The following is a 144,179-nucleotide window of genomic DNA, read 5'->3' as shown; positions in this document are numbered from 1 at the left end:
GGAAATGTAGTGTGTTCTTACAAATAGACTACACATTGGATTTATTACAGATGCTTAGCGAAGCCAATACGATGCAATTTATTTCCACTTAAAAGATAAATCTGACTTGATATTTCAAAAGAACAAAAAATATGAAATATCTGTGTAAAAATGACCAAGTAGCGATTCAAAATGATCTTTCCCTTAAAGAGAACCTCCCTTTTCCCCCTCCCCGCTATCCCTACTCTTTAAAGTAAAAAACCTGATTGTGGGGAAAATATACAATTACAGTATACTTACCAATATTCTTGTGACTTTATTCATACTTTAAAAGAAAAAATATATTTGTGCTTGAAATCAAAGAATCAAAAAATTCAAGCATCTGTACATCATCATTTCATCATAAATGATGTCATCAGGGGTACCTTGATGTGTTTACATGCCTAATTCTACTATTCTAATCTCAACTGATGATCTTCTGATGCTGCTTCCTAGTATACTGTGAGCCTTCTGCCATACACCATCTGCGGCCATCGGAGACAAGGCCTGCTCAGTGGTTTTTAAATCAAAATAAGCGCAGATTGACCCCCCGAGTAAGGGTGGTCGCTGGCTTTCTGGTAAGCCTCCAAATTTTGCTTCAATGGTGGTTGTCATTTCGGTGGGCATTTTGATTTTTACGTTCAACATGGATTCTTTTATGGGATCTTTTCTATGACAGCAGACATAGTTGTATGTTGCACGTAGATAGCAAATAAACCCAAGTGCCAAGAATCACCAGGGTGCATTAAAAGTGGTACTGAGTGGTGTACATACTTGCATAACAATAGATACTAATTTTACACCTTAAGTACAGGACAAGAGATGTGCTACTCTGCAAAGCCCATATATAGAACATAAGAACGAGATCTGAGAACTGCTAAAATATAATGTATAGTGGTACCATGCAGGGTCCAAATACACCGGGCAACACATTTTTTCAAAAGTTTGGCTTCCTGAAAAACTTTTCAGGATTATGATAGACCCCTTCAAACTGAACACAAGTATAATTTCAGAGGCACCGTATCATGTAGGAATCTTGAGAAAAACGAAATGAACTTTTAATGACTATAATGTATTTAATCACATAATGTTTCCAACACACTGCATGGGTTCAACAGGTCTAAAAATGTTTTGTTGCTCATCTTCATTTGTACTCAGTGTCTGGTGGATCTTTTACCATTATCCAACAATCCAACAATATTCAGCCAGCATTGATGGATTCCAGTTGCTTTGATACCAATGTTGTGGCAATGTTCTGGTGAAACTAAGTCCAAATCTGAATGCGGAAAATTAATCTTCAGTGATATGTTGTACTACAAGGTCCTGTATGTTGTAAAAAGTTTGTCAACCAGCTGAATGTAGTTTGGTGCTCTGTAGTTGCCAAGAAAATTCCCAGCGACATCCTTGATTGCATTTCGAGACTATTTTGTTCTGGCTCTAATAACAAACCTTCAAAATGCTTGTTATTGATAACATATCTGACCTGTGGACAAACAAAAATGTCTTTCCTAATATTGGCAACAGTTCCTCTTGGAAACAATTGTCTCAACAAAAGCATTCACCTTCCTTGATCATTGCTTTCAAAATTTTTCATCAGTACGAGTTATATGAAGTGGAGGCAAAAAAACTCAACAAGCTGTTCATATGCCATGTTTTTCTATCCTGTAACCAAATTCTTTTGAAGTGGCCATTTTTTTTTCAAATGTAAATGGACTCTCTCCCTCCCAATTCGCATTTGGAAGCAAAAGTACTTGGTATGTCTGAGCTGCATTCCAAGCAGCAGAGCCACTACTTTTGGATCTCCGCAAATATTCCAGTTGTACTTGGTGTCCTGGATGTGCTTCAGCAACAGTTCGTCGTTTTTGTAGTTTTTTTTTTCATATGTGCAGCATAGCCAGCAAATTACAAAAACAGAGAATTTCTATAAAACAATACTTTAAATTACAGGTAATTTTTGTGATTAGAAGCCAAAAATCTATAAGATACACTAAAAAGTGTCCATGAAGCAAAACTTTTGTTGTCCAGTGCTATACAAAATAAGAACAAATATCAAGAATTATAGTCAGAATACAGAATAAGTGAAATGGTACTGTGCAGCGTCCATGCATTAGTATGAACAAATACTGAGAGTTGCCCTCAGTATACAGAACATATGAAAGTGTGCCATGCAGTTTTTCATACATACAGAATAGCAGCAAATACTGGGAATTACAATCCTGGATAAGAGGAGTGCTACTGTGCAGTGTCCATACATTCAGATCAAACAATAGATACTGAGAATATCACACAGTATACAGAACAAAAAAGTGGTACTATGTAGGGCCCATCTATATAGAATTGGAACAGATAAAAAAAATTACATCAATCATACAGAAAAAGAGAAGTAATACTGTGCAGTGTCTATATATACATAATAAGAACAGATAATTACACATAGTAGTATTATGCATCTCTATACATGTATAGAGCCATGACCGGTCCTCTTTATACTCCTACATACATGTATAGAGCCATAACAGGTGCTCTTTATACTTCTATATACATGTATAGAGCCATGATAGGTCCTCTTCATACTTCTAAATACACGTATGATGCCATGACAGGTCCTCTTTATAATCCTATACATGAATAGAGCCATAACAGGTCCTCTCTATACGTCTATATACAGGTATAATGCCATGACCAGTCCTCTTTATACTCCTAAACATGAATAGAGCCATAACAGGTCTTTTTTATAGAGCCATGACAGGTCCTCTTTATATTCCTACATACATGTATTGAGCCATGACACGTCCTTTTACATTCCTATACAAATGTATAGAGCCATGACAAGTCCTCTTTATACTCCAGCATACATGTATAGAGCAATGACAGGTCCTCTATAAAAGAACCTGTCAGGGCTCTATACATGTTTATAGCAGTGTAAAAGGACGTGTCATGGCTCAATACATGTATATAGGAATATAAAGAGGACCTGTCATGGCTCTATACATGTATGTAGGAGTATAAAGAGGACCTGTCATGGCTCTATACATGTATGTAGGAGTATAAAAAGACCTGTCAGGGCTCTATACATGTGTATATAGGAGTATAAAAGGATGTGTCATGGCTCAATGCATGTATGTAGGAATATAAAGAGGACCTGTCATGGTTGTATACATGTATAGGAGTATAAAGAGGACCTGTCATGGCTCTATACATGTATATAGGAGAATAAAAAGAACCTGTCATGGCTCTATACATGTATATAGGAGAATAAAGAGGACCTTTCATGGCTCTATACATGTATAGGAGTATAAAGAGAACCTGTCATGGCACTATACGTGTATATATAAGGATAAAGAGGACCTGTCATGGCTCTATAAATGTAAAGGAGTATAAAGAGGACCTGTTATGGCTCTATACATGTATATAGGAGTGTAAAGAGTACCTGTCATGGCTCTATACAAGTATATAGAAATATAAAGAGGACCTGTCATGGCTCTATACATGTAAAGGAGTATAAAGAGGACCTGTCATGGCTCCATACATGTATATAGAAGTATAAAGAGGACCTGTCATGGTTGTTTAGATGTATAGGAGTATAAAGAGGACCTGTCATGGCTCTATACATTATATATATGGTGGAATATCCATGCTAAACCCTCTAACATATGTGCATATGGGGGCGTGTCCGACTTCCGGTATATGAGGAAGATTCTCTTCAGAGCTCTGACCGCGCCAAAATCCTCAATGATCCTGTAGACCTGTAAACTACCCACTTTCCACCCAAAACTACCAGATCGAATAGAGGAACAATCCGGGCACCTGAATATGGTGAAGTACGGCCCGAGTATGGACCCCACGCCTGCGGAGAAGCTGGCCAAATATGCACATGGAGATTCCCAAGATGGCGCCCGGCAGAGAGAGAGACGGCCAGCTAACACTGACCCACCAGACCGCGAATAGGACGAGGGGGATGGAGACTGGCTAGATCCGACTGACCCGTTGGCTCATCCCTTGCCCTCTCTCCACTCAGACCCCGAGGAGAGCAGCTCCGGGATACAGGGAGGTGAGCCGACGCTGCTGCAGATCATGGACACTATTAAGAGCTGCCATGCGGCTTTATCTACACAGATAGAAACCATCCGAGTAGATTTTGCATTACTTAAAGATGACGTCCGCAAAGTGAAGCAGCGTGTATCACAGACGGAGCAAAGAATAAGCACAGTGGAGGATGATCTTCACCCCCTGTTACTGCAGGTGAGAGATATGTCGGCAGACAACAAATCCCAGGAGGCCAAATTGGGGGATATCGAGGACAGGCTGAGGAGGAACAACCTCAGATTCATAGGTTTCCCGGAGGGTACGGAAGGGAAGAATCCGGAGGAATTCCTGCTGTCCTGGCTTAAACAAACATTTGGGCCTGAAAGTTTTTCCCACCTGTTCGCCATTGAACGTGCACACAGAGTCCCACTGAGACCCCCCATTCCAGGGAGATATCCCAGACCCATGCTGGCGCGCTTTTTATATTTCAGAGATAAAGAAACCATACTGAGGAAAGCCCGTAACTTACCTGAACTGTTACACAACAATAACAAGATCTCCATTTTCCCTGATTTTTCTGTGGCCACACAGAAACAAAGAGTAGCATTTCAAAGCATAAAGCAACGACTGAGAGAACGCAGTTTACCATACAGTATGCTTTATCCAGCTAAACTGCGCGTGGTTCACAAGGGACAAACACAATTCTTTCTATCACCCAAGGAAGCAAATAGATGGCTGGAATCTCTGGGACAGGCCTAACGTATGTGATGCCCACAGCAGAATGTAACATCATCCAGCAAAACCCAGGATGCTTCCTAGATTAAGGATGCCGACAGATATATATATATATATTTTTTTCTTTATCCCCCCCCCCTTTTTTTTTCTCCCACTTTTATTTTACCCTCTATCACAGGTACATTGAACATTTGTAAGAATACGTAGAATGAGGAAGGAATATCGGGTTACAAGATCCTGCTGAACTCTAAGCCACACAGGAACATTTCTAAGAGACCTCAACGCGGTACAGTGAGTGCTCAGGAAACTACCACATACTTTACCCTAAAGCCTCCTGCCCGGCTGGTGCAGGAAGATTACCCCCCCTTTAGGGAGCTATTTGCTACGATGTTTGGGGTAAAAGTCTGCGGGATGTTTGGGGCTGCAGGCAGGGTGGGGGGAGGGGGAATTCAACTCAGTGAAGCTGATTTCAGGAAAAGTTATGTTTTTTTTGTTGTTTTATTTTTCTTGGTTAATGTTGGGTATTCTAAAAATTCAATTTACCACAAGTATTGGAAAGAGATGTGCATTGTGAATGGGCTTCCCATCTACCTGCAAATACTGTTTCATATGGATAAGGTTACAAATACTGCTGATATATATTGTATGGAGAGGTTGAGTGATAATGCACCTATGCTGCCAGTCTATTTTTGGAAGGTATTACCACCTCCCCACCAAACTAAACATCCTAGGAAATATATTACTTATGTGTCCTGATGCAGTCTCTTAATTTCCTCTCCTGGAATGTGAGAGGACTCAATTCTAAGATCAAACGAGCGCTGGTATTTAAATATATTTTAAAGCGCAAACCACATATTATATTTTTCCAGGAGACACATTTAGTTGGTTCCAAAACCTTAGCCCTTCACAGAGCTGGTTTTAGTAGGGCGTTCCACTCAACTTACTCCAACTATGCCAGGGGAGTGTCTGTGCTGATCGCCAAATCACTTTTATACACCGTTAAGACGGTGAAACTTGACCCTATGGGCAGATATGTAGCTCTGGTATTGATTATTGATAATCAGGTATACACTTTTGTAGCTATCTATATGCCACCACCGTTTACAATAAAAGTATGGGAAGCAATGATGACGGAGGTATTGAGGATGGCGGAGGGTCCTCTTATTCTAGCTGGTGACCTAAACGCAGTGTTATCTCCAGATACAGATAGACACGGGATGGCTACGGTGGGAGGGTCTCCTTTGGAGACATGTGTAAAACCATATAATCTGGTGGAGGCTTGGAGGTGGAAGCACCCAGACATCAAGGAATATTCCTGTTTTTCCTCCACCTTCAGTACTCTTTCCAGGATTGACTTATGTTTAGTGTCAAAAGAATTATTGCCGAGGGTGATGGATGCTCAGTATTTACCGCGGGCCATCTCTGACCACTCCCCCTTGCTTCTCACCATTGATATGGGGAGGCCAAGGGGATATGTGGTGTGGAGATTAACCCCTATGTGGCTTAAGGAGGAATGCTTTGAGAGGTCAACTGCTTCATCCATTAATACTTTCTGGTTAGAAAATAGAAATGAAGTTCCAATTGGGATCACCTGGGATGCTTTTAAGGCGACACTCCGGGGCTCCACAGCGGGACTTATCAAACAGTTCCAATCAGATAGGGGTTGGAAGGTGAGGGAGGCTGAACAGTTAGCCACTGAATCTGAGGTGGAATATATTAAAAATCCTACCTCTGATACATACAGACTGTGGAGGGAAAATATAAGACAGTTAGACTTAGTATTAATAGAAAAAACACAAAAGAAGTTACTTTATCAAGCGCAGAGGATCTTTGAATTTGGGGATAAGAACAGTAGATTATTGGCATATTTAGCTCACTCCCAGCAGGCCCCAACTTCTATACCACGTATACGGGATATGAACATGACACTATGTACGTCACAAGTAGATATAGCAAACGCATTCTTGGATTTCTATAAGGATCTATACACTTCAAAAGTTGATTATGCAATGGAGGAAGTCCGAGAATACTTAGGGCCAATACCCCTGTTGGAGCTCACTGAGGAAAAGGCGACGGAGCTGGATGATCCCTTCTCATTTGAAGAGGTTATCTCAGCTATTGGAGCATTAAAACCTAATAAGACTCCTGGCTTGGATGGATTCCCGGTGAAGTGGTATGGGACGTATGCTGAAATCCTGGCCCCTAAGCTCCTAACTATATATGAAGATGCATACAACAGGGGTATATTGCCTGAATCTATGAGAGAAGCACTGATAGTGCTGATCCCAAAGCCGCATAAGGACCATGATCTATGTGAGTCATACCGACCGATATCGCTTATTAATGTGGACGCAAAAATTTTAGCTAAACTTTTGGCAAGGAGACTGAACAAAGCTATTGCATCTATTATTCATCCTGATCAAACAGGTTTTATTCCTGAAAGGTCGACGGCTATAAACCTGAGACGTCTTTTCACCATAATTCAATCTAAAGGCCCTGCCCAAGATACCCGTGTGGTAGTATCACTAGACACGCATAAAGCGTTTGATTCTATAGAATGGCCATATTTGATTGCGGTCCTTGGTCGGCTGGGATTTGGACCCAAATTTATAAAATGGGTTGAACTCTTATATGCAGACCCCCAGGCTAGAATAAGGATCAATAATACTATTACGGGACAATTCAAAATTGCTAGGGGCACACGGCAGGGGTGTCCATTATCACCCCTGCTGTTTGCCCTGGCAATAGAACCGTTGGCAGCTCTGCTTAGAGCGGACGGATCAATCAAGGGCTGTATGATGAATGACAGGGAGGAGAAAACATCTCTATATGCAGATGATATGCTGTTATATCTAGAGGAGGCAGGGAGATCATTGCGTAAGGCCCTAAATAGAATTTCTGACTTTGGGAGATACTCGGGCTTCAGGGTGAACTGGAGTAAATCAGTGGTGCTTCCCCTGGATCCTACGTATGTTCCGGAGGTACCACAGGATATTCCATTAAAAATAGTTAATAAATTAAGATACCTAGGGGTTGAGATCCAATTGCCACTAAGTCTATATGTGATCAATAACCTGTCCCTGGTTTGGAAAAGATTAAAAGAGAGTACACAGACCTGGGCCAAGCTACCGCTTGGCCTACTGGGGAAAATCAACATATTTAAAATGATTTATCTGCCCAGGTTCCTGTACTTGCTTTGGAATGCCCCAGTGTATATCCCCAAAAAATGGTTCACAGAAGTAAATAAGACAATCTCCTCCTTTCTATGGGGACCTAAACCTGCTAGAATATCACTGGAAACACTTCACCTACCTATGAGAGAAGGAGGGTTAGCTCTGCCAAATTTACGTTGCTATTACCTAGCTGCTCAACTAACGCATGTACATTGGTGGGGTTTTCCGAAGATGAATCTCGCCTCAGTAGCAACACAAGCTGCTCAGGTATACTCGTATGAGGCATTGATTAACATACTTTATAGAAATGGTCCTTATCCGGAACAAGGGGCTGACATTCTGAAACTGTCCTACAAAATATTTCATTTATGCAATATTAAGATGAACGGATCCAGCCTAACGGGCTCTCCCAATGCCCCACTGTGGCATAATCCCCAACTAATAGAAATAGCTAAAATACCAGACGGGGTGTGTTGGGCAACATATGGGATTAAGTATGTACACCAAATATTCAGAGAGGGAGTCTTAAGATCATTTACAGACCTGAAAAATGAGTACGCTATTCCCAATGCTTTCTTTTTCAGATATCTTCAACTGCGCCACGCTGTGGTGGCGCAGTATGGTAAGGGCAAGGTAAATTTAGTCCCTTCAGTAGGGGAAAAATTGATTGCAGAGGAGGACCATGGAAAAATGATTTCTAGGTACTATTCGGCTCTGTTGCCATCCTCTAACCCTAGGGTGGAGAGGGTGGCGGCACAGTGGAAGATGGATATACCGTCCCTGGAGGAGGAGACTTGGACCGAGGTGTTGGACACTATGCTTTCCTCGGTGATCTCAGCTAGAGATAAAATGCTTCAGTTCAATTTTCTGCATAGAATTTACTACACACCAGAAAGACTACACAAAATGGGTAGGAGGGAATTCCCAGACTGCCCCCGATGCAATGTAGCGGTGGGGAACTTCTTCCATATGGTATGGCAATGCCCTCGGATAGTAATATATTGGAAGACGATCCTCGCATATATGGAGGAATAGCTCGAACTTCCGAACATATACTTCCCAGCTAGGTGTCTTCTTGGAGACCTGGAGGAGGAGGATTTGCCCACTTCACAAAAGACCCTCTTGAGAATAGTATTCTGTTATGCTAAGAAAGCATTGGCTTTAAAATGGAAACACTCAGATCCCCCTTCTTTACAGGACTGGTTAAAATTGGTGGATAATGCCATACCGATGTATAAACTTACATACCAAGCCAGAGGTAGTACTAAAAAGTTTGATAAAGTATGGGGAAAGTGGAATAAAAATATCTCTGGAGAAGTTGTAATGTAAATAAATTCCCGCTACTGATAAGGATAGGATGATAAAAGTGTGGAGTACACATGATGCAAAAGGACAAATGAAGCTGATGAAACATGGTTAAGATGCACACTAAGGTAGATGAATAAAGTAACAAGGCAGTAGAAGACTTGTGTAATCAAAAATGTTATTGGTTGTTTTCTAAGTTAAAAAAGATGTCTTTGAACATTAATAGAGCTACAGTTTAAATGAATGAGAACAGTTTGTAATGTGATTTACTATATTGTATGTAAACAGTACAGTATGATATGAAACTGTAAATTTGTGAATCTCAATAAAAACTTACCCTTTAAAAAAAAAAAAACATATGTGCATATACTTATATTAAAAATATATGTGGTTTTTATACATTTATTTATATTATTATGGTTGTGCATCTAAATTTGTTACACATGGCTCTATACATGTATAAAAGGACCTGTGCGTGGCCGGCGGTCGTGATGTCAGCCGGCCACCCACGATTGCTCCACAAAGAGCAGAACATGGATCTGTCAATATAACAGACAGATCCCCATTTGAACAGGGGCGGAGAGACAGATCTGCTGTTCCTAGTGATAAGCAACAGAGATCTCTCTCCTCCTCCAGTTAGTCCCATCCCCCCCAGTTAAAAACACCTCCCAGGGAACACATTTAACCCCTTCTCTTACAGTGACATTTACACAGTAATCAGTGCATTTTTATAGCACAGATCGCTGTATAAATGTCACTGGTCCCAAAAATGTGTCAAAAGTGTTTGATCTGTCCACCGCAATGCCACAGTCTCACTAAAAATTGCAGATCACCGCCATTACTAGTAAAAAAAATTAATAATAAAAATGTCTTAAATCTATCACCTATTTTGTAGACGCTATAACTTTTGCGCAAACTAATCGATATACACTTATTGCATTTTTTTACCAAACATATGTAGAAGAATAAAAAGTGTAAGTGTCTCTCGTGCTTCTGAGAGTAACTAGTGAATGTCGTTAGTGACAGAACTTAAGTGATAAAATAGTGTATCTGATGCACCCAAACCTAGAAGTGTATCACAAAACACTAAAACAAATAAATCTGGATAAAGTGATCTAGCGCAAAAGATATATATCACTATATAAACACTCTAATAGGATAACCTATATGTAAACACTAAAAAAGGAAAAAGGTGACCATGTGAAGTGAATAAGTGAATAAAAACAATGTGCGAATAAAAGCAATGTGCAAAAATAGCAAAAAATGTCCAAGTTGTACAAATAATAGGATGTACATGTGCAAAGTAGCAATTAAGTGTCCAAAAAATTCCTAAGATCAAGTGAAATAATAAATGTGAATGAATCACAAAAAATAGTAAATAGTCCTCTTGATAAACAATTGAAAAATATATAAACTTCTGTCGTCTTGACAGCCTAATGGATCCGTTATAAGTGATGTTGGATAAATATCAACACTTAGAAATGTCCATGTATGTTTCCTGAATAGCCTCTCAATATTCAAGTCTCCCAGAACTCTCACCTTAATAATGGAAATAAAGGGCATCCATAAATGTTCAATGATCTCCACTGTAGTATATGGGCACTTCTTTAGGGTGTACACACTGCAGGTGGACTCTCAGGTGTTCCTCCAATGGTGATCCGCTTAGTTATCCCAATAGCCTCAAAGAAAGTGCCTTAGTGAAAGAGGGGGGACAAAACAAAGAAGCCTCCAATACTGTAATGTGTTATGGGCCAAACAATAATTTATTAAAAAACCCAAATGGACTCTTAGATTAAAAAACGATAAAAACAGACAGGGAACAGAATCAGCGTTGTTCAGCGCCTTCTTACGTCACTTCCAGTGTGCGTCAATCCTGGCCAATGCCTACGCGTTATGTCACATCTCGTGACTTCATCTGGGGAATGAGACATGACGTAACGCGTAGAGGTTAAAACAAATAGAGGTGAAAGCTCTATTTGTGGGAAAAAAAGGACGTAAATTTTGTTTGGGTGCAATGTCACACGACCACGCAAATTGTCAGTTAAATCGACGCAGTGCAGTATCGCAAAAAAAATTATTGAAGTGCAATATTTCTATTATTACATTGTTATATAAAACAAAATAGTTCAACTCATCATAATGCAGAATCAGTGGGAGCCCCGAGCGTGTCACTTGCCAACGTCGCCTGCCTTCAGATGTGGATTGTCACTTGCCACATGTTGCGGATTGTCACTTGCCACGATGTCACCTGCCACACATTGTGGATTGTCACTTGCCACGTCACCTGCCACACGTTGCGGATTGTCACTTGCCATGACGTCACCTGCCACACATTGCGAATTGTTACTTGCCACAATGTCGCCTGCCACACGTAGCGGATAGTCACTTGCCACGTCACCTGCCACACATTGCGGACTGTCACTTGCCACAACACCACCTGCCAGACATTGCGGATTGTCACTTGCCATGACATCACCTGTCACACATTGCGGATTGTCACTTGCCACAACGTCATCTGCCACACTTAGCTAATAGCGGATTGTCATTTGCCACGTCACCTGCCACACGTTGTGGATTGTCACTTGCCATGACGTCACCTGCCACACATTGCGGATTGTCGCTTGCCACGATGTCACACATTGTGGATTGTCATTTGCCACTACGTCATCTATCACATGTAGTGGATAGCGGATTGCCACTTGCTACGTTACCTGGCACACATTGCGGATTGTCACTTGCCATGACGTCACCTGCCACACATAGCAGATTGCCACTTGCTGTGTCCCAGAGTAAAGGCAGGCAGCAGAGAGATGATATCATCTCTCTGCTCCCCCACCCGCCGGCCCGCTGATTGGCCTGCAAGCCCGCTCACAAGCCGACTGTCCCACCCGCTGACTGTTCCCCTGTGCTGCCCGCACAATCTGCCCGCACACGCAGCGATTGTGCAGTACGGAGGACAAAGGAGACGCCGAAAGTCTCTGAATATGAACAGTGGGAGCGTGTGGCACAATGTACACTTAACTGCGCAGGCGCTGTGTAGAGCTGATGAACAGCTGTTCATGTGCGGAGACTTTCACTGTCTCCTTTGCCCTCCATACTGCGCAAGAACTGCACCTGCGCAGTACAGGGCTGACACTATCCGATGGGGGACCTTTCTTGGCAGAACACCGGGCTCCTCACAGTGGGATCTGAAGCGAAGCGGGCGGAACAGGCTGACTGGCGGGAGGCAATTTGCCGCCCCCTGAAAGTGCCGCCTGGAGCCATCGCTCCATCGGGTCCCATGGTAGGGCCGGCCCTGGCACCCGTGCATGTAGAAGGTGTGTCAATTCTAATCATCCTTTTATGTATAGGCAAAAATCCTTTAGTTTACCTTGGACACGATTGGGTATTCAAAGTGAAATCAGCTTTACCTTATTTAGTAAACTTTAGAGTAAGCATACACATGGAAAATCATCAATGGCAGTCCTGTGTTCTCACAGTACAACTTTCCTTTTACTGTATTATACTTTACTTCTAATGGAAGAAGTAATTCCCTAATGGTAGAAATGTAATAATCATCTGTAATTTTCAGAGTGTGAAGTATGTGGCCTTGGGAATTGGCAGCTACTATATATTGTTCACACCTCTACTAATCAGGAAACAATTCATCTCATGGGCTTACCTAGCCTTAAAATGTTTAAATGAAATGGTGAATGAGCATATTTGATTTTGCCAGTAAATATTTGGCTCCCAAAGTTAGAGGCTATGGTAAACGTGGCTGGAACCATGACTGTGTCAAACAGAAAAATTAGAGGATGAATAAAATACTTGTTCTTTGCTTGGAGAGACACACCTACCCCACATGCCTAAAATTGATTTTAAACGTTGTTTTGAACTTGTGACAGATATGCCTCTGGCACAGGAAGAATTTGCCAACATTCTTCATATCCCTGTCAATCCATTTTCTCAAATTACACTGATTAGCAGAATATATTCATTATTTGATGAGGAAGGAAATGTACAACTTCACACATATAGCAATGTTTACTTACAATAGGCGTGTCAGGAAATCATTATATGCCTACATATTTTCATGCCGTTGACCCGTAACTGTACATTCAACACAGGGAGCTGTGACTTAGGTTGGGTGCCCCCATAGCAAGCTGCTTGCTGTGGGGACACTGAACAGGAAGGAGGGGCCAGGAGCACAGAAGAGGGACCCAAGAAGAGGAGGATCCGGGCTGCTCTGTGCAAATCCACTGCACAGAGCATGTAAGTATAACATGTTTGTTATTTTTATAGGAAAAAAACAAAACTTTACAATCACTTTAAAGGCATAAGGATGCATTAGAAGCCCAGAAAGAGAACAACAGCAGTTGAAGGAGTCTAGTGTGTTCCAGTGCCAGTAACAATAAACTAAACAAAAATGACCAGTACCTCAATTTATAACTAAATGTACTTCCCAGCACACTTATCAGCTAGCTAGGAAAAAAATTACACTGTTTAAAAAAATTTGATAAAACACAGGCTTTAGTTGTACAACATTTTTAAATTTATGTGGAAGCAGCAGTGTCACATCAAGGCTCCTCTGTATAGTTCTAGTTCTAAAATATGAGACCCTCCATGTTACAGCAAATATAGCAATAGGGTCTTGATGAGACAGCGTTACTTCCACATATATTTACAAATGTTGTGCAACCAAAATCTCTATTTTTAACATAATGTGTTAAACAGTGTAGATGTCTTTTGTGGTAATCAAGCTTTTGCTACAGGAAAATAGCTATAGGGTGGTGGTTGTATTCCATCTACAGTATTGATTTTCTCATGCTTGCACAGTATGTAAATTTTGCTCTGATTAAAGTGGTGTGTTTTTCTAAATATGTTTTGATTTACATGATGGAACAAGTGTTCATTGTTTTGCTGTTCTACTTATTAAATGAATATATTGTACACAAATTGAATGCATATTTTAATGTTGAAACAGTAGTGATGATTTTAAGACTTGCAATTTGCTCAGGAATAGGGTACTCCCTTCTTTGCTACATCATGAAGACACACATGCAGGGACTGAAAAGTTTTGTAAGACATCTGAATTCTGTGGTCTCAGCATGCTATTGCTGAGTGCAGTGTAGGTACCAAGAAAATATGTTTTCATTGGTGCTGTTCTTCTCCTTAATCATATTATGTCATATTTTCACTGCTCCGTACGTAAATGTGAACTGTCAAAGCAAAAACGAACAAAATGAAAAAGATGATAGCTATCTTCAGGAATAATATTTTCAGAAGTTAGCGGTACAGAAAGGTAAGAATTTTGACTAATATCATAAATCCTTGTATCTCTGTACCGCAAGTTACAGAAAAAAAACTTCCAGAAGCAGGTCTGTGTCTATAAATTGTATTGAAGAGGAATCATGGACTTTACAGGCACCAATGTAATAAAAATAAGTAATTTTTGTTAATAACAGATAAACAAACATTTCTTAAAAACATATAAAATACAGACTTATACAGGTGGTAATCAGCACATCCAACTCTGGCCGCTGGGCCTGGGTCAATAGGTGTAATGACCACTGGGGGTTCCCTTAACAGAGTGGGGGCAGAATGCCATTTTTGGGGATACAAGCACAACATGTTTTGTAATATGATGCTTTTTAAGGAGCTTATCAGTATTTTTCACTAAATAAATGGAGAAAACATCAGTAAATATATATAAAACAAAACAAATGATCAAATATAATGAAAACATTTTCAAGATCCCATAGCTAGGAGCAAGCATGCAAAAGTGGGCATGGAAAGATGTGGGGATACACCAGGTATTCAATAGTAAACAAGTCATCTAGTACCTCAAAACAGAGGTAGTGCATATATAGTAACAGTAGAAGACAGGCACCAACACCACATCCAAAATCTGGAGTATATTCTATATATAGGACTGTCAAACTTGCCAGAAGTACCGGTATATGTATACAGAAAGGCCATGGGGTTTGGTTCCTCTATGTAGGTAATACAGCACTAAAGTGGAGACAGCACTAAAGAGAGGGCTTTTGGGCAGCTCACAGAATTATAGTGTCATCTAAGGATATAAAAAAAGGTATATAAATAGTATATATGTCGGTTTAACACAGGCCATATAACATAAATTTGGACCGACAACACACAAGATAAAGTATGATATACTAACCTCAAACAGACATGGTGAGCGCACGCCATGTAATCATTATATAGAAAAAATAAGAATAAAGCTCAAAGGGGCTATTGTAATATTGATAGGCAGCACTGGTCAATGGATAGTTTAATTCCCACAGATAACCTGAATATAATTGAGTGTGAGTCTCTCAGAGCAAACAAGCAATCTGAAAGGGAGAGGGACATTGATACCATTTACAGTTATGCCGCGTACACACGACCGGACTTTTCGACAGCAAAGGTCCGACGGAACGAATCCGCTGGACAATTCGACCATGTGTGGGCTTCATTGGACCTTCGCTGTCGGAAAATCAGATGGACTTTAGAAATAGAACATGTTTCAAATCTTCCCAACGGACTCGAGTCCGGTCGAAAAATACGTTCATCTGTATATTAGTCCAACGGACAAAAAAGGACGCAAGGGCAGCTATTGGCTACTGGCTATGAACTTCCTTATTCTAGTCCGGTCGTACATCATCACGTTCAAAACAATCGAACTTTGGTGTGATCGTGTGTAGGCAAGTCCGTTTCATTGGAACTCCATCGCAACTTCGTCGGAAACTTCGTCAAAAAGTCCTTCGAAGTTCAGGCGGACGAGAAGCCTGCTCGTGTGTACGCGGCATTACAGAAATAGAGTGGGCTAGCAGCATACAATAAATAAGATATTGGAACAGCTATAGCATGGAAGTGTACATATGCCAAACATATTGCTGACACAGAACTCATAGCCGGAAAGTAATGTCTGCTGGTGGAGGTGTCTGTCAGAGTGTAATGCTCACAATGAGCCTCTAAATGTGTATCTGTGTCTATAAATCTCCAACCCCTCTTTTACATTTTGGGAACCAGCATCATCCAATTATTAACATTCTTTATTGTCAAAAAATCAAGATGATCTCATCAAAACCAAAATGTTCTGCACAAGACATATGAAAATGTTCCTGTTATATTTTTATCTGGAGATTACTGACTTCTGCACCAAGTGGCAGCAACGCTAAGGGTGCCGATGCTCTGATTTGCTAATGTTAGGAACTAAAAAATCTAACAACAATAGGCCCATTAGTTACACAAGTCATTTTGAATGTGTCCATCTCATGCTACTGTAACTTCAAGCCATTTGGCAATATTTTGGCATATGCACAAGGATGGAGAATGAATACAATATAGACTGGTAAAAGCATGTAGCTATTGCTTTTCTCCATACTCTGATTTGGACATCAGGGTCTCCAACTTAAAAATGACTGTAATGTAATTTTTTTTTATAATATTTATATATTTTTAGAGAATATTGTTATACAGCGGGGATCTTCAAACTACGGCCCTCCAGCTGTTGCAGAACTACACATCCCACGAGGCATTGTAAAACTCTGACATTCACAGACATGACTAGACATGATGAGAATTGTAGTTCCCCAACAACTGGAGGGCCATAGTTTGAAGACCCATGTTATACAGGATATATATAGCACCAACAGTGTACGCAGTGCTTTACAATATAAAGTGAGACAATACAGCAACAATACAATTCAACACAAGAGAGTTAGCTCACTGGAGCAGGGCCCTCTTAACAAACGCTCATGTAACAAATGGTAGTAACCGTGAGGGATGAACTGATGAGAGAAGTAGAAGATTCGGTTGTTAGCTGAAGGCAGGCTAGGCCTCCCTGAAGAGATGAGTTTTCGGGGATCGCCTAAAAGTGGACAGACTAAGATATAACCAGACAAATTGGGAATTCCAGAGGATGGGAGAGGCTCTGGAGAAGTCCTGGAGACAAGCATGTAAATGCATTTGTATGTTATTGTTAGTGTTTTGAATTTTATTTGTTGGGCAATGGGAAGTCAGTGGGGGGATTGGCAGAGAGGGATGGCGGACACTGAACAGTTGGTAAGGTAGATGAGTCTGGCACCAGCATTCATGATAGACTGAAGAGGGGATAGCTTGCAGTGAGAGGTAGGCCAAGGAAAAAGGATTTATTGTCAGAATCCATGATTTAGACCGAGACAGAAGTACAATTAAATCATACTTGTTTAATAATAAAAGTAAATAGAACAAATGTAGTTAAAACATAGCCAAAGTTCGGTAACGGGAACGGATAGTCAGACAAGCCAGGGGCATGTACGTCCGAGGATGAGACCCAAGAGCGTTCCTCCGGACTGTACCCTTTCCAATGCACCAGGTAGACATTTGCATTCGTTTTCGTCCTAATGCATTTTCGTCCGAATTTTGGGTATTAACAAACGATAACAAACGTGCTGAGTGCAAAAACCGAAAGATCCGACATAAACAAATGCTTTATTTTCGTTTTAGTTTCGAGAACAGTTCAATATAGATAAGAGATTCGACATGAGGCTGACAATAGCGATCTGTGTCCATCGAACCTGTGGTTGAATGTGCCTAACCTTAGCTCTATTAGTCCAAGATTATTCTACATAGAAGGAAAAGATTCGACATAGAGAGAAAAGATTCAACAGAGAGAAAAGATTTGACATTATAGAGTCAATAGCAAAAAAGGTCGAATGCGCCTAACCTAACTCTATTAGTCCAAGATTATTCGACATAGAGAGAATAGATTCGACATGAAGATTTGACAAAGCAGTCGCCGCTAGTGGACATTTATGGTCAAATGCTCCGCCCATAGGCTATAGAAGAATTCTAATGTTGGTTGACTAGTAATAATAATAAATAAACATAATTATTACTAGTGTCATATAACATTAGAATTCTACTATAGCTTGTAGGCGGAACATTCAACTGGAAATGTACGATTGAGTTGTACAGTTTAGCTGCTCCGTCGAATCTTAGAACATTTGACAGACACCATCAGCCTTCAATGACAGATTCAACCTTAATTATTTCGGATTTTCGGACTAATGCATTTTTTAACAAAACTAAATAAATAAAAACGAATTTCGGGAGTAACTAAATTTATTTTTTGGACGAAAACGAAATCCCGAAACAAAATATTTGAAGGTTTTAATAAAGAGACATGAACTACATTTGAAATACGCATATCAGAAGGAAGGTCTAACGCGTAAGCCACTGGATTTGAAACATGTTTTAAATCTTTCCGTTGGACTCAGTTTCTGGCGGAAAGTCTGCTCGTCTATGTGCTGGTCCGACGGAAAGCCTGCTCGCCTGTATGCCGGTCCAACGGACCAGATACGACGCAAGGGCAGGGTATTGCATTTCGCGCTCGCGAAAACAAATTTTCCTATTGCGGCGAGCATGGGGCATACCAGGCCCTTAGGTCTGGTATGGATTTTAAAGGGAAGCTCCGCATGCCCTCAACATGGGAGGTGGGTGCTTTGGGGGAGGGGGCCCTGCGGGGCCCCCCACCCCAAAGCACCTTGTCCCCATGTTGATGAGGACAAGGGCCTCTTCCCGACAACCTTGGCCGTTGGTTGTCGGGGTCTGCGGGCGGGGGGGCTTATCGGAATCCGGGAGCCCCCTATAATAAGAGGGCCCCCAGATCCCGGCCCCCACCCTATGTGAATGAGTATGGGGTACATGGTACCCCTACCCATTCACCTAGGGAAAAAGTGTCAATAATAAAACACACTACACAGGTTTTTAAAATAATTTATTAAACAGCTCCGGGGGGGTCTTCCTCCGGATTCGGGGGTCTTCTTCTGGCTTCGGGGGTCTTCTTCCGGCTTCGGGGGGTCCCTCCGGTTCCTCTTCTCCCGGCGTCCGGTTGGTTCTTCTCCGCTCTCTCCGGCCTCTTCTCCCAGTGTTCCAGTTCTTCAGTCGGCTCCTCTGCTGTCTTCAGGCCGCTCTTTTGCCAGCGGAGGTCCGAACTTCTGGGCTACTAGTCTTCTTCCCTCTTCTCCAGATGTTGACACAACGCTCTCTCCGGCTGGACTGTTCTCTGAGCGCTCCGTTGTGAATTATATAGGCTGAGACCCCGCCCCCTTATGATGTCACAGTCCCTGGGCATGCTGGGACTGTGACGTTTTAAGGGGCGTAGTCACTGGGTGATGTTGACCACGCCCCCTAAAACGTCCCAGTCCCAGCATGCCCAGGGACTGGGACATCATAAGGGGGCGGGGTCTATATAAGTCACAACGGAGCGCTCAGAGAGCAGTCCAGCCGGAGAGAGCGTCGTGTCAACATCTGGAGAAGAGAAGAGGGAAGAAGACAAGAAGCCCAGAAGTCCGGACCTCCACTGGCAAAAGAGCGGCCTGAAGACAGCAGAGGAGTGGCTGAAGAACTGGAACACCGGGAGAAGAGGCCGGAGAGAGCGGAGAAGAACCAACCGGACGCCGGGAGAAGAGGAACCGGAGGGACCCCCCGAAGCCGGAAGAAGACCCCCGAAGCCAGAAGAAGACCCCCGAAGCCGGAGGAAGACCCCCCCGGAGCTATTTAATAAATTATTTTAAAAACCTGTGTAGTGTGTTTTATTTTTGACAGTTTTTCCCTAGGTGAATGGGTAGGGGTACCATGTACCCCATACTCATTCACATAGGGTGGGGGGCCGGGATCTGGGGGCCCTCTTATTATAGGGGGCTCCCGGATTCCGATAAGCCCCCCGCCCGCAGACCCCCGCCAACCAACGGCCAGGGTTGTAGGGAAGAGGCCCTTGTCCTCATCAACATGGGGACAAGGTGCTTTGGGGGGGCCCTGCAGGGCCCCCCTCCCCCAAAGCACCCACCCCCCATGTTGAGGGCATGCGGCCTGGTACGGTTCAGGAAGGGGGGCGCTCGCTCGTCCCCACCCCCTTTCCTGACCGGCCGGGCTGCGTGCTCGGATCGGGGTCTGGTATGGATTTTAGGGGGGACCCCACGCCGTTTTTTCGGCGTAGGGGGTTCCCTTTATAACCCATACCAGACCTAAGGGCCTGGTATGACCCGTGACGGAGCTCGCAAGGTGTCAATCTTGCCGATAAAAGCGGCAAGATTGACTTCCTTTTCTAGTCCCGTCGCACCTGAGTCACGTTCAAAATGAACGGACTTGTCCATGTGTGGGCAAGTCTGTTCATTATGAAAGTCCGCCGTAACTCCGGCGAAAGTCCGTCAGAAAGACGAGCGGATTTAGCCCGCCGGAAAGTCCGGTCGTGTGTGGGCAAGTCCGTCCGTTTTAAAGTCCGGCGCACCTGGTGGACAAAGTCCGTCGGAAAGTGTGGCGGACAAAGTATGCCAGAAAGTCCGATCGTGTGTACGTGGCATTATGTCCAAGTGGAATGAAGCCCACAGAGATGCTCCTCTAATGCAGGAATACTCAGCGGAACAAATGAGTCAGGCAACATGGAAGGTTGGAAACCAGAGTTCACCATAAACGGGGGCAATCGGGAAGCAGAATTCAAGGCACTATTGTAAGCAAACTCCGCCCATGGTAAGAGGTCTGACCAGTTGTTATGATGGTCAGAAATATAGCAATGTAGGAACTGCTCCAAGGACTGATTGGCTCATTCTGCGGCCCCATTAGACTGCGGGTGATACGCAGAGAAGTCAAGCTGAATTTACAACTGTGCACAAAAGGCTTGCCAGAACCGGGACATAAACTGACTACCCCTGTCCGGGACGATCACTTTGGGTAGCCCATGTAAGCGAAAGCTCTCCAGAGCAAAAATGGAAGCCAGTTCCTTAGAAGTGGGCAACTTCTTAAGTGGAATACAATGAGACATTTTCGAGAACCGGTCAACCACCATAAGGATAACTGTGTTGCCCTGGGAGTTGGGTAACTCCACAATGAAATCCATAGACAGGTGGGTCCAGGGCCTCTCTCCATTGGGTATGGGTTGTAGGAGGCCCAGTGGAAAGTGTTGTGGAGTCTTACTCTGAGCACACACGGAACAGGCAGCTACGAAGGCGGTTACATCAGCACGTAGACTAGGCCACCAGAATTGTTGGGAAATAGCAAAAAGAGTTGATTCTTCCCAGGGTGGCCAGCAGCCTTGTGAGAATGGTAAGTCTGGAGCATGGCAGTAGGAGACTCTCTGGAACAAAGCAGTGGTCACAAGGTTTCTCAGGAGGAGCATGGAACTGAGCAGCAAGAATTTTTTCACCCAAAGGAGAAGTGAGACTGGTGCGAACCGTAGCCAGAATATGAATAGGAGGAATCACAGGAACCGGAACTGACTCCATCTTGGAAGTGGAGGAAAATTGTCACAACAAAGCATCAGGCCTTACATTCTTAGTACTGGGTAAGAATGAAACAATGTAATTGAAACTTGACAAGAAAAGAGCCCATTGCGCCCTTCTGAGAGAGAGGCGTTTAGCCTCAGACAAGAATGTGAGATTCTTATGGTCAGTAAGAATGAGACCCCGCACAGTGGTACCTTCAAGGAGATGTCTCCATTCTGTCAGGGCTAAAATGATCGCTAACAGCTCTTTGTCCCCAATCTCATAATCGCACTCTGCAGGTGACAATTTCTTGGAAAAGTAGCCACAAGGATGCATAGCGCTCTCAGAGGTAGGACGTTGAGACAGAAGGACGCCAACCAGTCTCAGAAGCATCAACCTCAAGGATAGAAGATAACGTAGGATCAGAATGTACCAACGCAGAAGCAGAAACTCTCAAAGGCCATAATGGACTCCGGAGACCAACTCTGTGGGTTACCGTCCTTTCTGGTCATATCAGTCAGGGGCTTGACCAGAGACGAGAAGTTACAAATAAACTTCCGATAATAGTTGGCAAAACCAAGAAAATGCTGCAGAGGACGTAAACCCATGGGTCGGGGCCACTGTAGGACTGCTGAAAGTTTCTCTGGGTCCATCGAAAAACCAGCAGTGGAAATGACATAACCCAGGAATTTAACCTGTTGATGATGGAATTCGCACTTCTCCAATTTACAATAGAGATTGTTCTCTCTTAGTTTATGAAGCAGAATATCAATACAAGGTCTCAGTTCACCACTCTTCTTCACAAAGAAGAAATCAGCAACAGCAGGAGATGAGGATTTGTGGATGAAACCTCAAGAAAGTGCGTCTGCAACATACTCCTCCATGGCCTTATCCTCCAAGACGGACAAAGGGTAAACCCAGCCATGAGGGGGTATGGCACCAGGTTGAAGGTCAATTGCACTATCATACAACCGGTGTGGAGGCAAACTACCGGTTTAAACTCTGTCAAAGACATCGCTAAAATTGCGGTACTACTCCGGCAGGCAGGAGAGTGAAGAGGTGCACAGGACCTTGGCTACCTTCTGGAAGTATGTCTTACTGCATTGTGGTGATCAGGAGAGAACCTCAGCACGGAGCCAATCAAACAAGGGGTTGTGCCTCTGTAACCAAGAATAACCAATACCCAGCGGAAACTTAGGTGAGGAAATAACTTGGAATTAGATTATCTCATGGTGAAGAACCCCAACGGCCACGGACAATGGAACAGTCTCATGGGTCACATGGGCAGGCTATAGAAGTCTTCCGTCAAGAGCCACAATGGCAAGTGGAGTGGCACGCAGCTGCAGCAGAATCTAGTGCTTTGATACAAAGGCAGCATCAATGAACAGGCCTGCAGCCCCAGAGTCGATTAGAGCCTGTATCTCGACGAACGACTCAGCCCAAGAAAGGGTAACCGGAACCAAGGGTTTATCCTTCTGGATAACTGGGGATGAAACAACGCAACTAAGGTCTTTCCTTGACAGGAGCTCAAGGTTCGGGCAATCCCTGGACGGATAGGACAAGATTTGAAAAAGTGACCTGCCTGGCCACAATAAAGGCACAATCTCTCCCTTCTCCTAAGGGCACTTTCATCCGCAGAGAGACATGTGAAGCCCAAGTGCATGGGTTCACCTTCACTGACCGACTCGGTACCAGGAGGCATGGGAGGTGAGGGAGGCAAGGGTGGGACTGCAAAGCTCGGAGACAAATGTACACGAGGCTTCCGCAAGCGCTCCTTAAAAGAGAGTCTTTCTCTGAGTCTGGAGTCAATGAGGATGGCAAACATGATCAACTTCTCCAGCTCAGTGGGTATATTTCGAGCTCCTATCTCATCCTTGATGGTATCCTAAAGACCATGAGAAAAAGCAGCCACAAGGGCCTCATTGTTCCAAGCAACCTCTGCTACCAGAGTACAGAATTCAATGGTGTAATTGGGAACAGTTCTCGTACTCTGTTTGATGGACATGAAGCACTTGGCAGAAGAAGTGGAGCGAGCAGGAACATCAAATGCCCCTTTAAAGGAAGCAACAAACACTGAGTAACTCAGGACAATGGGTTTTTACGTCTCCCATAGAGGGTTTGCCCAGGCCAAAGCTCTCTCAGAAAGCAAAGATATCACAGAACCTACTTTGCTTCTGTCCATGGGAAACGCCTGGGGCAGCATCTCAAAGTATATCTCAACCTGGTTGAGAAACCTTCTGCATTGGATTGAATCACACCCAAATCGCTGGGGAAGCGGAGCAGAACCAGACATACCTCTTATAGAGGTAATACTCGAGGCAATTGCCTGCACAGAGACTGGAGCAGCAGCAGGGACAGCCTGCAGCACAGGTTGTACCGGAGCAGCCACAGTGGGAGATTCCAGGTGAGCCATGCGACTCAGGAGCATTTGTAATGCCATGGCAAACTGATCCATGTGGTGATCCTTTTCATCCAATCTGGAAAAGATATTACCAATAAATGGATTGACTGCATCTTCCGAATTCATGGCCTTCGCCTACTATCAGAAACCATGAATCAGACCGAGACAGAAGTACAGTTAAATCACACTTGTTTAATAATAAAAGTAAATAGAGCAAAGGTTGTCAAAACATAGCCAAATTTCGGTAACCGGAACGGATGGTCAGGCAAGCCAGAAAGACAGGAAGCCAGGAATCAGCGTAGTAGAACAGCAAGCAGGATCTGGAGCCAGAAGGAATGTCAGCCAAGCAAGTCTTTAACAGGAGCGCAGGAGAAAGTCTCTGTGATGTTGACCAAGGTGAAGGCAGAGATCATCTGGGCTTGATGGCTTAAGTAAGCAGGACTGACGAGCAGGATATCATCAACAGGTGAGTCACTGTGAAGATATAGGAGCTGGCAATTAGCCAACAGCTGAGTGGCCAGCTCAGAGAAGGATAGGCTGAGCCCAGCCCTGACAGTTAAACTAGTCAAGGCGAGAGATAACTAGGGAGTGAATATGTTGCTTAGTGATTTCAATGGTTAAAAAGGGGCATATTTTGGAGATGTTACAGAAGTGAAGTCTGCAAGATTTGGACAGCAATTGGATTTGGGGCTAAAAGGACAGGTCAGAGTCCAGGATTACACCTAGCACCCTGGCATCAAGGGAGGGACTGATGGTTGTATTATTAATCTGTATGTAGATGTTACTCTATCACAGTATGTCTGTGAAATATGTACATAACATATCACTATTTGCACATGATAGCTAGGCATACCGTACATTGGTTGCATTACTAAAAAGAAGAAGAGGAGAAAGAAAAAGAAAAAGCAAATAGGGAACCTCCTCAAGAAAGAAAAAATAAAAGGGGGCGGGGGGTTAACAGTCAAAAGAACAAACATAGGTCACTAGGACCAAGAAACATCAAGTGGCGGTTGAAGTGATGATCAATCAGCCCTCACATGTTTCATAATACAAGTGCTATGTAAAGCAAGGTATGGGTATCAATGAAATGGAGAGCATCTTGGGTAGATTGTAAGAGTTCTTGCCACTTTTCCAGAAAAGCTTATACAACAATAATCAAACAGTGATCAAGATCAAGCATAAAGATATTGATAGGACACATACCCAGTCAGCTACATTATTTGTGACCACTCTATAACCCTGCAAAGTGTCAGAAGTGAGATTTAGGAGAGCAACTCAGAGTCACCAAGTCACATACAGGGGTCCGGTATCCATAGCCTGTCTTTTTGTTTTTTTCACAGATATCGGGATTGTCATTCATTTTTGCTATAACAACATGTATTGTGAGGTGGGGGGCTTTTTCAATACCTGCACAAGAGCTAAACTGCCTAAAAACTGCCTATAAATAAATGAAAGGATAAATGCAGTTTAGTTAACAGAAATTAAGTACACTCACTGGCCTCATAACAAAAGTTGATATAAAAAAAAATCTCAGACATAGATGTTGTGTTTCACTTCCTTGGTTAGGCTGTATACTAGAAATTGTATCTAAGACTATCTAAGAGGTTGATGTTTATTGCTTAGAAATAAATGTCCCTATTGGGGAAGGCCGGGTGTATATTTAAACTGAATTATGGAAACTGTACTTAGCCTTTAAAAATAGCCAGCAAACACTAGGAAAACTCCTGCGAATCAAACATATTGGGAGTGGAAGCAGATACAGGAGATGCCATTATTTTTACTGATGATTTTTCCATTAGGGTATTTTTAAATTGCCTTTAATCACTTTGCTACCATCATAAATCTAAAAACAGGGAAATGGTGAATAGTTATTTATTCCACCCGCAATACTCTTTGTAATCTGCACTACTACAGAACCCTCTTTAACCACGTAAGCCCTGCTCCATTTTGCTGGCCAAAGACCAGAGCACTTTTTGCGATTCGGCACTGCGTAGATTTAACTGACAATTGCGTGGTCGTGCGACGTGGCTCCAAAACAAAATTGACGTCCTTTTTTTCACATAAATAGAGCTTTCTTTTGGTGGTATTAGATCACCCCTGCGGTTTTTATTTTTTTTGCTATAAACAAAAAAAGAGCGACAACTTTGAAAAAAGACGCATTATTTTTTACATTTTGCTATTATAAATATCCCCCCAAAAACATATAAAAAAACATTTTTTTCCTCAATTTAGGCTGATACCTATTCTTCTACATATTTTTGGTAAAAAAAATCTCAATAAGCGTTTATTGATTGGTTTGCGCAAAAGTTATAGCGTTTACAAAATAAGGGATAGTTTTATGGCATTTTTAATTTTTTTTTACTAGTAATGGCGGCGATCAGTGATTTTTATCATGACTGCGACATTATGGCGGACACATCGGTCATTTTTGACACATTTTTTGGACCATTGTCATTTATACAGCAATCAGTGCTATACAAATGCACTGATTCCTGTGTAAATGACACTGGCAGTGAAGGGGTTAACCACTAGGGGGCAGTGTAGGGGTTAAGTATGTCCTGGGGAGTGATTCTAACTGTGGGGGGGCGTGGCTACATGTGGCATGTCACTGATCTCTGCTCCCAATCACAGGGAGCAGAGATCAGTGACACTGTCACGAGGCAGAACGGGGAGATGCTTGTTTACATTAGCATCTCCCCATTCTTCCTCTCCGTGACACGATCGCAAGTATCTCCGCGGACATCGAGTCCACGGGACCTGTGACCCGACTCATGGAGCTTGCCGCGGGCGCGTATGTGCCCGCAGGCCGCCTCTTAAAGGGCAACATACAGGTACGTTACTTTGCCTGTACGAGCCCTTCTGCCACAGTATATCTGTGTGAGGCGGTAGGAAAGCGGTTAACTGTATCCAATATTGGATAAAAAAAATGATGAATTCTCACATTTCTCCAATATTGGATATAGTTAGAGTGGGTTGCGTAATAGTCAGATTACAGTGAGTATTATGGGTAAAATTTTACCAAGGACTCCAGACCCAGAGAGAAGAGGTGGATCTAGAGTAAGTGGGATTACCATGGATGGGTATTTATTCAAAGCTATTCATAAACAACACCGTATAAAGTACCCTTGGGTGGCCGTTCTGCAGGTAATGCCTGTGTATGGAGCCAAACAGAGCTGTGGTTGGTCATAGGGAGACAATCACAGTGATCGCAGATGTAAACAATGTATTGTTAATATCTATGAACCCGCTCCTTCATCTTATAATGGACGAAGGGGAGGAAACAGGAACTAAAGACTGAATGAGTTCTTCATTAGTTCCAGAGCAGTGTACACATCATGGCAGCAGCTGCAAAAAAAGATAACCCTTTCATACCCCCTCCTCTCCCACACTACTGATCTCCAAACTGTCTCTATGTGATCTTTAAATTTAACCCATTCACCTCCCTTATTCTGCAGATCTGCAAATGAACCCACTTCAACTCTATCTTCCCACTGTATGTGACCTGTACATTAACCCCTTAACGACAGCCTCCCTCTATGTACCGACTGTATGCGATCTATCTAGTACATCATTCTCTAGCTCCATGTTTTAACCAGTTCAATACCAGAATATTTCTTCATTTTCAAAAGTTGTGGCAAATAATTAGATTGTTTGTACAGTCCAGGCATTATTATTTTCACAGAAAGGGGACATTTTTTAATGTTTTGTTTTTCCTTTATATAATAAATAAATACATCTCACCAAAAGAAAGCTTTTTCTGTCTTAAAAAATAATATAAAATTCATTTGGGTACAGTGTTGTATGACCAAGTCAAAATGTCACAGCATTGCAAAGTGAAAGTTGACTCGACAATGAAGGGGTATTGCAGTGGTTAAAAAATATTAGCAGAAACAAAATGCAAATGTGAAGCATGCTCTTTGATGAAAAATGAGAGTATTTACCGTATATAAAACAAGTATAAACAGAAGCATTGTCCTCAACTTTGAATTAGGATACAACAAAAGTGAAATGATATTATAACATTTTTGGTGATCAATTAGGGAGTTTGCAGACATTAAAGAGTAACTCCACTTTTGCTGATAAAAAAAACATTCCCCTCTGGGTGATCTATGTACATTACAACAGTAGTGTATTTAGGTTTTGTGCTGCCCTAGGCCTGACCCCCTAATTTAAATATGACCCACCCCTTCCTGTCAAGGCCACATCCCTTGCTGTTTAAGACTTGCCCTGAAATTTTCAAGTGGGGACACTAGTTCTGAGGGCCTGGGGGGGGGGGGGGGGCAATGGATTCCCTTAATTTGCATAGATTTCCTCTCACTTCCTGTTTGGCTATGGGGCAGAAAGTGAAGAGAAATCTCTGCAATGGGACAGGGATGGTAAAAACTAAACTGACATGGGTTATAACCCTCCCTTACTCTATCCAAAATGAAAAAAGTGTTGCCTCTAGTTGCCAATGGTGCAGCAGAAAACATATAGCACAGTGAGGAAGGTTTGTGGTCCAGGATGAGAGGACAGTCAGTTGCGGAATGCCAGCCGCCTGCATACCGGAAACAGTGAGGCCGCTTTATGGGGGCGCTAGACTAATTTGCCTCTCTGCCCAGTCCGCCCCATAAGACTGGTGCTACACTAACAGTGTAGCGCAAGCCGGCGGGGACTCTTTCCATGCTGCCCCCCTGCAAAGTGCTGCCCTAGGCCTGGGCCTTGTTGGCCTAGGCCAGGATACAGTGTTGCATTACAAGGATTTTAACAAACTTTGTTTGCTTGATTCTTACCTTTAGTTATTGTGAAGCAATCCCTGTGTGTTTGTGTCCATGTGGAAAGTAAATTTAACGGGAGTGGTTTCACAATTATCAATCAGCTGCTGCACTTGCAGGGCTCTAATGAGGAAAATTGCAGGGTCTGCATCCCTTTAGACGTGATTTCCTATTGGGAGTATGCCACCAAAAATGACATTTTTGTTGCAGGGGATGCCTGAAATTGGACTTGTATTTTATTGCAGACTTCTGGGAAAATCAGTGAGCCAATCACACAAGCAGGAAATGATGTTTCTGGGAGGCGTTCTGTACACATTCTGTTTACAAAACACCTCCAGTTAGCCACATTGCATTACATTTTACAGAAAATTACAGAACTGCAGGTTGAAAAGGAAAGGTAATTTTTAAAAACATTTAATCACAATATGACTTTAGTCGCATTTGTATTTGCTATGTTATTTTTTTTTTTTTTGTATTTTTTTCCCCACGAAAGTGGAGTTGCCCTTTAAGTAAAATCTTACCATGTAAGGGCCATACAGTTGATTTTAAGGAGGAAATCATACACTTTAGTATATATTTTGTGATTATTTTTATTCCAAAGAATTTAAGCCTAATTGAAGGGTGTGTTTCTCTTCCTGATGTCTGAATGGATGTTTTGGCACAGATCCAGATTTGCCTCAATGCAAAACTTAGAGGAACATTTTCATTAGTTGGCAAATTACAGGAAGGGAAGTAGCAAGATTTTAGAATATCTTAAAGGAAACTTGTAGTGAGAGAAATATGTAGACTGCCATTGATGATCTTCTTTTAAGAATACTAGTTGCCTGTCTTTTTCTGGCACTAGCATCTAAACTATTAACTTGGAACAAGCATGCCACTTAGAAACTTCTTCCAGGTTCTCACATAAAGAGACCCTGTCAGCTGTTTAAAAATTTGAAGGTGAAAGGTGAATACACAGGAAAACCGAGTATTTTAAATACTTACTTGCACAGTAAATATTTTTGCTTCACTTGCAATGAACTTGCATGTATGGTAATACAAAATATGCATTGCAATTCTGGAAGGCTCTAGATGGGCCTGGGTGTCACTGTGGGGAGAATAAGGTTCTGGAGTAGCTTTGGAGACTCTGCAGAAGACTTGGTGGCTCTGTAAGGATTGAGGTTTCTGGCGGGAGCTGGGTGCATCTGTGGGGGGATGGGGTCACTGTAGGGGTTTGGGGGTCCCTCCCTCAAGGAGGTTGGGGATTTTTCAGGGTCAATCTGGGAAACTGGAGGGCACTGTGGGGGGAACATTGGAACTAGGGGGTACTGCTTGGGACTGACTGGTACTGTTGGAGGTTGGCAGGCACTGTGGGGACTGAGGGGTCTTAGGGGACCCATGGGCCTTGTGAGTTTGAGGGTACTGCATGCCACTATGGAAGATTAGGTAGCACTATGGGAGCTGGGAGGGACTGTGGGAGGTTAGGGGATTGGCAGCTAGCTGGAGGCCTGGGAGGAGGGAGGCCATGGCCTGGCAGTGGGCTCTGCTGCTATAGTGTCATTTGAGTGATAGCTCCTAATCTTGTGGACTTCTGACACCAGATCTAGGATAGTGATTCGCAGTAGCAGTCTCAGGGCTTTTGGATGTCTACAAAAGGGAAACTTTTATAGGTAAATAATATATTTTTTTATTTTAAATGAAGCTGAAAATTACATTTATAATTTAAAAAACACACTATAATTTCCTAAAAGCTAATCTATAGGCTCTTCCGATCCACCCCCTCCCCCAACAGATCATTTGCATTACAAAAAAATGTAAATGCCTGTTTTACTCACCCAAAGCCATGATCATATGATACTGCAAGTCCCCGATTCTCTCTTCATCTGCTTACCAAAGACCAGATCCTTTTTTGGGTGCCCTGTGTGACATGGACACTCACTATTGGCTTTCCAGTGGTGGGTTACTCTCAAGATCCCAAAGAGGATGTGGCAGCAGTGCGTTCAGCACAAAGGGTACAGTCAGGAACCAGTCGGCTTGGGCACATCTGCAATGCTGACTTAGTGGTCCCTCGCACCTGGAAACTATGCCAGCAAGGACCTGGACAGCAGACCTTGGTGAGCATGTTTTATTTCACAAAGTAAGAAGAAAAAAAAAGTGCATCTCTATTACCCGGAGATGAGCTTTAAAGAATTTGGACAATTTCTCAGACAAGTGTTTTATGTGTATTAGGGGATTTAAAGAGCACTTGTAACTCTAGTCAGGCAATCAGATTCGACTTCACTGGAGTGGAAACTGTAGATAAAGAATACTAATTGACTTCTATTGGGTAGGGTCTGTTGCACAATACCACTTATTTAAAAGGCCCTATCGCATAAATGTTAACTTTAAAGACCTAAAATGAAATGCAGTAAATGCGTTGCTTAGCAGGCTAAACATTTTAATTAAAAACAGACCTTGGAATTTAGTTTTAAAAAACAACCCCATTAGTAAACAAAAACCAAACAGAATAAAAATAACATGCCACAAGCTATATTCTAATATTTTATTTGAGTAAAATACTCTCTGAAAAACCACAGGTTCATGGAAACATACACAGTCATTTATCAAACTGAACATGTTAAAAAATGTGTACTGTTTACTTTAGCCCAAATCTCTTATATTTTTAACTAATTCCCTTGAAAAGAGAAGAATATGATTTAGAAGATAACATCAAATAATTAAATGATTTATTGTATAAAGTGGATGTAAACCCAATGTCATCCTTTCTAAACTACTGCCATAGGGGTTATCTATAAGGATATACATGCCTCCTGCATGTATCTATACCTGTCAAATGTCTCCCCTCTCTCTGTTATGAGACCCGAAAAACTGCATATTCTGTGGGTGGGTCTGTTGTCTGGAGCTCGGTGGATGGAGTTGTGATGTCAGTAGAATCCCCGCCCACATCTACACTCCTTGTCAATATGCATTTTCTCCTGTTTATTCCTAACACTGAACTTCTGCTATGATCTCTAACATCCAGTGAAAAGACAGGAAAGTAACCACATGACTTCAGCATGCCAAATCATGCTGAGGTGTGGAACATCCAATCCTTGCAGAGCTGCTGAAGAAAGGAGTGGGGGTGGGAATAAAAAAAAATGCATGTCTTAGGCTAGTGCACAAGATATGTAAATCACCTGTCACTCACAGCAAGGGGGAGGATTTGACAAAGTTTTTCTCTGTTTGTCAAGTTTTATCTCACTGAACAATAAAAGAGGATTGCTCAGAGCTGGATTAACTCTTTGTGGCAAGACTGGGCTCAAATGATAGGAAATCTTATACTCTACATTATGACATAAAAAAAATTCAGGTTTACATCCACTTTAAAGCTCGGTTCACACTGGAACCGGCTGCGGATTGCACAGGAGCGCTGTGGGTCCCTGTTCCCCGTTTCAGGGACAAATCAGGGCCGCCTGAATTCGGCCCCGAAGCGGAGCCAAAGACGCAGATCGTTTCTGTGCAGTCTGCAGCCGCAATGGAGATATGTGAACAGGCTCCATAGGGAGCCAGTCACATTCTCCTGCTATGCAAATTAGATACAGGGAAACCCGCATCCAATTCGCATAGGTGTGAACCGGCCTTAGAGGATTAAAAAAAGTTAAAATGAGATGTATTTCAAATACCAAAAGTCAAACAGACCTAGCTAAGCCTGCCCATGGTTTGATGAGCTATATAAGTATGACGGATTTGTTACAATATATAATAAAATGTATCATAATAACCACTTTGGTGGTCAGAAGTTTCTGTATACAAAAAGAAACCCACTACAGTTATTCAGACCCAATAAATCTAAGTATATAGCCAAGTATCTGCTATTAGGTTTGAAGCTAAAGTCTGGGCACCACCAATTGAATAGCTTTAGATGGGTTAGCTGATTTTCTCTGCTAAGTATCAATTCAGCATCAATTCAGTATATCTGCCCCCCTCAAAGCAGCACTGTAGGTATCATAGATTTCAGTGCTGGTGTCATGTCTTTGCATCCTATTCACAAAACATCCCTGTGATGACACTGTGGCCATGCATGTTGTAAATAAGCAAGTGAAAACAGGGCAGAGACACAACACCAGCATTGGTGTCTATAATAACACTGGTGTTGGAGATAGAAGTACAGCAGGAGCTGTAAAATTTGACCTAACTAAAAGCTTGGCTCTTAGGCAGTATGAAGAAAAGAAACACTGAATTGTGACACAACAGAGGTGACCTGCTATGAACTCTTCTAAAGCTATTTCTTTGGTTCCCAGAGTTCAGTATTAGGACATCAATACTGTTCAGTCTTTGCTTTTTTATTAAAAAAATCCCAACATGCAGGGTTGAGTTAGAAGCTTATAGTTTGATGATACATATACATACATGGTAGAAAATGACTAATAAATAGATTGTCTTCCTACACTTAACTGCACCTGAGTATAAGTACACAGCGTTGTCTAAATGTTATATTTATATTAAACACTAATGAAACAGGTATGTACATTACTTACATGAACATGAGCTACCACAAGATCACATTAACAACATTTGTACATAAATCATTTCTGGGGGAACAACAAAACTTTAAAGAGCATAGCTTAGCAAAAGGTGGATGTCGCTAAAATTCATTTCTGAATTTAAGAAATTGTTCAGAGAGTTTATGCCTCTTAGTATGTAAAATATTCAGAGTTCCAAAATAAGTGCATATAAATGTAACTGCATAAAAACAACATTTTTAGATTAAGAAATGGAAGATACAACAAGATTAACGGCAATAACCTTTACATGCATGCTTTAGACACATGGCCTTGATTATAAAAAGGCAAAATGCATTTGGAGAGCATTAGAAAAACCGTTCTAAAATCAACCTTGTTCACTAAACTGGAGAAAGAAAAATGACAACAAAATTTGTTGCCCATTGTGACAAATTAGAATGCTTTTTAAAGTTTCGCATAAAAATGAAGGGTGAAACATGATTGGTTTCTGCTGACAACTCCACGTGTGTGCCCACCAAGGTGTCTAAGAGAGGCCTTAGGTAAAGATCTCTCTGAAAATGAAAACAGGTAGGAAATCTGCTCATCTGGGGCATTCAGCATTGCTGAAGTGTCCAAACTCAAGTCACCGCTATACTCTGCCAATGTGTGACCGCAGCACATAGCAGTACTTCACCTCTGCTGCTGAAAAGAGAAGATTGATGCCTACTCATTTAAATATTTTCAACAAATTGTGCAATAATAATCTCAGGTACATATCGGAAAGGTCATAAATGGCCGAATTATTGCATGGGTACAACTAAAGCATTGCTTGCTAAGTTGAGCCATCAGTGGCTGCCCTAAATTGATAGGGTATTCTTGTGTGATGTTTCTAGAGTTGCATGATTATAGTAAAATATGTAAAGAATTCTACTGTATAACTGCTTGATGAATAGAAATGTTAGAAAGTAATGTTTAACAGCTGTAAAAGTATACAGGTAGATGTATATGGCAAGGAAGGTTTGGTACTATTTTGTTCAGCACAAAACTGGTGGCATTCAGCACTAAAACTTTTGGTGCTGATAAGCCACATCCAGGATATAGATTACAGTTAAGGTTAAAGCTGAACCCAAAGCATTTACCTTTTTGCAGTCCCTGTACAGCAAAGCTTAGACTAGGGAAGAGAGAATCAGTGCAAAGAACCAATCAGTTGTGCTGTAGTGCTCATGTGATAATGACGGGCATAATGATAGGAGCAGAGACCAGAGTAACAGAGAGCTAGCCTCACCAATCTGCTGCATCTCCTTTCAATGTCCCCTTACAGGCTACGGGAGAGGCAAGGTCTGTGTTACCTAACTGCAGCAAAGAGCAACCAAGTCCTCCTGCCCTGCCAGACAGGGTGGTGCTGTGTGACAAAGCTGTGTAAATCTCAGGACTGAATGAAGAGAAATCAAATTATTTAGCTATATCACTTATATGTCACAATATTTTTTTGATCACTATAATCATACAGCGCAGCTTTTTTTGTTATAAGTCAAATTATTTGGCAGGCCAAACAGCTACGATATATGTATTTCATCTGTCTATTTAGCTGTTTGCCTGGAGTTCAGCTTAAAGATAAACGTTTAGGAAGAAGGTCAGACTTTAGAGGGTTAGTTATTGGATTAAAAATGTATCAACACTGATCTTATGAATAAGGTGCATTTACTACTTTTGCACTGAGGCTTCATGGATGTTTACCTCCAGCCTCAGGTTCATACAAATGAAGGCATCTAGAGGAAATGCAACTGGACTACAAGCTGGTGAGGGAGGAGGCATTGCCAGCATGGCTCTGCACAGTCATTCTGACAAGGTAGCCGATGGGACTTGTAGTAGTTTCATTGTGTGAAACCAGTCAATGGATGACAGGTAATGCCATGCACAGCCAGGCTGAATTAAAAGAATAACAATGGGGGGGGGGGGATATTTGTCTTAGGGGGGTGGTGCATGCAACCATTCTTTATGTTGGAGTAACATAAAACATCTAAAACACAGAGTTGCATTTAAGTTTAACTAGTTAATTTTTAGCATTGAGGTAAGGGAGAGTGAAAGAGTTTAGGTTAAACGTTAGGATGTTAGGGTCAATACACGATAATGTACAACTGGTGGTGCATTGAGTTTGAGTGGTTTCATGCATTTTGGATGGCAGCCCAATGGATGCGAGTGCTGATCAGTGTGTTCTGCCAGGAGGGCAGTCATCCTGTCAGAAGCCAATAGCACAATGGGGGAGATCGCCGCACTAACATCACTTGTGTTAGTATGGCGATCTCTCAGATTTTTTTTTGTTCAGCCCGCTGGGTCCTATAGTGAGAACCTATAGTGTGTACCCAGCATTATCAGTCCTTTTTTGTAGTCTGCAGAGATAGCAGGGAACAATGCTAACAGATAACAATCCAGAGGCAGAGAGTAAAGGATTTTTCAGCTCACAGGATTACTTTCTGGATGAACAGCTATAATAAAATGCTTTTATTTATATATTTAACAGACCAAATTTAAAGGACCAAAGGGTAGCAAATAAGAGAAATTGCTAGAGTTTACATACACTTTAACCCAATGCACATTAATATAACATTAGTGCACATAACGCACCTGAGCAGCAGGCCCAAGAGTTAGTTTAATATTAGAGCTCAGAGTATGATGAGCAGAATTATTTTCACCCTTTTGTAGCACAGAAGATACACACTGAACATTACCAGTTCTTGGTACTGAAGTCCAACGTGACATAAAATATCCCTTTTTTAGACACAACAATTTTAGACACTAGGGATGACAATTTAATCAATATGTTAGAAAACAATGTTGTCAGTTGCTTCATAGAAAATGTACCATATATTTTAACACTATCCACTCCATATATATTGGGAACTCTCATAGCTAACAGTGAGCCAGGAGTTCTACTTTTACATGTATCTTTCATTTTAAAGAGAAATGTACTATACGGAACTATACTGTATATCAGTTTAGTAAAATAAAATGGAAGTTGTCCAGTTACAAATGGGGTTTTCAATCCCAGAAACATGTACAGTATACTGTACATTTAATAGTGTATATGCAAAACTGTCCATATTTGTACAAGCTAGATCAACGTTGTGACCCTCTCAATATCTGTCTAAACCATCACTAAAAATGCAACATATTGCTAACATCTAAGTGTCTGTTCTAGTGTTATAAAATATGGAACCAGTCTAGCTAATTTATTCAAGTATATGTGATGTATAATGTATCAACATTAGTAAACATCCATAAATCAGCGAGGAAAGTATGTTTACATACATTTTATGAACACTGTAGGTCTGCTCCCAAATAACCTATAGGATGGAGCTTTTGTGATGTTTTTCACTTTGAAGTAGCATTTGTGGAGGTCTGTTAAAAAAACCTTTCTCCTCGATTAGGCAGCTGCAAAATTTCATCCCCAGAGCATAGGTTAATATGTGCATATAGCTGTAAATACATACTGAATTTAAAAGAAAACATGTGGGATATCTTTTACCAACTGGAAAAACAGTATTGCCTCTACAACCGGACACAAGTCTGTTCCTAATTAGAGTAGGCGGCATGATGCATTAATGAAACATAATCTAAATCTACATGGCAACATTTGTACATAATGATGCTTAAAGGAGTTGTAAAGTCAGAAGGTTTTTTTATCTTAATGCATTCTATGCATTAGGATAAAAAGCCTTCTGTGTGCAGAAGCCCCCCTCAGGCTTACCTGGGGTCCATCTCTGTCCAGAGATGTCCACGAGTGTCTGGGCCAACCCAAGACTCTCCCTTCTGATTGGCTGAGACACAGCAGCAGTGCCATCGACTCCCGCTGCTGTCAAAGTCAGTCAGTAAATCAGGAGAGAGGGGGCGGGGCCGGGCCACAGCTCCATGTCTGAAAGGACACACAGAGCTGTGACTCGGGTGCCCCCATAGCAAGCTGCTTGCTGTGGGGGAACTCAACAGGAGGGAGGGGTCAGGAGCAGAGAAGAGGGACCCGAGAAGAGGAGGATCCAGGCTGCTCTGTGCAAATCCACTGCATAGGGCAGGTAAGTATGAGGTTTGTTATTTTTATTGAAAAAAAAAACAAGACTTTACAATCATTTTAAAACATAGTACTTGTATTAGTGCTAGGAACAACTTGTTGGCAATGCAGTACCTTTATATCATGTGTTAATGTGATGAACAAGTTCTATTTTATTATTTCAGTGAACACCTAAAGTGCATCTTTGCAAACCGTATCTGCTGTAAGGTGGCACCAGAGAGTTCTCTTCCCTGGGAACTGTTTGGGGTACATAAATTGATACCCTGTGATCAGAGATTCCAGTGAACTGGTACAAGGCCTACTATGTTCTTTCTGATCAATTAGAAAATGGAGCAAAATTGAGTATGAGGATATAACTCTCCAGTACCATTATGAATCTCTGAGAGACTCATTATTCTGTAGCCTCCTAGATGAGGTTACCTCAAGGAGTGGGACCAGTAATTTTTGGACTTTTAACACTTTTTAAAAAACTATTTTATAATTCAATGTTGGCTAGGTGGGTGGGGGTATTTTTTCTTGATTTAGACCACTTTATTAGTTTGAACAGGATCCACCCCCACCAAATGAAAGAATTAAGGGATTTAACAGGTACACTCTAGGAATACTGAATATTTAGAGTGGATTTGTATAATCACCTAACTATCATCCCCAATTCACTGAATTTCAAACTGTATCAATAAGCTGCCTAAAAGGTTATTTTGTAGAGACATCAATGCTAAATATGAATTATGAATCTTTAAGGTAGGGAAATTTGAAAGCATCTTTACAGGTTTCAATGTCATTAAAGGGTTTTTTTTTAATAAATATTGCCTAGATAAACAATTAGGATGCATGCTTTCCTTTCACTTTCACTAGAAATATAATAGGCAGTATCTGATTGGTTATTATGAACAACATCTCCATATTCTTTTCGTCCACTTTTTTTTCTTTTTTACACAAGACTAACCATGTTCCTTACTTATTACATTGGAAAAGACATAATTTACTGACTTCTTTTATGTACTGTAGTCACAGGATTTAGATATTTATAAAATTAAAAAATATTCAGTGAGAATTTGTAATAATTTTTATAGTGACATTTTAAATCCCTTTTTTATGACAAATACATGCCATTTGACCAGTAACAATGATCAGTTATGCATAACACCTCTCTAAATAAAATCACCTTTGTCCGTAAAACACACTTTAATGTGTCCTTTGCCATGCTTCAAAAAAAAAATACCACCTTTTTGCACATAGATGGTGGGTCTCTGAATACTGAAGTGCCATAAAAATGCATACTGTATTTTATGCCTAATATTTTAGTGTGCCAGAAAAATGCAAGTACAACACATGCTTTTATACAATATTTCACAATCCTCTATGGTTTCCAATTAAAAAATATACACATTTATATATGTTAAATAAAAATTGTTATATGCAAAGTAATTATAGTTTTATATAATAACTCCATAGAAATACTGTTTTCTTTTCCACCCTCCTGTAGGGTGAGCAGTACATTCAATATAATTCGGGAACGTGATAATTAGAAGCTGCCAGCATAGAATTCAACAAAGCCTGGTTCTAGATTATTTGGTATCTTCGACACTGACAAAACAAGTGGCTGTGTGTCAGTATAGCTTTGAACATTCCATCACCACCTAGAAGTCCATAGAACAACATTGGTCCAACGGCTTACACTGCCGAGCATTAGACATAAAAGACTGTATTACAGCCAACGGAGAGCATATGCTTGCAGCTTAGATTTGACTGTGGTCCAGTAAATCTCTTAAATGGAACAATGGGTCCAGCATTGCCTGGATATTTACTTTTCTTCAACAACATAAGAAGTTTGTTCTTTTGTAGAAAGTAACCACTTTTATGGTGTGGTTCAAAGTCTTGTTGTGCAGACAATTGTGGCTAATTGAGGCTGTCCTTGTGAATACTCTTGTCTGCAATGTAGTAGTTTTGATCATGATTTTTCCACTGCATACTGGTTACAATCATGGGGGATGTGCTTGTCAGGGTCTTTGATTGACAACAGCAGCACAGACATGACTAGAATAAAAAAATAAAAAATAAAAAAACGAATAAAAAAGTTACCTTTGTCTGTGTATATCCACATAATTATATAATAGTTAGATATTTATAAGTTATACTAAGCAACATTCACATTTTTAATCCTCTGCACAATGTAAATGACACCAACTGTGGTTGGTGGGAAGCCTGTGAGCAGCCAAAGGATTATAGCACATTTCCAATAAAAAAATAACCTGTATTTGAATGTTGGTCCATGCTCTGCTTTATGTGTTTTTTGTTAAATATACAGTATATACTCAAAACATAAGATGGAGTAAAACAAAAAAGGGTTTTGGCATACCATTAGCTGGCCTCTATAAAAGCTAAGGTGTTTAAAGTATCTCTGATGAAACTGTTCTGCAGCTTATGGCCAGAGACAGACTACATTTTGTAATTACGCATCACTTGCACTGTTTAAACTCAATGATCTGGAATTTGAAATGGTGACACTTATATTACTTGACAAAAGTTAAATAAAAAAAATAAGATGAACAGTCATTCTGAATTTTACTTAAAACAATACACTTCAGTTACCCTATTTTTTTTGTTGCTGAGCCAGTTAACAATCATCTAGGAAAACATTCCATATTACAAATAAATACAGTAAATGCAACATTCACTATTGCACTCAACCCAACATTTTTATTGTTGCTGACAATTTCTTAAATAACGTAAAACTAAAAAGTTAAAATTTCTTATCAAACAAGTAATTTGCTCTATTCTAGTAGGTAACCCACTATGGTCCAGCATTCTCCTCTAGCTTGTTGATTGGACACTAAAGCTGGCCATACACTGGTAGATTTCTGAACAAATTCTCGTATGTAAATTTGTACAAACATCCATACAACAATTCTCAGTACATGGCAAATGTCATTCAAATGTGCTTCAAAATTCAGTTTTTTTTTTTTTTTTACATTAGATTCTTGGAATGAATGGACTTTCCCAAATGAAAACTCCATACATTGTCAAAAGTTTGTTTGTTCAAGAAAAAATTTCCATACTGCGTGTTTGAATTTTTCTAGCTGCTGTATTTGAAAATGAACGTCGGTTTCACCTCCGAAATGATTAGAAATTGATCAAATCTTCTTACAATGAAAAATTTTGTACACAATTCTACTAGTGTATGGCCAGCGTATGCCTTCACTCTTTTTCCTCATCTCTCAGTTCTTGTTAGCAATCTATTAGTGTTACAGTGACAGTAATGTGCACTGCAGGTGAGACAGATCAACTTTTAAAGGGGTTTAGAGAGTGCTGGTATAGAGGCAAATTCAGCTACTCATCCAAACTCTTCTTACGTATAAATAGCCGTACTAATTGGTGTTTTAATATGTCATCTTTTGCAACAATTTTGTAAATCAGTATAAAGGAAAAGGTCAATTGGTTCTTGATATTCACATATCTGTGTTTTCTGAGAACAAACACACTAAACTCCTTTCACCTTGTCGGAAAAATTCCCAGTATAAACAGGCTATTTCACAGACACTGAACAGTTTCTTACCTGGAAACAGTTTTTAAACTTCTTGCTTACGAAGTAGAGCGCTATTGGATTAATACAAGAGTTTAATGCTGCCAAGTTAATGCTGATATAATCCATAACCAGCAGAAAGCTAAATATCAAAAGAAAAAAAAAACAATTAAACTGCTGTCTGTCCGGATTTTCAGTATTGCATCTTAATATAATTATCTGAGTCTCAGTACAGAACATTTGGAGACAGACATTGATTTAAACCAAAACACTCCAGTACGAATCATATCTTGCTGGGAATGAAACAGACAGTATTATCCTGTAACATATCCCATCTGTTTGACTTCACTAGCTGGATGTGAATAATACTTTTAAACATTTTAAAAGGAAGCCATCTAATGGGACTCCACCATAAAGCTGTAATTCTATGATTTATGCACATACACTCCCATGGTGTCTGAGTATATATTCATATGTAACCTTTTTTTTAGAGCAGTGATACCTGTTTGGGCATAAACAGCTCTGTAGGTCATTTGTGAAAACCAAGATAAGCATTTGGGTTTATTTGAAGACAAATAGCAAAAAGCTAGTGCATGCAGTAGCTACTGTGTCAGCACTCAGGGGTGAATGGGGGCATTTGCTCCTGGTTTACCCACTGCTTGAATGTTCCGAGCATCAGCACACCAGTAAATCATTTTGGTGCCTAGGCACCCTGCTTAAACCTTACCAACTTTGATAACTGCTTTAAAAAAAACAAACTATATTTACCAAATTTTTAAAAAGGATCTTCAGCCCCCCCCCCCAAAATAAAAATGAAAGTCAGCAGCTACAAATACTGTAGCTGCTGACTTTTATTAAAAAGACACTCACCTGTCCAGGGATCCAGCGCTGTCTTCACCCGGGCCAGTTGTTCACTGATCTTTGTGTCTCTGGAGCTGGCATGTTTACTAAGGGAAGCCGGCTGTGACTCCTTGCAGCTTCACAGCCGGCTTCCCACTGCACATGCTCAAGCTGCTCTTTGTTAATGCTCCTGCAGCCTTCTGGGACTTGGGATGTGTCCCAGAAGGCAGAGGGCAAAGGGGGGGGGGGTAGGGGGTAAGGTACCTGTCAAAATCTAGGTGCTTTGGGAGGGGGTAGAGTCCCCCTGCCCCAAAGCACCCCCCATGTTGAGGGCAGGTGGCCTGGTATGGTTCAGGAGGGGGGCCCTTTGCTAGTCCCCTCCCATGTCCTGGCCTGCAAGGCTACATGCTTGGATCTGGGTCTGGTGTGGATTCGGGAGGGGAGCCCCACACCGTTTTTTTTATTTTGGTGTGGGGTTCCCCCTAAAATCCATATTAGACCCGGAGGGCCTGGTATGAATTTGAACACAAATTTTACTCCGTTCGGGTTCAAAACCGATGACATGTGCGATTTAGATGCATTCCCATAGAAGGCAATGAGCCTGGAATGTGCATCTGAACTGCACTGCAGTGCTCAGAAGACGCACAGAAATCTTTTTAAATTTGCAGTGAATTTGCATTACCACTGCACCGCAAATATGCGAACTGGCTCCATAGAAAGCCGGTTTGGTTCACAAGTTATGCGAATCATATACGATTCAAAACGCAACTAATTTGCATATACAGTGGGGACAGAAAGTATTCAGACCTCCTTAAATTATTCACTCTTTGTTTTATTGCAGCCATTTGCTAAAATCATTTAGGTTCATTTTTTTCCTCATTAATGTACACGCAGCACCCCATATTAACAGAAAAACACAGAATTGTTGACATTTTTCCAGATTTATTAAAAAAGAAAAACTGAAATATCACATGGTCCTAAGTATTCAGACCCTTTGCTGTGATACTCATATATTTAACTCAGGTGCTGTCCATTTCTTCTGATCATCCTTGAGATGGTTCTACACCTTCATTTGAGTCCAGCTGTGTTTGATTATACTGATTGAGCTTGATTAGGAAAGCCACACACCTGTCTATATAAGACCTTACAGCTCACAGTGCATGTCAGAGCAAATGAGAATCATGAGGTCAAAGGAACTGCCTGAAGAGCTCAGAGACAAAATTGTGGCAAGGCACAGATCTGGCCAAGGTTACAAAAAATTTCTGCTGCACTTAAAGTTCCTAAGAGCACAGTGGCCTCCATAATCCTTAAATGGAAGACGTTTGGGATGACCAGAACCCTTCCTAGAGCTGGCCGTCTGGCCAAACTGAGCTATCGGGGGAGAAGAGCCTTGGTGAGAGAGGTAAAGAAGAACCCAAAGATCACTGTGGCTGAGCTCCAGAGATGCAGTCGGGAGATGGGAGAAAGTTGTGGAAAGTCAACCATCACTGCAGCCCTCCACCAGTCGCGGCTTTATGGCAGAGTGGCCCGACGGAAGCCTCTCCTCCGTGCAAGACACTTGAAAGCCTGCATGGAGTTTGCTAAAAAACACTTGAAGGCCTCCAAGATGGTGAGAAATAAGATTCTTTTGTCTGATGAAACCAAGATAGAACTTTTTGGCCTTAATTCTAAGCGGTGTGTGTGGAGAAAACCAGGCACTGCTCATCACCTGTCCAATACAGTCCCAACAGTGAAGCATGGTGGTGGCAGCATCATGCTGTGGGGGTGTTTTTTAGCTGCAGGGACAGGACGACTGGTTGCAATCGAGGGAAAGATGAATGCGGCCAAGTACAGGGATATCCTGGACGAAAACCTTCTACAGAGTGCTCAGGACCTCAGACTGGGCCGAAGGTTTACCTTCCAAAAAGACAATGACCCTAAGCACACAGCTAAAATAATGAAGAAGTGGCTTCACAACAACTCCGTGACTGTTCTTGAATGGCCAAGCCAGAGCCGTGACTTAAACCCAATTGAGCATCTCTGGAGAGACCTAAAAATGGCTGTACACCAACGTTTACCATCCAACCTGACAGAACTGGAGAGGATCTGCAAGGAGGAATGGCAGAGGATCCCCAAATCCAGGTGTGAAAAACTTGTTTTATCTTTCCCAAAAAGACTCATGGCTGTATTAGATCAAAGGGGTACTTCTACTAAATACCGAGCAAGGGTCTGAATACTTAGGACCATGTGATATTTCAGTTTTTCTTTTTTAATAAATCTGCAAAAATGTCAACAATTCTGTGTTTTTCTGTCAATATGGGGTGCTGTGTGTACATTAATTAGGAAAAAAATGAACTTAAATGATTTTAGCAAATGGCTGCAATATAACAAAGAGTGAAAAATTTAAGGAGGTCTGAATACTTTCTGTCCCCATTGTATGTGAACAGAGCCTAAAGGAAAATAGACTGTACACTGTGCAAGGGAAGTTGCATTTTGCAAGGGAGTTTTCGTCAGAGTTTAACGAATGGGGTGAAGCTTTGCTCGATTCCATCATCTAATCATGTGAAAGCAAAAATACAATTTTTTTTTATTTTCCCTGCACGTGATTGGGTATTCTTTGCAATGTGCAATTTCATCACATTCACTAAGCTAAGGGAATATCCCCTTGCAAAATGAACAGCCTATTTGCCTTTAGTAAATAAATTCCTCTATGTTCCAATTTTATAGCTATGTGTTGCTATGTGTTGCCATGTTGCCAATAAAACATTATTTTTAGGGCTATGCACATTAGACTAGTATTTTACAAATTGCAGATTACCTGAGAAGCTCACAGCGTCCAGCATCCTTCTCATTGTACATGGTCTTCTTGATGATTCTGCTCAGATGCAGAGGAAACCAACACAGGGCAAATATCACAACCAGGCAAAACACAGTCTTTGCAACCTCACGTCGCTGTGAAGACATTGCACAGATTATGTTACTTCCTTGCATCCCTAGTCTTTTATATTGTTTGATGCTATTCAGGCTCACAGTTAAATTAATTACACAGACAGTCTACATATTCACAAATATATGTTTTTTTTTTAAATGAAACAGACTGCCCATATTGTACATGAAAGCCTTTCTCTGCAATAAAGCTAATTCTGACCAATTTGGATCCACACCTTTTTTGTATGCTCCATTTAAAAAAAAAAAAAAAACTCTGCTTACTGCAGTTTACAGAGAACACACATAGAAATTCCATATTAAACACTTCAATACCAGACACTTTTTTTCCTGCCCAGGCCAATTTTCAGCTTTCAGTGCTGTCACACTTTAACTGCTTCAGCCCTGGAAGATTTTACCCCCTTCCTGACCAGAGCACTTTTTACAATTTGGCACTGCGTTGCTTTAACTGACAATTACGTGGTCAAACAAAATTTGCATCTTTTTTTCCCCCACAAATAGAGCTTTCTTTGGGTGGTATTTGATCACCTCTGCGGTTTTTATTTTTTGCGCTATAAACAAAAAAAACAACGACAATTTTTGAAAAAAAACAATATTTTTTTACTTTTTGCTATAATAAATATTGCCAAAAATGTTTTTAAAAAACAAATTTCTTCATCAGTTTAGGTCAATATATATTCTTCTACATATTTTTGGTAAAAAAAAAAAAAAAAAAAAAAAAAATCGCAAAAAGGGTATATTGATTGGTTTGCACAAAAGTTATAGCGTCTATAAACTATGGGAAAGATTTATGGCGGGAGACAGATCGGACACTTTTGACACATTTTTGAGACCATTGACATTTATACAGCAATCAGTGTTATAAAAATGCACTGATTACTGTGTAAATGTCACTGGCAGGGAAGGATTAACACTAGGGGGGCGATCAAGGGGTTAACTGTGCTCCCTAGTTAGTGTTTCTAATGCCGCGTACACACGAGTGGACTTTACGGCAGACATTGTCCTGCGGACTTTTCGACGGACTTTCCGAATGAACGGACTTGCCTACACACGATCAACCAAAGTCCGACGGATTTGTACATGATGACGTTCGACCGGACTAAAACAAGGAAGTTCATAGCCAGTAGCCAATAGCTGCCCTAGCGTCGGTTTTTGTCTGTCGGACTAGCATACAGATGAGCGAACATTTTGACCAGACTCGAGTCCGTCGAAAAGATTTCAAACATGTTTCATTTCTAGGTCCGTCGAACTTTTGGGGAAAAAAAGTCCGCTGGAGCCCACACACGATCGAATTGTCCGACGGACTCCGGTCCGCCGAACCAAGTATGCCATAAAGTCCGGTCGTGTGTGCGCAGCATAACTGTATGGGGATGTGACTGACTGGGGGAGGAGACATATTGCTCTTCCTACTTAGTAGGAACTAACGATATGTCTCCTCTCCCCTGACAGAACAAGGTTTACACACACAAATCCCCGAGCTGGCGCTCGTGCCCATGATTGAAATTTTTTTAGTGATCATTTGTTGGAAAATTAAGAAATTAATAAAAAAAACAAAAAAAAAAAACAGTCCCAGTTTTTTTTACTTTCACCAGTGCAGTACAGTGTCATTATATAACTGGTGTGGTGGTGATCAGGGACGCTGACTGGTGACAATATGGATAAAAAATGTAATAAAAATAGAAATAACATTATTTTTTTTTTTAAGATTTTTTTTTTCACACACACTGTGACCAGAGCAATATAATGTTACCATAGTAACACGGTACTACTCTGGGGAAGTAATCAGGATTTTTTTTTATTATTATTATTGCTTCTAGCAGTCAATTACATTGCTACAAGCAAGCATTTTACTGAAAGAAACGGATTCATTCAGTTTGTTTTGTTGTGATTAGCTGTGATTGGTCAAAGCTAATCACGTGGTTCAGATGGGCTGTGATTGGCCCTGTCTATGATCACACTGACCAATCACAGCTATCAACACAATTGTGTACAATGGATGGAACGAAAGGAATCCACCCATTGTATACAACTGTCATATGACCTTCTGTGATTGGTCACAATGGTCATATGGCGCTGGCAGCGAGCCACTACACTGATCAGTCTGTATCCGTGGCCTGCGCGAGCAGCGCCTTCTGAGAGGACGTCATATGACGTCCATTCAGAGGGACGAATGTCCCACCTGACCGTCAATCTGCTATAGGCCAGGCGGGAAGGTGTTAGAATTTATAGAAAAGTGTAGAAAATGGAATGCAATGCCTTGTAAAATCACCCAAAGGTTATCTAAATGCAAGAACAAAAATGTTATATTGTAGCTTATCACTCCTTAGAAGTAGTGGCTGCATTTGTTTTTTGGGCAAGTACAGAAAATACCTGTTGATTTTGTCAGAAATGCTGTGTCCCTGTCACTTCAGGAGAGCTGAAGTGAAAGCACAATCTTATCTTTCTTTTGGTAGCTGCTAATCTCCCCAGCCCCCCATGTAATACAGATGAAAATAGCAAGACATGGGTAACAACCATGGCTTCTTCCACAGATACAGTCAAGTGAATGAGCATAGCCACCCTAGCGTCAGGAATCTTTGAAAAATATAGGCTACCCATTTTGACAGTTTTGTGTCAGAAGAGGTCTAAAATATGGAATATAGAGAGTGAGATAAAGTACAAAATAATAATTAATCTAATCGTAATTTAAACTGACATAGCTCTGTCTAATTTTTACCTACCTGTTTTAGGTGCTCACTCAATGCTATTCGGAGACTTCCCTTCCTTTGGTGTAGCATTTCACATGTCATTAGAGTATAGAAAATTCCAGTACATGCCAGAGGTACACAGAAATAGAAGCCAAACAGCCACCAATCTTTTGCGTTCTTGTAAAACTGAAATACATAAATAAGTCCTCAAATGTCAGTTTGTTCTCAGATAAGCAATATTATTAAATTCATATCAAAATTCTAATCGAACCATGAAATTCAAAAGATAACGCAATGTTTTGACATTGGGTTGTTTGGATTTCTGTCTGAACACAAAACATTTGGGATGATTTGGTTGTTTGACAAGAAAAAAAAAATACACTTCAGAGACTTATGTTGCCTTTTGCTCCATAACTTGATATGTTATTTGCTATCTATGTTTTCCATAACCAATTACAGTTAAACTGTATGTGTTTAAATCTTGGAGGCTACAATCTGGCAAATGTTCAACCAAAGCCTTAAAGTGATTGTAAAGTCTTGTTTAAAAAAACAGCTTACCTGTAAAATCCTTTTCTTGGAGTACATCACAGGACACAGAGCCATAGTAGTTACTATGTGGGTTATATAGGCCACCTTTAGGTGAAGGACACTGGCACACCCTAAGACAGGAAGTCCACTCCCTATATAACCCCTCCCATTACTGAGAGTACCTCAGTTTTTTTAGCAAAGCAATATACATGTATCCAAAGAGGGGAGGGACCTCTGTGTCCCGTGATGTACGCCAAGAAAAGGATTTTACATGTAAGCTGTTATAAAAATCCTATTTTCTTTACCGTACATCACGGGACACAGAGCCATAGTAGTTACTATGTGGGATGTCTCAGAGCAATGCTATCTGAGGGGAGAGAGACACAAACAAAAGTAGGGTGCCATCAGACCTGAGGACCTATACTGCTGCCTGCGACACACTGCGCCCAAAGGCGATATCCTCGTGTCTTTTTACATCCACCTGATAGAATCTGGTAAATGTATGAACTGAAGACCAAGTTGCGGCCTTGCAGATTTGAGCCATGGAGGCTTTGGTGATGCACTGCCCATGAAGCACTAACAGCCCTGGTGGAGTGCGCTTTGATCTGAAAAGGTGGAATCTTCCTCCTCAAACCATAAGCTTGAACAATTACTTGCCGAATCCACTTAGAAATAGTAGATTTTGATGCTGCCTGTCCTCTTTTAGGACCTTCAGGCAATACAAAAAAAAATCAATCAGTTTTTTTAATCTGAGCACTCGCCTTTAAGTAGACTTTGACTGCTCTCATCACATCAAGAGAATGTAGCAACTTTTCTTCCATAGAACAGGGTTCTGGAAAAAATGAAGGTAGAACAATTTCCTGGTTTAGATGAAAACTTGACACTACCTTCGGTAGAAAGTTAGGATGAGGACGCAATACTACCCTATCCTTGTGAATAATTAAATATGGCTCTTTACAAGAAAGAGCAGCAAACTCTGATACCCTTCTTGCAGAAGATATGGCTACCAGAAAAACTAGCTTCCTTGTCAAAAGGACCAAGGGAATATGTCGTATCGGCTCAAAAGGCTGTTTCTGTAATGCCGACAGAACTAAATTCAAGTCCCAGGGGTTCAGGGGTGACCTAACCGGTGGATTAAGCCACGTTACCCCCTGTATAAAGCTACGAACCAAAGAATGCGATGCAAGTGGTCGTTGAAACAATACCGTGCAGTAGCTAGACCAAAAGGCAGAGCCACAAACTGAAAATGAAGCTTTTCTACCTTGAAACGTAGATATTTCTGGTTAGCGGGGAAAATAGGCACATGCAGGTATGCATCCTTGATGTTGATTAATGCCAGAAATTCTCCTCCTTGCAGGATGGAGTACTGATCTGATTGATTCCATGCGAAACAAGTGGATATTTAGGAATTGGTTCAGATCCTTGAGATCTAGAATGGGTCTGACATCTCCATTTGGTTTTGGCACCGTGAAGAGGTTTGAATAAAACCCCAACCCTTGCTCTTGCATGGGAACCTCCATGATCACTTTTTGAGACAAAAGCCGATCTAATGCTTGAAAGAGAGACTTCTTTTGCTCTGGATCTTTGGGAACGTTTGATCTGAGAAAATGAGGAGACGGGAACCCTCGGAACTCTAGTTTGTAACCTAGAGCTATTGTGGAGATCACCCATCTGTCTCAAAACTCCTCCAGCCAGATCCTTGAGAACTGCAGAAGTCTTTCCCCTACTCAAGCGAGCAGGGGCGCCCCTTCATAAAGAGGCTTTAGTATTTTGTTTTGTAGGTTTCTTTCCCCAGGACTTCTTTTGTCCCTGGGGTTGACCCTGAGGTTTACCTTTTGAACTTGACGGCGGAGGCCGTCGTGACTGCCTGGAGGCTGATGCCCCTGGTACTGGAGAAGGAGCTTGTTTAAATGAAAGACATTTACTCCTTTTCTTAATTGGCAAAAGGGTACTTTTTCCACTTGAATTTTTCTTGGTTGTATTTATCCAAATCATCCCCAAACAGCCATTCACCCGGAAAGGAAAACTAGCCAGGAGTTTTTTGTATGGCGCTTCGGCTGACGAATTCTTCAACCATAGGATTCTACGCATATGCACCACCCCAAGCATAAGGCATGAGGCCTGAAGAATAGAATCTCTCATCACGTCAATTGCAAAACATAAAGCCCCTGGCAGCTCGGCTAAATCCTGGGCCTGCTGATCAGGGATAACCTTGAGCACCTGTCTCAACTGGTCTTTTAAGGATTGACATACACCAATTGCTGCCACTGTAGGTTGAGTCACTGAACCTGCTAAAGAAAATGTGTTTTTAACAGGAATTCCAATTTCTTATCAGTTGGATCCCTAAGCATTTGAGTGTTGTCAACCGGACAAGTCAAAATATTATTCACAGAGGATATAGCAGCATCAATTGCTGGCATCTCCCATTTTTTAGTGAACTTTTCCTCCATGGGATAAAGTGCTAAGCATCTTTTTCCTCCTGAAAAATTCTCATCTGGGTGATCCCAGTCAGAATACATAAGCTGTTCCAGTAATGAATGGACAGGAAAGGCATGCACAGCTTGAGGAGGCTTTAGCAAACCCAAACAAGAAGTGGGCTTACCAACCAACTCAGTTAAGGGTAGCATAAATGTGGAGCGGACCATTTCAGTAAGAGATTGCACCAGCAATCTTTCAGATTGTGAAGCTAAAGGAGGTCCTTCTGCAATTGACCCCTCAGGAGAGGAGTCATCAGCCTCTTCACGGTCCCCTGAGGGGAATTCTTCTTCTCCCGCCCCCAGTTCCTCTGTTTGAAGTTTTTGGGTAGTAGAAGGGGATCTGTCGCATTTTCTCCCACTCTGGGAAGATGCGATTAAAGCTGCTAACCTTTCTTCCAATCCCACCAAAGCTGAGGAAAAAACCTCCTCAATAATATAGACAGGGGCTGCAATGCAACACTTGATGGCCCCGATGGCTCACCCTGACCAACCACCCCAGATTTCTGGCATTGTAGAGGTGAGACTAGGGTCCTCAGAGCGTGAGGGAGACACCTTTGGCCCCTTTTTTGTGGTGTTTCCACCTCCCATTCTGACCATAGTTCGATGCACAAACGCAGAGGTACTGCCAGAAAAAAAATGCACCCACTACTGAGCAAATAGTCCAGCAACTGCTGCTGCTATTTAATGCTCAGCTTGAGGCTTAGTAAACGTGCCTTGGGAATGCCTGTGTCACCACTTACATGCCCCATCTGCTCTTGTGTCCCACCGTCAGCCTTCAGTTTGCAAATGGAGCTTTTTATTATGCAGTCCTGCACTGTGAATGTTGAGGCAAGCCAACGCCGTGCTAAGCCACGCCTCCTCCGACTTCATACCGCGCCCCCCTCTTTTCAAAAGAGACTGTTTCCCGCGTGAGTGGGCCTCTGATCCGACGGGATCAACTTGTGGGGGGGTGGTGGAGGGGAGGAGTGCAGATAGAGAACCGCCATGCTGAGGTGGTGGAAGAGGGAGCGGAGTGGCATACCGTGATCGTTCTGGGCTCCCCCTGCCTATTCTGGGAGACGAGAGAGAAAACTACCAGGTGGGGGGTGTTTTGGTAAAAAAAACCCTCAAACATCTTACCGAAGGCTTAGGACTACTTAGCCGGAGGAAGCCTGCAGCTTCTGCTGACACAGAGTGAGATATAGGAAGCATGAATAAGGTACGTGCTCTTTACAGCCCCCGGTGGCGACTTTAGGCATGGCAACATTTACGACAAGGAGAAAATCCATAAGAAAATGTAAAATTCCTTAGGAACCTCCACTTACCTTATCCCGCTGCAGGATTCTGTAGTAAAACCAAACAGACCCAATTTTCACCCCTCACGGCGGGCTCCATTAAAAAACCTTCAAGGACCGGGGCCCCTTTTTATCGGGGTTCCATTCCCTTGGACCCGTATAGCACCCCGCCAGGAAGCTTTATGGCCAAAAAAAACAAAACACTGGATTTGCTGAGCTTGTCCCAGCAAAGGATTACTCCAGTGGAGCTCAGCATAGCACAGCATAGCCACTGTGCTGCCCACATTAACTTATAATTAAAGGAGATCTTCAATAAGGGGAAAAATCAGTGATAAATGTTATTTATCACTAAATGTGATAAGGTTATTTCTAGAATTACATGTACTTTAAAAATTAAATTGAATAAAAAACGATTGTGCTCAGTTTGAAAGTTTACAAATCCATGTTGTTTGTCACCTTTTTTATTTATATGCATAATATTTTTATTTTACAAAAAAACTTGAAATACAAGACAAATTAATGAGGGTTTTCATCCAGTTTGCAGATGATGCTGGACTTTCCAAAAAAGCAAAAACAAAAAAAAAGCATTGCTTACATACTTGTTCGCAGCCTGCTTTAACGTTGATTGAGAGGGGTGTGTCCCTCCTCTGAGACGCTCATCAGTCTAATTTGAGCTTTCCTACTGTTGAGCTATGTTTCCCAACAGTCCAGTTTTTCAAGCATGCCCAAAGTAGTAGCCACAAGTGGTAATAATGACACATTTATAAGCAATATTTCAAATTTATGTGAATAAAATAAACAGTTTTTTTAAAATTGAATCTTTATAACATGATACATATTTTAAAATGTTAATAGAAAGCAATATAAATTTCCTTTATGAATAAATTTTGGTTTCAGTTGTATACATTGCAGAGAAAAGCATTTAAGAGTGTTTATTTTTGGATGTTCCACAATCCATGCATTGAATTTGGTGCTGATGACTGGCTTTTCAGGCTGAAAAGAGTTTTCAGACTTGTTTATGGCCTAGCTTTGGTTTTATTGACAAGTATTTTTGCTTTATGTTGACTGAATACATTGATGGACTACACTTGCAAAAACTATATTAATGAGTTGCAGTTAAAAGTTGAAGGTGATAATACTGGGGACAAACGTTTAGGGTTGTACTATAGTCCTGTGTTTAACGGCTCTTTCAATTGCCACTTCGATTGATGGAGGTCAAAGATCACTTTGTAGTTAATTATGTCAGAGAGGCTTATCTTGTTAGCCTATTCAGTATATGTAGTGTTACTGACTCCAGGGCATTGATTGACTTTGAGATAATGTCTGTGGGAGGCTACAAAAGTTCTATTGTTCTGTTTACCCTCAACTTTCCTATCATTGCTCACTTATGACATGCGTATGTGGCAAATCACGTATGTGGCAAATCATAAAAGGTTACAAAGACAAAACCATAAACAACAGCATAAACACAGCCTTGAAAACCCGAAGAGAAAATCTCCTCCAATACACAGAGAAAAAAACAAATAACCGAGTACCTCTAGTCACCACATACAACCCAGCACTTGAAGGGATCAAAAAGATAATCAAAGATTTACAACCCATTATAACAGAGGATGAAACTCTGAAAGGAATATTCCAACAACCCCCATTATTGGCTTTCAGACAACCACCCAACCTCAGACACAAACTAATCAGCAGGAAACTTCACTCTGATTATGAAGTCAAAAATAATGGTAGCAAACCCTGCAATAAAAAACGCTGCAAACTATGCAACCAGATAAATCTATCCAAAAGTGTTACACACACAAATGGGACCTTCAATATCATGGGATCTTACAGCTGTACCCCAAGTAATGTTGTGTACCTCATCCAATGCAAAAGGTGCAGCAAAGGATCTTATGTTGGTGAAACAGGACAGAAGTTGCAAGCGAGGATGAATTTGCACAGACATACCATCAAAGAACATAAAGAAGACAGTTTATGCATACCTGTGGGACATCATTTCTCACAATCGGACCACACCATAGAAGACCTCAATGTCTTAGTTATTAAAGGGAATTTCAGAACTATCCAGGAAAGGAAAACGTTTGAACTAAGAATGATACTTCTTTTTGACACGAAGAATAATGGCCTGAATTTAGATATTGGTTTCCTTACACATTATGCTAAAGTTTTACGACCGCTCTGTGATTAGTATCCCCCCCCCTGCATTCCCCCCTAGCTCTCCCTCTGTCTTATCTCACTAACTCTGCTGCTATCTTTATTACCATTGATTTGTATGTGTTTGGTTTTCTCTTCTTTTTTTTTTTTTTTTTCTTCTTTTTCTTTAACATTCTGCTTAAAAATTTGTGAATCAGTACTGCTTGGACCTTGAAGAAGGGGACATACCCCGAAAGCTTGTCCTGAAAAATTGTATGTTAGTGCAAATAAAAAAAGTATCACGGACAGTACTCAATTTTCTCTGGCAAATCACTGATACTGTTATTTCATATGACGCTGTTTAGCTTTTCTCAAACCCATATTTAGTGATATATACAGACGGTAAGAAAAATATAAATGGTAAGACAGACTAATGTTCATGTGGAGAGCCTGTGACTGATTAAATATGGGTACTGAGAAGGGCGGCCCTCTCATCTTACATCAGGGCTTGATTGAAAAGAATAAAAGTGCTTTTGTTTTTCCCTCAGGTCCAGATGTTAACAATTTTCAAAAGGAAGTGTGCATTTAAAGCAAGCTTCCTTGTGCAGCGCGATAGTCCTAGAAGCCTAGGATGCAGATTTCAAACAGAGATAGTGCCGATTTACAATAAATTAACTTTACAGCTGTGTTTCAGTAATGGAACTACATAACAATAAAACGTACAATCAGCTAGGACATCATGATTGATAAGGCTTTGGTTAAAATAGTACATAGGTCAATGTAAATATACATTTATAATTAACTTCAATTATATAAACACATATAAACAGAGTAAAGAAAAGTATAACAGCTATTTCAAAATAATTTTCTTGGAGTATATCACAAGACAAAAGGAATGCTTTATTCCTAGCCCTTTCGGTTATGCTCCACCTCCAGGTAATTGGACACTGGCAAATGGCAAAGCTTAAGTCAGCCCTGCACAATCCTTCCTACTTTTAGCATTAACTCAGTTTTGTCAGCAAGCAATATTGGAGTGAAAAACAAGGGAAGGTCTTGTGTTCTGTGAAGAGCTCCAAGAAAAGGATTTTAAAGCTAAGTTAAAAATGATATTTTCTTAATCATACATCAAATCACACAGGAATGGTTAATTCTTAGAACATCAGGACATCCAAAAGCAATCCCATGAAGGGTGGGAAACAGCAAACAATGGCTGACAGGCCAACCAAAAAGAACTTCTTAAAAAGTAGAGAAAGAAGGTAAACAACCGTTTGTTGTCTAGAAGAATTTCCGTCCAAGGCTGCCATCTGTAAAGGCCTAAACATCCACCTGGTAAAACTTGGTAAACGTGGTGTAGAAGACCAGGTTCAAGCCCTACAGACCTGATGCTGAAAATCCCATGAAGCACCAACATTTCTAATGGAGTGAGTTTTAACAAGAGATGGGGGAACCTTCCCTCTCAGGTTGTACACTTGAGTAATGAGTTGTTGAATTTTGGATTGGGAAGCAGTCTGTCCCTTTTGGGAGCCCTCAGGCAACACAAACATAGAATCAGACTAAAAAACAAAACAAAGGAATGGCTGTGGAATAGACTTGCACGGTTCTAACTGCATCCAAACAGTGGAGAGAAATCTCTCTAGGATGCTTAGGAGTTTGGCAAAAAGAAGGAAACACAATATATTGATTTAAATGAAATTCTAATACCACTTTGGACAGGAAGGAAGTTTGAGGTCTTCAAACAACCTCATCACTGAACCATGAGGAATGGCTCCTTACAGGATAATTAGGGTGATTAGATTTGTGCGCATACAGGATCTTCTTTTACCGGCATGGGGATGCACAGGTGTTGTGCACATCCTGGTGCCAGTGTCCCGTTGTCATCTATTGGGACATGTGGCTGCAAGGACACAGCCGCCATGTCCTAATATGACATGAGGGTGAGTGTGGGTACAGGTTCCCAAACTCACCCTGTATGCATACAGAATACAGTGGGGAGAGGTGGTCTCCCAGTGTCCCACTGCCGGGAGGCCCGAGGTCCTAAGGTCACACAGCGGCCTGTGCTAAACACATTTACAGAAGCTGGCAGGGTTGAATCCAATGTGGCCAGTGTCCCACATCCAAAAGGGACGACTCCATTATGGAGCCTGAACAGGTGTTGTCTGACTCTACTGGCCACACCTGTGTAGTAACCCAGGTGGTCTGCACATGCACATACTGCACAAAACGTCAGGTACACAAAACAATGTCACCCTCATGAGGATGCAACAGCGGAATCCCTCAAAACCACACTCCCAGTGTTTCCCAGGGGCCCTATTTCCTTGGGAAATTATTTACAGAGGGAGTGTTGCAGAGCCATGGAGCAGCTTAATCTTCACTTTTTCAGGTCAGGCACACCCCACAGGGCCTTCAAGGGAAGGGCTTCACCACAGCAGACCACGGCCCAAGGCCAGCTTTTTTGTGGGGTCCAGTGTACGCAACAGCTTACAGGCCATACCCGTTCTACTCCTTGAGATGTGGATACAGGCCCTCCAGGGGCTGAAATATGTAAAGACCAATCCGGATACATGCTCTTCCACAAGAGCACTAAGGTTCAGCAACTGGATGCAAACTTGCTAGAAGAGACAAATAGCACCACAAAAGGGGAAACTCTCTAAGCAGAGAGAGATATGTCCATCACTAGCAAAAAAAAGTGAGGCAATGCTGGGAGTGGGAGCAGTTATGCAGAGCTAAGTTAAGCTTGGCCACAATTTGGTGGGGCATAAGAATTAACCATTGATGTGGCATGTGCTGTAGGATTAATCTAATATATTGCAGTGCCCATCTGTCTATTCATCCAAACCATCTATAAGCTATTATTCTATCATCAATGAATTGGAAATTGCCTGCATGTCTATGTACCCACTTATTCAGGTTAAGGTAAACCTAGTAGTAGTTAAGCACATTCAACTGAACGTGTTCTTTCAATTTTGATGATGTTTGGGTGCTTATCCAAGCAGCTTCTTTGGTTCTATTGCGTGTCAGGAATACCCCCATCACTAATAGTTACATGGGTAACACAATCACCTTAATACAATCACCACAGAATGTTTTAAGACAGATGTTGATTGACAGGAACAGGATAGGATTCAACCTTTGTGAAACCACCCCATTCTGATTAGATAAGCCAATCAATATGGTATTTTAAAATCTGGGACATATATTAATTGAGACAATTGCTTGGCTGAAGGTGTGGATTATTGTATAATCACTGGATAGAGATATGAAATTCCGGGATATGTTCATGACACTCATTACAACTAAGAAAAGCTGCATGGACTTGTTCTGTGTCTCTCTTTTTATGTGTAAGTCTCAATTCTTCATGCTTTTTCTTTTAATGTTTGTCACTATATCTTGGGTATGTATTCTATTTGGTTGTTTTACTAAAATTGGACAGTATAACCAACAAAGATCCTCAAGGAAAGCGCTGAGGGATTCTATAAGTCTGTGCTATCACAAACCAGTGTTGCGAAAGCTGTTGGCTGGCAGTTGTAGTTCCACACACAGTTGTGCTCAAAAGTTTACATACTCTGGCAAAATGTATGATTTCTTGGCCATTTTTCAGAGAATATGAAAGATAACACAAAAACTTTCTTTCACTCGTGTTTGGATGAAGCCATTTATTATCAATCTACTGTGTTTTTCTCTTTTTAAATCATGACAACAGAAACTACCCAAATGACCCTGATCAAAAGTTTACATACCCTGGTGATTTTGGCCTGATAACATGCACACAAGTTGACACAAAGGGGTTTGAATGGCTAATAAAGGTAACCATCTTCACCTGTGATCTGTTTGCTTGTAATTAGTGTGTGTGTATAAAAGGTCAATGAGTTTCTGGACTCCTGACAGACCCTTGCATCTTTCATCCAGTGCTGCACATTTCTGGATTCTGAGTCATGGGGAAAGCAAAAGAATTGTTAAAGGATCTGCGGGAAAAGGTAGTTGAACTGTATAAAGCAGGATATAAAAAGATATCCAAGGAATTGAGAATGCGAATCAGCAGTGTTAAAACTCTAATCAAGAAGTGGAAAATGAGGGGTTCTGTTGAAACCAAACCATGGTCAGGTAGACCAACTAAAATTTCAGCCACAACTGGCAGAAAAATAGTTTGGGATGCAAAGAAAAATCCACAAATAACTTCAGGTGAAATACAGGACTCTCTGAAAAGATGTGGTGTGGCTGTTTCAAGACGCACAATAAGGAGGCACTTGAAGAAAGATGGGCTGCATGGTCGAGTCATCAGAAGAAAGCCATTACTACGCAAATGCCACAAAGTATCCCGCTTACAATATGCAAAACAGCAGAGAGACAAGCCTCAAACCTTCTGGCACAAAGTCCTTTGCAGTAATAAGACCAAAATTGAGCTTTTTGGCCACAACCATAAACTCTACAATTGGAGAGGAGTCAAGAAGGCCTATGATGAAAGGTACACCATTCCTACTGTGAAACATGGAGGTGGATCGCTGATGTTTTGGGGATGTGTGAGCTACAAAGGCACAGGAAATTTGGTCAAAATTGATGGCAAGATGAATGCAGTATGTTATCAAAAAATACTGGAGGAACATTTGCATTCACTTCCAGGAAGCTGCGCATGGGACGTACTTTGACATTCCAACATGACAATGATCCAAAACACAAGGCCAAGTCGACCTGTCATTGGCTACAGCAGAATAAAGTGAAGGTTCTGGAGTGACCATCTCAGTCTCCTGACCTCAATATCATTGAGCCACTCTGGGGAGATCTCAAATGTGCAGTTCATGCAAAACAGCCCAATAATTTACAGGAACTGGAGGCTTTTTGCCAAGAGGAGTGGGCAACGTTACCATCTGAGCAGATAAAGAGCCTCATCCACAAATACCACAAAAGACTTCAAGCTGTCATTGATGTTAAAGGGGGTTATACACCGTATTAAGAACTGGGGTATGTAAACTTTTGATCAGGGTCATTTGGGTAGTTTCTGTTCTCATTATGATTTAAAAAGAGTAAACACAGTTGATTGATAATAAATTGCTTCAGCCAAACACTAACCATAAGTTAAAGAAAAGTTTTTGTGTTATCATTCATATTCTCTGAAAAATGGCCAAGAAATCATAAATTCTGCCAGGGTGTAAACCTATGAGCACAACTGTAGATGAAAGACCAAAACCACAGTTAATACAAACATATAAAATGTTTATTGGTCCAACAACAAACTTTAAAAAGATAAAAAGGCTCCTGTGTATACAGACTGGACTGTATAAGTGTCAATCACATGTTGCTATAATCCCACATAGACATGACTTGAGAGGCTGAAAACATATACTATTAATCAAGCGGGTGCTGGAGGGGAGAGAGGAGATCGTCTGCCAGGTAAAACCACTTGTTCTCCCAGATGGAAAAAGCAGATGCTGTGCAAGGGATATGGTGATGAGCCCAATATTTATCTCTGTGGAGAGTGGAGAGGCCAGGGATGTATACTGCAGGCAAAGGTGCAAAAAAGCCAGGCTTGTATTAGGCAAAAGATGACATAAGGCTGTGCAGCAAGGCCGCGGGCTAGCAGATCGATCCCAGGACAATCCCGGGAGACTCAAGCAGAGGATGGGTAGCAGAAGCTTCAAGACAGCATGCCGGGTGTAATGTCACCGCAGCCGCAATGGTTACTGGATGCTGTGTGTGTTGAGACACCACGGGCAGTGGCGTCTCCAGCTTTCATATCAAGGGGGGGCACATGGGGGACAGGGACAAAAGTAGGGGGGCCAAAACGCAATTATATATATATATATATATATATATATATATATATATATATATATATGCTAGGGCCCTTTACTTCTGTTGCAGGGCCCTTTATTATGATCTCCCAATGGGACCCTTTCACATGTGCTGCAGTGAGCCCCGTTCCTATTGTATTGGGGTCCCCCAGGGTGTCAGAGAGATTTGTCCCCAGCATACCAAGAAAATATAAGGGTCCAAAGCAGTGGGAGAACTACCAGTGTTGCAAAGGTAGCACTTGCGACCGGGCCCTGGCGTTCTGCCACTGTGGGGTTCCCCAGCCTCCTCTTGCTGTCCTGCCCCTGCTATTGACAGCGCTGGTCTGGTGTCTGTCTCCCTGACAGGGGTGGCAGTCTACTAGAACTTAGTGCTGGTGATATTGTGGGTGCATGCAGGGGAAGGCTGGCACTATTGGTTGTAGAGAGCTGAGCCCCCAGCTGGTCATCTAGCAGCAGTAATGCTGTATAACCTTCTCTGTTGACATGCCAATTGGGCTGTGATCCAGGTGATGTTCCCAGTCAGATCTAATAAACACAGTATTTATTAGAATCAAGAGTACAATCACATATATATCTACAGTGTGTGTGTGTGTATATATACTGTATATATATATATATATATATATATATATATATATATATATATATATATATATACATATACAGTTAAGGCCTGTAATTGTCATCATAGGTATACCTCAACTATGAGAGACAAAATGTGGAAACAAATCCAGACAATCACATTGTCTGATTTTTGAAAGAATTTATTTGCAAATTATGGTGGAAAATAAGTATTTGGTCACCTACAAACATGCAAGATTTATGGCTCTCATAGACCTGTATCTTCTTCTTTAACCTCCCTGGCGGTTTTCCCGAGTGTGGCTCGGGGTTAAAATTCAGTACCATTAGCGGTAACCCCGAGCCACACTCGGGATCGCATTGCAGGATCCTGGGGCGGCGTTACTTACCTTGTCCACGGGGTCCTGCGATGTCCCCCGCAGTGTCCGAGGGCTCCGTCCTCCTCCGAAGCCTCTCCGTGCCAGGCTCCGTTCCCTGCGAGCGGCGCGACGCACGGGGGCGGAGCCTGGCGGCAAATTCAAAAAACTGTCAAAATCATAACACATACAGTACTGTAATCTTACAGATTACAGTACTGTATGAAATGATTTCACATCCCTTTTGTCCCCAGTGCTCTGGCCCATGCCCTACATGCAGTTTTACATGATATACACTGTTCTTTCTGCCTGGAAACTGGAGATTGTCCATAGCAACCAAAAAGTGTCCCTTTACGTCAAAAGTGGCTTTAGACCAGCTAGAAAACAGCGATAGTAAATTAGAACACTTGCAGAATTGAGCGATAGTGAATTGTGGGGAAATTTATTTTATTACTATTTTTTTAAAATTTTTTTAATTATTTATTTTTATTTATTATATTATAATTTATGTTTTTGTGTTTCAAACTTTATCATACCCGGGATATCTACTAGACTCTGGTTTGGACAGATTTAAGTGTGTTATTGTTAAGATTTACAGACCTACAATATAAAACGCCAAATTTCCATGCAAAATAATGGTACCGCTTTCAGCACCTAAAATCCGAAATAATCATACCGCCAGGGAGGTTAAGAGGCTCCTCTGTCCTCCACTCATTACCTGTATTAATGGCACCTGTTTGAACTTGTTATCAGTATAAAAGACACCTGTCCACAACCTCAAACAGTCACACTCCAAGCTCCACTATGGTGAAGACCAAAGAGCTGTCGAAGGACACCAGAAACAAAATTGTAGACCTGCACCAGGCTGGGAAGACTGAATCTGCAATAGGCAAGCAGCTTGGTGTGAAGAAATCAACTGTGGGAGCAATAATTAGAAAATGGAAGACATACAAGACCACTGATAATCTCCCTCGATCTGGGGCTCCACGCAAGATCTCACCCTGTGGGGTCAAAATGATCACAAGAACGGTGAGCAAAAATCCCAGAACCACACAGGGGGACCTAGTGAATGACCTGCAGAGAGCTGGGACCAGTGTAACAAAGGCTACCATCAGTAACACACTACGCTGCCAGGGACTCAGATCCTGCAGTGCCAGACGTGTCCCCCTGCTTAAGCCAGTACATGTCTGGGCCCATCTGAGGTTTGCTAGAGAGCATTTGGAAGATCCAGAAGAGGATTGGGAGAATGTCATATGGTCAGATGAAACCAAAGTAGAACTGTTTGGTAGAAACACAACTCGTCGTGTTTGGAGGAGAGAGAATGCTGAGTTGCAACCAAAGAACACCATACCTACTGTGAAGCATGGGGGTGGCAACATCATGCTTTGGGGCTGTTTCTCTTCAAAGGGAACAGGATGACTGATCCGTGTACATGAAAGAATGAATGGGGCCATGTATCATGAGATTTTGAGTGCAAACCTCCTCCCATCAGCAAGGGCATTGAAGATGAAGTTGAGGTATACCTATGATGACAATTACAGGCCTCTCTTATCTTTTTAAGTGGGAGAACTTGCACGATTGGTGGCTGACTAAATACTTTTTTGCCCCAATGTATATATATATATATATATATATATATATATAAATATCAAATCAACTGTATGTTCAGCAGCCATGTGGGCTCCATGCCAGTAAGGTGTGGGCTTTGATCAATAAAATCACTATCATATTTAACATTAGATTTGACTAGGGGCATCACCTGGATTGCATCCTGATCAGAATATCAGCGTAGGCTCCACTGCTGCTAAGCAACCTGCAGGAAGCTCAACTGTCTACAACCATTAGAGATGGGCTCGGGTGTGTTCAAACTGCCATGTGCCCGATCCTGCCAGGAAGCCGACACTACACACGGCTAATCACAGGCAGTAAGAGATTTCCTGATCTGTGCAGCTGCGGACTAGGAAATGTTTCACTAACTGTGATTAGCACTGCGGAGTGTCAGCTTCCTGGCAGGATCGGGCACGTGGGAATTTGAACACACCTGAGCCCATCGATAACAACTAATTATGCTGACCCTCCTTTGCATGAGCCCATCAGCCCCATAAAGTAATCAGCACTGGGTCCTAATGCGCTGCCATGGAGACAGAGACTAGCACTGTCAATAGCCGGGACAAGACAGCAACTCTGGTTTTTCCACCACTGGTCTACAGTGTGAGGATTCCCCCATACACCTGGAATGTGTAGATGGGGTAATTAGATCTTTTTTTTTTTTCATTCAACCTAATAGTTGAATAAAAAAAGTGATCAATGTATGGTCTGCTTAAGTGCTAAGACCAGCCATAGACAGTTTAAATCTCAACAAGTTCAGCAGGAACTGGCTGAGATTTGAACCATTAATGGTTGATCGATCAACTTGGGTACAACCAGCCTGCCAGATACTCTTATGACTATTGCTAGCGGTTGCTATAGCTGCTAGTGATAATCACTGTTTGTCGGGAGAGTACAATTGCTGGGCAAGGGGGATTCCCCTGTCAGCACTGACTGTGTTGATGGGGGAATCATGCACATTTCTTTCCTGCAACCTGTGCAACCACATCCCCTCTCTTCAGATACAGCTGCATGCCAGGGATAGTGTGGGTGGGACAGGTAGACACAGGAGGAACAGAGGTGGGAGGAGGAGGAGCTGTATTCCTCTCTGCTCTACCTTCCGTGAAATCAGTCTTTCTTCACTGTCACTGAGATAATGGAAGGCTTCGGCCCCCCACAGTGCTGGTGGAGTCCTTTCTGCAACTTGCTCTCCTCCCTACCAAAGAGAATGCAGGGGAAGGGAGCAGATCGGGCAGCCGTGGCTGTGTGAGCTCCCCTCGTATTATGCCATGAACAGTGTCAGTGAGCAGAGGGACGGGAAGAAATCCCCCGCAGGAGCTGTCAGGGATGCTCTGCCTCTCAGGAGAGCCTGTGTCAACTTGGCGGTGGCCCCAGCAAGATGCGGGGCACCCGCTACATATACAAACAAAAATGTGTTTTAATTGGGGGGGGGCATGGTGTGGCACAGTATAATGTTGGGGGGGTCATGGCCCCCTCTGGTCCCCCCCAATGACGCCACTGACCAGGGGATAGCAACAAAGTTCCGTGGAGCAATCTCTCAGAAGGCTGTTGACAGAAGGCTTTTGTTGGTTATATTGTTATTCTTAGGCATCATAATTGGTGCTCACGGTTTAACTCCCAGCTGTGAGGGATTTCAGTTTTGTTCCACCATTTTATGAACTGAGTATCATTGCAAAGCGCCTGAATTGTCCTTTTTGTAAAATTGGAGAGTGCAAACTCTGGTGCAGCTGTGCATGGTTGCCAATCAGCTTTGCTTCTGACTTCAGCTTTTTCAATTAATGTATGTAAACGCTTGCCTTGTAAAACAACCCATTCAGTTTAAAATTTAAATGAAAGGCACAACATTTGTGTGTGCGTAAATACATATATATACACACAAAATATATATATATATATATATATATATATATATATATATATATATATATATATATATATATATATATATATATATATACACACACACACACACACACACACACACACACACACACATTATAAATACTTTAAAGGGGTCACATACCCTCTGTTTTCAGCAACATAAGGATCTCAGGGAGCTGGTGGAGGAGAAACAGCAGTACACTGGTCTTCCCAGTGAATGGCTGTGAGGGATGGGGGGGACAGGACACATCTGATCATTGGAGGCAAACAAGCTGAGTTCTCAGCATATCTGGAGAACTGACCATGCTGTGCTATCATGGCTAGTGTAGTCAGATTTTTATTAGAAAAGTAGAGGGACTGGCAGGAACACCAGGTGCTTTACACAAAACGAAGCGATACAAAGAGAACAGGATACCTTTTTCTTATAAGTAGATAGTACAGCCGGCACATATCAGGAAAATAAAGTGTTGGGTTTACATATTCTTTAAGCTTTGACAAAAAACCTTGAAGCTGATTGGTTCACAGAGCTGTACCAGATTTTGCATTCTACGGTTTTAGCAAATCAACCCCTATGTGTTTATTCCTGTTCAAGGATGTGTTAGTGCATCCATCTAACACACTGCCATTGCTGTTTCTGGTTCTGGAAGATGCCCATAATAAAGATGACACAGAAAAGGAAATCTGGGGGGGTCAATTTTCCATCTCAGTCTGTCACGGTAAATAAACAATCTTCATAACTATGTGTACCACATGATCTAATGATCTAACATAATATAACAGTTTAATTATAGGTGTTACAGTGTAGTAATATTTCAAAGCACACTTGTGAAAGCTGACATTGTTTTTATGTCTGCTCTTTCATATTCATTAAGTTAACAAAGAAAGAGCATTTAACCTTTCATGCTTCCAATAAAGCAGTACAAATTAGTACTTCTGAAATCAAGCACGTGTGACGTGTACTTTGTTAGTTTAGCTTGTTAAGTCCCAACCCTGTTGAGTGCTGCTCTGAAGATGAAAGCGCATTGTTCTAGGGGTATGTTTTTAGATGAAGGCGTGGTAGTCGAACATCACTGAGTATTTTCACAGAACTGTCTCTCTCTGACAATATACAGTGCATGCATCTGCACTGTACTGATGTGTCATTTTTATTTGTACTTATAATATGCATGTCAGCATTATCAAAAGGCTAACCAAGGTTTTCCCTCTGGGAATATTTCTCTTGTTAAGTTCCCATGTCAACTTCTCCTGTCACTAAATACAAAATACATTTTTTATGATTGCCTGTTAGCTAGACACAGTACAGTCATTGTCAATGTTCTATAAACTGCACATTGATCAATAAAATGGCATATGTACTAGATATCTATAATGCATGAGGGTGAAAGATAAAATTGTCATGCAGTGGCAAAAAACAAAAAATAAAAAAACAATTTGCAGTTATACCATTCTTATTTGAAAACCTGTACTCAGCTCCCTTATGGCGCAACAGATTTAAATGTTTCATGTATTATTATGGCTGTCATCCCTCTCAATATACTGTGAAATAAGTTGGTCCTTTACACATAAAAGTTAGTAGTCATCACATAGAGAATAGACATCAAATGTCCCTGACATCCAAAATCAATGCCAATCAATACTTCATCTTTGTAATTGCCAATGTTGTGCTGATCCACTTCTAAATAGCTTGTACAGGATGCCAAGGATGGGTCCTGATTGGCACCGTTGTTATGGTTGTGGTCCTTTTAAACTGGGAGGCCACAGGAGAAACAGCTTTGATTGCTCAGGATAGGCCCACCTGTGGGAAAACTCTAAATAGACTGGAAGTAGCCAGCAAGTCAATCAGATGTTTTGTAGAGCAGGACACAGTGTGAGAGGGCTGTGGGTTGTTTGTCTGACTTAAGCTGGGCATAGATGGGTCAGTTTTTCATTCAACCAGAGGGTTGAATGAAAAAAACTGAGTCGATTCCCCTATCCACACATTTGAGGTGTCATTACATTCTGACAGCGGGGAGACTTTCTTGGTGTCAGAATACACGGATTGAGGGGGAATTTTCCAATCCAAATTTCGATCTATCAATGGGCAGCTTGAGGTGCTGCTGGACTTCTGTGACCTTTTCTGGACACCTGGATCAGGCAGGAACTTTCAACCCTGTCAAGGGACAAGTTTATGCTTTAATTTGTACCAAAGTTATGGACTATTTTGTTGGTTTATGCTGAAGATAAGCTATTTTGGTTGTACTTTTTGATAAATGTTGTTCATTTTAACAAGATATGGCTAGTTAGTGATCTGGACCCCCAAATACCACACTGTCAACACTTTCAGTCTGACATTCTCAGTGACCTGTGAAATCTTCTATTCCAGGGGAGCTGCATGGCAAGCCCAAGGCCCACGTTGTATAAAAGTGGGCCAAAACACACTAAGGCAGCTCACAGATGAGTCAGTTGTTTTTGTTCAACAAGTGGGTTGAATGAAACAAACGGACTTAATTGCCCCATCTACACACTCTATGTGGATGGGGGAATCCTCCCCACTGAGTTATTGTATTCTGCCAGACACAAGACTACATTGATCATCTTTGCAGGCTATAGCCTGCATCGCTGATAAAGCGGGGACATTTTGTCAAGTTGGTTGTACAGAATGCGATTGGAAGACTGTGCAATCAACCATGCAATGCTACAACCTCGGTAGCCAGTAGAGGCTCTTGTATTAAACTGTTAAAGATGTGGGTAGCAGAGGGGTGGGGCTTAGTGCCTGAAATCTACAGGAAAAGAAAAACAGATTTATGGATTTTAAATTAATATTTTATGGGACTTATTGTTAGTGTAGATGTTTAGGATATGACCTGTTTACATTCAGGCTAATATATCACAAGAGCAGGAAACGGCAAGAAAGACAAATAGACAGAAGGGGAGAAAGATATAATAATGTGATGTCATACAAATTATGAGCAGGGCTCTCTGATTTCCCCCCCCCTGTATTGAATTGTATTGTAATTGTACTGTCTGCCCTAATGTTGTAAAGCGCTGCGTAAACTGTCGGCACTATATAAATCCTGTATAATAATAATAATAATAATACAAATTTAATATTGTCTTATTTGGTAAAGATTTCTTAGTACTTAAGTGCTAATTCTTATCTTTCTTGCACAGCTCTTACTTAAGCAAAGTGAGTTCTGATTGCATCTCCTTTTGAGAATGAAGTACTCCTTGAATATAGCCATTTGTCACAGGCATAAGATTGCATGTGTAGAGGATTGTACATAAAACAAGAACATATACATACCTCCATAAAAGGAGATCTAGCATCAAACATGCAAGTTCGTAATGTTTCATTCCGATAGTCAAAGGGCACCATGACAAATCCAATTGCCTCAGGGATTGCCAGCACAAACGAAAGACCCCAGATGGAGAGAATTTCAATTGCTGTGATAAGTGGGATTCCATTGCCTTGAACTCGGCTCCAGGATGCAACTGCTCTGTACCTGGAATACAGAGAAGTTTTCATGTGAATGTGTTTCATTAACCAAAGCTCCATAGAATCTAACCATTGTGTTAAACCTTTGCACTAAACTGTATGTGAAAACACTAATGGTAAATGATTAAAAAGATGTTTGTTTGTTTCTTCCACCTCCAAATTCACTGTGTTGGTTAGTGAGGCTGCCCATCACATTATGTATACTTACTCTCTGGTACAGTCCTGCTTTTTATCCAGTTGTGCCATTACAGCTGTATCCAAGGATCACTGTGTGGGGCTTGCTGAATTAATTTATCACCATATCTGCTTGTTACGTTGGGCCACAGATCATTCATATGCAAATTCAAGGTCAGCTCATTCATTTCAAAATCCTCTGTTGGCTCATTCATATGCAAATTCATCAGCAGCTCATTCATTCATTTGCCATACGATCCCCAACTGCAAGACAATTCAACATAATTTCTGTGCTTGCATGCAGTGGGGGGCTTGTGCTTATTTTAGCACAACCACAATTGGCCATGGCGCAGTACATGTAACACCTCTTATATTCATTCACAATTAATTAACAAACTTCCACCCCCACCCTTATAACAGTATATATTTAGAGCAGCCGTAAGGGGTCAGCACGTTGCTGGGGGAGCACATTGGTGGGCTTATTTCCTTAAGACTTCTTTCTCTAAGTGATTCTTCATACAAGTGATATGCACTTCAGCGACTGCACGAAGCAAACATACATTGCAAACTATGCTGGAAAACACCTAACAGGCTGCAGGTGACTCTGTCTCTCTATTAAGCTCTCCTTCCACTTTGTAACATGTGCTCTCTACCATTCCTTTTGGCAGTTGTGTCCTCCCTCCTCAAACACTCTTACCTTCACCCCTCTTCTCCACCCCACAGCTTATATATATCACCCCGCCTCCTGTCCTCTCACTATTACTGCTCCTACCAACTCTTGCTTATTCTACATCCATATATTCTGATAAAACCTCCAGGACTGTCCCTTTATATAAATCATATTCCCACATTACCTCCCCCACCCACCTGCTTCTCCTAACCTCTGGTGACATATCCCTAAACCCTGGGCCTCCATCATTTGTTTTTGCCCGATGCTCCCATCTCCCTACACCCTCTGGCAGCAGCTGCAACCCACATAACTTAGTCTCTATTCCTCTTCTTCAAAAAAACAGCCTCCCCTTCTCTTGTGCTCTCTGGAATGCCCATTCTGTCTGTAACAAACTCACCGCCCTTCACGACCTCTTTATCAAAAATTCCTTTAACCTATTTGCCATCACCGAAACCAGGCTTCATGAATCCAACACTACTTTTCCTGCTTCCCTCTGCCATGGTGGCTTTCTCTGGACTCACTCCCCCAGACCAAGTGGACGGAAGGGAGGTGGAGTGGGAATCCTTCTAGCCCCATGCAGCACCTATCAGGTACTTGACCCACCCCCCCTCTGACACTCTCCTCTGCTGAGGCACATTGCATTAGTCTATTTTCTCCTGTTTCTCTAAGAATTGCTGTTATCTACTAGCCCCCTGGACCAGTATCAACCTTCCTGGATGACTTCTCTGCTTGGCTGCCCTATGTTCTCTCTTCTAAAACCCCCACTATCAACATCCTGTTAATGCTAATACTACTACTACTTCTAAACTTCTCAGTCTAACCTCATCTCTTGACCTGAAGGAATGGATACAGGCTCCTACTCACTCCAACGGCAATACCCTTGACCTTGTCTTCTCCTATCTGTGCACTCTGTGCAACCTCTCCAACAATCCTCTCCCACTCTCTGATCACCACTTTATTAGTTTCACTCTCTCCAGGTCTTACATAGTTACATAGTAGGTGAAGTTGAAAAAAGACACAAGTCCATCAAGTCCAACCTATGCGTGATTATATGTCAGTATTACATTGTATATCCCTGTATGTTACGGTCGTTCAGGTGCTTATCTAATAGTTTCTTGAAACTATCGATGCCCCCCCACATCCTTGCCGCTCTTACAGTAAAGAACCCTCTACGTAGTTTAAGGTTAAACCTCTTTTCTTCTAATTTTAATGAGTGGCCACGAGTCTTGTTAAACTCCCTTCTGCGAAAAAGTTTTATCCCTATTGTGGGTTCACCAGTATGGTATTTGTATATTGAAATCATATCCTCCCTCAAGCGTCTCTTCTCCAGAGAGAATAAGTCTAGTGCTCGCAACCTTTCCTCATAACTAATATCCTCCAGACCAGACCTCCAGCTTTGTTGCCCTTCTCTGTACTCGCTCCATTTCCAGTACATCCTTCTTGAGGACTGGTGCCCAGAACTGGACAGCATACGCTAGGTGCGGCGGGACCAGAGTCTTGTAGAGCTGGAGAATTATCTTTTATCTCTGGAATGAATCCCCTTTTTAATGCATGCCAATATTCTGTTTGCTTTTTAGCAGCAGCTTGGCATTGCAAGCCATTGCTGAGCCTATTATCTACTAGGACCCCAAGGTCCTTTTTGATCCTAGATTCCCCCAGAGGTTCTCCCCCAGTGTATAGATTGCATTCATATTTTTGCCACCCAAACGCATTCTTTTACAATTTTCTACACTGAACCTCATTTGCCATGTAGTTGCCCACCCCATTAATTTGTTCAGATCTTTTTGCAAGGTTTCCACATCCTGCAGAGAAGTTATTGCTCTGCTTAGCTCAGTATCGTCCGCAAATACAGAGATTGAACTGTTTACCCCATCCTCCAGATCGATTATGAACAAATTAAACAGGATTGGTCCCAGCACAGAACCCTGGGGGACCCCACTACCCACCCCTGGCCATTCTGAGTACTCCCCATTTATCACCACCCTCTGAACTCGCCCTTGTAGCCAGTTTTCAATCCATGTACTCACCCTATGGTCCATGCCAACAGACCTTATTTTGTACGATAAACGTTTATGGGGAACTGTGTCAAATGCTTTTGCAAAATCCAGATACACCACGTCTATGGGCCTTCCTTTATCTAGATGGCAACTCACCGCCTCATAGAAGGTTAATAGATTGGCTTGGCAAGAATGATTCTTCATGAATCCATGCTCATTACTGCTAATGATACCGTTCTCATTACTAAAATCTTGTATATAGTCCCTTATCATCCCCTCCAAGAGTTTACATACTATTGATGTTAGGCTAACTGGTCTGTAATTCCCAGGGATGTATTTTGGGCCCTTTATAAATATTGGTGCTACATTGGCTTTTCTCCAATCAGCTGGTACCATTCCAGTTAGTAGACTGTCAGTAAAAATTAGGAACAATGGTCTGGCAATTACTTGACTGTGTTCCTTAAGTACCCTCGGGTGCAAGCCATCTGGTCCTGGTGATTTATTAATGTTAAGTTTCCCAAGTTTAATTTTAATTCTGTCCTCTGTTAACCATGGAGGTGCTTCCTGTGATGTGTCATGAGGATAAACACTGACCTCTCTGCTGCCTTTGATACAGTGGACCACCCCCTCCTCCTCAAAAAACTTCACTCCTTTATTCTCGGTGATTGTACTCTTCGCTGGTTCTCATCCTACCTATCCCACCACTCCTTCAGTGTTACTTACAACTCTACTTCCTCCTTTCCTCTTCCTTTCTCCTTTGGGGCCTCCCAAGGTTCTGTTCTTGGACCTCTCTTTTTCTTAATCCACACCTCCTCCCTGGGTCAGTTGATTGTCTCCCATGGCTTTCAATATCATCTCTACGTGGACTACACCCAAATCTACCTCTCCACCCCCCAACTCACTCCATCTGTCTCCTCATGCATCACCAACTTGCTAACAGATATATCAGCCTGGATGTCACATCACTTCCTCAAACTGAACCTATCCAAAACTGAGCTCATGATATTTCCGTGCCACTTCCCATGATTTCTCTGTCAAAATCAACGGCTCAAAATCAACCCGTCCCCCCATGCCAAGGTCCTATGTGTAATCCTGAACTCTGAACTATCCTTTCGGCACCACATCAAATGCTTGTCCAAAGCTTGCCACCTCAGCCTTCCGCAACATCTCCAAGATACGCCCCTTCCTAACCAATGTCACCACAAAGCTTCTAATCCACTCCCTGGTCATCACTTGCTTCAACTATTGCAACTCCCTCCTCATTGGCTTATCTCTAAACAGGCTATCCCCCTTCAGTCCATCGTGAATGCTGCTGCGAGGCTCATCCACCTTACAAACCGCTCAGTGTCTGCTACCCATCTCTGCCAATCCCTCCATTGGCTGCCACTCAACCAACAAATCAAATTCAAGATACTAACAGTAACTTACAAAGCCATCCACAACCTGGCCCCCAGCTACATCTCTAACCTGGTCTCAAAATACCAACCAAATCGTCCTCTTCGCTCCTTCTAAGACCTCCTGCTCTCTAGCTTCCTTGTCACCTCATCCCATGCTTGCATCCAGGACTTCTTCCAAGCCTCTCCCATCCCCTGGAATGCTTTACCCCAATCTGTCCGACTATCTCCTACTTTGTCTACTTTCAGACGATCCCTGAAAACTCAGAGAGAGGGAGAAGCCTGTCTGGTCCCTTCCTAACAATTGTACATTTATTTTCTACATCAGCTCACCCCCACAGTTATTACCTCTTGTATCTCTTGACCCTTCCTCTTAGATTGTAAGCTCTAATGAGCAGGGCCCTCTGATTTCTACTGTATTAAACTATATTGTATTTGTACTGTCTACCCTCAAGTTTTAAAGTGCTGCATAAACTGTTGGCGCTATATAAATGCTGAATAATAATAATACACAGCTATGAAAGCAAATATTCCACTGCACATTTAACTCTCAATTCTTAAAATGTGACTTCTACTGGCTTCCGTTACTAATAACATTGTATGAGTCTATAAAAAATAAGCAATAGACCCTGGATACAGTACACAAATACTCAACATGCATCAAGGGAAACTCTGCACAAAATCCCAAAATATCTGTTACACATGCTGCATATATAACATATTGCAACTACCAGAAGCCTAATACCATACCGGTTTCAGACACTGTAGATGCACTGCTCGTCAACCCACCCCACAATTTATCAAATTTATTGGGTGTTCCCCTACTAGCATACGTGGCTTTATACAAAGGAAGGGCTTTAGTAATAAGTGCCTTCCAGGCCGGAGCAGAACTATCATTTTTCTAGCATAATAAAATGGTAATGTCAAAAGGGTACATGCTACTTTCTTAAGGGCCAGGGCATCAACTAGTCCCAAGAGACACACACTTCAATGGTTGTGTAGTAACTTCCTCTATACATTCAGTAACTTCCTGTCAAAACCTCTGTATAGTCCCAAAAACTGTGGGTGAGGTACACCACCAGCAACAGGGTGACTGGGAAAGAAAGATCCTAGCCAATCTGGCTGGGGTGAGGTATATTCGATGCAGGAATTTGTATTGGATGACATGATCCCTAGCCAATACCAGCCTGGAAAAATTGATTTCCCAAAGAGCATCCCAGTCATCCCCGTCTAACTGAGGGAACACCCCTTTCCAAGCTGCTCTGCAAGGTGCAAAGACCCTGTTGACATCCACAAAAAGTTGCTTATAAATATTGGACAAAACCTTGTGTAAAGAAGCATCCTGAAGCACAGACTCCAAACCACCTTCCTGCAATGTGAGTGCAGCAGTACCAAATTGAGAATTATATGCATGAGGAAGTTGCACATACTAAAACAGAAAACAGAATTAGGCAGTTTAAATTTAGAATTCAGAGCATCAAATTGCAGGCGTGTGCCATTCCTTACAATATCCTCCACCTCTTTAATATGAAATTTGGGCCATATAATAGGGTCAGGGTATGTATAGAATTGTGAAAGCTGAGGATTTTTCCATAAAGGTGTGTGGGGAGAAATTCCCTGACAATCTCTGGATTCTGCTTTGGAGAGAGAGAGAGAGGAGGAAATCCCTGGTGTCGCTCATCCACGCAGGTGTTTAGGAGTGAAATGACAACCTCAGCCTGGGCTCCCGCCAGGCCACGCCCCCAAAACGTTTTGCTCTGCCCCTCGTAGCTTAATCATGCTTAATCATTAATTTCTGCTTTACAAGCCACCATCCATGCTCTGTCAGGGCTGGGCTCAGCCCTTCCTTTTCAGAGCTGGCCGCTCAGCTGTCGGCTAATTGCCAGCTCCCATCTCTCCACAGTTACTCAACTGTTGATGATATCCTGCTTGTCAGTCCTGCCTACTTAAGCTGTTCAGCCCAGTGGATCTCTGCCTTGGTCAACATCACAGAGAGTATCTCCTGCGTTCCTGTTTAAAGACTTGCTTTGCAACACCCCTTCTGGCTCCAGATCCTGCTTGCTGTTCCACTACATTGATCCCTGACTTCTAGCTTGGCTGAATATTCATTCCGACTACTGAACTTTGGCTATCTTTTGTCTACGTTTGTTCTTTTTACTTTTATTATTAAACAAGTGTGATTTAACTGTACTTCTGTCTCGGTCTGATTTCATGGTTTCTGACAGTAGGCGAAGGCCATGAATTCATAAGATGCAGTCAATCCACTTGTTGGTAATATTTTAAAGCGGCAGTCCAGTGACCTATCGTTTTTTTTTTTCCGTTCATTGTGAAACTTTGCTAACCAAAGTATAATACTCAATGTTTGTGTTTAATATTTCTGCCTCTAGCTGATTTCGTCCACAAAAATAACTTAAGAAATGTGATGCCGGCCGTTTTCACCTTGCTTGTGTGCATGTGAAGCCCACAAGCATTTATTTCCGGGACGTGGCGAATGCTGTGCTCCCAGCATTCACCGCTCATTCCCACGCATGCTCATTGGTAACAGCGAACAGCGCCGTAAAATTCCGGGTTGCCATCACAACGGGCGTTGTCGTCGGAAGTTCCCGCCCCGTTGTGATAGCAACCAAACAGCGCACTGAATCTTGGGAAGCCTGACACTAAGCTCCCAGGAGACAGTGCGGAACAGGGGAAAGGCATTAAACATGCCTACTCCCATGGGAGAAGAGACAGGAAGTGCAACTATAAAGTAAAATATAAAGGTAATTACGGTGATAAAAAATTTTTAGTGCGGCATTTGAGCATCTATGAATTTAACTGAATGGGGTAAGATTAACTTAAAAATTTGGGTGAACCCCCGCTTTAAGGAGTGCTTGCGGGAGCCTCCTGTATATTTGTCTCCGAGCTTTGCAGTCCCACCCATGCCTCCCTCACCTCCCATGCCTCCTGGTACCGAGTTGGTCAGTGAAGGCGAACCCATGCACTTGGGTTTCACGTGTTTCTCTGCGGATGAGGGAACCTTTAGGAGGTGGGAGAGATTGTGCCTTTATTGTGGCCAGGTAGGTCACATTTTGAAGAACGCCCGAACATTGAGGTCCTGTCACGGCCAGACCTTAGGTGGCGTTGTTTCATCCCCAGTTATCCAGAATGATAAGCCCCTGGTTCCGGCACCCTTTCTTGTGTTGAGTTGTCCACCGAGATACAGGCTCTAATCAACTCTGGGGCTGCAGGCCTGTTAATTGATGTTGCCTTTGTATCGAAGCACTCGATTCCGCTGCAGCTGCGTGACACTCCACTTGCCATTGAGGCTATTGACGGGAGACCTCTACAGCCTGCCAATGTGACTCATGAGACGGTTCCGTTAGCCATGGTCGTAGGGGCTCTTCACCATGAGATAATCCAATTTTCCGCTGGCTATTGGTTATCCATGGTTACACAACCCCTCTTTTGATTGGCTCCGTGCTGAGGTTCTCTCCTGGTCACCACAATGCAGTGAGACATGCTTCCAGAAGGTAGCCAAGGTCCTGTGCACCTTTTCACTCTCCTCCTTGCCAGAGGAGTACTGTGATTTTAGCGATGTCTTCGACAAAGGTCAAGCCGGTAGTTTGCCTCCGCACCGGCTGTATGATTGCGCAATTGACCTTCAACCTGGTGCCATACCCCCTCGTGGCCGGGTTTACCCTTTGTCGGTCTTGGAGGATAAGGGCAGATGCACTTTCTCGAAATTTTATCTGCAAATCCTCATCTCCTGCTGGTGCTGGTTTCTTCTATGTGAAGAAGAAGAGTGGTGAACTGAGACCTTGTATTGATTATAGGGATCTCAATCGTTTCATGATTAAGAATGCCTATCCGATTCCGTTGATTACGGAGTTGTATGACCGCCTCAAGGGGGCAACGGTTTTCACAAAGCTTAATTTGAGAGGGGCATACAATCTCGTGAGGATTAAGGAGGTTGAGGAGTGGAAAACTGTTTTTAATACCAGAACAGGCCATTATGAGTACCTCGTAATGCCTTTTGGCCTTTGTAATGCCCTGGTAGTTTTCCAGGACTTTATTAAAGATGTCCTCCGAGATTTGTTGCAGTTGTGTGGGGTGGTTTATCTCAATGATATCCTCATATTTTCCAAGTCCCTGGAGAGCCACCACACAGATGTCTGTTGTGTGCTACAGAAACTAAGAGAGAACAATCTCTATTGTAAACTGGAGAAGTGCCAGTTCCATCATGAACAGGTTAAATTCCTGGGTTATGTCATTCCCACTGCTGGTTTTTCGATGGACCCAGAGAAACTTTCGGCAGTCCTACAGTGGCCCTGACCCGTGGGTTTACATCCTCTTCAGTGTTTCCTGGGCTTTGCCAACTATTATCGGAAGTTTATTCGTAACTTCTTGTCTCTGGTCAAGCCCCTGACTTATATGACCAGAAAGAACGGTAACCCACAGAGTTTGTCTCCCGAGTCCATTAAGGCCTTTGAGTCTCAAGGCTACCTTTGTTTCTGCTCCGGTGTTGGCACATTCTGATCCTATGTTAACTTTTATCCTTGAGGTTGATGCTTCTGAGACTGGTGTTGGCGCCCTTCTGTCTCAACGTCCTACCTCTGAGAGCGCTGTGCATCCTTGTGGCTACTTTTCCAAGAAATTGTCACCTGCCGAGTGCAATTACAAGATTGGTGACAGAGAGCTGTTGGCGATCATTTTAGCCCTGAAAGAATGGAGACATCTCCTCGAAGGTACCACTTTGCCGGTTCTCATTCGTACTGACCATAAGGATCTCACATTCTTGTCTGAGGCTAAACGTCTCTCTCCCAGAAAGGCACGATGGGCTCTTTTCTTGTCAAGTTTCAATTACATTGTCTCATTCTTACCCGGCACTAAGAATGTAAGGGCTGACGCTTTGTCACGACAATTTTCCTCCACTTCCAAGAAGGTCGGCTCCGGTTCCTGTGATTCCTCCTGATCGTATTCTGGCTACGGTTCGCACCAGTCTCATTTCTCCTTTGGGTGATAAAATTCTTGCTGCTCAGGTCCATGCTCCTCCTGAGAAACCTTGTGACCGCTGCTTTGTCCCAGTGAGTCTCCATACTGCTGTGCTCCAGACTTACCATTCTCCCAAGGCTGCTGGCCAACCTGGGAAGAATCAACTCTTTTGGGCCATTTCCCTACAATTCTGGTGGCCTAGTCTACGTGCTGATGTAACTGCCTTTGTAGCTGCCTGTTCCATGGGTGCTCAGAGTTAGACTCCACAACATCTTCCAGTGGGCCTCCTACAACCCTACAACCCATACCCAATGGAGAGAGGCCCTGGACCCACCTGTCTATGAATTTCATTGTGGAGTTACCCGACTCCCAGGGCAACACAGTTACCCTTATGGTGGTTGACCAATTCTCAAAAATGTCTCATTGTATTCCACTTAAGAAGTTGCCCACTTCTAAGGAACTGGCTTCCATTTTTGCTCGGGAGATCTTTCGCCTTACATGGGCTACCCAAGGTGATTGTCTCGGACAGGGGTAGTCTGTTTGAGTCACGGTTCTGGTGAGCTTTTTGTGTACAGTTGGGAATTCAGCTTGTCTTTTTCTCTGCGTATCACCCGCAGTCTAATGGGGCAGCAGAACAAGCCAAGCAGTCCTTGGAGCAGTTCCTACGTTGCTATATTTCTGACTATCATAACAACTGGTCAGACCTATTACCGTGGGCAGAGTTTGCTACAATAGTGCCTTGAATTCTGCTTCCCGATTGTCCCTGTTGATGGCGAACTATGGTTTCCAACCTTCCATGTTGCCTGACTCATTTGTCCTGCAGAGTATTCCTGTGTTAGAGGAGCATCTCCGTGGTCTTCGTTCCACTTGGCCACAAATCCAGGAGGCTTTGCGACATGCTAATGATAGGTACAGACTCCATGCTGACTGTAGACGCCTGCCTGCGCCTTCCTACCAGGTTGGGGACAGGGTCTGGCTGTCACTTCGCAACCCCCAACCTCGTGTTACCTCACTGAAGTTCGCACCTCGGTTTATTGAGCCTGTCCGTATTCTTTGCAGGATTAACCCAGTGGCTTACGCATTAGACCTTCCTTCTAATATGCGTATTTCAAATGTATTTCATGTCTCCTTATTAAAACCTTTGGTCTGCAACCGCTTTACCACCTCTGTGCCATGTCCTCACCCTGTACAGGTTGAGAACCATGAGGAGTATGAAGTACAGTCCATTGTTGACTCCAGTAGGTTCCGTGGGCACATAAAGTACCTGGTGCATTGGAAGGGGTACGGTCTGGAGGAATGCTCTTGGGTCTCATCCTCGGACGTACATGCCCCGTCCTCCTCTGTGATTTCCATAGACGTTTTCCCCTCAAGCCTGGTGGTCCTCCAAGGGGGAGGGGTCGTTGAAGAGGGGGTACTGTCAGGGCTGGGCTCAGCCCTTCCTTCTCAGTTTAGAACAAGTTTTAGTCTAGAAAATGTTATCTAGTATAATGAATTAATTTCTTTAGATTTTTATGTCAGAACTGAGATGTCACGTCAACGCCGGTTACAGATCTATACCGAGTGTGACGTTTCAACGCTGTTAATTTATATTTTTATTCAGTTTTGCCATTTGATAAGAATATATACATAGGCATTATTAGCTCAGATGCTTTCGTCCTATTGGATGACCTGTATTCCCTTATCCAAAATGGCAGTTTTTAGTTAGCCACCTACAACTCAGAACGAGGCCTGGCTTTGTTATTTATTCAGCGGTGCGTCAATATGCCACCTGTGCCCCATGACGATGTCAAACCTGTGACGGGAGGACTGACGTACTGATGTCACTGCGCGCTACGTCCCGTTGTTTGCTAGCATGGGTGTGTGTATTGCAGACGGCCAGCCGCAACTTTTTTACCTTGTATATGCCTTGTTAGCATTTTTGCTTTTTAATATTCCCAATAAACCAAACGGGTTTTATCTATGGCCTTCCATTATTGTTTTCTCTTTTGGAATCACGTTTGCACCACTATCCACTGAGCAGTTTGTAGACTTCTAACGGAGAATTAATCTGTCAAGGTCTGGACCAGGATATCCCCAAGCGATGTGGCGATTGGATCGTTACTGAGGAAAAGGCCCTGGCTGGGTGTTAGCCACAGGCAAACCTTGTCTGTGCAGCTGGTAAGCGCACACTTCACATGGTGGTGGGTTTGATTAAGAAAAGTCACCTTTGGACCCTAAACACGGACTATTCACCTATTTGTCACTTATTCGTTAAATGGATATTTGATGATTTATTTTTTTACTTCAACAATTAACTCTTTATGATATTAATTTTTTAGGGACTTAAGTTAGTTTAATATATTTATTTTTGATAATTTATTATCAATTTAATTTTGATCACTTATTATTAATCTCATGTGGTTTTGGGTATAGAGCGCAACCTTTCTTGTTTTGCGTTTATAATTGTGTGTATCTCACTGTTGCGTTGCAGCTTTTTTGGGATTTTTGTTTCCAGAGCAGTTTTCCCTTTTTTTAAATTAGTACTGTGAAACACTTTTAGAAAGATACATAGTGCATTATATACAACCATATAGACCAGACCAACACGAGGGACAAATGAGGAGGAAAGAGAGACAGAGGGACATTGTTCCAAATCAGGGACAGTCCCTCGAAATCAGGGACATTTAGGAGCTATGGTATTATGATAAATCTTCTTCACAGCAGTATTTTTAAATGAAATTGTAAAAAAGTTAATGATATGCCTCTTGTAAAAACATGCCCATTTTAAAACGAATTCCCTGTCCCTAATTAAAATGATAACTGTTACATACAAAAGCAAGCAAGCTTTTTATTGCTGAAGACACATGCAATGTGTCCTCTAACATAAATGACATCTACCTGCCTGCTCACAGTGATCCCTGGACTGTAAACTGAGCTGTGCATGCAGACAGCATCTGAAGACAATCCACATGTATTCCAAAAAGTAATTAATCAAAGCTTGTCCTAATTTACAGCAACATAGACAGAACCAAATACAGGTCATATAGAAGTGATGCCATTGGAAATTACAATGGCGTTGTTGTGTACAGCTAATTAGTTGCTATGTTTCTCTCCTGCTCCTAAAAGTCTGAGCTGAAATGAACTTACTGCTGACTGAGCTTCACTTACTATATTCTATATATGTACAGTACTGTGTAAATATGTATAGTAATGGAAGAACAGCGCAAATGATAAGCAATAGGGCTGTCACAGAAGTAAAACCTATGTGTTAAACTTTATGGTAACTGAAAGACAAAATTTTTATGTGTACACATGTCTGACAACATCATCACATCACTCAGACAATCTTGTTTCTAATGTTCAGGATGGGATCTGCGTAGGTGATTTTAGACAAAACATGTGAAGAGAACACCTGTATTGTGAAAACCTGTTGCTGACATATTTTATAACTCACGTTATCAGACTACATTATCAGACTACATTATTATTGTGTTTTCTCCTAAAAAAATGGTTTTAGTGTAATAGGCAGCCTCCAAACAGCAGCATGAAGCCAGAACATTATGGGCACTCATTTTGGCAACTGCAGAAAAATCAAATATATGTGGGCTAAAAAAATTACAAAGGTGCAAATTTCCTTCTATATCTGTAGTTACCACTATTTTACGTGTAAAAATGTAGCCATAGCCATAAACTGGTGCACTGAAGCCTAGGTTCACACCTATGTGGATCAGGAACATTTGCAAAACTGCACATTTCCTGACCTGCAGCCAAAACACACTGCTCTTTAGCAGATGTGCGGGGTAGCCATAAATTCTTAATGGCACCCATATGCATTGGAAAATGCAGAACTGTGCAACTTGGTGTGGCGTGAATTTAAAAAGAGAGGCACTTTCTTCATTGTGTTTCTCATGGGTAACGCAGCCCATTCAAATGAATGGGCTGCTGCACCCGCAAAGTGTGCACGTGTTGCACATATGTGAACCTAGACTAAGTGAAAAAAGATTTGCTTACTGTTTGTTTACAGAACATATTAAATCAAATACCATCTTGCTAAAAGTAACACAACTAAGGCTAACATTGGTAAGAGTTGTAAGATTATTTACATGGGGGCCATTTCATTTACCTTGAATTACAGTAAAATCCACTCCTTAGACCTTTAAAGTAAACCTGCAGCAAGTACTAAAAAGAAAACCACCAGCACACCAGAGGGTTCACTGGTGCCCATGTTTATTCTAAATCGCTAATAAATGGGGACACCAGTGATCCCTCCAATCTGAGGTGGCTTTCTTCTTAACACTCGGTCTGTGAGTGGAGACGGCTCATATAACGCATGGTACCTGGGTTAAAATTGGCAGTGAGGAGGAGCAGCTTGGGGTGGAGAATGTATATGTCTAAAGCTGCCGCAAACTTGGAGAACATGATACACAAATATCTACAGGGAAAACCTATTGTTAAATAATCAGATCCAGAGAGAGCTGACATGTGCAACTTTCAACTTTTCCTATAATAGTTGGCACTGTGCCACCCACCACCTGAAGGACCCTGTTAATTAGCGAGGCTGTCCCTCACAATAAAGGACCAAGAGGAAAACCTGTGTGGCAGGAGGGGCAGAGAAAAGCTCCATTATGATAAAAAAGATATATTAAAACCTTTATGATTTGATACATTGTGTTAACACAGGTGCATTAATGTCTGGTATGCTGTGCATTTAACGGTGTGGATTTGGGCCAGTGCATTGTGTGACTACAGTGAATTGTGGAGGTGCATTGGGGCACTATTCAAAATGAATGGCACCGCAACATACTATAAGGCAGCAAATAACAGAAGTTCATTGCTAGGGTTTACATACACTTTAAGTGTTTCATTATGTGCTGTAAAAGAATTGATGTATTTAAAATATATTGTATGTGGAATATCTGACAATGGATAGGTCCAAGCTTTGGGGACTGACCGTTGTATGCCTACGTTCTCCATGTATGTAGATCCAACCTGCTTCAAAGTTGAAACCCAACACTTATGTATGCTTTCTATATATCTGCTTTTACTTTCAAACTGCATACTCATGTAATACGGCAAAGCTTAACAGGAAATTCAGGGCTATTGCTCATAAGGACCACAACATTTTTTATCTTAGTCTGTAAGAAGAACATTATCATATTTGAAAGATCATATAGTAGAGTGGTGTATTTACTTTTAATTTCCTTTGGGAGTCACAGATTTTAGTTGTGTACCTGCTGCTTCGAATTACTGAACCTTCTACCAATGGCTTTGATGGTAATTTACTTCTCTGGTTGTTCTGAGAAGTGAGGTCATTGGTAGTTGTGTAGTATGTTCTGTCTGGTGCTGGTCCACATCTGGCTGGATGGATAATAAGAGCAGTAATACACATTCTCTGGGCAGATGTTGTCTGTGTTGCAATGTAAGCAGTGAAAGATCACAGAAGTGTTGTTTGATTCACGTCTCCTGCTGCCTGGGTTTAATTACCGAAAAACTGTGGTTACCGGATTCAGTAATAATTCTAACTACAGAAATTTTTAACAAATGCGTCAGATGGTAAAAGGTACTGCACTTGCGTAAAAGACAAGATTAGTAGGGCAAGGACATCACGGAGCAGAAAAGTTACCGCCAATGCCCTTAGAGTGTGCTATGTCTTTTCAGCATGAATGTTTACTACAGTCTGTGTAAACAAAAATTTGAGGCTGTATAATTTGTATAGCAATACTCATGTTGCATAAGTTTACGTGCATGTTAGGCTTCCTGTTTTTAACTAAACAATTTTAAAGGCTGAAGTGACCAAAGGATCGGGTTTAAAATATATTAATGTACTATGATTTTGATCATGCAGGTGCTGGAGCCTTTTACATTTTCCATTTTTGGTAATTATAATATCCATGGGATTGTAAGAATTTGAAATAAGAAATAAGTCTTTCTTGTCAGTGGTAAAATTATTCAAATTTTAATTTTCATATGTTTTCATATGAATATTTAGAAGACAAGTAGCAAAAATAAAAAATAAAAACTTTTGCAAATGCGCTCCCTACATAACAGGAACATACTTTGCCACTCTTGCAATTGGTTTCCTCAGTTTCCACTTCTATAAATTGTGAAATGTCTTCAATAAATCCAGTAGCATGTAACCAACTAATGCTAGCTGTGCACACTGCATATGGCATTGGGGTGCAATTACCAAACAAATGGTAACGCAACACATATATAGTGCGCCATAATGCCTGTTACTGGTGTCATCAGTTGCCAATTGGATAACTGGTGAAACATCTTCAATAAGTCCAATAGAATGTAACTAACTAAAGCTAGCTATACCATAACAAACTGCATATAGTGTTTGTGTGCAAGTAACAATACATGACAAAGCAACACAATCATAGTGTGTTATATCAGCTGTTATGATGCATGTTATATTGTGCATTGTGGTGTGAATAAACCCTAATTTCAGAAACGGGTACTTTGTGATACTGCTGTTGCCTAGGCATTTAATAATGTGGCTTTAGCTCAGGGGTGGATCACCCAGTCTAAACTCTGCTCCTCCCCTTCAGCAGGGATGGGGACCAAATGGTGGGGAGTATGACAATAAGCTTTTACAAAATGAGTACACAAAAAAAATGCAATATTTATTCATAGGTTAATGTCCTATTAAAAAAATGCTAACTTAGCTTAATTAACTGTAAACTCAACAACCCTAACCTATCCCTAAATGCTTAATTAAAAAAAAAAACACTTGTTAACCTTGAGTTATATAAAAATGGGTTGACAGACTGTTATTTGTGTTTTTACCTAATGAATGAATTGTGTTCTGCTTATCTTGTTTTTCTATTTACATGAGCATGTATTTGTGGAATGTCATTGCCCAACCATATATGCTTACCTTACCAGTGGGGAGGGGGCTGAAACCAGAAAAAATAAATAAATAAATAATAAAATAAAATTATATATATCTAGATATATCTAGATATATCTAGATATATAGAAATATACAGCGGGTAAAATAAGTATTGAACACATCACTTTTTTTCTAGGTAAATGTATTTCTAAAGGTGCTATTGGCATGAAATTTTCACCACATGTCAGTAACAACCCATGCAATTCATACATACAATGAAACCAAAACAAATACATTCAGAAATGAAGTTATGTGTAAACTTCTGAATGTTCCAGTGAGCACTGTTAGGGCCATAATCCGAAAGTGAAAAGATCATTTCACCAAAACCGGCCATGACCATGTGCTCCTCACAAGATTTCTGACAGAGGAGTGAAAAGAATTATCAGAAGAGTTGTCCAAGAGCCAAGGACCACTTGTGGAGATCTTCAGAAAGACCTGGAATTAGCAGGTACAATTGTTTCAAAGAAAACAATAAGTAATGCACTCAGCCACCATGGTCTGTATGCGTGCTTACCATGCAAGACTCCATTACTGGATAAAAAGCATGTTAAAACTCTTTTAAAGTGTGCACAACATTTACACAGGCCTGTGAAATACTGGGAGAATATAGTCTGGTCAGATGAGACCAAAATTGAACTCTCTGGATGCCATAATACACACCATGTTTGGAGGACAATTGGCACTGCACATCACCCCAAAAACACCATACCGACAGTGAAGTTTGAAGGTGGCAACATCATGGTGTGGGGCTGTTTTTCAGCATATGGTATTGGCAAACTTCATATTGTTGAAGGAAGGATAAATGGAAAAATGTACTGTTACATTCTTGATAAGAATCTGCTGTTATCTACCAGGATGATGAAGATGAAACGAGGGTGGACACTTCAGCAAAACAATGATCCGAAACACAAAGCCAAGAAAACTCTCAATAGCTTTTAAAGAAAGAAAATAAATCCCTTGAATCCAATAGAAAATCTATGGAATGAACTAAAGATCAGAGTTCATAGAAGAGACCCACAGAACCTTCAAGATTTGAAGACTGTGTGGAAAAATGGGCCAAAATCACTCCTGAGTAATGCATGCAACTAGGTTCTCCATACAGAAGGCATCTTGAAGCTGTCATTACTAACAAAGGATTTTGTACAAAGTATTAAACACATTTCAGTTAGCATGTTCAATACTTTTTCCCAGTGTCATTGCATTTTATTACACATAACTTAATTTCTGGACTTATTTGTTTTAGTTTCTTTCTATGTATGGATTGCATTAGTTGTTACCGACATGTGGTGAAAATGTCATGTCAATAGCACCTTTAGAACAATATATACCTAGAAAAATGGTGATGTGTTCAATACTTATTTTACCTGCTGTATATATATATTATATATTTATATTATATATAAATATTGATCTTAACAATATTAATGTTGTGACTTGGAACCTTAAACGTCTGACTCCTTTACAATGACATGCTATATCCTCTTGCAATTCAAATGGTTTTAAAAGTGCTCAACAGGATCAATATATGAGTTTTATGAATATATTGCACATACAGTATATGCTGCTGGTACTGAAATAATTTATAATAACTGCCTACATAAATATTTTCTTTTTCAAAGTTAGAGCAAAGACTCGCTACTGTCTGGGAACTGGAGTCTAAATTCAGCAAGAGAAATGTAGGAGGAAGTGGGTGCAAGGGGTGTTGGGAAAAGTCAGAAGGTTCTTCATAGGTTAGCAACCACGAAACCTTCTCTCCTTCCTCTTACTGGTGGTCTATACAGTTGGAAAGTAGCTCTTCGAATAAAGCAGACAGTATGCTGCTTCCAGTTGCACATTCTAGCATTCAATTACAATAGGATGTCAACATGCAGATGTGCCTAGGGCAGTTTTAGATCTACATACATCTCTCCCTTGCACCTTAAGATGCCCACAATCCTATTCAACTGCCGGTCTCTTATTGCCACTATATACCTGAAGGACTGAAATGCTGCAGAGAGTTTCCCCAGGGTAAAAACTACAGCTTTCTAACTTCTTACAATGAAAGTATTGACAATGCTGAAATACCTCTAAAATTAAATGAAGCAGCTACATTCCCAAGTTCTGCTTTTTTTTCACATGGAACTGCTCCAAGATTTTAGTCTTGTTCCCAGAGAAATAAAAATATGCATAGTATTTTCACTTAAGTAAAAAATACATAATGATATATTATATATATTATTTTCACTTGAGTAAAACATGTCCATAGTTTTTCTTTTAGCTATGGATAGATTATATTTGAAGACTGATCATCGTAAATGTAATCTAATTACAATTTAAAATAATGCTGGAATGGATTGGCACCAGTTTATTCAGCTCTGTGCCATTATGCACTTCTCCCTGCCAAATCCCTGTACTCCCTGTACTCAAGTTTATGCGCTCTCGACAGTCATGTTGGAAGTTGTCGTGTGAGTGTTAACAGATGGTCGGAAATGTTCTGGTTAAAACTTGTTCTTCTGAACCCCTGTAAAAACTCATCAGGAGTCCTCTCTCAAAGAAGAAATAGAGACACATGATGGTTAAGTAAAGCATCATGTTGTTATCTTGATACATCTGGAATAAACAGACATCTGACATGAATTTGTGGGGGAAATCACCCAGCGTGCTGTGCATGCCAATAAACAGCGGTAAGAGATCCTTGCTAATATTCTGCCAATTCCGTGCAAGGTGGGGAGGAGGGGCTCTGCTTTGAAGTCATCAGCCAACAAAGGATGTCACATATAACTAACTACATGAGGAAACGTAGTCAGTGTTTATAGAGCTGATAGGCCAGTGATGGGCCAAACTGAATATTGCAACCCTCTGGAGAAATTTCTTGCTGATCTACAAACTTTTGCTAAATTTATGGCCTGCAATTGCAGAAAATGGTAGTCCAACAAAAATTCTTCAAACATGTATAAACTGTAAAAGAAAATATCTTGCTAACAAAATGGCTCACAAAATGGCTGTGAACAAACAAAACAATAGATTCTTTGTTTCCTTCTACATAGGCTGATTTAAAAAAAAAGCTACCCACATGTTAAAAAGAGAGCAGAAATCCTAAAGGACAACCTGTCATGATAAAAATATGTGCGCTGATATTTCTGGCCCCGTCTTCTGAAAATAGAGATTGCTTGACTAATATAGTGTCCCTTGTGAGCTGCTATGATCAAATACCATAATCTGTAATTTTAAGATGCTAGCGCCTACCAAACTCCCATATAAGCGTGTTAATCAGGGGGAAGTCATGTGACCCAGTGACAAAACGTGTAGGGGTGGGGCTTACTGGGTGACGTCATCACTTTCAGGAATACAGGAAATACTGGCACCAGAGCTTTGTGACTGCTGTTACATGCACATGAGAGTTCTTTTAGGCCTCGTTCGCACTATGCAGGTTGCAGTTTGCATATTCCAGGTGCATTTTGCTTTTTTCAATACAAGTTTTTGATCCATTGAAGTCTATGGAACCAAAAACCAGAAAAAAGTCCCTGGCCCTTTCCCTAGCATGCACAGATGTGACCATGACCCATAGGAAATCATGGAAAATGGACTGTACTGTGTTTCTGCAAAACTGAAAATGCACTAAAAAAATGCATAGGTGTGAACCAGGCCTAAAGCATACAGGTGAATGTATCTTGGTGTTTGTGACCACCTAAACAATGTGAGTGCTGTTTTTATGTGGGAGTGTGTAAATAAAGCAAAACTTAATGATAAAACACTATTTAGTTTGTTTTCTTTATATGTAGCTGAGTGAAGGAAAAGAGGAGCGAGAGAGCTGGAGAGGTCATCTTAAAGGAGAAGTGTCTGGAAAAATCGGAAAGACCCCCTATTTGTGAGTGTGGAAAAAAGGCAAGATTGCTGGATTCATATAAAAGACTTTTACTTCACATTATATTATTATTTGGTTTATATGTGGTTGTGTTTTTAGTCATAATTAGTGCTGCACAGATTGCCTGACTGCCATGCTGATGCTTTGGCTCGAATATTTGTGGAGTAATAATCATTGTGGAGTCACACAGGCTCATTTATGGATTTCTTTTGCTCCATGTTTGTTGCAGGTGAGGTTTGGCTTCTTCTATGTTCCAGGTCAGTGATTGAGAAGCAATAAGACCAGACAATGCTGGGCAACAAATATTTTCAGATAGAAGCCAGAAGAGCATCTCCCATATTTTTCTTGACAGGTGTAGTTCAGAATCTAGAAACCAAGTAAGGCAACAGAGCTTTGTGACAGCTGTTACATGATTAATTAGGGACCTAATCAGGTATGTCACCTCCAGTATCCATTTATGAGCCGTAACGGCTTTCTCACTGTGGTGGGCGGTCTTGGAAGATTGAGAAAGTGGCACTGATGTTATGACATTATTGTCGTTCTCTGCATCAAAACACTGTGAGTGCAGGGTTCCAATCGCAAGTGGGGGGGTCCATGAAGACTTTCCCCAGTCTTTCGGTTTGAAGGATGCTGGTGGACTGGATGCATTCTTGTGACGAAAAAGAGGCACTGGGATCAATTTTGGATTGAAAGTGAGTATTGCAGCCTGAGCTGCTTTTGTTTTGCCTTCCAGGGGGACAGTAAAAAACTGACATGAAATTGGGCTTTGAGAGATTACATGGCCAGGGGATAGGCACAGTCTACCAGGGTTTTCTTTGCAGCATTTGTAGGACAGAGGTCAATAACTCCCTGAAAGGGGAAAAGTCAGTTAGGGTCAAGATGAAAAGTAGTAATATAAGCATACCTGTCCACACTCAGAGCACACAGGTTGAGCACTGTGATTCCAACTGAAGCCTTCTGAACAAATGGAACGATCTTGCAAAGACCTGCTCCAACTGAAGACTGATCAAATGGCCACCGCTGTGCATGAAGCTGGAGAGGAACACAGAATTAGATGGTTTTATTTAATGTAGACATGTTTATTGATGTATACATACATTGTACAGTAATTGGATTACAAATATTCCATGGTCCATAAATAAAAGGAAAGAAATAGTACAACATCCTGAGAAAATTGTGTGCACCAATAAATCTGTTTAAGAGCATCCCAAAAAACAGGCAATGTACAGTAATTGGATTACAAATATTCCATGGTCCATAAATAAAAGGAAAGAATAGTACAACATCCTGAGAAAATTGTGTGCATAAATCTGTTTAAGAGCATCCCAAAAAACAGGCAATGTACACACTTAATCTTATCCTTTTCGTTATATTTACCTTTAACCTAAATTAAAGTAACACTGTCAGGATGTAAGAATAGGGGTTGTCATGGCTGACTTCCTGAAGACAATTCTAGTTGTCTGGCTGTGCCCAAGTACATTTAAGTCATAGACCCAGCACAAGCATACTGTAAAGCAATGTCAGAGGTGTGTCTGAATTTGTAATCTCTATACCTGTTTCGGGTCAGTGACTTAGAAGGCAACTAGAATTCTCAAAAGGAGAGTTCTGCAATAACAGCCTCTTGATTTTCACATGTCAGAGTTCCTTTGAAAATGTAAGTATACGATTATTAAAGCTAGCCATAGATGGATTGAATTTTGTCTGGTTCAGCAGAGACTAGACACATTTTGATCCAATTCAGGACATTTCTCTTTGAGAGAAGTTGATGTAATGATTGACTTCTCATGAATGGGCTTGTTGAAAAAAATCTTTGTTTGAGTCTCTGCAGCACTGATTGGCTTAGCGACTGGCTGCTGTGCTGATCAGTGTTTTTGACAGTACAGCTGAAAATTCCCCCAACCACCTCAAATGTATGGAAGGGGAAATCCATTCAGTTTCTTTCAATCAGCCTCCTGGGTGATAGAAAAAAAAACTGATGAATCAGCTTTAGTGTTTGCATGTTCGTACATGTATACTGTATATACATTTAGACCATGCTTATAATTATTCGGTAGTGTCCCCTCCCTCTCTTTGAACTTACTATTGTTTTAGACAGAAACAGCTACTACATTTCCTTTCAATCTAAACAAAATATATGCATTGTGTGATCATATACTGCAAATGGGCAATTACTGCATGTAATGCCGCGTACACACGGTCGGACTTTACGGCAGACTTTGCTCGGCGGACGGGATTTCGTCAGACAATTCGATCATGTGTGGGCTCCAGCGGACTTTGTTTGCTCAAAAGTTGGACGGACTTAGATTTGAAACATGTTTTAAATCTATCCGCCGAAGTCGAGTCCGGTCGAAAAGTCCACTCGTCTGTATGCTAGTTCGACGGACAAAAACCCACGCTAGGGCAGCTATTGGCTACTGGCTATGAACTTCATTGTTTTATTCCGGTCGTACGTCATCACGTACGAATTCGACAGACTTTGGTGGATTGTGTGTAGGCAAGTCCGTTCATTCAGAAATTCTGTCGTAAAGTCCATCGAAAAGTCCGCCGGGCAAAGTCTGCTGTAAAGTCCGACCGTGTGTACGCGGCATAACACATGATTAACAATAACAAATAACCTAAAGCCTAGTACATACGAACAGAAAATTGTACGAAAAATACAGCTCTCGAATCGATAGTAGGATAATGTAAATGTTAGTACACAGCTTTTGAGAGCCAATCACAACAGTTCATCTGAAATTATCTGAAGGGACAAACACAAACATTTTTCTCGTATAATACCAGACCGTACAATTTTCATTTATTCAGTATTGCTTTAATCCAAAAATACAAAACAAATACAATACAATATATTACATCCCTTCCGAAATTGTATTTTATCGTACAAGAATTTTCGTAAGTTGAGTAACCTTTTCATTTTCGAGATGAGACGAGCATGCAGAAAAAAAAAAAAAAAAAAAAAGGGACGATAGTTCATCCAATATTCTGCGATATGCCAGAATGCCTCACAGAAGATGTTCTATTGAACGAAACGTATGTCAGGCAAGGCAAGGAATAGCGGTGACGTCTTAGCACTCATGGAGAGTGTTTGACTGATGTTTTGTCCAATATGCCTGTGTAATTAATCTTTGCTGCAAGTAGATTTGCTATTAGCACTCCTGTGCTTTTAATTGAATGCTGCGCAATGAGTTTGTTTCCTCTTCCTTCTGGCATATCGCATTATCGGGTCTGTGGTTCCTTTGAGACCATTATATGCATCACTGGCGTCCCTTAACAGGCTGAACAGTAAAGCTGGCATATACCCGAAGTCAGGGGTGATTACTCACTAATGTGCATATAGGCCTTGAAAGGTCTTATTATCTGGCAAGAAGGTATTTTTGCCATATATATCCCTTGGGGAGCACAAGGTGTCACACCTATTTATAATTGGAAGGAAATACCTATTTTCACCTAAGGACTTTTAAGTGTTTTTTGGACACTTATATCACTTTAACATTCATATAATGCTTATTTGGAGTATGTGATGGACTTAAATATTTTTCTTTTATCTGTTGGCAATATTTATTGAGGAAGGACATACCACAATATAGCACTATTTTGACAGTGCAAGACTTTCTTTATTATATGTGCTTATATGGTGTGTACATATTTGTAAGTGCTGCTGCTGCGTCATATGATCAACTTGTTTTAAATCACTAAGATTTTGTTTTATATATATATATATATATATATATATATATATATATATATATATATATATATATATATGAAAGCTCAAGGCCTGCTCTGTAAAAAATAAAAGAAATATGTGTTTACATCCCAACGCTGCCATGCCATAATATTTAGGGCAGCAGTAAAAGGGTTAAAGCAGGTAGTTATTACAGCTCATGTCATCAGGAAGTTAAGACTTTTTATGAAGGAAAGGCAAATGGTACAAAGTGTATCTAATGCTTCCTCAAGGCACTCCTGTCATTTATTATGCACATGTTTCTCCTAAGAGCCAATTCAGCATCTTAAAAGACCGGACCCTTGAGCACTTTCTTCCTCATAGGTCTGCTTAAGTTAAAGCAGCACCATGTTTACTTGTAATGACGATATAAAGAGGGTGGGGGTGAACATATAATTGTTATACAACTTAATCACACACAGGTACTGTAGATAGTCCTGCAAAAAAGTACCTATTTATTCTAAGGCCTGTCTGAAATTAACCCTGGTTGTAATCTCGCTCCTAACACAACCTATAACCCTTCATTAAGCTGAATCTGTACTCTGCCCAATGCCTTGGTGTAGGGAGAAAGTCTTCAACCTCTAAACAGTGACAGGAAGGTATGTGCTTTTGATAAGAAGGTAAGTTACGTTTCTTGCCTTCATTGCATGTATACAATGTAACTTGTCTCACTGAGTAAGCCACTTGCAGAACGTAAAAAAGCATCATTGGTGCAAACACTACACCACAATTCTGCAGAAAAATCAGGTCCATTACCATTCTCTGGCTTTGCAATACCTACACAGGTGTGCATCGTGCATAAATTATTATTATTATTATACAGGATTTATATAGCGCCAACAGTTTATGCAGTGCTTTACAATATAAAAGGGAGACAATACAGTTAAAATACAATAAAATACAAGAGGATTAAGAGGGCCCTGCCCAGAAGAGCTTACAATCTATAAGGGTGGGGCAGGTGGTACAAAAGGTTGTAACTGTGGGAAATAAGCTGATGGAACTGGTAGGAGATTAGTTGGAGACGTGATAGGCTTTCCTGAAGAGATGAGTTTTCAGGTATCGCCTGAAGGTAGCAAAAGTAGGGGATAGCCGGACAAGTTGAGTTAACGAGTTCCAAAGGATGGGAGAGGCTCTGGAGAAATCCTGGCATGTTTGGATGTATTAGTAGCAAATTATTAAAAAAAACTGGCTTGGCCATCTTTACCCTGTTTTCTTTTGGGGTGTTGTGAAAATAATGTAAGATTTAAACTGTGACTGATGATGTAACAGGAGCACAGAAGAACAACAGAAAACTTAACCAAGATTCGTTCTGTTTTCTTTAATTGTCTTTCCAAATTACTGTAGTCTGTTTTCCGTTCCTATTTATGTTTCCCATGATCAGACCTACTATGAAACTAAAATAGCAAAGCAGAGATTAAACATGCTTGACTGTAACCACTCCAGGCTTTACAGTTCCTCTACATTAAACTCATCTGTGGTCAGGAGATGATGTTGATACAATGATTACTACACTGAATGCAATGAACGTACTCATTTTACATCTACGCTCATACAAAGCAGTAGACATGACAAATCAGTGTCTAAGTAGGTAAACACTTAATGAAAACATTTTTGTGGTTGGCCTCTTTGTACCATTACCAGGCATTTAAATCTGTGCATTGATGCTATGCAAAACCACAGAGAGGTCCTCCTGTCCAACTTACCGTGACACAGGACATATTACCCATTTTTTTTTTAGTTATTCTGTTTACTGCTGTTGATATGATAAACACTTAGACAACACCAATATACTAATCCCATGGATGTTGGCTAAAAGTAAAATTCCAAACAAAGCACAGGCTATAGCTTTTGGGAGCTGGAAACCATAAAGAAAACTAGAGGTACTCATTGAAGATGTACAGTACTTGAGTGCCTGAGTCATCCATATTCTGTGGTCATTAGGAGTCTAACCCTCCATTGAGACAATCCCTGCTAAAGCAAAAGAAATACATCAGGAAGGGTCAAGAACTTCAGTGAATAGATACTGCCAGTGTAGTTCCCTAAAAAAAAGTAATCAATCATCAGTCCATCTGGTTCTACTCATATCTGAAATTCTCGTTTAAAGTATAACTAAAGTCAAAACTTTTTTTTAGCCTTGGACAGAGTGGAGAGGGATTAGCACAACTGTCAGTGTTTATTGCTGTCTGTGCCCCGATTAAGGAGACTCACCCTCTCTATGTGTACTGTTTACTGTTATCATTCATAGTGAAAGTAAAAGAAAATCCCAAATTTTGGGCTGACATCGGAACAGTAATAGAGTGGAAATCTTCCAGTGGGGATTCTAGTTCTGCTGATTCTGCTAACCACCAGGGATTCCCTCACTTTGGAGAGATTTCCTCCAGTTTTGGCTGTGGAACAGAAAGTGGAGGGAAGTCCTATGGGACACAAATGGAAAAACAATGTAAGAGGATACTTTACTCCCCCCCCCCCCAAAAAAAAGGCAAAGAAATGGGTTCAAAGCAATTTAGACCTTTACAGCAGCATATGCTTAACTTTATTTTACTTCCCTGCCACTCTGTTCAACTCCCAGAAAAGGCAAGCCCTATGTAAGCTATGGGATTGATTTACTAAAATCAAATAGACTGTGCACTTTGCAAAGTGCAATTGCACCTCATAAGAACAGTTACTCCAGAGCTTAATAAATGAGCAGAAGCTCTGCTGACTTCCAGCATCCAATCATATGCAAGCAAAAATTCTCCTTGCAGATGATTGGGTATTCTTGGCAAAGTGAAGGTTTACCTCATGTACTAATCTCTGGAGCAACTGTACTTTGCAAAGTGCACAGTGTTTTTGACTTTAGTAAATCAACCTCACGTGTTGATGGGAGAGAATTGTTAGGAAAGATTCACCATCAACCTAAAAGGGATTTTTTTTAAAAATAATCTTCTTGCAAAACTAGCCAAAGTAAGGACTTTTCAAGCCAAAACCATCTTCAGCCAATGAAGTATAATTAGCACACCTCCCACTACACATTTGTTCTTCTTGTACATTGGCTATTTGTAATCCTTATGCTGCTAGTATTAGTAAATAAAGTGGAAAGTGTGTATATTTACTTGTTTTAAACTTTGTTTTTTGTTTTTTTTTACATTTCTTCAGTTACTTCCTGTGTTCATGCCTAGGCAAATCATGTCATACATCCCAGGAGGCTTCAGGAAAGGAGGAGGGGTCTTCTCAGCTAAGCACACCCCTGCTTGCATGCATTAGCTTAGGGGAGATGGATTCCAAGACGTAAATGCTACAAGAATCATCTGCCCTTACTCAAGATGGTCACCATCAGAAATGCTAGGGGGTGTTTTTTAATGTGATTTCTCAGCAAAATAAAGCATGTAAACATCGATGGATAGGGAAGTTTGCTTTGAATATTAGATCAGAACTAAACACCGTTTTTGGTTTGTGGTGACCAAATGCAGTGAAATTCTGCTTTAACCTGGCTATAGATGGTTATAATCTTGGCTGGTTCAGCAGGAACTGGCTGAATCTCCAAACCATGTATGGGCAGGCTGAATGTACCCAAGTTGATTGATCGATCAACTTGGGTACAACCAGTCTGCAGGATTTCACATGCAATTATTGCCAGCGGCTGTTATAGCCACTAGCAATAACCACTGTGTTCTCCCGGCTTTCCCCGCCCCCCTGCCAGGAGAACACAATAGCTCTGCAGGAGGAATTCCCCCATCAACATTGAATGTGTGCTTGCAGGAAAGAAAATCGCTTCATCTATGGATGGCCTTAGGCTTCCAGTGTGACTTGTGCTTGATCGCATATGAAAACATGTGGTTATTTCCCCCTGCTAAACTTGTAGATTGCTCACTGGCAAAGATAAGGTAACCATCTAATGTTTTAGATATTTTTTAGCTTTTAATTAGCCTTTTTATTAGGAGGGGGAAGGAATTATTTATTTTTGGAGTGGGGTTTTAGGAAATAAAGCTTTAGTCTCTTCAAAATGTATTCTATTGTTTTTTCTACGTTTTTTTTTTTTTTTTTTAATTCTGGGTATTTTGGACTAAACACAAAATAATAATGTAACTTGAGTGCCTAACAATATGATATTAAAACTGCATGCTTCTCTTCAACATTTATTCTATTGTTTAATCTACATATCTTTTTTTCTGGGTATTTTGGACTAAACACAAAATAATAATGTAACTTGAATGCCTAACAACGTGATATTGAAACTGTATACCTTTCTATCAAACTTCTCATTATTTCCCTTACAGAGGAAAGTTTGTTGGCTGTGTGCAGACATCTGCGGGACAACTCGGTCCCCTTGCCCGGTATACACATCTTTTCCATAGAGCAGTCACACAGCAGGGGAGACGTGTATCCTCTGGGTTTGTCCTCAAGTGTAAATACAACTTGTTTCTCGAAATCAACAAAAGCGGAAACCGTTTTTTAAGAGAAGCAACCGCATGACATTTGAAAACATGATCAGAGACACATACACAAGATTCTTCTTTGGTAAACATTTCCAAGGACGTTTACAACTGGATAAATGGGGATTCTTGGGAAACAACTTTGAAAATACGTAAAACACACAATATTAATATTTATTCTCGTGAAAATGACAGAGCTTTCTATCTTGCTTCATAACCTTGTTTCTCTTTTATGGATTTTAGCTAGTCAGAGATGATTTGCAGGCTGCTCTTTATCCATGTGTTTTCAGATGCTTGGAAGATTCTCAACAAGGCCAGGATATACAAGGAGCTCTCTCCCATCAACCTTTTAACCTTCTTAACTCAAGGTCTTCACCTATGCCCAGAAAATTCACTTTATCAACAAATCCAGCTCTCTAGTAAATTACACAAATAGTACTTTGTAAATTCCACTGTCACTAATGGATGCATGTGCCCCATTTGAAGTGAAACAATAGGGATGTAGTCCATGCACAAACCCATTTGTTTATTGCCATTGCCAATATAATCTTGACAACACCATCAACGTACATTTAAACCACAAGCTTAAAGTATAACCTAAGGCAAAACTTTCTTTCGTTTCGGATACAGTGGAGTAGAGTAGAAAGAAGATCCCAAATGTTCCATTGTCACCAGAAGAGGAATAGAGGGGAAATCTTCATGACACTAGTTCTGGTGACCTTGGTGACAACCAAGGATTCTCTTACTTTGGAGAGATTTCCTCTCACTTCCTGTTTTGTCTATGGGACAGGAAAAAGAGAGAAATCTATGCAATGGGATAAACATGGCAAAACGCTGCGTAAACTGTTGGCGCTATATAAATCCTGTATAATAGTAATAATAATAATAAAACAAACTAACAGGGGTTATATTCTTACATTACTCTATTCAAAATAAAAATAAAATAAAAAGGTTTTTGCCAATAGTTCTATTTTATGATGCTTACAGTCTGTTCATACAATAATTAGACACCTTGATTACACTTTAAACATATGAATTAAATCTTCATCACAATTATGAGGTCAAAATACTTACCAATGCCACACATGACCTAAATCAATGGCAAAGACCACATGGTATCTAGCTACTAACAGACGTGTGGCTGGTTTAAGACCGTGAATAAAACAGACTGCTTGTTTTGTAGACTTCCAGTTAGAGTCAGCAGCTATAATTAAGCACTGTTTGATAGTGTGAAACGCGTCAGTTCTTCTGTCCGTTCTGCTGTGGCATGTATTTTTGATCCTGTTTTTTGAATAAAAGGCAATTTTTGGAGTGCGGTTGTCCAGAACTTCTTCCTATTTCATTGTTATATACATTGCCAGCACCTGTGGCTTCTAAACTGGAGGAGAGGTTTTACTTTTCATTTTGGCTGACCTACCTGGAGCGGTGATATTCTCCTCCCTAGATTATAGAGTCAGCAACCAGAAAGCAGAGCCTGTATCTGCAATGCGTAAATGTGGCCACAATTTACTACATATTTGTAAATTTAAGGTGATTTAAGACACAGTAATTAAGGTATTTACATAAAACCGAAATATATAAAGTATTACACAAGACTAACAATGGTGCAAATTTTAAGTCAACCCATGGCCAGCTATTGACATTTAAGTACTTACTACATCAAAGTCCTTTTCTCAGCAACTTAGTTCATCCTGTTCCCCAAAATTTGTATAGAAACACGAAAAAAGTACTCTTGCGCACTGGTGTGTTAGCTAAAGAGATTCAAGAGGGGCTATGGGCTTCGGCTTTGCTGCTCTCGAAGGATGGGATTATCCTAATAGTGAAAAACAAAGAAACAAGAGAGCGCACCAGCCTAGCGCATTATCCTTGGCAAATTTTAATAAATTAAAAACAAGGTAAAAAGCTACTCACAAAAGTCGCAGGTAAAATAGCATATCAAACGCACAAAGGCAATAGTTCCAGTGGTAGGCAGCTATCCAGGTCCCAGGAGGGAGGCACACGGACCGCCGCTGGCTTACGCGTTTCGAAGGTTTGACCTTCTTCCTCAGAGCCTTCAGAGGCTCTGAGGAAGAAGGTCAAACCTTCGAAACGCGTAAGCCAGCGGCGGTCCGTGTGCCTCCCTCCTGGGACCTGGATAGCTGCCTACCACTGGAACTATTGCCTTTGTGCGTTTGATATGCTATTTTACCTGCGACTTTTGTGAGTAGCTTTTTACCTTGTTTTTAATTTATTAAAATTTGCCAAGGATAATGCGCTAGGCTGGTGCGCTCTCTTGTTTCTTTGTTGTTCATCCTGTTCCCCCTCTGAGCAGTGGCAGCCCGTCCATTAGGGGCGCCCAGGTGCCGCCCAACCTCTATCCTCGCCACCCCCTATATGAATAATGGATAGATTCATGCATTGCATGAATCTATCTATGGCCGCCGCGGTCACCCCCTATTCAGGTGTCCGGCTCCTTTTAGGAATTACAGCAGCGGGGGGTGTTTTTTTTTGAAGCACCTGATTAGAGCCATAGGCGCAATGCTCTGTGACACGAGCCCACCCAAGTGTTACAATAGCGAATGAATATTCGCTGTTGTAACACGATCCTCAATCCGGCCAATCAGAAGCTAGTGTGAGACACGTTTTCTGATTGACCGAAAAGAGAAGACTCCCAATTGGCCGCCAAGGAGGGAGGAAACGGAACCCGTCACTGCCGTGGAGAGCAGGGGCATGGGACGGGATGCCACGAGCATTGGGAACCCACGGTGTGGTAAGTGCGAGCTACTGACCGATGGCTGCCACTGCCTCTGAGCAGTAATTCAGTAGCTTTCCAGTCTTCTAATCAATGCTAGGATCCTGCAGGCTCTCAGCATAGCTGTCTGCTCCTACCTCCGATACAGGCAGACAGTTACTTGAGAGCAGTAAGATCAATGAACTATCAGCGCTCACCAGCACCCTTGCAGTCCACTGGGAACTACAAACCACCAGACGCAATGGCTAACAGTACTTGTAGTCTATTGACAGGAAACTGTCTGGCTCCACCCACATAGCCGCGCTGTTTTCAAATAGTGACAGTGGGTGCGGGGAGATTCTGGAACATGCTACATGTTCCACCCTAAAAATGTGTGGAATATGTTACATGTTCCAAAGGTGAACTTAGGCTTTAATGTTGCTTAAAGTATAAGTTCACCTTTGAGAACATGTTACACCTGATTTTAAGGTGGAACATGTGACATGTTCCCAGTGCTGCAGCCGCCACCCGCTGCCGCCTTCCCTGTGCACAGCATGGCCGTGCAGGGCTCTGCCCATGCGGACATGTCATTCAGACACACAACTTTACGTGTTTGAATGAAGTACAAGCCCCGACATCCTTAGCGGCTGTCGGCTTGTAGTTCCATGAACTACCACTGCCCTGTGGAGCGCTGTGGTAGTTCATTGAGTCTTCCTATCAGGGAGTATCGGCTTACCTGTATGGGATGTAGGGGCGAGCAGATACATGGACAGTGTGCAGGAGATTTGCATGGCATCAGCAATCTTCTGATTGCTGGTGCAATGCTTTACTGGTTCCTACTACGAAAAATAATAAATGCACATTCTTTTACCTGCAAAAAAATGTGTATTTATATATTTTTTTTAAGTGAACTTATCCTTTAAGTAAACAGAATCTCCTTCTTTAAAATAACACATTTTCTTGGGTTTGCCAAAAGTACACAAATCCTTAGTGGTTGATTTACAAATGAAGTCAGGAGTTTTGCAATTTTTGGACAGAACATTGAGTTCACATAGAAAGTATTTTAGATGATTCAACATTACTGACAAACTACAGCTCCGTGACTCATTTAACCTCCCTGGCGGTATGATTATGTCAGATTTTTGCGTATCAAAGTGGTACAGTTATTTTGCATAGAAATTTGCCGTTTTATATTGTAGGCCTGTAATTCTTAGGAATAACTCACTTAAATCTGTCCAAACCAGAGTCTAGTAGACATCCCGGGTATGATAAATTTTGAAAAACAAAATCGTAAATTATAATATAATAAATAACTATAAATAATTATACCAAATAATAATAATAAAAATTATTTAATAATGTAATCAAAAACACTGAAATTTGCTCAGTTACAGAATTGTCGCTGTCATTACTTTTCAGTTTTTGATGATGGATCTCCACACAAATCACTATCGCTCAATTCTGCAAGTGATTCTAATTTATTATCACTGTTTTCTAGCTGGTCTAAAACCACTTTTGATGTAAAGGGACAGTTTTGATTGCTATGGACAATCTCCAGTTTCCGGGCAGAAAGAACAGTTTTTATAATATAAAACTGCATGCAGGGCATTGGAGAAACCACTAGGGACAAAAGGGATGTGAAATAATTTCATACAGTAATACTGTATGTATTGTGTGTGTTTCACTTTTTGAATATGGCGCCGTTCTCAGTCCCTGTGCGTCGCAACGGTCGCAAGGAACAGAGCTCTGCTCAGTGATGAATCAAGAGGAGGACAAGCCGCTCACACTGCGGGGAGACATCACAGGATCCAGGGGACAAGGTAAGTAAGCTCCTCCCGGATCCTGCGATGCAATCTCGAGTCTGGCTCGGGGTTACCGCTTTTGGTTCTGAAATTTCACCCCGAGCCAAACTCGGGAATACCGCCAGAGAGGTTAAGTATGGGACTACAAAGAGTTGAATTTCATGCATTAAAATGCAAACTATGTCACTTGAGTCTACAATTTTTTAGCTCAAAAATGATCATACAGATATGTGGGTTTGTGATGCTAGAATTTGCAGCATGTCCCAGAATACAGGAGCCTGGCAGAGTAGTTCTTGCATAGAGCGTTTAGTGCTAGACACAAGTACACAAGATAAAACTAAACATTTTTGACCTCTAAAATCTCAAACTGCAAAGTTGTTTAACACTTGATCTAACCGTAACCCCTTAACATGACACTCAATCCCAAAATGTACCTTACAAGGAACTTTTCTTTGGTCTGTTAAATATACCACTGTTAATACTAATTTTCTGCTTTCTCTGCTTCTGCCATACTCTTATCAGTTTGCTTTATTCCCAATTCTCTCTGTAAACTATGAAATACCGCCCACCTTATGTTATGGAGATGAGGAGAGGGGGAGATGTTCTACAGTCCTACAAAACTTCCTGTCCTAGTGTGAAAATGCTGCTTGCCCATAGATACATTATTGTGAGTGTTGTTGAAAAAATTGCTAAAAAAATACTAATGCAGTCACCACAACAAATGTCTGGTAAACTATAATATGTAAAATATTTGTAATGGAACCCTCTTAACGTATTGTTGTAATGCAGTCAGGCTGCATATCCTTTTTGCAGACTGCTCTCCTGCAATGTACTGCGGACGGGAGGCCCGTACAGGTAAAGCGATGTACTGGAACGTTGCTGGCTGTTTCTGGGTTTAGGGCACCCACATGCATGAGTTTGTCAGCAGGCACCGGCCAATGATTCATGGCTGGGATCTGATGATCGGCTGTGTCTATTCACAGCCAAGAGCTCTGTGTTGACAATCAACACAGGGTTCTGTACAGAGAGAACAATCTCTCTGATTCTTCTCCCTGCTTTGTACAAAGAGAACGTTATGCTTTTCTGCTTCCTCCCTCACCTCCTCTATCACCTTTGGAAACTGTTTTTTTTTTTTTTTTGGGAGTGCTTACCTGCTTTTGACAGGTACCTGCTCCCACTTTTGCTCAGATCGCCTAGTCGATCCGACCAGAAGTTTGGCCTACCTCCCTTTGCCCATAGCCTTCTGGGACATGTCCCAGAGGGCTGCAAGACCATTAACAAAGCACACCACGACTCGCACATGTGCAGTGGGAAGCTGGCTGGCTGAAGAAGACCGGAGAAGAACCGGCTCGGGTGAGGATGGTGCTGCACCCTTGGACAGGTAAGTGTCCTTTTATTAAAAGTTTCATTTTTTTTGTTCCCAAGGTGAAGGTCCTCTTTAACCACTTACGGACCCGGACCCGCCCGCCGCAGTTTTACGCTGGTACTTTGAAGAGGAATATCGTTGTTATGGCAGCAGCTAGCTGCCCTAATTCCGGCATCCTCTTCTTCAGCGGGCAGTCCGCTTTCAGATAAAAGTGGTATCTGCGGCGGATTCGCTGCAAGATCACTTTTATCTGTGGCGGGAGAAGGGCCCCCCTCCTGCCGCTCTCCGGTGCCCTCCGTCGCTTACCGGAGCCGTCGCTAGCGGCGGAGGCGATCAGATCCTTCTCCTGGCTTGGTATGGAGATGATTGAGGGGAAGATGGCACCCACCCATCTCCATATCATTGGAGGGTGGAAGCAACGTCAAAACGTCACTTCCGCCTATAGCTCTTAAAGGGCCATTTTTTAAATTGAATTTTAGTGTAAATATGAGATCTGAGGTCTTTTTGACCCCAGATCTCATATTTAAGAGGTCCTGTCGTGCTTTTTTTCTATTACAAGGGATGTTTACATCCCTTGTAATAGGAATAAAAGTGATACAATTATTTTTTTTAAAAAGAACAGTGTAAAAACAAAAAAATAAAAGGTAAAATAAATAAGAATTTTTTTTTTTTTTTTTTAAACGCGGCCCGTCCTGCCGAGCTTGCGTGCAGAAGCGAGGTGAGTAGCGCCCGCATCTGAAAACAGTGTTCGAACCACACATGTGAGGTATCGCCGTGATCGGTAGAGCGAGAGCAATAATTCTAGCCCTAGACCTCCTCTTTTAACTTAAGACATGCAACCTGTAGAATTTTTTAAACGTCGCCTATGGAGATTTTTAAGGGTAAAAGTTTGTCGCCATTCCACGAGCGGGCGCAATTTTGAAACATGACATGTTGGGTATCAATTTACTCGGCGCAACATTATCTTTCACAATATGAAAAAAATTGGACTAACTTTACTGTTTTCTTATTTTTTTATTCAAAAAAGAAACAGAAAGTATTGCAATGACCGCCATTTTATTCTCTAGTGTGCTAGAAAAAATATATATATAATGTTTGGGGGTTCTAACTAGTTTTTCTAGCAAAAAAAAAAAATTTTAACTTGTAAACAACAAATCTCAGAAAGAGGCTCGGTCCTTAAGTGGTTAATGAAATTTATTTTCCAGCGTACATTTTAGGCTCCCGATTGACTATGAATGGCCAGATTAGTGGTAAAGGTATTTCATCCTTGAGATCAGACAGAAATGTATTTCATCCTTGAGATCAGACAGAAATGTATTACATAAGGAGTGGAAAGCATTATATTACATTCACGTGTAGGTATTACAATAAGGGTTATAAATATAGACTGGTGGTAAGGTGATTTGCAAGATTACAAGAAACCATTGCAAAACAGTGCCTGGGATTCATCAATTCTCACAAATAAAGCAGTTAGGAATTTATGAAAAAAACACTTGTCTGGGTATTACAACTATTTCTAACTGCTTCTGAGCAACAGACATGAGGTAATCAGAGTTACTTTACAAATATGCAGCCCGAAAGGTACCTACTTTAGGTGTAATACAATAATCTTTTTACCAACTACAGGTAACATAAATGTATGTTTGTAGAAAAGGACCTAAAGTATTTCCACTTTTGCATTCAAATTTGGGAAAATGCCCACTATATGTTTCACATAGCATACTGTACATAAACATTTTTCAAAATATTTCAAAATTATTTCTTACCTTTTGATTTTGACTTTATTCCTGCACCAATCTTTGTTAGTCCCCCCCCCATTCAGGCTAATACCCACTTGAGCTCTCGAAGATTTTACCCCAGTCATGACCAGGCCAATTTTTGCTATTGGGCACTGTGCTACTTTAGCTGGTAATTGCGTGGCCATGCAATTTTGTATGCAAACAAAATTTATATCATTTTTTTTCACACAAATAGAGGTTTCTTTTGGTGGTATTTGATCACCGCTGTTTTTTTTCTGTTTTTTTGTTATATAAAACAAAGAAGTCCGATTTTTATTTTTAAAGTAAAACAATATTTTTTTTTTACTTTCTGCTATAAAACATATCCATTAAAGAAAATAATCAAATTTCTTCATAAATTTTGGGAAAAATGAATTCTGCTATACATTTCTGATAAAAAAATTCCCAATAATATTTTATTTATTGGTTTGCATTAAAGTTATAGCGTTTACAAAATATAGTATATATACTGCAATTAAAAATTTTTTTATACTACTAATGGCAGTGATCAGTGACTTATACTGGGACTGTGATAGTGTGGCGGGCAATCTGACACTAAGACCCCTTTCAAACTGAGGCGCCTTACAGGCGCTATAGCGCTAAAAATAGTGCCTGCAAAGCGCCTTTCCTGTCACTCCAATGTGAAAGCCCAAGGGCTTTCACACTAGAGCGGTGTGCTGGCAGGACGTCAAAAAAAGTCCTGCAAGCAGCTTCTTTGAGGTGCTTTAGGAGTGGTGTATACACCGCTCCTAAAGCACCCCTTCCTATTGAAAAGAATGGGCAATGCCGGCAAAGCACTGGCAAAGTGTCGCTTTAGCAGCGCTTTGCGGGAGCTTTTAACCATTTTTTGGTTGCTAGCGGGGGTTAAAAGTGCGCCGCTAGCAGCCAAAAAGCACCGCCGATGCCCCCCATGCTGTGAGTGTGAAAGGGCTCTTACTTACACTGGGGGGGAACTGACTAACTGCCACTGACATCACCAGTGACATTAATACAGTGATAATACTAAACACTTTCACTGCACTAATGACCAGTGTGACCCGTCCATTAGGGGCACAGGGGCGCCGCCCCCCTGATCTATGCGCCCGGCCCCTAATCTCCACGCAGGGCACCAGATGCATGGATTTCAATGTTTTTTTTTTTTTTTAAGCATGTGATTAGAGCTGAAGGCTCTAATTGGCTTCAAAAAGGGTGGTCTCGGGGCGCAGAGCACTGTGCCCTGAGCCCACCCACTTGTGTGACATTAGCAAATTAATCTTTGCTAATGTCTTTGTGCTTCTCCTCCCATGGAGCCTTAGCACGGGTCTCAGGACCCGCCTCCTGTTCGGCCGGGAGGAGAAGCAACGCCCCGGCAGCAGCAGTCTCTTCTTCCTACCCCGGATGCAGCAGAGCATCGCCGCCTTGTCCTCCTCCCCGAACCTCTGCTGAAGTAAGTTATGGCCACTGATTGCGCAATTGCGGGGGTGCTAGTGCAGTGGATCGCGGCCGGGGGGTGTTTGTGTAGTGCTAGTGGAATGCCCCGATCGATTGGGAGGTGCGAGGGGGGTGGCTTGGTGTGAGTGAGGGGGCCAGGTCTGCTTGCCGCCCCCCCCAAAAAAAAAATTTTGACCACCATCCGCCACTGCTAATGACACTGGCTGGGAAGGGGTTAACATCTAAGGTGATCAAGGGACTAACTGTGTTCCTAACTATGTGTAATGTGTGTGAAGTGTGCCGCTTTTACTACTAGATTTCTCAGCTTCTCATCCCTGCTTTGCAGGGATGCTGTCAGATGCTGTCAGATCACTCCCTCTGTACAGAGCTCTGTGTTGTTTAACAACACAGAGCTCTGTGCTGTGATTGCACGCAGCTGATCAGCATGAAACTTGCTGACAGGCTCCCGCTGTGTACAATCATAGCGGGTGCCGGGCAGGGGACGTGCACACGCTCAAAACCTGGAAGTAGGCAGTGACGTAAGGGTATGTCGCTTTGCATACAGCGGCCGTTCGCCTGCAGTACGAGTGGGCAGTTGCCAAGTGGTAAAAGTATAACTAAACTTAAAAAAAGCTACAAACAACAGACTCCCTGTCCTAGGGTGACTACGCTTACTTACTCCACTAAGGGTAGACCTGGTTGTCACCCTGGCTGAACTTCAAATATGTCTGTCTACATTTTTGCATGGTGGATTTGTGGCATTAGTAGTCTACAAAAGAGAGGGAACATTGTGCTTTCTTTTCTACACATGGGAGGCTAAATGGGTACTGCATCCCTAGCATATTCTTAACCTGAACAATGAAAACCAATGCAGCCATCACATTTAGGGACTGGCAAGCTGCAATTTAGTAAGATTTTGTTTTTGGGTTGAGATACATTACAAGAAGCAAATCATGCTAAATGAAAACCTAAATGGAAACAGTTACTCTTTCTTTATAATGTATTCAGACATTCAAGGCTTATTAAAATACACATGCAAAACCACATAAACAAGCTATGGCACAACTAATCTTGTAGTGTTCGTGCCATGGTCACATCACTGATTTTCTTTCACAAGGAAGTCTGAAGTCATAATATCCTGAGTCACCAAGATAATAAAAGAAAACTGGGGAAGAGTTGACATGTTAAGGCTTAATAGTAAATGAATGTTTGAAGTATCATGTATAGTGGAAACAGCTATACTTTTCCCATTACTTTTTTGACCAGGTTAGTCTTTATAAAAATAGAAATTTAGCTAATTGTTTACTTGTTAGGTTTATGCCAAGTTCTGTTCTGTGTAAATTTGGCTGAGGCTATTTAGAGGGTTCATGGAATTTTATGGAGGGCACACCTGCTAGCACAACTTCAGGAATTTAGCTAAATACACATATGTAATACATATATGTGAAATGTTTTATCTGCAAAAGGATTTAAAATGTATTTTTGTCCAATCCTGAGATTTTTACAGCCCTGCCAGACAGCTCAGCTAGGTTGGTGACCTGGATTTTCTTTACTGCAGTTAAGAAATACAGCTTGGTCATGTCCCTGCCCCCAGCCTATAAATGGTCAGGCATGGAGCAGCAACTGACTAATGAGGTCCGCCTTTTACTTTTTCTTCCAATCAGCATTTTCATGGTCAACACATATTAAAGCATGGCACCTATACTCACCCTTCCTACAATCATCACATCCAGCACTGTGCCGGTTGGTGCTGGACCCTAGTGGGAACGATGTCACCTTTACATCATGTCATTGCCCACTAGGTCAGGGCACCACATCATAGCAGGAGGTGCCATGCTCCACCATACTTAGAAACCCCTGTGATAAAAGGCAAGAGTAATGAAGTAGCACTGGGGGGGGGGGTCAGTGTCAGAGGGTCAAGGGGGTGTCTTTACACAGATGCTGTTACTTTTCCCGGAATGGACAAAGTTAGGCTTTCAGTATACTTCACGCAAAAACAAAAAGAGAAAAATCCTAATAAGAAACATTTACAGCAGCCAGAATGTTGTGCAAACAGATCACTATGACCAAAGGTTCTTGAATCGGCTCAACGCGGCTTTTTAATGATAATATACAGAAATATTCTCACGCAGTGACAATTCCCAGTTCATGCATTGTATTTACCTATTAGAGCAAGTGAATGTGGGAATAGGAAAGGTAAGCCAAAAAGCAATTTGCAGCTGTGCTGAACCCAGTACATGTTTCATAAATCAGTCCGTGCCTTGCTATCCCAGTTACCAGACTATATTGCCAGTGCAGCCAAACATCTATGAATCAGCTTATAAGACATTGCGCAAAATACTCGTTATCCCAACAAACCTAATAAACTTGGTCTTGCATACTTTCAAAACCTCACACTAGAGACTAGGAAATACTAAAAATCACTAGACACTGAGGGGCTTACAAAAGCTGTATGAATATTTGCGTACAAAGCAATGTTATACTCAAATTTGACAAAAGTCTGTTGATTTAACCAACTATTTATCATAAATGTTATTTTTGAAGTGACATTCTGAACATGTTTGCAGACTATGTAGACAGCTTTGCCAATCAAAATGATCCTGACGTGCACAACTTACAATGGATCACTACCTTGTCTTGGCTGAGCACGCAATGATAATGTTTTGTTTATTACGAAGCAGTTCACCATGGGAATCTATGCCTCGGCAGGCCGTTCATCTATCCAACCATGAAGATAATATGTATTATCTGTCCATCCACTTATGAACTCAGTGAACCTATACCTGCCACAACTTTGCCTTTGGCATGCCCAGTGTTTTTCTCTATGGGCACATTATAAAAAAAATGCTCCATTTCCAACAATTTACAACACACTGAAGTGGAAACATAACACACAGCTTGTGTTTTTAATGGCAACAAAGATGCACCATTTTTGAGCTTTGTTTGTTTTGAGTGAGTGATTTTGTTGACAGGAAATATTAACCTTTTACTCAAGCAAATTAAATGTGTGTGATTATTATATTTGAAGAATACACAAGTAATGCCCTGTACACAGGACCGGTTTTGCCGTCGGAATAAACTCTGAAGGTTTTTCCGACGGAATGCCGTTCAAGCTGTCATGCATACACACGGTCACACCAAATTCCGACCATCAAGAACGTGGTGACGTACAACACGTACGACAGGACAACACGTACAATGTCTCGTACTTGCTTCAGAGCATGTGTCATTTTTGGTACGTCGGAACAGCATACAGACGAGCGGTTTTCCCGATAGGAATTTGTTCCGTTGGAAAAATATAGAACATGTTCTCTATCTAAGTCCGTCTGAATTTTCGATGTAAAAAGTCCGATGGGGCATACACGCGGTCGGAATATACGATGAAAAGCTCCCATTGGACTTTTTCTGTCGGAAATTCCGCTCGTGTGTATGCGGCATAAGTGTGTTAAGTGTGTTTGTAACTTATAGCTTGGATTCATTTTGACTTTATGAATTTGACTGCAGCTGTAAGCGTATGTGTAAAAATTCACTGTTCCCTAATGCCCCGTACACACGATCGGACTTTCCGACAACAAAACTGTGGATTTTTGTTTGAAGGATGTTGACTCCAACTTGTCTTGCATACACACGGTCACACAAATGTTGGACAGCAATTACGAACGTGGGAATGTGGTGACGTACAAGACGTATGAGGAGCCAAGAATAATGAAGTTCAATAGCCAGTGCAGCTCCTTCTGCTTGATTCCGAGCATGCGTGAACTTTTGTGCATCAGACTTGTGTACACAGGATCGGAAATTTCGACAACAAAGTTTTGTTGGCGGAAAATTTGAGAACCTACTAGCCAACATTTGTTGGAGGAAAGTCCGACAACAAATGTTTAATGTAGCATACACATGGTAGGACTTTCAGCCAACAAGCTCACATCCAACATTTGTTGTCGGAAATACCAATCGTGTGTATGGGGCATTAGGGTTGCTTCATATGAGGGAGAATGTTGTTTTCCAGCATAGAGAACCCAAGTTTTCTCAGAAGATGAAACTGGTATCCCTGTATACAGTGCATGTCCTATTCTCTTCTCCTAGGCATTTTAATGCACCAAAGACCAAACAGTGCTGCACACACTAAGATATGCTGTCATCTTCTAAGAGGCTTTTTAAAAATCACCCCTTTAACCAAAGACCATCTTTTGACAAGCCTTTTTTTTTTAATGCTAACAGCCTTAACCATCCAAAATACCAACCAGGTGATGTCTAGACCCAGCTTTACCCAGATTCAGGGTATTTCATTTCCAACAACACAGGGAGAAAAAGTCTGTAGAGCACCCTATGTTATACAGGCATGTTCTACAAAAACAGGTTACCCAGAGCACCGATAGCAAGGCTGGAGTGACTGACTGTCTGAAAAGGAAATGCTGCAACAAGCACAGTTAGTGGGCAGCATTTTTTATGATCTGAGTCAGGTAAAAATCCTAAAGTAAATCTATTTCAATTGTTTTTTTTTTTTAAATCTTGCAGAAGAACAACTTTAACATAGGTGTTTTAAGTACCTGTACTAAGCTGCCATATGCAGCTTACTACATCCTTGGTGAAAAATTTTGCTTGCTTTGCATCTGTCCCATCCTGACATAATGTGCATTGGGTACAGTAGGCAATATAAAGGGTAAACTTAAGCCACTGCAGTCAGTTTAAAATAGAAATGCAAGGCAAAATGCATATATATATATATATATATATATATATATATATATATATATATATATATATATATATATATATATATATATATTCAAAAGTATTGGGACACCTACCTTTACACGCACATGACCTTCCTTCACCTCAAACTCGCTCATCCATAGACCTTGCTTCATTCACTGGTCCAAATCATTTGGTGGAGGGTTGTTTTTCAGGGGTTTGGCTTTGCACTTTAGTTTCAGTGAAGAGAACTCTTAAGGCATCAGCCTTCCGAGACATTTTGGACAATTCCATGCTCTCAACTTTGTGGGAACAGTTTGTGGATGGCCCCTTCCTGTTCCAACATGACTGCGGCCCAGTGCACAAAGCAAGGTCCATAAAGACATGGATGAGAGAGTTTGTGGTGGAAGAACCGAACTGGCCTGCAAAGAGTCCTGACCTCAACCCGATAGAACACCTTTGGGATGAATTAGAGCGGAGACTGCGAGCCAGGCCTTCTTGTCCAACATCAGGTCAAACATTTCCATAGACACACTTCTAAACCTTGTGGACAGTCTTCCCAGAAGAGTTGAAGCTGTTATAGCTGTAAAGGGTGGGCCAACTCAATATTGAACCCTACGGACTAAGACTGAGGTGCCATTAAAGTTCATTTGCATGTAAAAGCAGGCATCCCAATACTTTTGGTAATATAGTGTGTATATATATATATATATATATATATATATATATATATATATATATGGTAATTTTTGTCAGTAAAGTGTATATTTTACAATATTTTCTTTTATTAGTCAATTTGGCATCGCTAAAGTCCCACCCGGTCCCCCCTTTTTGAGTGTATATATATATATATATATATATATATATATATATATATATATATATATACACACATACTGTATATTACCTTTTATTTTTATTTTTTTATAAGTGATCATATGATCTCTGTTCTCAGCTGCATAAGGGACTTAGTGAGCTGCGGGGAAGACTGCAGGGGGTGTGCCAGCAAGAGTCAGAGAGTGGCACACTAATCTGCCAATGAAGAGCTTGCAGAGGGAGGGCGTGTCAGCACAAGTCTAACCAATGGAGTGCAGGCAGGATGTGCTCCCAAAAAGAATGCAAAGGGACAAACTGATTATGTGCGGGTGGATGTGCTTCAATGCCTGGTGTGGTCGGTTTGAAATAGGAAAGCAGGAGGACAGGCAGGATTACTAAGTATTTCACACAAAGGAAGCAATACAGGATATGTTTTAATACAAGCACATGGTACAACAGACACATATCAGGAATATGAAATGTTGGGGTAACATACACTTTAAATCTTTTGGAGCAGAGAAGAGTATACAAGCAGCATGATGAAAAAGATAATCTCATGAAGGGGGGGGGGGGCAAATGGTACAAACATGACTTCAAAATTGCCAGGTAAAGCTAGATGATCAGCTGAACAAAAAACAAATGTGTGGATGGGGGAATCCTCCCTGCTGTGTTATTGTATCTGTGAGTGGGACTCTTCCGCTGTCAGAATACACTAATCAGCACTACAGCAGGTTGGCTGCAAGCGTTGATCAAATGAAAATATACCAACAGTTCTGTTCAGGAGGAGTTTATCATTAGATTGACTCCTTTCAAACAGGAACGGACATAGGTGGATCAGATTTCAGTGGGTCCCTGCTAAACCGGCCAAAAACTAAAATTACTTGCATACAACTGGTTTTATGTAGCTTGATATGGGGTACGTATAAATGAGCTCTTAAAGTAAAAAACAATTACTAGTGTGGTTGATTGTAGGCAAGCGAAATTTGTTATCAATGAGTGGTGTAGCCATTTTCAAAGGCTCTACTACAGCAGAACTATTATTCTCTGATTCATTACTTCATACAATGCAAGCTTTCACAGATCAAGAAGACAGCCTGGGTTATTGAGATAAACCACTTTCAATGGTGAGAAACCTAGTGATGAGAATATGAGGCCTGTTCTTTTAATACATTATTTTTTCTTCCAATTATCAATATGGTTATTCAGCAAGGTTATCTTATATGTAAGATGTTAAATACTTTGACTATGCAGCAGCAACAGTACAAAATACATGGATAAATAAGAAAATAAACTCTAAAACACCAAGTTTTGAGTCACCATAGTATAAATAGTTTTGGACAGCAGTGCCTTAAGACTCATTGCACTCATTTACCACAGGGCATAATAAATGTGGTAAAGCTGTGTTGATTGCTATCATTTCAATCATGTGCAATCAAAAATGCTGTTTTTTAAAAAAATGTAATTGCATCTGATTGGGTATTTTTTACAAAGTGAAGCTTTATCACATGTACATTTACGAAGCAAAATTAGTGCAACTGCACTTACAAAGGCAAAAGGGATCCCACATCCAATTCGCAATGGTGTGAACCCAGCCTCAAGTGTGTTTTTCAAGTGCATTGTTTCATAATGATTGATTGATGCAAAGCTTGCTAGGGCTCAAAGAGTTTTCAGATACTCTTACTCACTTGCAACTTTGATGATAATGGTAAACAGGACAAACAGTTGAATCTCCATAATGTTAGGGATGAGCCGAACACCCCCCGGTTCGGGTCGTGGCAGAACATGCGAACAGACAAAAAATTAGTGCAAACAAGTAAACACCGTTAAAGTTTATAGGACTCGAACGTGAAAAATCAAAAGTGCTAATTTTAAAGGCTAATATGCAAGTTATTGTCCTAAAAAGTGTTTGGGGGCCCGGGTCCTGCCCCAGGGGACATGTATCAATGCAAAAAAAAGTTTTAAAAACGTCAGTTTTTTCAGGAGCAGTGATTTTAATAATGCTTAAAGTGAAACAATAAAAGTGAAATATTACTTTAAATATCGTGCCTGGGGGGTGACTATAGTATGCCTGTAAAGTGGTGCATTTTTTCCGTGTTTAGAACAGTCCCTGCACAAAATGACATTTCTAAAGGAATAAAAGTAATTTAAAGCTGCTTGCGGCTGTAATGTAATGTTGCCCCCCCAGCCCATTACCAGGCCCTTTGGGTCTGGTATGGATGTTAAGGGGAACCCCACACCCAAATTAAAAAAAAAAAGGCGTGGGGCCCCCAGGCCCTATATACTCTTAACAGCAGCAGTATACAGGCGGTCCCCAGGTTACAAACAAGATAGGGACTGTTTGTTCTTAAGTTGAATCTGTTTGTAATTTGGAACAGGTACATTTTGTAAGTGTAGCTCCAGCCAAAAAATCTAGTTTTAAGCTTTTTAGATAACATAGGAAAAGGTTATCATCACCCCTGTAACATTTGTTTTGCTGTCTGTGCCCCTGTTCAGAAGATTTCACCTCACTTTCTGTCCCAATGACAATTGGATTTGGAAAATTTTGGGTTAATAGGGAAACAAGGATTGGTGATAAAGCATCAGTGGAGGAGACACCTTTTTCCCATATTAACTCTAATGCCCCGTACACACGGTCGGACATTGATCGGACATTCCGACAACAAAATCCTAGGATTTTTTCCGACGGATGTTGGCTCAAACTTGTCTTGCATACACATGGTCACACAAAGTTGTCGGAAAATCCGATCATTCTGAATGCAGTGACGTAAAACACGTACGTCGGGAATATAAACGGGGCAGTAGCCAATAGCTTTCATCTCTTTATTTATTCTGAGCATGCGTGGCACTTTGTGCGTCGGATTTGTGTACACATGATCGGAAATTCTGACAACGGATTTTGTTGTCGGAAAATTTTATAGCCTGCTCTCAAACTTTGTGTGTCGGAAAATCCGATGGAAAAAGTCCGATGGAGCCCACACACAGTCGGAATTTCCGACAAACACTCTCCGATCGCACATTTTCCGTCGGAAAATCCGACCGTGTGTACGGGGCATTACAGGAGAGAATTTCCCTTCCTAGGGGTAGATTTCCTCTTGTCTGTCTCCCTCCATTTGTAAGTAGGAGTCGTTTGTAAGTCGGATGTTTGAAAATAGGGGACCGCCTGTATATACTATACGGCCTGCCCTATACGCTCTGCGGAAAATTGGGCCTTAGGTGTTGGTGGTACCAGAACACTGTAAGCCCTCACAGTTACTCTTGGTGGGCACTGGAACGGGCCCTTCTGTGAAATATTATATCAAGAATTGTAATTACGCTCCCCTGTTAAACAGGGGCATAAAAATTGGGCCTTAGGCGGTGGTGGTGGTGGCACAACACTTTAAAGCCTCCCAGATACTTTTGTTGAGCGCAGGAACAGGCCCTGCTGTGAAATATTAGATCAAAAATTGTAATTAGGTGCCCCTGTTAAACAGAGGCATAAAAATTGGGCCTTAGGCGGTGGTGTTGGTGTAATGGTGGCACAACACTGTAAAGCCTCACAGATACTTATGTTGAGCGCAGGAACAGGCCCTGCTGTGAAATATTAGATCAAAAATTGTAATTAGGTGCCCCTGTTAAACAGAGGCATAAAAATTGGGCCTTAGGTGGTGGTGTTGGTGTAATGTTAGCACAACACTGTAAAGCCTCACAGATACTTATGTTGAGCGCAGGAACAGGCCCTGCTGTGAAATATTGGATCAAAAATTGTAATTATGTGCCCCTGTTAAACAGTGGCATAAAAATTAGGCCTTAGGCGGTGGTGGTGTTGGTGGTGGTGGCACAACACTGTAAAGCCTCATAGATACTTTTGTTGAGCGCAGGAACAGGCCCTGCTGTGAAATATTAGATCAAAAATTGTAATTACACGCCCCTGTTAAACAGGGGCATAAAAATTGGGCCTTAGGCAGTGGTGGTGGTGCCCTAAACCGAAAATATTCCTAGAAGCTATCATCATGAAGATTGAGGAGGAATAGGATAGTCACTCAGCATAATAGGATAGTCACTCAGCATATGCAGTCTTCGAAGTGTCCCACATCCATAGAAAAATCAATTGGTTACATCAGCATCAGGTGCTTGGTAGCTGGTGATCCAAGACTGATTCATTTTTATGAATGTGAGCCGATCAACATTCTGTGGACAGGCTCACTCTGTGATCGGTTACAAAGCCTCCAGCAGCACTGAATGTGCGTTCAGAAAGAATGCTGGATGCAGGACAGGCCAGTAGCTCAACTGCATATTGAACAAGCTCTGGCCGGTGGTCCATCCTCAAGACCCAGTAACCCATTGGATGTTCTGGTGGAAAGGTCTCCAAGTCTGATCTTGCCCCTAGATATTCCTGCACCATGTAATTCAGACGCTGACGATGGTTGCTGAAACTGATCAGACCTGGGCGCTGAGGACTGAAGAATTGTCTGAAGGCGTCGGTCAGCCGACCACCTTCTCCACTGCTCTTTCTGTGACTGAATGAAGCCTCAGCAACACGTTGTCCAGCACCAGGAAATTGTAACCTCCCAGGCTCTGGAAACGCATTGCAAGGCCTCCCAAAGACGTTTCATCCTCTGCTCCCTCTGCGAAGGCTGGATAAGTTCTGCAACCTTACTCTTGTAACGTGGATCAAGAAGGGTTGCCAGCCAGTAATAATCCCTCTCCTTGATACCACGAATCCTAGGGTCCTTTCGCAGGCTTTGCAGGATCAGGGAGGCCATGCAGCATAAGTTTGCAGAGGCATTCGATCCTGAGTCCTCTGGGTCACTAAGGATCACGATCCTCAACCACCTCCTCCCAGCCACGTACAACTCCATGGGTTTCTGGGGACTGCAAACGACCCCTTGAAGACTGCTGCTGATGCTGAGTGTTATCCTCAACCTCCATGCTGACACAATCCTCCTCCTCATCCTTGATCAGTAGTAACTGGCGTGGCAGAAAAAACCAAGCTCCCCTGACCCTGTCCTGTTACCATACTTACACAGGTACTCATCGATAGCCCTCTGCGGTGTGTGCAGCCGCTGCATCATTGCCAACATTGAGTTCCACCTGGTAGGCATGTCACAAATGAGGAGGTTCTTGGGCAGGTTGCATTCTCTTTGAATGTCAGCCAGCCGAGCACTGGCATTATATGACCGGTGGAAATGACCACAGACTTTCCTGGTCTGCCTCAGGAGATCCTGTAAGCAAGGGTACCTGCTCAAGAACTGCTGCACCACCAAATTTAGGATGTGAGCCAAACAGGGAACATGGGTCAAGTGTCCCTGTCAGAGGGCGGAGAGGAGATTGGTGCCATTGTCGCATACAAACGTTCCTGGCTGAACCTGGCGTGGTGTCAACCACCTCTGAGCCTGCCCCTGCAGAGCTGACAGAATCTCTTCCCCAGTGTGGGTCCTGTCCCCTAAGCAGACCAACTCAAGCACCGCATGGCGTCTTTTTGTCTGAGTGCTTGCGTAGCCCCTTGAACGCCTACGGAGCACCGCTGGTTCAGAGGAGAAATTTGCAGAGGAAGAGGCCATAGAGGAAGAAGAAGAGGAGGGGGCGGAGGAGAGAGCTGTTGCAGAATCACCACTAGCGTTTTGGAAGCATGGTGGCGGAACAAGCTCCAACAATACTGAACCCTGTCCTGCATCCTTCCCAGCTGCCAGTAGAGTTACCCAGTGTGCCATGAAAGAAAGGTAACGTCCCTGTCCATGCCTGCTGGACCATGAGTCAGCAGTAATATGCACCTTACAGCTGACCACCCTGTCCAACGAGGCCAAGACATTGCCTTCCACATGCTGGTAGAGAGCCAGAATGGCCTTCCGTGAAAAAAAATGGCATTTGGGAACCTGCCACTGGGGTACCGCACATTCCACAAATTCACAAAAAGGGGGCAGAGTCTACCAGCTGAAAAGGTAGCAGTTGCAGTGCTTGCAATTTGGCCAAGCTAGCATTCAGACGGTGAGCATGTGGATGACTGGGACCGAACTTCTTTTGACGGTTTAGCAACTGGGGTAGGGAAATTTGCCTTCTAAAATCTGATGTTGGTGTACCGCTAGCAGATTGTCCGCAAGTACTTGGGACACCTATTTTTATACCTTAATTCCTCTCAGTGCAGGTTTCTGAGAGGACAGGAGGTATAGTGGGGTTGGAGATTCCAGCTGATGAGGAGCAAGGAGAGGTCAGCCTTGTTCTTTGATGTGGGTCTTTTAAGTGCTGTTGCCAACGGACTGCATGGGAAGTCGTCATATGTCTGGTAAAGCATGTGGTGCCTGTTGTTTTGGCCACGTTTGATACGTTTCAGACATATGCTGCACACGTGTCAAAAAAGGCCCACACTAAAGAACTTTTCAAAATATGTGGGAAGTCAGCAGCGCCCTGCACCTGCTTAGTTCTGCGGTGTGATGCAATAGGGTGGCTGTCCTTAAGCTGCCCCCTGGAGGGCATCCTGCCTGGTTGGAGATATGCCTCCTCCTCCTCTCTTCTGTCAGGCACCCAAGTAGAGTCAGTGACCTCATCATCCCCTCCCTCCTCGTCACTGGAGCAAACTTGGCAGTATGCTGCAGCTCAGGGAACATGACTGCCAGTTTCTTGACCCCCTTGGGCACCCCCTCTCTCTAGGCTCACAATACTCCCTTCCTCAACCTGGGTACCATCACCGGAGCCTTCAAATTGCTGTACCCGACACTGTGGTCGAATAGTTTGGGGGACTCCTCCGTGCATGATGGTGGGGCTAGGGAAGGCATGACTGTTGACATGGAGCCGATGGAATAGGCCGCTTTGGCAGCTGCATTGGCCGGCAAACTACTCTGAGCCTGGGTGACAGAGGATGAGGAGGATGAGGAGGGCTTTGTTATCCATTCCACCAACTCTTCTGCATGTTGTGACTCAATAACACGGCCAGCTGCAGAAATAAAGGATAAGCTTGCCCCTTGGCCACGTGCTGAGGATGCACCAGCACTGTTGACTGTAGACACAGAGCCTGCTTGCCCTCTTTTAGTGGCCTATGAGCGTCTGCCTCTCCTTGGTGGCCTTCCGGACATGCTGTAAATTTTGTTTAGCAAAACCACATATTGTGTACTGTGTACATCACCAGAAAAATAGTAGCAAGTGCACTAGGGGTGCATGGTACTGTGTACACCAACAGAAGTTTAACAACAACTATGGGTGCAGTGTATGTATTGTGTACATCACCAGAAAAGTAGTAGCACTAGCAACTGTACTACAGGTGGACGGTACTGTGTACACCAACAGAAGTGTAATAAAAACTATGGGTGTACTGTATGTATTGTGTAATGTGTACACCACAAGAAAAGTTGAAGCAACTGCACTAGGGGTGCACAGTACTGTGTACACCAACAGAAGTGTAATAACAACTATGGGTGCACTGTATGTATTGTGTACACCACCAGAAAAGTAGTAGCAAATGCAATAGGGGTGCACGGTACAGTGTACTCTAGCAGAAGTGTAATAACAACTATGGGTGTACTGTATTGTGTACACCACTAGAAAAGTAGTAGCAACTGCACTAGGGGTGAACGGTATTGTGTACACCACCAGAAGTCTAATAGCAACTATGGGTGCACTGTATGTATTGTGTACTCTGTACACCACCAGAAAAGTAGTAGCAACAGCACTAGGGGTGCACGGTACTGTGTACACCAACAGAAGTGTAATAACAACTATGGGTGCATTGTATGTATTGTGTACACCACCAGAAAAGTAGTAGCAACTGCACTAAGGGTGAACGGTATTGTGTATACCACCAGAAGTCTAATAGCAACTATGGGTGCACTGTATGTATTGTGTACTCTGTACACCACCAGAAAAGTAGTAGCAACTGCACTAGGGGTGCACGGTACTGTGTACACCAACAGAAGTGTAATAACAACTATGGGTGTACTGTATTGTGTACACCACCAGAAAAGTAGTAGCAACTGCACTAGGGGTGCACGGTACAGTGTACACCAACAGAAGTTTAATAACAACTATGGGTGTATTGTGTACACCACCAGAAAAGTAGTAGCAACAGCACTATGGGTGTACAGTACTGTGCACAGTGTACACCGCCTGAAGTATATTAGAAAAAGTACACCAGGAACGGCCTGCAGTCAGATATAGCTAAACTAGATACAGTGGATATATATAGATATAGATATAGATATATATATAGATATATATATATATCTATATATATATATATATATATATATATATATATATATATATATAGATATATATATATACACACACACACACAAGACTGTCTGTATATATATATTAAATACACTGCAGCTAACTGAATAACCTGCCTGCCTGAAGTATATTAGAAATAGTACACCAGGAACGGCCTGCAGTTAGATATAGCTAAACTAGATACAGTGGATATATATATATATATATATATATATATATATATATATATATATATATACACACACAAGACTGTCTGTATATATATATATATTAAATACACTGCAGCTAACTGAATAACCTGCCTGCCTGCTCAATCTAAATGACACTTTCTCTCTGTCCACGCCAACAACACACTACACGGGGCCGACGTGCAGGCAGCCTTATATAGTGTGGGACGTATATATAGAGATATATCTCTATATATAGAGATATATATATATATGAGTGCGTTTCATATTTCTTCAGTAAATATATAAAAGACTGGCAGTATTTAATGGGTGCCCAATATTATAAATCATGTTATATTATATCAAGTGGAAATTAATTATAAAAAAAACCTTTAAAAACTTTTCATTATCCCTGGCTTTTGTAGCAGGCAGCAAGTATATATTTATTTTGTTCATGATATTTGTCTATTTAGTTGCTTTTTAATTTTCTTTTCCCTTTGGAGTTTTCCTTGGAGGACACTTGAAGCTTCATATGCAAAAGTCCCATTATATGAACATAAATGCTCCATTTATTTTTTTTGTGTACACGCTATAGCATCTCATATGAGGCTTGCGCAATATAGAATAAGTAGAAGGTGAGTGGATGAAACTTCTAGGCTCATAGGATCAGGATGCCATATGATTGCTACTCCTCTTGTTTGCCAGCTTTAAACCTACGTCAATGTCTTTACGAAAGATAACATTATTTTTTATGTGCTGTTATCTGCTGTTAGAGCCAGCAGAAGGCTTTCTGAAGTTAAGCAATCTATATCCCATTAATTAAACAGATGAACAGAATCTTTGAAAATGATTATGTGAGATCTGATTAAGTGGCTGTTAAAATTTTGCACTAGGGGTCATGTGACCTTTAGTTATGCGCATATAGCTCATGTCTTGCAGTCCGTGCTTAGTCATTTGACTTGCTGAGAAAGTAACATTTCTTATGGCATGTTTTAATAGGATATGATCTCCAAGCATGTTAATAAGATATGTGACCTAACACTTGAAGAAAGTTCAAGAGCACTTCCTCAATCAAGCTATGCCTCTGTGAATGATTTCAGTAACTGGACACTGATGAAGTCAATGCTTGGGGCTACCATAAGAATGTATGGGAGTTTTATTTTACACATTTCTTACATCTAGAATCCCATCATTTCCCGGTCCTTTAAAGATTGTTACTGTGTACATGATGTTGGGTTTATTCTCTTACAAATGAGTGCACCAAGAAGTTTCCTACAAACATCTACTTTTAGCATACAATGATGAAATAAATTGTCCCCATCCGTCCAGGTTTTTCAGTTGAATGTTAAACTTTGCTTTAAACAAAATCAATTCCAATATGCTTGGGGCATAACGTGTTCCTCAGTTTGAAAGGCCATGTAAACTGAAAACAGTTATTTATCTGAATCCTGTAAGAAGCTCTCAAGCTCTTTTAGTTGATTCTGCTGATCAGCAGAGAGAGCGTAAATGGTCATTTAAATTAGCGTTTGCAATCATGGATGAGCACTGAACTCAATATTATGTTTGTACACTAATGTGCTGTTTAATGTGTATATTCATTTATTATGCAATAATGCATTATGCATGTTCCAATTGTTTTTAGGAATAAATGACATCAATGTTGTATGATGCATATATAAATACTGCATGTTCATTTGATGAGCTGTTTTTGCATATGTAACTAGTTACAAATTTAGCCGTTTGACGTTACCATTAGATCTAAAAGTTGCAACACCATCATTGTCAAGTGTATGATTATTAAGGGACCACTCTTTCCTAAAATAATATTTTAAATCACGCAACTTGTTTCTGCTTTTTTTCACGGACTCTAGTGGAAAGCTTTTTCCGGCAATTTATGCCCTGTAATGTAAAACAAATGGAATGATGTAGGAAGAATCAGACTACCTCATAATTATTATTATTATACAGGATTTATATAGCGCCCACAGTTTACTCAGCGCTTTACAATATAAAAGGGAGACAATACAGTTATAATCCAATAAAATACAAGAGGATTAAGAGAGCTCTGCTCAGAAGAGCTTACAATCTAATAGGGTGGGGCAGGTGGTACAAAAGTTTGTAACTGTGGGAAATGAGCTGTTGGAAGTGGTAGGAGATTAGTTGGAGACGTAATAGGCTTTCCTAAAGAGTTTCAGGGATCGCCTGAAGGTAGCAGGAGTAGGGGATAGTCGGATAGATGAAGGTAGCGAGTTCCAGAGGATGGGAGAGTCTCTGGAAAAATCCTGGAGACAAGCATGGGAGGAGGAGATGAGAGAGCTTGAGAGCAGGAGGTCTTGAGAAGAGCGGGGAGGTTGATTTGGGTGATATTTGGAGACAAGATTGGTGATGTAGCTCGGGGCAGAGTTGTGAATGGCTTTGTATGTTGTGGTTAGTATTTTGAATTTAATTCGCTGGGTGATTGGGAGCCAGTGTAGGGATTGGAGGAGAGGGTTGGCAGACACTGAGCAGTTGGTAAGATGGATAATGATCACCACTGGTTGGCAGACCTAGAAGAAGAGCGTTCACTGCAGGGAATATAAGGTACAAGAAGGTGGTGATTCAGCCTGCTTGTCTTGTACTAAATAATATATTGCGTGTTAATAAATTGCTTATCAAAAATAGCGAATTAATGATTTGCTATTTGGCCCCCTTTTGTTCACTACTAAATTTCTGTTATATTATACTCCACATTAATAAAACAAATCTGCCCATTTGATAATTTTTTTACAATTGTAGCCAGCATATTGATTTTTCCATTCTTCAATTTGAAATCTAGTTCTCCATAACATATAGTACACTGGGGTTGGTTTACTAAAACTAGAGAACGCAAAACCTGGTGCAGCTCTGCATAGAAACCAATCAGCATCCAGTTTTTTGTCAAAGGTTAATTGAACAAGCTGAAGTTAGGCTACCATGCACAGCTACACCAGATTTTGTACTGTCAGTTTTAGTAAATCAACCCCACAGTGTTTATAAAGCAGCCAATGTTTTCCATCAGCGATTATGTGCTATTTTTTAAATGTTGCTATGGAGACTGGCACAGCTCAATAGTCTAAAGCAGTCTTTTTCAACCTGGGTGCTACCTAGGTTCTTCAGGGGTACCATGCCTTAATATTGTCCCAAGTTTCCCAAAAAATGTCAACAAGCCGACAGGTGGATTAGGCTTGCCCTTTTTGTTACACAAAGCCACTGTTTTTTTTATTGTGGAGTATTATAACCTGGCGCACAGTGAGGGCCAACCGCTGGCATCCCAACAACCAAAGTCATTGAAGAGGTGATAAGAGGCGTGTTGGCCATCTGCACTGTATCTTTGTTTACCCCTCCCCTCTGTGTCAGCACTGGGGACATGTTAGCAGAGCGAGGGAGAATAGAAACATTGGAAAACTAGTCAGTACAGGAGTGCAAAGGTGCTTTTGTAAGAATAAAACACCTCTAATGTTTGGGGTCCTATATGTGTGGATGCTGCTGTGCTATATAAAACTATTATTTTATTTATTTTTTTCTATTTTAGAAGGTCTATATTGAGATTATGCATAATTTTAGAGGGTGCCTTGATTGAAAACGGTCTAAATGTATGTTTGCCACATAACTGAGGCACTTAAAATAAGATTCTAGCCACAAATTCCCCCTGTCTGATCTCAAATAAAATAGAGGTGAATATTTATTGAATTTGGGTAAATATAAGCATGCCAATGTCTAGTATTGCCCTAGTTTGTGTATCAAGACTAAAGCAAAGGAAAGTGAGCTATGCTTATAACAGCTTTCAAAACAAAGGCTGGTCTCAAAGGAGATAAATAATTTCTTCTACTTTTCAATAACCAAAGCCCACCAACGTGTCTTTGTTTCAGAAAGAACTCTATATGATGCTAAAAAAATTGCTGTTTATTTATACTGGTTTTTTATATACCAGAGAGAAAACCTCACCATATGTTAAACAATATAACAGCACACATCTGGATGATATAAAAGCCTTGATGAATTCACACATTTAAAGTAGGAAAACAAAGGACTGCATTTATTAAAAGTAAAAGGATCAAAAATAAAAGTCCAAAAAGATAACCGCAGCCTCAGATATTTTTCAAATATCACTATATAAAATTTTGGAAGAATATAGGAATTTACTACTATTAACTACTTCATAACTGTGATGCACCTTTTTTCAGTCCATATGAAATAACGTTAAATAACTTTGCAACAAGGAACTAGGAATGCACAACTGTGTGCTTTTCACGTTCTCGAGCTCAATGTCAAACTGAATAATTTGTATTTTAGTTAGAGCTACTGTCATGATAACTATTGTATGCTGATGCTACTAAACTTAGCCTGGGCTAGAAAACTCTGGTTATGCAAGGGTAAAATATTTGACTATATGTGCTACCCAGTAACAGAAAAAACTATGAATGTTTCTTAAGATAAGGGGGTTGCTCTAAATCTCAGTCTGACATTTCAGCTGATGCCCAGTAAAAATGATCTCCATATGTTAGGTGAATGTTAACCTCTTACAGATGTGACCTTGGAGACCTCTCTGCCTGACATGATGCTTTGTCATAGAGTCAGATGTGAAACGATACTGTTAGGGCCAAAACCATGACAGCTATAAACATTTTGATTACACTAACACAGCAACTGACATGGATCTTTCCAAGAATGCAGCCTGACTTTGGTATATGTATAATCAAGCTAATAACATTTACTTGGTATCCAGGTAATACATTGAGCATGCAATCTACCTATTTGGATATGTATCTACTATATAGATTGCACATCAGGTGAGTAGTACATAAATAAAAAGGTCAGATAATGTTTTAAAGGGCCACAGTCCTTTTTTTTATATTTTCTTGGCATTCAATAGCAAGTGAGTCTCATCCAGCTTCAATATCACTTAGGAAGTGATAAACAGCTCCTAAAGAAATGCTAAAATTAGCACTTTTGGGAGGCCATTTTAGCATGCTTTAAACTGAAAAATTATTACTGTAATGCAGCCAGGCCTCATATATAAAATAAATGTTGCTCTTTTTTACTTTTTTAAGTGCTAAGTTTTGCAACAAGGGTAGAACACACAGGGGAGGAATGCAAGAGGAATCAGACTGCTAGTTAGCCCAGTTCTCTAGCATCATCACCTATGAACACTGCTCTATCCAACAGCTATGCTCAAAAACCTAGAAGTGTTCAGTGGGGTGAATCAGACTACAGGACAGCTGGATGTGTGAGAGCCATGGTTTAACTTTCCTGTTTGCTTGCAGTACACTTTTTTTTTAAACCCTTGCTGTAGCACTTACTGTTACTGTATATACAGCCTGACTACCATGCATTAATAAATTGGGAGGGTTACATTGGGCTTCAATATCACTTTAGGGCAGTCCTAAATGCTACTGCACCTTTATAAATTGGAGTCAATATGTCATACTCAAAGTGGTTCTAACGGCTCAAGGTTTTTTTACCTTCATGCATAGTATGCATGAAGATAAAAAACCTTCTCTGTGCAGCTCCCCTCTCAGCCCCTCCTCCAGTACTTACCTGAGTGCCATCGCAATCCAACCATGTGCATAAGAGACTCGGCTCTCCGGGGACTCTCACTTCTCATTGGCTGAGGCAACAGGCTCCCGCTGCTGTCAATCACAGCCAGTGAGCCATTGAGGAGAGAGAGGGGGCAGGGCTGAATTGTGGCTCTGCGGGTGAATGGACATGCAGAGGAGCGGCCTTAGGAGCGAGCCTGCTTGAGTGCCCCCACAGCAAGTTGCTTGCTGTGGGGGCACTTGGAAGGGGTTAGGGGCAAGGAGCACCAGCGGGGGACCCGAGAAGAGAAAGATCTGGGCTGCTCTGCACAAAACCATTGCACAAAGCAGGTAAGTATAACATATTTTTTAATTAAAAAACAAAACAAGCCTTTAATATCACTTCAAGTATAATAGGCACTAAGTTGTAATCCTATTGTAGGTTAAAGTTAAAAGTAAACTAAAATTATTTTGGTTCAGTGTTGTATACATGTAACTAATGTTTTATAAGTATTTGTGTGTTAACACAAGGTGAGACAGTGTTAGCTAATTTGTGTATTTACTATATATAATATATATATATATATATATATATATATATATATATATATATATATATATATATATATATATATATATATATATATATATATATATATATATACACACACACAGTATGTAGTGCTATTTGGGGTGATTAGCTCCGTGGCTAATCAAACAAACGTAAAAGTTCAAACAAAACAGTTGCCTGCGTAGGGGATTTTCATCATCATAAACAGGTAACAGAAAAATGCAGAGTGACCCTCTTCCCTCATTCTTACATAGTTGATCAGGTTGAAAAAAGACACAAGTCCATCTAGTTCAACCATAAAAATGAATAAATAAATAAAAAATGATATCATACAATCCCATATACACAATCCTATACCCACAGTTGAACCAGAGGAACTCAAAAAAACCCAACAAAGCATGATTCAATGTCCTACAGCAGGGGAAAAAATTCCTTCCTGATCCCCCGAGACGCAATTGGATTTTCCCTGGATCAACTTTAACTATAAATGTCAGTACCCAATTGGCCAGTCTTATGACCAAGGAAACTCTTCCTTGAGCAGATGACAGCTGCCTAACAGGAGCTCTGAACTATACCCAAGTGCTTTATTATAAGGGTTTTATGAACCTGCACTCACAGTCTGCTGTTCTTCTACAAGACCTGGACACTAGGTTGGAGATTTCTTCCCTCCCAAATCTCTCCAAATTACAGAATTAAATCTGGGAATACCAAAACCAGAAGTAAGTTGAAAAACCACCTTTTTCCATTCATAATCGATACTTGGGAGCCCCACACTCCATGAATCTTGTGTTGCTTTTACTTCCATTTTCACAGCAGCAGGGTCTCACTCCGTCTATAGATAATTAAAGTATATATATATAGTACAGCCTTTAAACTGGTATTACAGAGCACTATGGATTTTTTTTTAAACTGAGCTCTGCAAAAGCCATCTGCTTTTGGACATTCTGTCTCCAAATGCAACATAGTAGGGAGCCATCCAAAAAGTGCCACTTCTCTGATCATTCAGATGTGTGTAACTTAACGACTGACCATCATAAATATACTTAAAACCACTGCAGATCCCTTTTAACTGGTCAGACAATACTCATTATGTTTTGGGTGGATACTTGGGTAAAACATATCATAGCTTCTCAATACTCTATTGTGCAACAGAGAGAACTAGACCCCCCTTTTAATTGCCCCAACAAGTGGGTGTACCTAGAATACAAGTGCAGAGATCTTGATGTCAGAGTTTTTGAGCAATAATAAAAAGTAATATTTAACTGAACAGATATGTAGTATCAGTTCTGGACCTAACAATTAAAGTCAAGCCAGTCCAAGATTTTTTTTTTTTTTATAGAATAAAATATAAACCCCCTGTCAGTTTTTTGTCTGTCCCATTGGGGAAGTTTTCCTTTTTTCCTTTACTTCCCAAGCTTTATCTTCCTGTAGACACAGCAAGAAGTGAGAGGAAAGTGCCAACTTAGATGGTTGTCACCAGAACACATGTCCCCTTTATAGATCTTAGTTATTGTTTATGTGACAATGGGTCCTAAATACAGTGGTCATCGGGGCCAATAGAGGGGGCAGATATCACTAACAGGTACACAAATAGCAATAAAAAATTGACGCCATTTCTTACAAAATTTGACAAAAAAAAAAAAAACCTTTGGCTTTAGATACACTTTTATTTGTTGCCTGTTTCAGTGCTTCTTTCATTAAGCGGGGAGCTGTGTGAGTAATGGTTATATCTTCATGTTTGCAAAGGCACAGAGTAACTTAATAAAGCTGCAAAGTTTTAATGTCTCTCTAATAGTTAGAAATGTTGTATGTCTTCTGCCCACGATTAACAGTAATTACACAATCCACCTATGGTTTTTCATGTATGCTACATAATTAAAAATAATACATATTATGTATATAAGCCTTAGATCAGGGTTGGCAAAATGATTGCCTTCCTACTGCTTATCCTTCAAAATATGCATGCTTACAGTTCGAACCAACATTTTTTTTTTTTTTTTAGGCTTATGTCTGTACTTGCCTATTATATGTGAATAAGTGTCTTTCAGGGTATGCCAATGATCTCTTCATTTAGTGAGACAAAACAAATAGACGTTTTAAGATTCTGAGATATGTTTTCCTTTCAACAAACAGTTCCGATTGTATCTGCACTACTTTTTGACCTTGTCAGAGTTGCACTTGTTGTTGAACTTTATTCTCTCATAGTTAATGCCTAAGCAGATAAACATGCTATATATGCAGATATATATATATCTATATATCTATATCTATATCGATATATATCTATATCGATATAGATATATAGATATATCTATATCTACATATCTATATCTATATATAGATATAGATATATCTATATATATATTAATACATTTTTGTGCAGTAGCCAGTAATGCAAATCTAATTATTCTTCAACAAGGCTAGGGGAGGATTGCCCCCAGCATTCTTCAAAAGAAACCACTGGCTGCAAACAACAAATATCTCTCTGTTAGACCATTACTTCAATACTGGTCTTGAGTTTAGATAAGGATAAGGTGTTGACAGATACAAATGTGCATCTTACATGCCATTAATTGCCATTCTATATACACTATAATTTGGGGTTGACTTCATGATAGGTAGCTTTTAAACTAATAGTTGTTTCTATACTTGTTATAGGTACACCAAAACAGTGTCTCTTTTGGTAGTGGTATTATGGTGTCACATCAGGGTCAGCTTGTTTATAATGTTATTTACATTGCTGAGAATAGCACTGTGGATCATGAGACAAAGTGTCTCCTACTAGAAAGGACACTTAGCAAGGGAAAGAAGGACTGATGTAGTCTCTTACCTTAAACACCGTAATGGGAATGTCAATGGCAATGTAGATAAGGTCACCAAGCGCCAGGCTGGCTATCAGTGCATTGGGGCCATTTCTCATGCACTTGTTCCGGTAGATTATTCTGAGCAAAGTTGCATTCCCGACCATCCCAATGACAAAAATAGCACAGGATATTGCAGTGTTTATGTACTTGAAGACGTGGTGGATTTTTGTCCTTTCAGAACACCAGACCATAGGATTGGTTCGATTCATTGTGAGGTTCGAAGTAATGCCAGACCGATTTTGTAAAGAATCCCCAGCATCTCTGCTGAAGGCAAGTCCACTCAGAAACAGCAACACAGAGACTCTCAGAATGATCAAGCCCATTTTTTATTATCCACCAGACGTGGCCTCAAAATTTCGATAGCTCCTTACCGCTTACCTGGAACAGAAAACACATTTTTATTAATGGAATCAGTTTGAAAAAAAAACAGGTTATTATGCTCACATTTACAGTACATAATTCAAATACCTAAACAAGTTTTGCAGGTTGGTTACAGGAAAGAAATTCGCTCAGTGTATGGCCGGCCTTAAGCCTGGGACACACTAATGGGTTGAACGAAAAAACAACAACTGACAGCTCCAGTTGGAGCTGCTGTACTAACAGTCCCCCCGCCAGAACACTCCAATCAGCACTGATCGGGAGCTGGTTGGCTGCTGGTTTTCCAGCATGCTTGTCCGACAGAAGCCGGACAAACAGTCGGGTAAAAACATTGCAGGTGCCCTGGCCAGGTAAGTTGCTTTATTTTAAAAGTCAGCAGCTGCAGTATTTGTAGCTGTTGACTTTTAAATAATTTTTTTTGGCGGAACTCCACTTTAAGTGAGTTCTGCCTGTCTGCTGGTCATCTCTTTCCCCAACTTCCTGGATTTCCATCATGCTTTGCAGCTTCACCTCTGCTGTTTCAATTTCTAAGGACTACATATCCCATGGTACCTTGCTGCTTGCAAGCAGTGATTCCTGTACTGATTCCACCTCCTAAAACTCTTCCTCACAGCACCTCTGTAGTTCAGAAGGTAGGCCCTATGAAATGTGCTAGAGAGATGAGAGCTCCATAGCGGTTTGAGCAGTCCAGTGAACCTGCCTATTTAATACACAAAATTCAACACATTTTTAGTGCTCACCACTCCTCCATCTGAGCAAGTGGCACGATCAGGTGCTTAAATGATGGCCGCCATTTAGACACCTGATTGTGTCACCTGTCAGATAACAAGTTTACTGGACTACTCAAACTGTTGTGGTACTGTCATTTCTCTAATATCCTAATGCTATACTTTGGGAAATCTCGAGACCTCGAATGACAGAAAGCAGACTATAAGTGATCTAGGAATACAAATAACACAACACCACAAAGTGCAGCATTTCTACAACATTTATACACAGTAGTGCATATTCATAGAGCATAGTGAATACATGTCACACATTCAAGAAAGGAAGATCTTCTTCACAAAGGAAGTTTTCTAACTTCATGATCATTTAGATTAGATAGGAGGAGACTACAAATAATTGAAATGCAATGTGGAAATGAATATATGATTTTACATTCAGACTATACAGTAGATATACTTTGACAAAGTTAAGCTTGACAGACTTGACTTGTTCAACCGAAACCACACATTCGATCCTTTCATTACAGTAAAATTGTCAACACAAGGATCCAAAAATGACATAATGCCAAAGTCAAAGTTCCTAAGGAGTTAAAAAGTTGTGGATATCTACTGATCTGAAAAAGCTAGAGAACCATTTCTATGGCTCTTGGGTCCCAGCAAATCACAGTGAAAGGCACAATCTCCAAATAAGAAACACTTAGTAATACATCTTCCTAGAAGTGGAATGCTTGTAGACATTTCTTCAAGGAATCGCATAGAAAGTCACAAAGCTTCCTAAAAAAAACATAGAAAGAACTTCAAGCTTCTCACACTTTGCCAGAAGTTATTTATGTAAGACACTAAGGGGTTGATTTATTTAGACTGGAGAGTGCAAAATCTGATGCTGCTCTGCAAAGAAACCAATCAGCTTCCAGGTTTTTTTTGTCAAAGCTTAATTGAACAAGCTGAAGTTGAAAGTTGATTGGCCTTTATGCACAACTGCACCAGAATTTGCACTCTCCAGTAAATTAACCCCTAATAGACTTTATCAGAAATGAATAACGTAGAAACCACTGCTAACTAAGAAGAATTCACCAGCATGCACTCAAACGATTTGCAATGCCTTGGGGAAAATGGTCTATAGGCAGGTGAGACAAAGGTGTAACTATATGGTCAATAGGCACCAATTTCCACAGTAAATCATCACACCAATGGTCAAACTTGGTGGTGGTATTGTAATTGTATGGAGATTAATTTTAGCCTCTGAATCAAGATTACTTACAAATATTAAAAGTAAACATGAGTTTTGTAGCAAAAAGTTCTTAAGGAGGATGTTTTATCATTTACCCTTGAACTGATACTAAACACAGTTGGGTCATGCATCAAGACAATGATTACGCAAAATCCTAAGCTAAACCCAATAGAAATGCTGTGGCACAACTTGAAATGAGCTGTTCATGCTTTAAAGCCTACCAGTGTTGATAAAATTATAGTTATGCAAGAAGAAGTGGGATATAATTCCTCCACAGAGAAAGCGAGATTAAATGATAGCAAGATTTTAGCTGCAATCATTGCATCTGTAGATGGTATACTATAGGTTAATTGGATCCTGTCTAAATTGGCCCTAGTATGTATGAATGTGTGTTAGGGACCTTTGGTTGTAAGCTCCTTGAGGAGAGGGACTGATGTGAATGTACAATGTATATGTAAAGCGCTGCGTAAATTGACGGCACTATATAAGTACCTAAAATAAAAGAATAATAATAATAACCTGTTAGATAAGGTGACAATTACTTTTTCATATAGTGTAGCTGGTGTAAAAATCATTGTTTTTTCAGTTATGAGAAGGGCAACATTTCCTTGTTCCTTACTCAGAAAATAAAAATATATGTTTCTAAATTTCGATTTTTATCATTTCCCATAAAATAAGCACTAGTTTCTGGGAAAGTATAAGAAGACTCCCTTGACAAATCATCCTTTATATGTGTGTCCGAGTGTGGTCAAAGTGTTTGCCCTATCCAAAACTGATTTCAAAATGATGGGCAAATTCCTTAACGCATGAGTGATCACTGATTCCTGGGAAGAGGGAGAGTATATTGCACAAAAAAGGAACCCAGCACTGCATAGTCAGTGGTTTAAAAGCTTTCTTTTTCATTTTTTTGACACTGCAGCAGAAAGCAGTTTAGAAAGTTTCTACTTAGATACTGCAGATGATTACTCAACATGGCTGTATCCAAAGCAAACCTACTTACGTATCTAACATCTAAACGGTTGCATTCCTACATTCTGGTGACAATTTTCCTGTAATTGACAAAGTAGAATCTACTAAAATAATCTATAATGGCTTTATAGCTGAACACCAGATACATCTAAACTTACTTTTTTACCTTTTTTTTTTTTACATGCAACTAGTAAAAATTACCTGAATCTGTCTTGAAATCAGCTTTATGTAGTCCCCTGCACAACAGCACTCAAGCTGGGAGATGTGGGATCAGTACACTAAAGCTGGGTATACGCTAGTTTTCTGAACAAAAATTTGTACGAAAATTCTTGGTATATTCATCAGCTTGGCGAATGTCATTCAAAATTTTGTTTGCTTTTATCATTCAATTTTGGAATTAATGTCATTTCCCAAATGAAAGCCACATATACTGCTAGAAAAATGTTTGCTCGAAAAAATCCTGTTATTTCCAAACTCATCGTCACTATGGTCGAAAATGAATGTTGATTTCTCCCTACTAATAATTAGAAAAATGAATGAATGTTTTTAAAATGAGAACCTTCTAGAACCCAGAGCGGCTTTGTGATGTCAGCTGACAGCGGCTGATTCTGGGTCACAGGAGGACAAAAGCAAGTGCACTCTTGTGACCCACAAGAGAAGTATGCCCAAAAAAAGCTTTGGTCATACTTATTTTTTAAATTAGAAGCTTGGAGCAGGTTACTGACCAAGCTGTATTGCTTACCTTCAGTAGTGAAAATGTAATGTCGCGTACACACGGTCTGACTTTTCGGCTACAAAAGTCCGACAGCCCGTCCGACAGACTTTCGACGGACTTTTGGCGGACTTGCGGCAGACTTTCTAAGGAACGGACTTGCCTACATACGATCACACAAAAGTCCGACGGAGTAGTACACCGGACTAAAATAAGGAAGTTGATAGCCAGTAGCCAATAGCTGCCCTAGCGTGGGTTTTTGTCCGTCGGACTAGCATACAGACGAGTGGATTTCTGGGTCCGGCGTAGTTACGACGTAAAGATTTGAAGCATGTTTCAAATCTAAAGTCCGTCAGATTTGCGGCTGAAAAAGTTAGCTGAAAGTCCGGGGAAGCCCACACACGATCGGATTGTCAGCCAGCTTTGGTCCGTCGGCGTCCGTCGGACTTTTGTAGACGAAAAGTCCGACCGTGTGTAAGTGGCATAACACTTTGTATTGGTTGTATTTTTATGCAGGGGTGTCTGCATCACAAGACTATCCTAAAGTGAATTTAAGTCTACATTGTGATGAGTGGTCTCTCATGCGTAACATACTTGCACATTATGGGATGTTTACCTGTCAAGGAGAGTGAAGAAAAGATTAGAGACCAGGGCTAGTACTAAAAAAGATCAGAGGCTAGGCGCAGGTCCCCCCTTCCAAGTCACCCCTCATCTCTGCTCCCTACCTACCTCTGAGCACTGTCCCTTGGTCCCATCACCTACCCACCTCCCGGTAAAAACACTTTTAGAGAATACAGAACCGAGTATCATTTTGTGGTGTTAAGTACATTTGTTATTAATAACAAGAAAAGTAGTAAAATTGATCTGATGCATCCAGCAACGATAGACCCCACAGAAACAACAGATCTCCCAGCAACAATAGACTCCCCAAGCAACAATAGACCCCCACTAGCAAAAATAAATCCACCCCAGCAACAATAGACCCCCACCAACAACAATAGATTTCCCAGCAGCCAGCATCAATAGATCCCCCAGCAGCTAGCAGTAATAGACCCCTTCCTCAACAGTAAATCCCTGCCAGCAACAACTGACCCCCAGAGCAATGCAAGACCCCCTTTAGGAACAATAGATCCACCAGTAGCAGCATTAGATCCCTCCAGCACCCCTTGCCATTACATACATTCAGTACTGGAGTTGCCGGGAACTGTGTTCCCAACATGTTCCTGAAAAAAAAAAAAACCTATTGGAGACTAATTCCGAACAATGTTTTTTGTGTAACTGCTTTAACACAGTTAACAATCCTTTTGTCTGATAAAAGCAATTTCCATATACATTATATAAAAAATAAAAAAATAAAAAAAAAGGCTTAAAATATAAGCATTGATTTTGTGGCAGAATAAAATGCCCTTCAGCACCTAGTCCACTGACTACTCCACTGACACTGGGAGTCGGATCAAACTGCATCAGAATTTGAACTTAGCGATAGCTGCATTTATCTGCTGAATTATTAGGTGTACTACAAAAACCCTTTCACAGATATCTGAGATAGTATCCAGCCTTAAATTGACACTAGAAAGTGTTTTGTAGAAGCTTCTAATGGCAGCTTGGTGAGCAATGTCAAACAGATTGATTATTGCCCAGTAGTATGGAAAGCTTTAGCCTTCCCTTCCATTATCCCTGCTTCATGTCATAACTATGTGTCCACAAATAACTCTGCAATGTAATCTCAGCACCTCACATAGAAAGATTAAATAATGACTCAATTCAAGATATATTATCTCACTAATGTCAAATGAGTACATTTTAGTGAGTGGATGCTCTTTATCAAAGATTGCCTGACGTAAAATAATTCCAATAAATGCATCGGCTGTGGTATAAATAGAAAGAAATGACCTGACATTGGTTATGATAAATAGAAGATGGTTACGATGGGGCAATGTAAAAGGGCACCGTACAGAAAATATTTTAAAGTGTACAGCTTTGAAGATGAAGAGAATTTGCAACAAATGCAACAGTTGCAGTATTACAGTTTAGCAAATACTTTAAGATGGGATTTTATCACATAATATTAGGTGCAGTAATTGTAATTACTAATAATTAATAGGTAAAATGTCACTAAACCCACAACACAAACAAACTATCAATAAATGCTGTATTACATGCTGTTCATACTCACTCAGTCACTATGAAATTAGTTTTCTGTATTCTGCAAAAAACACCTGGTTGATCCTGCTGTTCTCTATATACCCCTTCTGTCCCCAATTCAGCAAGGGATTTTGCAGAGCAGTGTTGGCAGCTCCGCAGATGCTCATTTTTCAGTGAGTTTTTATGCTGAGCATTTCCTAGCCTATCACATCTGAGCAGCATATGTGATTATAGAGTCACACATGTAGGCATATACACGATGGTAAATGACAGTTCCCTTCCTTCCCTCCTCCTCCATGCCCACTAACCAGCTAAACACAAGGGGGGAGGGATATTACATGTAGATTGATGGAGGTTTCCCTTCCCTTTTATTCTCAGGCACAGGCTGGAGGGGCGTGTCACAGCCTGTGACTGACAGAAATTCACCCACCCACACCATGTTATTGCCAAAAAAATAATAAACATTTGATTTCAAATATATATTTGTATGACAATTTAAATCTGTTTATTGTTATTTATTTATTTTTACTGTAGCAATAACTCTCAGCGGAGCTGCTGGTCACGGCTAAAGTTCCGAAGTAAACAATCAATCACTTCCGTGTCACTTCACTTAATCATGAAACGTAAAAGTGTTGTACCTTTTCAATTATCCACAAGATGGCACTATAACAACTTATGTACTGCATAACACACATATGGCTAAAAACTACAGTTGTCAGCGCTACATTACTCTGTATCCCAAGGGCATTTTTTTTATTTTGAACATGTGACCAGCATCAGAGGACTAGAAGTACCTCCTGGCTATGTTTACCTGAAGACAGGTTGGAAAAGAGCTGGGACATGTGACAGCTGTATATCGATTAGGAAAAAGTTACTTTATTATTATTATACAGGATTTGTATAGCACCAACAGTTTGCGCAGCACTTTACAACATCGGGGAAGACAGTACAATTACAATACAATTCAATACAGGAGGGATCAGAGGGCCCTGCTCGTTAGAGCTTACAATCTAGAAGGGAGGGTCAAGTGGAACACAGGGGAGTAGCTGTGGGGAATGATCAGATGGACAAAATGAAAATACAGTTGTTAGGTGTGGGTATGATAGACTTCTCTGAAGAGGAGGGTTTTCAGGGGTCCTCTAAAAGCTAATAGAGTAGAGGATAGATGGACAGATTGGGTTAAGGAGTTCCATAGGCTTGGAGAGGCTCAGGAAAAGTTCTGGAGACGAACATGGGAGGAGGTGATGAGAGAGCTAGAAAGCAGGAGGTCTTGCGAAGAATGCAGAGAACGATTAGGTTGGTATTTTGAGACTAGGTCAGTGATGTAGCTGGGGGCAGAGTTGTGGATGGCTTTGTTGTTAGTATTTTGAATTTAATTTGTTGGGTGAGCGGAAGCCAGTGGAGAGATTGACAGGGAGGAGTAGCAGAGACAGAGCGGTTGGTAAGGTGGATGAGTCTGGCAGCAGGGGGGATAGAGTATGCAGAGGTAAGCCAATGAGGAGGGAGTTGCAGTAATCGAGGCAAGAGAATGCTTAGATGCTTTTTAATTACAGTGCCATTATCCATACACATATATAGAAGGGACAATGTAAATTAGTGTGTGTTTAGTATTACTTTAACTTGGATGAGAGACATTTAGTGATCTATTAATAAATGCTTTCACCCAGGATTCACACAACATACTGGTAGGTTAATTGGTCTATATTGGCTCTAGTATGTGTATGTATGTGAGATAGGGACCTTAGATTGTAAGCTCCTTGAGGGCAGGGACAGAAGTGAAATTATAGTATTTAAAGTGTTGTAAAAATTGTAGATGCTACATAAATACAGTAATAATAATATCATATAATTCATACAATTTTCCAATGTAAGTAAAAATGTATGTATCTTGGGTGAAAGTTACATGAATCTTGAATAAAAACTTTAATAAACAATTCAAACATATACAATTATTTGTCAGATTGTTTATATACATGGATTTTTTTTTTTTAAAGCAGAGTTCCACTCAGAAATGGAACTTCCGCTCACCGAATTCCTCCCCCCCTCCGGTGCCACATTTGGAACTTTTCAGGAGGGAGCGGATACCTGTCAAATCCAGGTATCTGCTCCCACTTCCGGGGGAAACATTGCCGCAATGTGCGGTGAACTACGCAATGACCCCTCCTCCTTCCTCCCCGCTGCTATCTGGGAGACACACAGGTCCCAGAAGACAGCAGGGACCACTCAGAAAGCGCAGCACGACGCGCATGCGCAGTAGGAAACAGGCTGTGAAACCCGCAAGGCTTCACTTCCTGTTTCCCTTAGTAAGGATGACAGCGCCTGCACCCGGAGCCGAGGGACGGGTTGACACTGTGGGCTCCCTGGACAGGTAAGTGTCCTTATATTAAAAGTCAGCAGCTAAAGTATTTGTAGCTGCTGACTTTTTTTTTTTCCAGGCGAAACTCCGCTTTACGGCAGAGATCAGTGTGCAAAATGCACTATTCCATACCCACCAATCATCATTTAGCTTTCAAACTCTTACAGGTGAAATCTTACTGGCTGTTTTAGATTACGGCATTTTAATGCTTTTTACATAGCTGGACTAAACAAGATCTTTAGAAACTTCTGTTGAGGCGCTATTGGGGAAGCAATCACTATGGGAGTATTTCCTGCACATTAAAAACACTGCACATTAAAGAGACTGATGAAAGGTTTGAGGCTAGAGTACTGTGTATAACACCCATGGCCTGGCTCAGAGGTTTATTATACAAGCTCTTGGAATAGTACATGTGTGCAGTTGCTTGTATGGCAGTAAACCAAAGTGCAAAGTTGAAGAATTAATTTGCTAATTTTTAAAGTTTTTTGCAAATTAGACAGTGACATTTTTTTTTTTGCTACAGGTTAGTGGATGTGAGCACATTTTGGAACACAGCACAGTATTAAAGCAGTAGTAAACTGCCAGAAAAAAAAAGAAATGTGCCCTCCTGCAGGTTTGAACTGATTGTAAGGTCTTGTTTTTTGTTTTTTTTTTAGTTAAAAATAACAAACATGTTATACTTACCTGCTCTGTGGAGTGCATTTACACAGAGCAGCCCAGATCCTTCTCTTCTTGGGTCCCTCTTTGGTGCTTCTAGCCCCCTCCCTCCTGTTGTGTGCCCCCACAGCAAGCAGCTTGCTATGGTGGCCCCCGAGCCGAGCCACAGCTCCGTGTGTCCATTCAGATACGGAGCCCTGTCCCACGCCCTTTCTCTTCTCATTGGCTCACTGAATTTGATTGACAGCAGTGGGAGCCAATTGCACCGCACTGCTGTCTCAGCCAATGAGGAGGGAAGTCATGGCCAGCTGAGACACTACTGCAACATCACTGGATCTAGATGGGGCTCAGGTAAGTATTAGGGGGGCTGCGTCACACAGAAGGTTTTTCATCCTAATGCATAAATCCAAAGGCACCTTCTGCCTTTACAACCACTTTAAGTCATTATGTACTAATACGCACAGCATCTTTTCACATTATGACAGACTATACATGGAGCCCTCCAGCACAGCGCTGTCACGGCACCCTGGCGCTGCCATCTTCACCTGGTCTTCCTTCCAGGTTCGCTGTATGAGTGTCTGAGGCTGCAAAGGCGTCAATCCTGTGCATGAGCGTGGGAGCCCTCGGCATTGACATGGAGCTCTAAAGGTGCAGCACGGTATGCCCTTCCTTCAGAGTGCATGCCCCAGTGATGGCAACCGCTGCATATTTTATGAATATCTCCTAAACAGTGCATGTTTAGAGATATTCACTGTACCTACAGGTAAGCCTATAATAAGTTCAAAAGTGGAGTTTACTTCCACTTTAACAAAAAACTAAAGGCACATTTTTTGTAGTTTTGGATAAAGTGGAGAGGGACTAGAAAACCTGTCTGTTTTTTTTGTTATCTGTTCCCATTAGGGAGAGTCACGCCATTTGTCATGTTTACCGTTTTCATTGAACGTAAAGGTAAAAGAAAATCCCAAATGTTAAGTTGTCCCCAGAACAGTAATAGAGGGGAAATCTTCCAATGGGAATACTCATTCTGGTGAAAACCAAAATTCCCATACTTTGAAGGGATTTCCTCTCACTTCTTGGTCTGGCTCTGGGACAGGACGGGAATTCTACGCTTGAAGTTTACTTCTGCGTAATGGGTATCTATCATTAATAAGTGAATGCTTAGACCATAAAACAGTTGGTGCGGAGGAGATTTACTAAAACTGGTGCACATAGAATCTGATAAAGCTGTGCATAGTGACCAATCAGCTTCTAACTTCAGCTTGTTCAATTAAGCTGTGACAATAAGCCCCCGTTCACATCGGGCTGATCGCGCCTGCACTACTTTTGGCGACTTCGGGGGCGATTTCAATAGACATCTGTGCTTGAACCCGCACAAATGTCTTTCAAATTGCCCCCAAACTCGCAATGAAATGCAGGTTTAAAATCGATTTCAAACCCGCCTCCAATCTGAACGAGGGCTCAAACCTAGAAGCTGATTGGTCACTATGCACAAATGCACCAGATTCAGTGTGCACCAGTTTTAGTAAATCTCCCCTAGTGCTAGCTTTTGGTACTGTCAACTGTGTGCACCTTGGGCAGCGCTGAAAACATATGTGACTGTTGCTATACACACCCTATATGCCCACCCAAAATATCAGCGATCTTATACACCAAATTAATATGGAATTCAGGAGACAGTCTATCCAATCTGGGAGTCAACAGAATTTTTAGGTGCGAGCTCTATGGAAAATAACTAGAGAAAACCTCAAAAGTTAGGCATCAGCTGTCATTTATAAAGAGCATTGACTATTTGGCTCCTGGAATTTGTCCACCCTGTCTTACACTGATCAACCTGATCCTTAACCAACTTTATTACCCCAATGCTAACTTACCCTGAACTATAAACTAGTAACTGAATAATTGGGCCAACTCTTACCATGTTCTGAATAGGGTTGGGCGAATGGTTCGTTGCCAGTTTGACGCCATATTGTTTTGCGTGCGTTACTGGCAGTTAAATGCCATATCGTTTTGCGTGCGTTACTGCCAGTTTAACGCCATATCGTTCCGTGTGCGTTACTGCCAGTTTAATGCCATTTACTCCTGTGTGCGTTACTGCTAGTTTAACGCCATATCGTTTTTCGTGCGTTACTGCCAGTTTGACGCCATATAGTTATGTGTGCATTACTGCCAGTTTAACGCCATATCGTTTTGTGTGCGATACTGCCAGTTTAACGCCATATCGTTTTGTGTGCATTCCTGCCAGTTTAACGCCATATAGTTCTGTGCGTCACTGTACGTTTGGCGCATTATATTGCAGTATATTATAGTGTATCCATGGAGTGTGTCTGTGATAGTGAGTACTCAAATTAAAGTGCACCAAACACCTCTTTACATTGATTAAAGTGCATCTACGTACAGATTTAAACTTCTTCTTTACATATGCTTATAAGCACCGCCCCCTCCCTCCCAATAATGTCTGGGAGAACAACAAGGAAAGTCAGATGTTCCCTTGGCACTGTAAGGGGGCCAGCAACAAATGTGTCCACAGGCAAAGGTGGATGAGGTGGTCAGTCCTCATGCAGGGCATTATTTCCTCTGTTTAGTGAGTTTGCCCGTGCTATCCAGCCACAGTATGCAGAAGAGGTGGTGGACTGGCTTACTAAACCTTCCTCATCCTCCTCATCCTCCTCATCCTCGGTCACGCAAGCAGAGACAAGTGTGCAGTCCCCTGCAGTTGCCAGAGTGGATAAACCTGCCTCCTTGTCCACATCTATTCCTGCCATAGCCCCAACATAAGCCATTGAGGAGACAGCTGAGTTATTTGACCACAGTGTCAGCCATTTGCTTTTGGTATAGGTTTAGGTTTTTGCTTTTAGTATAGGTTTTGGTATAGGTATAGGTTTTTGCTTTTGGTATAGGTTTCATGGACACAATTAACATCCAAGGACCAATTTTTCAGCACCTGTTTAACAGGTGCATATCATTGCAATTTTTTCAAGCAAGGTCAATTCTTGCTTTCATCAAGAGTACCTCTATAGGATTACAGTGGAAAGGGGCCCCCGACACCCAAAGAGTAATTTTTACGCACCCGTTACTGCTATCCAAAGTCAAAGTGACACCAGAATGTATTCAAAAAATCTCTAATCTTGGTCTTGTTCATAATCTACCTGTGTCTGCGTGAGTTTCCTCCGGGTACCCCGGTTTCCTCCCACACGACAAAGACATGCTGGTAGGTTAATTGGCTCCTGATTAAAGTTGGCCCTAGTATGTGTATGTATGAATGTGGGTTAGGGACCTTAGATTGTAAGCTCCTTGAGGACAGGGACTGGTGAGAATGAACAATATATATGTAAAGCGCTGCACAAATTGCCTGCACTATATAATAATAAATAAATAAATGTAAAAAAATGCAAAGTGTGTCTGTTTATTACCTCCCAAGGCCTCTCCTGAACACTGCATAGTAAAACACTCTCTAAATATTTGGATTGTGACTCTGGGAAGCACGTTCATTTCAGGCTAAAATCTATTCACATGGCTATTTATAAGCAGAACTCCAGAGCAAACTAGTATGAGAAACGAGATCCCCATGGGATGAGCACACAGTGAGCAATGATGTCTGGAACACTAATGGAATGTGGTACAGGTCAGGTATTCTCCCTCCCTTGTACTGTGCTGTACCACTTTCTTATTACTAACAATACTACTGATGTTATGTCTACAGCTGTCTGTGTCCCATATCACACCATGCTACAACTACGCAGGAAGAACAGAGCGCACTTTATACTTTTACTGGATGTAAAGTTAGAATAATATTGGTTACATATTAGGCCACTTTAGAAAATGATCCTAAACCTCGGTTCACGCTGCTGCGACTCCATTGTTGTGCGATTTCCAGTGTGAGTTACTTGCGACTTTCATGCGACCTATCAGTAATCATCGTGTCATAGGGATAAAACTTTTCAGCGAAAGGGAATTTAATAAGACACGCGGCCATTCACTAAAATTAGAAGAGAAGAGGTTTAACCTTAAACTGCGTAAAGGGTTCTTTACTGTAAGAGCGGTGAGGATGTGGAATTCCCTTCCACATGCGGTGGTCTCAGCGGGGGAGCATTGATAATTTCAAAAAACTATTAGATAAGCACCTAAACGACCGCAACATACAGGTATATACAATGCAATGCTGACATAAAATCACACACTTAGGTTAGACTTGATGGACTTGTGTCTTTTTTTCAACCTCGCCTACTATGTGTCTTCATAAATTAAATATTAAGGTTAAATTAGGATAAGATGGTCTGTAGTTATAAACTTGTCTGGTGTTATTTAGATGCAAAACACACTGTTCTGTGTCCGGGACATAACTCCCTGTACGTATACAGCTCTGTACACTCAGATGTGTGTACAGCCAAAGCATATTTCTGCCTGTCATTGATTCTGACTGCTGACAGGCTGCTGGCAGCGGGCTGTACACACAACCTGTGCATCCCAAACGCTAAAATACGCTCGCTTTTTACACTGTACTGTCAAATGTGTCCCTGTGAATAAGCCCATATTTTGGCCATACACACTTTGCTTTTGATCAGATTATGAGAATGCATGGGGAAAACAGAGATGTGGTCGATAACGCACTATCCTATCCAACTATTAATCCACTTCCAAATGTGTGCCATATTGATTGAATTCGTTGGCGAATATAAAACAATTATTCCTATTGTGCAAAATTTAAAAATGTTTTTTTTTTTTTTTTTTAATCAGAGCATGTATGGCCACCATAGAACTGATTGACGATAACATCCGATTTGTTATTACGGATAATGACAATCCACGCATCATAGTAGCATCCCAAACAGATTTAAGAAATAAATCAGACGACAAATGCTGACATTTTCCCCAATGATAAAATACCACAATAAACTGTAAGTTAAGTAAATTACAAACATCCAATCAACTGGTATGCATTCGCCTGTTCATATGTATGGCACAATCTCATTGTTTATTGTATTGGAATACAACATAAAGAGAGACGACTGGACAACACTATAGTACAGAAATAATAATAATTCATAAGTATACATAAACAATTTATAAAGCAAAAAGTTCTACAAACAAAACAGATTAGATAATATATACATGCCACACAAGGCAAAGAGGAAACTTTTCCCATGTATCAGCCCTGATATGTCCTGGACTTGTATTCATTTTCATGCTATGGTGGCCATACATGTAACAATCTGCCTGAACGATTCTTCACAGAATTAGATAATATAATAGGAACTGTTAAATTATCGAAAAGACCCATGGGGTTGATTTACTAAAACTGGAGAGAGCAAAGTCTGATACAGCTCTGCATAGAAACCAATCAGCTTCCAGGTTTTATTGCCAAAGCTTAATTGAACAAGCTGATTGGCTATCATGCACAGCTGCACCAGATTTTGCACTCTCCAGTTTTAGTAAATCAACCTCATATTGTGTCATCGATTGGTTTCAAGCAAAACGGATTGATTTTATCAAAATAATTCAGATCAGACTGAACAGAAAATCTGATTATATGAAAAATGTATCATTCAATATGATCATTAAGTGTATGGCACATTTCTAATCAGACAATACATTTATCAATAATAGCATTGTATAAAAAATCGTTCTGTGCACGGTCACCATAAATCCGATCTAGACGCTAACATCGTCCATCAACCACATCCTTGATACACTGAATTCCTTTATTCTATCCTCACCCACACATCATCTTTTGCATGCAGAATATAAACCCACAGTGATTACTTTATTGCCAAACATAAGTCTTGAACTTCCTAAATGCAGCATTTAATTCAAGAACGCTCATTTGGGAATAAATAATAACTTCCACAGCTTCAAAAAGATGTTACAACATTGAAAATAAGCAGTAAAATGGGTAAATCTCCCCATACATGTTACAATCTTCAGGTACAATTTCTGTACAATCCATTTAGGATTCACCAAAGTATGGGTGTCCAAACTATCCAATAAAACTGTATCCCATCAGGCATACATAGTTGTTGGTAGATCTAAAGGAGAGATTGTACAGTCGGATTGTGATGTGTATGGTGATAAGCTGCCACCACAACCAATGTTCAGCTAGCAGCACCGGTTCTAAAAGTCGTATTACCAGGTAGAGTGAATGGGAGAGGATTCCTGCGACATCTGCGATCGCTGAGCATCAGGGAGCCTGACTACTTGCTGCAAACCAAACTTCTCCTCTGTACCTCCAGCCGCTGAACTGAGTGTGGGATCAGAGCCTCCTCTGAGCTATCCTGTCATAGACCCTGGCTGGGTGGGATGGCTAATCTCCACCTCCTGCTCAAGACAAAAGAGGCAGGACACAGGGAAATAAAAGCTGATCCTCTGCCAACCTCAAACACATACATCAAAAAGACTCTGCCTTGGGGGCTTAGGAAAGACTCTGCTTATTAACCATTTCCTCTCTGCCACTCTACATCTCTTATTAAAGTGTAGAGAAACTAGAACACTACATTGCTTTTATTTGCTTGTCTTTGATCTTTTAGGGCTCCTTCACATTTGTGTGGAGTGTTTTTCTGCAATCTTAGCCAATCGTTTTCTGTATGCCCTCTTCACACTTAAAGTGATTGTAAACGATCACCTTGTAAAAAAAAAAAAAAAAACAACCCATTCAATTTAAAAAAGAAATGAAATGCAAAACATTTGTGTATAGATATAAAAAAACAACAAAAAAAAAACATTATAAATACATTTTTTCTTTTTTATAAGTGATCACATTTCCTCTGTTCTCAGCTACATAAGAGCTGGGGGAGGAGAAGCAACAGGACACTGAGCTTCCCAGTGAATGGCTGTGCAGTGGGGGCGTGTCAGGACAAGTCTGATCATTGGAGGAGAGTACACTCAGGGGCGTAACTAGAAATAGCAGGGCCCCATAGCAAAATGTTGTATGGGGCCCCCCTGCAAACAGCCCCCCCCCCCCACAGCTGCCCTAGTGTCAATGCAGCGTGACCTGTGCCACATACAGCGTGACCTGTGCCCAATACAGCATGACCTGTGCCCAATACAGCCTGGACTGCCTGTGCCCCATATAGCCCCACCTATGCAGAGGAAGAGGCAAGCCACCCAGATCAGCAGAGAGCGGGATTGCCCGCTGTACTAGCTTTCATTTAAATTTCCCATCTTCCCGGGGCTCATCGTCACATAGCCCCACCTCTTGGCCCGACGCCTTTGATGATGTCACATGTCCCGCATTGGATTGGCGTTCTGTCTATCAAAGGCACCGGGCCAAAAGGTGGAGCTATGTGACGTGAGCCCCGGGAACACTGGAAGTTCTAATGAAAGCTCTTACATCGGGCAATTCAGCTCTCTGCTGATACGGACAGCTCGCCTCTTCCTTTCCCCTCGCTTCCCCTGGCTGGGAGACTGTGCCGGCGGTGCTCTTATCCTCACTGGGCCCCACTCGGCTGCGGGCCCCATAGCGCCCGCATGGGTCGCTATGGTGGTAGTTACGCCCCTGAGTACACTGAGTTCCCAGCATAGCTAGAGAACTGGCCACGATGTGCTCTCCTGCTTAGTCTGGTCAGTCTTTCATAGGAAACCAAGGCTACTGGCAGGAACACCAGGGATTTCACATACAGGCGGTCTCCTGTAAAAACAAGAGAGGGTCTGTAGGTTTGTTCTTAAGTTGAATCTGTTTGTAAGTCGTAAGTGTAGCTCCAGCCAAAAAAAAAACAGTTTTTAAGCTTTTTGATAATATAGGGAAGGGTTATCATCACCCCTGTAACATTTGTTTTGCTGTCTGTGCCCCTGTTCAGAAGATTT

The 144,179-nt window shown here is 41.2% G+C and overlaps 1 protein-coding gene across 1 annotated transcript; it reads right to left on the bottom strand.

Annotated features, from left to right (window-relative positions):
- Nucleotides 1-31,143: 31,143 nt before the first annotated feature.
- Nucleotides 31,144-142,664, bottom strand: EDNRA (endothelin receptor type A). The gene is made up of 8 exons (XM_073604726.1): nucleotides 142,507-142,664; nucleotides 127,176-127,587; nucleotides 88,069-88,196; nucleotides 67,046-67,244; nucleotides 47,168-47,320; nucleotides 44,320-44,453; nucleotides 40,716-40,824; nucleotides 31,144-39,196 (listed from the first exon to the last, which is right to left on the bottom strand). The coding sequence occupies exons 2-8, from the start codon at nucleotides 127,530-127,532 to the stop codon at nucleotides 39,059-39,061; spliced, it is 1,218 nt and encodes a 405-aa protein (XP_073460827.1). The 5' UTR covers nucleotides 127,533-127,587; nucleotides 142,507-142,664; the 3' UTR covers nucleotides 31,144-39,058.
- Nucleotides 142,665-144,179: the final 1,515 nt, after the last annotated feature.

This window comes from Aquarana catesbeiana, linkage group LG01 (assembly GCF_042186555.1).
Source record: "Aquarana catesbeiana isolate 2022-GZ linkage group LG01, ASM4218655v1, whole genome shotgun sequence".
NCBI lineage: Eukaryota > Metazoa > Chordata > Amphibia > Anura > Ranidae > Aquarana > Aquarana catesbeiana.
This window is presented reverse-complemented; position numbering and strand designations above follow the sequence as displayed.

Bases quoted from the DNA above. Each gene is read 5' to 3' on its own strand.
- EDNRA (XM_073604726.1), bottom strand. From the start codon at position 127,532: ATGGGCTTGATCATTCTGAGAGTCTCTGTGTTGCTGTTTCTGAGTGGA. The intron at 47,321-67,045 runs GTATGTATATGT...TATGTATTTCAG, and splicing joins CTAGATCTCCTTTTATGGAG to TTTTACAAGAACGCAAAAGA. The intron at 40,825-44,319 runs GTAATCTGCAAT...TTTGATATTTAG, and splicing joins GGACGCTGTGAGCTTCTCAG to CTTTCTGCTGGTTATGGATT.